This window comes from Hibiscus syriacus, unplaced genomic scaffold (genome assembly GCF_006381635.1).
Source record: "Hibiscus syriacus cultivar Baekdansim isolate YM2019G1 unplaced genomic scaffold, ASM638163v2 tig00014444_pilon, whole genome shotgun sequence".
NCBI lineage: Eukaryota > Viridiplantae > Streptophyta > Magnoliopsida > Malvales > Malvaceae > Hibiscus > Hibiscus syriacus.
In genome coordinates, this window is record NW_024062326.1 from 2,053,766 (window position 1) to 2,181,918 (window position 128,153).

A 128,153-nucleotide genomic window follows, 5' to 3' on the forward strand; every position below is an offset into this window, starting at 1 on the left:
ACTTCCACTCTGTATTACCTTCTTTCAATTCCTTAACTTTGGCTTTGTTGTCATTGTCAGTGTCAGGTGCCTTTCGTTGGTTTCTAAGGGGCCTAATTCTTGGATCCACATCTCATTACAAAATTCAATCTCTGCACCATCTCCAAGTATCCAAACTATATTATCTTTACACACCAGCCAAACTTTACAGTCATTTCCATAAATGGGAGTTTTTCTGTCTTTGTAGTGAGTTTGGTAATCTCTCATTGATTTTATACTTGTTGCATAGTATCTGGGACCAAAGCTTCTCCTGTTTACTCATGAGTTTGAAAGCTACCTTAAGCAGGAAAGCATCATTTCGTTTCTTCTTCTCTTTGATGCCAAGGCCCCGTCCTTAACTGGTTTGCAAAGTTGTTTTCAGTTTACTAAATGAACAACCCCACTTTCTTGAGATTTCCCCATATGAAATTCCTGATATGTCTTTCGATTGCCTCACATGTGCAAGTTGGTATTTTAGTCGTTTGCATGGTGAAATAAGGGATCGTTGAGAGGACAGCTTTGGCTAGTATGATTATGCCCGCAAGAGATAAGTTTCTGGCTCTCCACCCAGCCGATGTATAACGAACTCGCTGTAGAACTGCCTGACAAGCGCTCCTGGAAATTCTGTTATGGATGATGGGGACACCAAGGTATCTTTCAAGATCGTCAACTTCCTTAAACCTTAGCTTCTCAGTTATTAACTTCTGAGTTCTGATCTTGTCTTTCGACATTCCTAAAATAGAATATGTTAGTTTTTTCCACGTTACATTGTATCCCGAGTAATGGCAGAAATCATGCAGGAGTTTCTGCATGATATCCGCTTGTTCTCCATCAGCTCATGTAAACAAAATAAGGTCGTCAACGAAAAAAATGTGTAAGACCAGGTCCTACAGGAGCAAGATTTATAGGTTTCCAACTTCCCTTAGATATTTTGGCATTGATTGCATGTGCTAGTCATTACATGCAAATAAAAAATATGTAAGGTGATAACAGGTCTCCTTGGTGGATACCCCTCTAAGGCTTGAAGGGTTTAGAAAGGGAACTATTCCAAATAAGTTGGGTAGACGTTTTAATGGAGTCCATAATAACATTAATCACTCGTCTCTGAAAACCAATGTCCTCAAGGGAGTCTTCAATGAAATTCCACTCGAGTTGATAGTACACCTTCTTGAGGTCGATTTTTAGCGCCATCCATCTTTGTTTTACTTCTTTTCATTCTTATTGAATGTATCGTTTCTTGTACCAGAATGATGTTGTCAATAATAGACCATCCCGGAATGAAGCTCGTTTTATTTTTGGAGATAAGATCCGGTAGTAGCGGTTTGATACGATTCATTATGACTTTGGTGATTATTTTGTAGATGACCTAACAAAGGCTGATTGGTTTGATTTGAGATATGAGAGTCGGATTCTCCGATTTTGGTATGAGGATGATTAAGGTTATGTTTTCCACCGAAGTCTCCCCCCTCATAACCTTTTTCACAAGGCTATAGACGCTGCCACCAACTTTATCCCAGTGTTTCTGGCAGAAAACCGCATGAATGTTATCCGCACCGGATGTTTTAGGGGTCCCATGTTGAACACTGCATCTGAGATTTCTTGGGTATTAACCTCGTTATCAAGACTCCTCATTCTATGTGTTTGGATTTTGGGGAAATGTCTCCTAACCTTATACTTCCCCAGTATTATCTGAGGTGTTGAAGAGGCTTTTGTAATAGTTAACAACGTGTTGCATAAGTTCCTCCTGGTTGGTGGACTTAATCCCCGAGGAGTAGACTACTTATAAAATCCTTTCTTTATTTGAACTTGGCAAATTTGTGGAAATACTTAGTGTTTTTATCCTCAAATTGAATCCAGTTTTGTCGAGCTCTTTGAAACCACAACAGTTCCTCTTGCTTCAAAGTCTCATCGAGTTCACCGTTAAGTTCTTTCTCAAGCTGTATAAGATGTGCCAAATATCTATGTTGGAGAGCTTTATCTATACCTTATAGCCTTGCAAGTAATCTCTTTTACCTTTCAGCCTTGCAAGTAATCTTTTTTTCCTTGCATTAATGTGCCCTAATGTGTTTTTGTTCCACTCCATCACTTATTTCTTAAAATTTTCCAGGTTTGATGTAATGTCCCCATTATTGTTGTTTAGGAACTCTTAAAAGTTGTGGTGATCAAGTCAAGCTCCTAACATACGAAATGGTCTTAACATAGTTCGTTCAGCGTTAGTGGAATAGAGAAGAGGAGAATGATCAGACCCTATTCTATCTAGATGTTCAATTCTTGACATGGGATACAAGCTCTCCCATTTCTCATTCATTATCCCCAGTCAATCCGCTGCCAAAGATTACCTCTTCTCCAACTGAATTGATTACCCTGAGAAACGATGTCAGATAAACCATTATCGAATATGAAGTCATTGAAGAGTTTGTTGCCTCCCCTGCAAGGATTACTTCCTCCGTGTTTATCCTACGTTCTGAGGCACTATTAAAGTCCCCCTAAAATCCAGACCGCATCATCACCAGGATTCAAGTTTGATAGTCTCGGCCAAAGGTGCTTTCTAATCCCAATTTTTTGGCTTGCATAGATGACAGTGAGGTAGTACCATACATTTCCATGCTTAGCTTTAAAACGACTATGGAGGTACAGATTTGAGATTTTGATGATTTCTAATTAAATAGAATTTTCCCAAAGCAACCAGATACTTCTTCTGTATCCTTGCGCCTTAATCTGAAAAGTGTTATCGAACCCCAACGTTTTAATGATCTTGTTCGCTTTGTTACCACTTGTTCTGGTTTCAAAATACGCCACAATTTACGGTCTTTGAGTCTTCTTGATCTCTTTAAAATGTCTTCTAATGGTAGGCTTAACTGCCGCTTGAACGTTCCAGAAGAGGATATTATTCATGATTGAGGTTACTTAGTTTCGGGGAAGCCCCAATGTTACCCTGGTTCCTGTCCCCATCACTATTCCCTTGGTTATTAGTATTTTTTCTGTCCATAGTACAAGCATGAAGCGGGTCATGGATCGTCTCTCCACTTTCTTTTTCGCTCTAGGTGGTAGTATAATTCCTAGGTGATCGCGCTTGTAACCATTCAGTTATCGCGGGGTTCTCAGTAATTTTGTGGTTCCCTGGTTTCTTCATTTTCAGCACCTTTAGTTGCCTCATTTTGCCTTTCGATGTACTTTGGTTTAATCCTCCTTTTTGGTCCTTTCCCTAATAGAGATTGTCATGTGTGGTTACCTCCCTTAATAATAGTTTTATGTTTCATGATCTCACTTACATTTCCTGTCTCAATCTGAATACCTCCTTGTGGTTGTTGATTAGATGTTTCATTTCCTTCAACATTATCCTCTGAATTTATCGGGACATTCACAAGGTTATATTCATCTTCTATTCTCCTTCTAGCTTCAGCACTCCGAGAAGTTCCTTCCACCTGGGACAGTACCACTAAAATTTGTTTACCATTATTTTTCTGAACCGTGGGTTGCCGGATCATTTACTTTTTTCTATTCCATTTCCTTTTCTGGTTGCTTTTTGGTTCGTTTGCAAGGATTTCTTGGTAATTTCATTTTTCTGAACAAATTACATGTGCCCATCCGTTTCTTTCAGGTCTTGTAAAGTGGCAAACCTGGGTCCATTTTTTCTATCTCCTTCCTTCTTAGTATTTTTGGCCGTATTGGTTTCTAGGTTTCCTCGGCTTGTATGTGGGTGTCATCCAAGGTCCGAACAGATTGTTCCCGTTTTTCATTCCCATTATCATAGTTGAGGTGGTTACGGATTCCTGATTATTCACATTGTTGTTCTCGCAACCTTCCTTCACATGGCCATACCTCCCGCAGTTGAAACAAATCAATTGCAATACTGCATATTCTATTCTCTGTAAAACCATCTATCCCCACGCAAGGGATGAGTGGTTTCTTCAGGTCCACCAGGGCTATCCTTGCAAATCTTCCTCTCTCCCCCATATTAGTATTGTAGTCAACTCTAATGAATTTTTCTATCAACGAGGCTATAGTTCGTAATAGGGCCTTTGTATAGTAATAGTAAGGTAGCCCCGCTAGACGGATCCAATTAATGATTTGCGACGGGTGTTCTTCTGCTGTCGAGAAGTTTCGACTTTACGGTTGGACGGCTAGGTAACTTCCAAATATGGTTCACGGCCCCTCGGTAAGAACTTTCGCATAATCCTCATCCCTTTCAAATTTCACCAAGAAATACTCGTTATCAAGATCCACAAGGCCTAGATTTCTGGAAGGTTTCCACAATGCCTGAATTCGATTGAGCAGCACTCTATACCCTATCTTTTTTTCAAGAAGGCGTACGATGACTGACATATTCATATTCTTATCAATTGTGTCGTGAACCCTGTTGGAGAACTCTATTCTTGTAAAAGGTTTCCTAGTGCTGATGTTAACATCACCCTGGAACGAACCAACTTACTTTAGTGACAAAAAAAATCATTGTTATTTCTAGAGATCACGGGTTCGAGTATCAGTGGCTGCAACAGGAAGATTGAACGTTCATTGTCAAATTATTGAGAGTACTAAGAACATATACTATTTTGTAATGACATTTAGCTTAAAAAAAATAACGTCACCCCCTGTAATGTTATATCTTCTTCAAGAAACTTATCCACTTGGGTTTTAACAGAAGTAGACTGGTTGGTCACCATATATGCATACGAAATTTTCCTTCCTTCAGTTGTTTTCTCTCTTGCTTCGCAAGGTTGTCCTGGTTGGTTTGATGCTGAATCTTGCATGGATGTATCAATAAGGATCTTTGGCCACTCAGATGGATTCTGGTTATCAGGGGTCATGTCGATCTCCTCTCCTCTAATTTTTTACTTTCTTTGTAGCCCTAATCTTCTCTGAGATGACCGGGTTTCTCGTCCTATCTTGTGAGGGTTGCAAAAGATTGTCTTCCATTAACGTTTCTAATCCTTATTATTTATTTTAAACTCACAATTAAATCGTATATATCATTCTCAGATTTTTTAAAATATCCGAGAATTCATTCCACTATTAATTTTTAAAATATTTTTGGAAACATTTTTCGAAATTCAAATCTAGGCCTGTAAATGAACTGAACGTTCAGCGAACCGTTCATGAACCGTGCGGTGGGAAGTTCGTTTATGTGCGTTTATTTATTAAATGAACGAACATGATCAAGATTTTGTGTTCGTTTAATTAAATGAACGAACATGAACATATGTCTCGTTCGTTCATTTACATTCGTGAACGTTCGATTATGTTCGTTTATGTTTGTTAGGTTATGTTCGTTTATGTTCATTCGGTTATGTTCGTTTATGTTAATTCATTTATGTTTAACCCAATCTTCTTAAATCAATTTTGGTGATCAATTTGTAAGTATCTTAATATTAATCTGATATTCTGATGATCAACCATAATTAACCCAATTTGTTTGGAGATTAAATCAAATATGTTAACCCGTGAGGCACCTTGCACCTATATTCATTTCCCCCCTCCTTTTTTTCCCAAACTCTAGTGTTCACTGGAGAGTGGAGACGATCGCTGAAAGCTTCAAAACAAGTTATATTATAGTGCAATCTGAAGTTTGACAGGTCTGTTTTCATCTCTTTCTCTGTTTTATTTGGCTTAATAATTGATATGTAAAGTTATTGCGGGTATCTTCACATCTAAAACTCAAGAAAACATTATACTTCTTTCTAGAAATAGATGGGAAGATAAAGGTAACAATCAGAAGTATATGAGCATCAGAAAAGAGAAAAATATATAGAATTTGCCAGAAAACAAAACAAAGGTTTCTATGCAATTTCTGAAAAAGAGTGTAATAACAGAAGTAATGGGTTTTCCAGGAAGAACCTATTAATAAGTAGAAAATACACTTTGACAATGAACTTTTGTTTTCATAGTTCTTGACCTTTAGTTGTTGAGTAGACTTTAGGTACGTTAAAATTTTGAATGGTGGTTTAGCAATAATATCAGTTACGATATGTAGCATCAAAGGGATTTCGGATCTATGTTATTGCCTTGTAGTCCAATTTGTACCGTTCGAAATCTTCATGCTGTTAAATTTTCTACTCTGCCAACAGAAAGGACCATTATTAACAAACCTCACTAAAGTCTGATATTGATGTCAAAAAACTTTTAGCCGGCGAATTTATTAAAATAACGTAGTGGAAAATGATTGTTTATATGTAATCATGTACCACTAAGATAAATATTATAGCGTTAAATTAAAGTTGTGTGAATAATTTAATATCTTTAAAAGATCGATCGAAATATTTGATATCTTCAAACATTTCATTACTGTTAATCAGTTCTTACGCTATTTATCACTGTAGATTTGGTTGATTTGCATTGTTGACTATTTTTCATGAAAGAACAATGGAAGGTAGGGTCTCCAACGTTTATGTTCATTTATGTTCGTGTTCGTTTATGTTTGTTTATTTATTAAACGAACGAACATGAATAAGTTATATTCCTTAATAAACGAACATGAACAAAAGAAATCGTGTTCGTTTATGTCACATCCGTTCAATTACGTTCGATTTATTTACATGCCTATTCAAATCGATTATCTAGTTCTACTAATCCGATTTTACGACTGTGAGAGTATGCACATCAGTCGTCAAACTTTTGATATTCAAATAAAGTATACTTTTGCAATTTATATTATAACAATATATATATATATATATATATTTGGGTTTGTGTTATAAACTGATTATGCATTCACTATAAATGAATTGACTAAATTGATGTTGGAAAACTCAATTGTAAGTCTATCAGATATTTGTTTTAAGGATGTGACAATATACACATAAATCATCAGAACATTCGATTTTCAAATACACTGTATCACTATAATTTATATTATAACAAAAATACTATTTGAGTTTGTGTTCTAAATTAATTATGCATCCACTACACATGAATTGATTAAATTGACGTTGGAAAACCCAATTGTATGTCTAGCAAAAATTTGTTAAAACTGAATTCAATTGCATTACCACTGTTGTAACCGGGTTTTGCCCGGGCACAAGATTTTTACTTGGCGGAAAAAATGATGTGAATAAATGATTTTTGATTTAATAAATATTTTGGGAGTCGCCATTGACCTTTTTGGGTTAGGTAGGTCAAATACCTAAAAACAATCTTTTAAAATAGTTTTTAAGAAAACAATATTTAAAAGATAAAACTGATCTGCATATAACCAAAAAATTTTAATAAAAAAGGATTCGTGGTCGGTTACATTTAGGGAAGGATTAGCACCCCTACAATGCCTAAAATTGGTACTCATTAATTATAAATTATCTCTATTTATGGGAAATTTAAGAATTCAAAAATATGTTTAATTCATAATCTTATTATTTCAAATTTATAATTTTAAGAAAATATATTATATTTTTAATAAGATATTTATTTATTTAGAAATATTAGAAAAGGGCTTCTAGGTGCTTTAAGACAAATCTTTTCTTTATATTAAAAAATAAATAAATATTAATAAAACATTTATTTAAAAATAGATATAATTTATAAAAGTAAGATATTTATTTATTTAAAATATCAGAAAATGACCATCCAATTGCTTTAAGACTGTCATTTCTTAATATTGAAAAATAAATAAATATTAAAATATGTTTTTTTAAAAAGTAATTTATGTAAAATTAAATTAGGATTTAATATATATATATAAAGTAAAAATAAGTAAATAAGTATTATTTATTATATATATATTTATATGGCTATATAATAATAATAACAATAATATTTAAATATATAAACATGTAAAATTAAAACATAAATAAACAATAATAAAATTAGAACTATATATTTAAAAGCAATAAAACTTTATAATAAATGAAAATATTTAAAATTAGTGACTAAATTATAATCTAATAAAATTAAATATCTAATTCATAATTAATTATTTAAAATTACAGGGATTAAACATGTTATTTTACCCATTTATTAATTTGGTGACTAAAATAAAATTATATTAAATTAGTACATCAAATTAAAACAAATTAAAACATGTTGTTCGGGATTAAAATATTAATTAACAAAATTACAAGGACTAAATATATTATTTATCCTAAAATATATAAATACTGGCATGGGCTAAATTATAAATTAATAAAATTAGAAGACCAAATTAAAACTTATTAAAATTGATTTCAGTGACTAAATCGTAAAGATTACAAACTATAAACATTGCGGACATAATTGGACCATCCCCTAAATTACGCATATACCTTTCATCAAAACGGCGTCGTTTTGATGAGGGTATATAAACCCTATAACCGGCCCTAAAGGGGCCAAATCTCTCATTTTATTTTTTTGCGTCTCTCTCATTAGAGAGAGAAGCTCTCGTTTCCTCTGGTTTTCCCTCGTTGGAGGGAAACCAATCACCGACCGGCCGCCGCTAACACCACCTCCACGGTGGTCGAAAAATTTAAAATCACCCCAAAATTTCTCTCTTTTTCCACCAGAACCTAGATCTAACCTCTTTTAAGCCTAAAACCCTCTCAAAATCGATAGATCTAAGCTATAACCGAAGGATTTACCTCGGTTTATATAAGGTTTCCGGCGGCGTTTGGGTTCTCCGAAGGTACGCAACTCTTTTTCCTTTTCTTTTTCGTTTTTTGTGAGTTGTCTTTTGCTTCGTGGTGGTTGTTCGTTCTCTTGGTTGCTCTCTGTTGTCTCTCCTTGTCTTCTGTCGTGGCTCTCTGTCCTTATTTGCAAGTTCAGTGGTGGCTTTTATAGCCACCACAGTGTTCGGTTCGGACTAGTCTAAAGGGCTTTGGTGAGTCACCAAACTATGGTGGTGACTCACCCCTAGAGCAGCAACGTGTGTGGCTTCGTAGCGGTTCTGGAGACTTCGACGATGGTGGTGTCGTGGCAGCAAGGAGTCGACAGCTGTTGGTTGGGTCACTTGACGTTGGAGGCGTCGACAGCAGCTGGATAGTTGAGGCAGCAGTGGCTGGAATGTAAACCCTAATTGAGATTAGGATTTATATATTTGAATCTTGTAATTGGGCCTATAAATAAATAAAAGTATTTAATAATAATAATAATAATAATAATAATTATAATTATTATAATTATTATAATAAAAATAATAACCAGGATAAAAATTTAGTGTCATCCACCACCGTTAGATGTTATTGAAATCTCAAGTATTTTGTGTAAGAGGAGAGCAAATTCCAGTGTGTAGAAGTGAGATCCGATCATAACCCATAATTTTAGCCATGAACAGAGGAGTGACCCCTGTTTTGGTCATCGCATTCGCATCGGCTCCTTTGCAAATCAATGCTTCAACAACCTCCAAATTGCCACCTTCCACGGCCAAACGCAAGGCGGTGTCAGACCGCCACATGCAGCGGTGTCAGACCATATTGGTCTTGAAAATTAATGGAAGCGCCGCTGTTCAAAAGGGCTTGCAGCCGTCTCTTGTCTCCTATTCTTGCCGCCGTAAATACTTCCTTTCCGCGTTCCATAACCTCCACCATCTCTTCCTGCCAATGGCATTTTTTCAGAAAATTTTTCTGAGTATATAAGTTGTAAAATCTAGATTTGAATTATCTATTATTAAAAGTTACAAAAATGTCTCTTTAGCTATAAGATATTATTTTATTGAATTTCTAATTATTAAAATTACAAAATGATCATCTGATTACTTATATATTATTACAAAATGATAATCTGATTATTCATATATTCAAAATTTATTTTTTCTATTAAAAAAGTTAACAATTGTTTGAACTAGATGTTAACATGCTAACTGAAATATTATAAAATTAATTTATAGTGATATCTACTTACATCATTGTTGCTTTTAAACACTAGTTTGACGATATGATATTTTAAGTATTAACTCAATAACATGATAAAAATATAAAATCAATTTCAAAAATACCGTTCAAATAATTTTGAAATAAGATATTATCATATTTCAATCTATAAATTAAAGATCAATTCAAATTATTATTAAACTTTTAATGAAAATGACGATTTTGATTTATATCAATAATTAAATAATTATTTTATAAATTTTAATAATAAAAAGATTTAGTAAAAATAATATACGATAATAAAAATTTATTAATAATCATTAGAATCAACAAAACATCCTATATACTTCACTCAAAATGTAAATAGAATGCCAAAATCGTAAAGCTAAACTACTTACGTGGTCCTTATCACGAGCAATGTCAGGAGGTGAACGGCCACGATCATCCGAAAATGTGGGGTCGGCATCCATCTCGATCAACATTTCCACCATTCTACAGTTGCCATTAGCTACGGCTCTATAGAGTGCAGTTCTTCCATCATTGCTCCTTGCATTCTTATCTGCGCCCGATTCTAGCGGCAATCTTAGCACATTCGATATTTCCCTTGGTCGCCGCCAAAAGCAACGGTGTTCGGCCTTCTTTGTCTCTCCAATCCAACGTCTCACGCTTCCCCTTCCTCAACAGCACCTCAAAGTCTGCCGTCCGATCGAATGCGACTGCCACGTGTACCTCGTTCCATCCCTTTGATTCCCACCGTGGATCCGTCTGATACAGACCCACATTTGGATGTTCTTGTCCGCCTACCCTTAAACCGGCTTCCAGAAGCAAATTCACCATATCCTCTGGATTATTATCCAACTGAGTCACGACTCGGAGGAGGGATTCAGCTTCTTTCGGTGACAGATCATACAAAGCCGACTTGTGGCGCTTGATAATGTTCTTCACGGCCTCGAAATCCCCACAGGTAACAGCGTGCTGGAGAAGAAAGGGGCCAACGAAGGCAACCTTGAGCTTGATATCCTGAGTGGGGCGAGTGGAAAGTCAAGAGTTGACGGAGTGGGGTTGAGCAGAGTCGAGGTGGAAAGGGGCGGCTCTGATGAGGAAACGGTCGGAAAGAGAGCGGGGGAAAGTAGGAGGGATCTGGTCTTGGGGTTTGAGGATGATTCGTAGGGTGAGGTGTGATAAAGGGGGAACCACTCCGCTGGGTGGGTTAACTAGGAATTTATGGGGGGAAGAGGTTTGGACCTTGAAAGCAACGGGGAAGGAAGGGGAAAGGGATCTTAAAACCAGGTTACAACGGCATTTGGTGTTGAGAATGAAGTTTGTCCGTACTTCACCCTCTGATAACTTAACTAAATTTTCCATTGCAGAAGATGAAGCTGTTAAGTAATTTGGCGGCCTGGGCGAAGGAATGAAGAAGATAGTCAGCCACAGCAAGTGTGGTTGGGGGTTAAGGTTAAACCTTGCATGTGATCTTTGTGGGCACCAAATGTGTTGTCGTGCCTCACGTTTTGTTTCGACTCAGGCTTGCATGTGATCTAAAAAATGCCTTCTCCTCTATCAAATTCATCCCTTTCTCACTGTATCGTCGTATTTATTATTCCTCAAGCTAGGGATGTGCCGCTTTGACTCGGTTCTAATTTTTTTTAAACAATGATAACCGACTCTTATTAATAATGAAAATAATTAAAATTATAACGCATCAAAATAAGAGATAAATTTGGAGATAATAATTATTAAAATACTCAAATAAAAATAAATAATAAACTTAAAAATACGAAGAATATTAAAATATTCCATTGAGAATGATGATCAATATCAAAATCCAATAATATTCATACAAACTCATTGTCTATGTTGAATGAGACGTTTGACGAAGTCAAAATGCAGTAAGAGTGAACAAAATAATCTGACAAGTTGATTCGCTACACAATTCTAATTACATCGGTAAACAACCTTTTACCAAAAGAGGGGATCTGACTATATGTGACCATCAACTAACCATTCAGAAATAAATGTCGTGATGATTTTTGTGCGAGAACCAAAACGAACGTAAAGGTATGCGAAAATAATACCGAAAAATATGAGGATCATACCACAAGAGCAGAAGAATCGCGTGCCACAAGGACATAGATGTTTTTTCAAAATTAAAAAGACTCAAGAAAAAAATAATGACATAATATAAAAAAAATAAGAGAATTAATATTCTCCGACAGTCAGTAACCAGCATTAAGATTAGTGCCGTCGTCAGCTAAATAAAAATCAAAGAGAAAGAAGAAAGTTGCACAAAAATATTGAAAGAAAACTAAGTTGAGAGAAAATGGAGCGATTTTAATTTAATTCAATATTATTTTCTTAAAATTTAAGTTTAAATTTTAGATACAATCAAATTATTTAAGTATGATTAAGTTTATTGGTGGATTATTTTGTGAATTAAATTTATTAAATACTTTAATCAAAATTAAAATAATTTATAAATATTAAAGATTAAATTTTTTATTTTTTTAAAAAATTAAGATAAAATCGATTGGATATGTAAATATAAAAAATCAAATATATTATTATATATATTTATTTAAGGGTAAAATATAAAAATAGTCCCCAAACTTTTAAAACGCTTGTATTTTAGTCATCCAACTTTTGAAACTTGTAATACAATCATCAAACTTTTAGTTCATTTTCTTTTTTGTCTATGCCGTTAATTCCCGTTAGTTTTTGCTGATGTGACACTAATTGCCATTAACCCACCCCCGTCTTCTTCTCCAGGTTAATTTTTTCTTCTTTTTCTCTTGTTTATTTATCCTTCTTCAAACGAGCAGGAAAACTCTTGTGTAATTTGGATGAAGTCTCACTAGAAGTAACTAGATTTCGGCAGCTTCAACAAGTCGTGGAAAAGGAGTAGTATATGAAAAGATATTGATGAAGAAACATGCAAATATACACACCACAAAACCCTAAATCTTTACACAATGTGATTAATTTTTTAATTGAGACTTTTTCTTTCTTCTAGATAATAAGTTCAATTCTTATTACCCGTATGTTTGGTTCACATAATGTAAGATTATTTTTGGGAATAAGATTATCAGAATGTAATATTACTCTGGAAATATTGTATTACTCTTGTAGACACTCGTTTTTGTCCAGGTTTTAATTACGATTATTATCATTATTATTATTATTAAATAATTACTGTTACATTTTATTTGCAGGCCCATATTATACAACCCAACATAATCAACCTGAAGCCCAACAGCCAACCCAACTCAATCACTATTACAGCCAATCCGACCCAACCCGTTCAAAATAGGGTTTCAAAACCCTAGCCCTAATGCTCCCTGTCGCCGTTATCAGCAGAAGATGGACTGTCCGACCGGCCAGCCGGTGCGTGAGCTTCACCAGTCGCCTCCCCAGCTGCGTTAGCAGCTGTCGTCATCATCAAATCATCCCAAACAGTGAAAAATCATCCAAATCAGTCAAACATTTACCAAATCTAAAAATCCATTTAAAAATTCACTAAAATCCTGATAAATCCAAAAAATGGTCCCCTACCCATAGATCTAATAATTTCACCCGAAAAACACCCTTAAAAATTAGCATGCAACAATCAAAAGGGGGATCTGTAATATAGGGGAGGAGTCGAAAAAAAAACGGAAAAAGAGATTTTTCGGATCAAAAAGGGGGACATGAAAAAAGAGAGAAGACCTTACCTTTATCCTTCGGGTGTAAGCAAGCTCCATTCAACGGAGTCGAGGAGACCTTCAAATCAAAGGTAAATATATAAACCCCTTTCTCTTGTTTTGTTTGTTAGACTTCGTTTGGGTTTTAAAAGAGAAGGTTCTAGTTCAGATAAAAAAGGGGTAGTCAAGGAGTGTTACCCTTCGTCATTGCCAACAAATGGCGGTCGGAGAAGGGATGGGGTGCCATTTGTTTTCTTGGTTTGTTTCCTGAAAACCTAAGTAAAGAGAGAAAGAGTTGGTAAGTAGAGAAACGACACAAAGAGAATAGGGGGTCTCTGAATATAATTAGGTTTTAATTAAACCTAAACAAACCCATGGGACAAGCCTTGGCCTTAAAACGTGATCGTCTGTGTCTAAAGGAATAGTCCAAAATTGGGAAATATGGGATAATGGTATAAAAAAGGTCCAATCTTTTGTAGCATTGTGATTCAACAATTGTATGAAATTTTAGTTATTTCAATTTTGAACTTTTACTTTTTCAAATGTTTCATTTTAGTCATGTTATGTGTATTTGCCTCCTTTATGATATCTTTTGCATTTAATATATTATTTTAACAATATTCATCTTAGCCCAGCTTGTTACTTAGTGGTTTATTTCCATCTTCGTATGTATGTTTCACATTATTCGCTTTTGTTGCCATGATACTTGCTGGTTTTATTATTTGGTTCCAAAAGTTGCCATTTTTCTGTTGTGCTCACTCATTTTCATGCCTTGACAAGTCTATGCTATTTTGCATTTTGATATTCCATGCTCGAATGTTTTGGATTAAATCCATTAACCCTATTTATATTATGTATATTTTTAGAAATGCATACCTATGTGCATATATATTTTGTATGTATATTTTTAATTATTATAAAATACTTTTTGTTTATTTGACAAGAATATAAAATATTTTTTTGTTCGTATTTATTTTCAAGAACGCTCAACATAGAATGAGTGTGGAAAAAACTGCTTGGTCGAAGTAGTATGATCCGATACGACATTCGAATGAAATATGGACTTAAAATAAATTGAGTTTAATTTTTTAGAAGTGCTAATTAATTTGTTTTTTTATGATGCAATGCATGTTTTAATAGTAATTTATTTTATGCAAATGCTGATATTTAATTTATATTTGATTTGCGTTTTTGATATATCGAGGAGGGAATATTCTTTTTAGACCATAAATAGAAGAGATAGCCGTCCCGTCGGAGGATGAGAAAATGTTGATATTTCTTTTCGAACTAAAGGATTTTCCCTAATAAATCATTCGAAACAAATTAATTCAACTTTAATAGATGGATCCTATTTTAACTTAATATTCAATTTATAATTTCCACCATTTGCGACAATATGTAAGCGATTAAGTACCAGATTTGGGCGTTGTGGGATGCTAATCCTTCCCCACTCGTAATCGACTACTGGATCCAAAAAATGAATCTTTGACAATGCAGACCAATTTTTGTCTTATAACGATTTTTCTTAAAATTGTTTTAAAATACGTTTTTAGGTATTCGACCTACCTAGCCTAAAGGTCGATGGCGACTCTTATTCAAAGATAATTCAAATTAATTCAAAATCGCCAATTTTTCAAATAAAGTCATAATTTTTTAAATAATATTAAATTATTTTTCTAAAAATGGTTATGACAGCTTGACAACTCTAATGTGGACTTTTTTTAGACAATCATGCTGTAAGTTGCTTACACATTGTCGTAGTGGTGGAAATTATAAGTTCGAGTATATGTTTAACTTCTGATCCATATATTGAAGGTTTTAATTTCTTCATTTTTAATTTTGAAACTAATATTTTAATCTTTGTTTTAAGCACTGTTCAAGTTTCTATTGAGAATTTTCTTTTTTCTTTAGAGTAAAAGGTTTGTATGTTCCTCCTCACACATCACGTGCATATGCACGACATAAGCTCTAGATCCAATCTTCGTTCCAAGTAAGTGGGATGAACGCTTTACTCTCGTAATAATTTATTCTTTGTATGAGTTTTAGCAATTAACCTCTGGGGTACACATACCTTATACCTTCGTAGGGATTTATTCCTCGTAGGGGTATAAGGAAGCGAATCCCCTCGAATTGAACTCGATCCATTTACGCCTATAATGGGTTAGGAATGGGGGTTTGGTAGCCCATGGGGCATTGACATCAAGGACAGTTTGAGTAACCTTTCCTTATAGAGTCGAAACCATGCATATAGTGAACCATAGATTGATCACCCTAGGTATAGTCATACCGAACCTATGTCTGTCAGTAGGTGCCAAAATAGGTGTACACGAAGGAGGAATAACTCTAAACCTTTACCTTTTGCTTTAAATTTTGTTGAATAAAAGCATGCGAACTAGAAAACCATGCAGTTAGGATCAATTTCTTGAAAATATATCATTTTGGGTAGAAAACATGTCTAGGTAGGATTGTTATTTAATGAAAGCATGCTCGAGTAGATATCATAATTTGGTAGGTGTTATATTTATCTTTAAATAGCATCTTTTAACTCTATTGATTGTCTTTCTTGTACTAACTAATTTCTTCTCTTTTATTTTTGTTATTTTCACCTTTTTTACATTACATTTCATCTACATGACATATTGTGAAAGTGTTGATCCACAAGGGGATATTCAAGTGAAAGTTTTCATAAAGAGAAATAAAAGTTTTCAATCAAGCACTCACGTACACAGACATGCACCGAGGTCTAAAAGAAGTTCAAAGAGTACAAGAAGGAAACTTGCTCGAAGATCATGCAACATTCAAGACTGGAAAGATGATCCTTTGATCTGAGAAGTACTCCAGTAGTAGAATCTTATCTACGATCGTTCCATTGATAATCACCAAGGAGTGACGCGTGACTTTAGCACCGCACGGGGTATTAACGGAGTTAGGTTACAGAGCGTTAGAGGGTCATCATTTTCAAGGATAAAGACTGGAGGTGAAGCACCGACCCAGTTCAAACTAAACATCTAAGAGAAAGCATGTCTGTAAAATGGACTATCTTGTAATATGAAGGCTTTTATCTCTTATGCAAATTATTCTATGATATTCATTGTTGGGACCAACACTTTTTCCATTAACATTTGCATCTTTGCATTCGACATAGCATTCGTTTAAGCATTTTTACATGCATTAATCATGGATACATGGATTTATCTTGTGGATGACTCTAAGGAGGTGTTTCTAACTGTGCAACTTCATTCACACAGTACTAAGAATGGAAGCAAAATATAAGAAACAGAAGAAAGAACTAGAAGAGAATATGCAAAGGATGCAAACAGATTGGGAAGCTAAATTGGAGCAAGCGCAAAAGGCCACTGTGGATCGCATCTTGTAAAACCAAGACAACCTAGTTGAACAAATTGAAGCAAAACTGACTAGGTTCAACCAAGAAAGAGGCAAAAAGAAGATTTCATTGTAGGGGTGTGCAACCGAATCAAAAATTCGGATAATCGATCCGTTTTTTAATTTTCGGATAGTTCGGATCGGGTTTTTTATAGGGGAAACTAGATGATTGAAGAAGAGAGATTGTAGTGAAGAAGCTATCTTATAGCTCAAATAAAGACATGGATAATTGCTTTTCACACACCTTCAACATCCTTAATCTCAATCTCAATGTTTTGCTGCTCATCTTCTATTACCTCTGATTCCATTTTTTGCTTCAGAAAAAAGTAATAAAAATAGATAAAACTTTGGCAAGGGCTTTTAGCTTTCTTCGTCCCCCCTTCACAGGTGGTGTTTCTATGGGGGATATTTCACTAAAAATCGAGTCTTTGGATGGAGACACTAGAAACTAGTTTCTAACGCCTCTTTAATTTATATGTTTGCATGTAAGGTAGACTAGCAAGAAGGAAAATGGAGCACTTGGCATTCTAGCACCAAACTTCAATTACCGTAAGTTATGACAGATTAACCCCCAAACCTGGAGATTTTCGAAATAGAAATGAAAGAAAAAAACATTCCATTAAGATATAGTTTCAAATGACGTAGGTAAAAATATACCTTCGATAACGAATCTGCATTCAATAACGAGCCTAGCTCGGTTGCTAGCTCGTGTGCAACACCGCAATGTTGTGAATCTTTTCGGTTACTGTGTTCATTGCCATGAAAAGCTTTTGGTATACGAGTTCGTCACCAATGAGAGTCTTGACAAGCTTCTTTTAAGTAAGTTGCCGCAACTTCTTTGCGGTTATCAGGCTTTTAAAACTATACGATCTTTGGGTTCATTGCCAACCAAGACCTGTTTGTGGAAAACAAGTTTTTTTTAACTCTTTTAAAAAAAATTAGATTTGGATCTAGATATTTGGATATCCGATCTAAAATTTTGGATATCCGAGTTTTCAGATATCCGATTTTTTCGGATTCGATACGGATCATTACTTTAGGTATCCGAAATTTTCGGATATCCAATATCCGGTAATGCACACCTCTATTTCCTCGATCATGGAAACCTTTGAATGTGTGATGACATAGGCTAATCCACAACTACTCATTTCACCCGACAAGCTTCTAAGCCACCAAATAGGCTTCTCCGCTACTAAAACTCAAGCAATTGTGTTAGATCTTCATGATAATCCTACTAATCACAACATATCCGATCCAGATGAGATGAAAAAAAAGCCAAGAATAAGATCCCTGAAAACTTAAAAAATTGATGTAGAGAAACATTGAAAGGAATGAGAGGATGAAGCTCTCATAATGAAATGGACGCAAGAGAACTAGTCTTAGTTCCTGACTTGGTGCTCCCGCCCAAATTCAAAATGCCTGATTTTGAAAAGTATAATGGAATCAGTTGCCCTAATGCCCATCTCATGATGTTTATTCGAAGGATGACTCGATACACAAACAATGATCAGATGTTGATCCACTACTTTCAAGACAGTTTGACTGGACCCGCTTCTAAGTGGTATAATCAATTGAGTCATACTCAAATACGCTCTTTGAAGTATTTGGATTATGCCTTTTTGGGTCAATACAAACACATTACTGATATAACCCTGATCGAACAACGCTGCAAAATATGAAGATGAAGTGTGATGAGAGCTTCCGACAATATGCACAACAATAGAGAGATATTGCATCTCATGTGCATCTACCAATGATTGAAAGAGAGTTCATTACTTTATTCATCGATACATTAAAATCTCCATATATTAGCCACATGATTGGGGCTACCACTAAGAGTTCATCTGACGTCATCATGTGTGGAGAAATGATCGAAAGAGCTATCAAGAATGGTAAGATAAGAGGCACTAGCAGTACTGACATTGAGAAAAGAGCTGAGATTAACATAGTAGGATCTTATCTATCTAAGTAGGGGACCAAACCTTATAAGGTGTTCCGTGAAAAGACTCATATCAATCCAATTCAAATGACGTATGAGGAATTGCTCCCAACGCTAGTTGAGAAGAACCTTGCGACTCCAGTTCAATCCAAACCAAAAGAGGCCCCATATTCTAAAGACCATGATATTAACGCCATATGTAGGTACCATATTGGGAGCTTGGGGCACACCACTGAGAATTGTGAGGCATTGAAGCACAAGGTCCAAAATCTGATTGATTCAGGGGCATAAACATTCAATGTGTAATGGGGCATTCTGATCAGGAGTGAGCTATGACATCTATCAGGAATTTTGTTGCACTCTCATTAAAAGCATTTTATCTTGTTTGAACTTGTTTTTCTTTCATATGTTTGAATGTTTGTAAGTCATTTGACGTTCGAACATTTTAAATAAAATGTTTCCTTATGAGGTAATGAGCAATGAGCAAATTTTAATCTTGAAATTCTTTGAATATCAACTCAATTAAAAGCTCTTTAATAAATGAGGTTGTAAATCTTTGACAAATGACAAGATTGAACAGTTGTAAAACAAGAAGGCAATAATGCAAACAAATACCCATAACGTTTGACTGTATTGTCAAATTTGCCCGTATTGTTTTTTTGGAACATTTGACACCCAAACGTTTCATTTTGGGTCAAAAAGCACATTCGTTGGATGGAAACCGTTAGTCAACTAACGGTCAACGCATGGAGATGCAATGGAAAACTTACATAACATCGTATGCTGACGTGGCAATGCCACATATGAAAAGGTGATGACATGACATTTACCACATCAGCAAAAATTATTTTTTTAAAAATAATTAATAATAATTTTCAACTAATACAAAGATGACACGTGTCATCATTTTATTAGCTTAAATATAAAATTATAATCTTCATAGCCTGTTACATGACCAAAAAAATAAACAATATAGTCGAACCTTCCATAATAAGCATTCGGAGATATTAATAAGAATAATTTAGGGAATCGAAACTTACCAGCAGTATCCCATAATCCCAAATTAATAGTATTCCCATCCACAACCATGTTTGCACTAAAGTTGTCAAAGAAAGTCGACACATAATCTTGTTTCACAAAACATGAAAATGTTATCATCAACATCTACAAAAGTCATCATTTTCCCCTAGATTATAAATCATCAAAATAAAAATAGGAAAAATAATAGGATAAACTGCAGAAGGCAATAAAATTTCTGTAAATTTCTGAAACAGTAAACCCTAAGAAACTGCTCAATTGAACACAATTTAGAAGAATGATTCAATTATTCAATAGGATATTCTGTATCAAATTTAAGATTCCAAAGATTAGTATAATAGAAGTTACAAAAATAAACAAATACCCAATAAAGAAAGCAACTTCCTCAAAAGTCACATTGACCACAAGAAACCAGTGTAGCTTATGTCTGGTAGCCATGAAAATTGAGGAAACCAAAAAGGGGAAACCTTTATGAAAATCAAAGTAAAGGGTTTTCGACTTTCTTTTGATTCCCCATATTTTCCCAGTGACCAAACAAAAATGGGAAAATTTTTAATTTTTTTTGAACTTACAGTTGGGAAGGTATTGTTGTTGTAGGAGATGAGTATACAAGTCTTGCCGACAGCACCGTCATCAACGGTAACACATTTGATGAACCTCAAAGCACTCATCTTGTGCCACGTAAAACTGGAAAAATGAAGTGATTTTAGAGCTGTTCCCCTCCCTCATCCCCTCGACTATCTTTTTCTTTAATTATTGTCCAAAATGATAGAGAAAATTAAAGCAAAATATAGTTATTGGTGTTGAGGAACAACATTTTTTCCCTTGTGGGTGTTTTTTTTCTTGGTTTATACTAGATTTTGAGCCAATGAAATGATGACACGTGTCATCTTTGTATTGGTTGAACATTATTAAAAAATTAATATAATTAATTTTAAAAAATTAATTTTTACTGACGTAGCAAATGCCATGTCACCACCTTTGCATATGTGGCATAGCCACATCAGCGTGGGATGTTATGTAAGCTTTCCATGTTGTCTCCATGCGTTGACTGTTAGTTGACTAATGATTTTCATCCAACAAGGGTGTTTTTTTGACTTAAAATGAAACGTTAAGGGGTTAAATGCTCCAAAAAACAAGGGTAAATTTGACAATACTGTCAAACGTTAGGGTATTTGTTTGTATTATGCATATCAAGAACCCCTAATCCTACTCGAGAATATCACACCTTTATCTTACTGAGGCCAAAATAACCATCTACCACTATGAAGAGACAATCAAAGGGCTTGACATTCAAGTATGTATTATGAGCGGACAAAATGGGGCATCTTGCATATGAGATTGCAAAGCCAATTGGTTTCTACTTTCGTTGATAACTTTCAATGATGAACATGATCTTCATAGATGAAATAGTCAAGTAAGTGAATCTAGTTTAGGTCAGTTGCTTGGAAATTTAACTCTAAGGATGAGATTTTCTAACTTTCAACAACACATGGACTATAACAGATTATTCTTGACAAACTTAATAAATTGAATCCGTATACCCATAATATAATTATGTATGCATACAATAAAGTTGAGCTATTATGCTAAAGTAATTGGTTATAGAGGAAACTCAGAAGCCTTGGCTTTATGAATAGATTACATTCAAACCATGACATTGAGCAGGTACTTGGTAATTCGGTGTTTACTCCACTGTGATTGTCAAGTCAAAGACTTTGTGATGACATGAATCCTTCAGCTAGCCAAATAAAGGCAATTTTAAAATATATATGTATAATATTAAAGCTGAATTCAGCTAGCCAAACAATGACAAATTAAGTCGAATTTAATAAATAAGGAGTTTCGGTGAATATGGACTAAAGGAGTTGAGGAACACCTGTTATACTCAATTTCACACGAGCACTCAGGAATCTCATTTTTAGATCGATATTTCTACACTGCCATGGCTAGAGGATTCTACGAAGATTGAACAAATGGAAGATTTCAGAGAACTGAAAAAGAAGTGTTCTAAAAAGTACAGTAATTGATTATGCTAGTTGCGTCATTTTGTCCCCCTCCGATCAAAATGCCAAACCAAGAAAAAGGGGCATTCTATAATTTTCACAATGACCGAGAAAAAGAAAAAGGATGAATCGATGAAACAAACCTCAAATTTTAGGTAGCTAACCTCAAAACCAACCTGCTGATCCTGACATTTGTCAAAGATTTGTAACTATGAAAGATTAAAAGAGCTGTTGATTCTTTTGATATTCAATGAACTCATGTTTTGTGATTTACTTCAATTGTCAAGCCGAATATGAGGCATTATTTTAGTTTATTCGACAATAAAATTCACATATTCTTTCTTTATTGAATTTTTTTCAAAAGAAGAAAAATATTTTCAAATAAGATAATCTCTCTGGAAGTATATCTTGAAATTCAACGAATATCTCAGAAGTTTAAGATCGAAGTTGGGGCATTATTTTAGTTTATTCGACAATTAAATTCACATATTCTTTCTTTATTGAATTTTTTTCAAAAGAAGAAAAATATTTTCAAATAAGATAATCTCTCTGGAAGTATATCTTGAAATTCAACGAATATCTCAGAAGTTTAAGATCGAAGTTGGGGCAAGGAAAGTCAAATTTTGGGGGGGGGGCAATTTGATGGGGCAAGAAAAACAAATTGTCGTATGTTGAAGTTTGCAAGAGTACACCCTGGTGGAAAATGAAGACAACTGAATCAGGGATATAATGAAGATTGCTCAAGCAACCATTCTCATCACAGATCAAGAAAACATACATCAACATATACATACATGTTACATGAAATTGCATCTTTGTATCATACATTCATCATCACCTTGCAATAAAAAAGGTTTTCGCTTCTCATAAGGATACTCTTATAATTGCTTTTGAGAAACTATTTTCATCATTTTCAAGATTGTTTGTCTAAAAACATCTATCTAGTCTTTCTTAAGATTGTTTTTCCTAAAATCCTCATTTTATTTTCTCTCAAAGGCCATTTTTCTCCTCTCATGAGGACATCGTCTAATTTTAACTTTCTCAAGATCATTTTCTCCTCTCACGAGGACAAATTCAAAAGGTCATTTTTATCAAAATAAAAAAATCAAAACAAACACATACTTCATCTTAACATCCATAAAGACATAATCATTCATAAATACATCATTTTTTATTAACCTTTCAGGAAATAAAAGTTTGGTGATGAACATATGTCCTCAACATGAAGGAACAATGTCATCCACATATTTGAAATTCTGAAGTGAACGATCAAATCTTATAAAGGTAGCTAGATCTCCTCAACATGCAGGAGCAGATGTTTGTTGCCTTTGAGATTGTTTCTCTCGAAACAATGTTTCGTCTCATTTGAGATAGTTTTTTTGAAACAAAATTGATCTCAATTGAGATTTTTTTCTTAAAAACAAATTTTGTCCTGCTTAAAACAATTTTTCTTAAAAATAAAATTCGTCTCACTTGAGAGAGTTTCCCCTAGAAATACAAATTTTGAAACTGTTTCACGTGAAACAAAATTTATTTCACTTGAGATTGTTCTCAAAACAAATTTCGTCTCACTTGAGATAGTTTTTCTTCGAAATAAAAATTCTAAAATTATTTCACTTGAAACAAAATTGATAACATGTGAGATTGTTTTTCTTAAAAACAAATTTCGTTTCGCTTAAGACAATTTTCCCTCAAAACATAAAATTTGGAAATTATTTCACTTGAAATAAAATTTATAAACCTTTGAGATTGTTTCTCTTGAAACAAATTTTGTCTCGCTTGAGACAGTTTCTCTTGAATCAAATTTTGTCTCGCTTGAGACAGTTTCTCTTGAAACATAAACCTTTGAGATTGTTTCTCTTGAAACAAATTTTGTCTCGCTTGAGATAGTTTCTCTTGAAACGTAAACCTTTGAGATTGTTTCTCTTGAAACAAATTGTTGAGTTAATCGATCGATGAAATAGCCAAAAGGGGGTGAATTGGCAATAAAATTTTGGTGGAAACTTTTGCAGAAAATTGAAAATAATTGCACAGTGATTTAGAGTGGTTCGACTTTCTCAACCAAAGTCTACGTCCACTACCTTAGCTATCCACACTAAGGATTTTCCAACAAATTCACTAATTTGTTCTTTCTTTTGAGGAAAAAGAGTAACCTTACAACTCCCACAAGAATTATACCCCAAATTCTTGAGAACACTCTCTCCCAAAGAGAAGAATACAAATTTCGTAAACTTACAGAAAAACCTCACAAGGCAAGATGTTTGCACAATTCTAGAACAAAGAAAGAACACTCAAGAATGAATACAATTGAGCACAAATGGTGTTCTTGAAAGAAAAATGAATATTGAATGAAAATAGGCTTGAAAATGCTCAAACGATAAGTTCAAGGCTTTCTCTTTGATTCTCTAGCTTCTCTCTTTAATTGTTGTTTCTTGTTGTTGATCAATGGCTTCTAAGCTTGTTTAAATATAACTTGAATCACTTCTGAACGCCGGGGATCATTGGTGAAGTCAATAGAGCCGTTATTGAGTAATTATCATTTAAAAATCTGGTGGGAGTGTGGGTGCATCGGTACACTCTCAAGGGTGCATCGATACACTATGTGTAAAATTCAAATATTTCGACCGTTAGTTGACCTAGTGCATCGATACACTTGGGGTGCATCGGTACACTAGTTACATTCGATGTTTCAAAAGAGTCAAGAGTGTATCGATGCATTATCTATGCATCAATACATAAAATGCTTTCGATGTTTCAATAAAATCAGGAGTGCATCAATTCATGTCTGTGCATCGGTACACAAAAAACATTCGAATTAGGGTGTGCATCGATACATCAAGGAGTGCATCAGTACATCCCTTTATAAACTTGATTTTTGGCTCAATTTTGGTTTGAAATACTTTGTAAAAATTGTTTCAAAAATATTTTTAAGTTTAAAACACAATTTTACACTTTAGTTAGGATTGAAATTGATATTTGAAAAAACTTGGAGTAATATTTTGATATTCAAATAATTTAATCGAATATACTTTAAAATGATTATAAAATCTTAAAATTCAATAACACTTAATTTGTTATATTGAAACATCAAAATGTTTTCAACAATCTCCCTCTTTTTGATATAACAAAACATTTAAATAATTTTAATATTTTCTTTGAAAATCATTTTTGAAATCAATTTTGAAAATTACTCCTCCTTACTATATTCTCCCCATTTTTGTTAAATCAAAAAGACTCTATAAACGTTTTTAAACAAGATTTTGAAAAATTAGCCAATTGATTTAAATTTAAAGCTTAAGTTGCTAAGATCACAACCAAGAGAAAGATTAGCCATTAGTTCCATAAATCAATATTCATAAATAATGTGAGATGGTAAATTGATCATAATATGGCTAAATATGAATGATGCAAAACTAATAAGTTCAAACTAATTAAAACAAATTAAAAAAATTTCAATCAAACCAAATATATAAATATAAGCATTCAAGTTCAAACATCCAAGTATCCGTATCAAACAAATATTCAAACATCCAAAATATATCAATCCAAAAACATCAAAATGTTTTAACAATAGGTCCTAAGTTCAATCCAAGAAAACTAAAGCAAGAAAGGTATAATCGTCCATCGGTGGAGCAGGAGGTGATAAATGTGCCCATATATTAGCCACATCACGTGTAAGAGCATCGACCCTTTTGTCCATAGCGTCGAAACGATGATTCATCACTTCGTTGTTAGCTGTTAAATGCGACTCGATGGAAGTAAACCTCATTTCAAGAGTCTCCATAAACGATCAGAAATATGGAGGCATATGACTTTTTTGTTGTGCCGGCTCATCCTCAGGTACGTGTTCATCAATATCGCGCATAATAGCTTTAATCTCTGGATCATCATCCGCTGCCGGTACCGGTGGAGATCGTGAAGAGCTAACTCCCGATGTTTTCTCGATGGATCGAACCCATTGATCCTTTTCCCCGGTCCATCCCGATTTCTTTAAAGATGTGAGATTTATTTGGTTCTTGAGAGGGATGAGAATATCAAGTGTGACCCTAAGCCCGAGTTTGATAAACAAATTGCTAAGGAGACAACCGTAAACTAAGGTTTCTACATTTTTGGATGGGACAATGTTTACGGTATCTACTAATTCACTGAAAATGATCTGTGAAAAATTTATTTGCTTTTTATGTTGGATAAAATGTATCCACCATATATCTAAGACTCTAAGAGAGGAAAACCTACCTAAGGATGGTCTAAACTACCAAGAGATGATCAAGTGCAGAAAACGCTCGTGATGAGTCCTTAAAGTACTTACACTAGCTTTGGCTTTATAAGGTGTTGTCACAGTCTCTTTTTCATTATCTAAACCTATATTATCTAGTCCAAAATGGGTAGTGATTGTGTCGGATTCAATATAAATGAATTGACCTAGAAGATAGGATTGAATTCCTATAGTTTCGGTGCGAGCTTCGTTTTGGACACAAACCGCATTGGAATAGAAAATGCGGACTAGTTGGTGATAAACGATAGGTTTGAGGTGAAAGAGTTTATCAAATTTCCATGATCAGAGGGTAGGAAGATATTAAAAATTCATATCGACCATGGCTTGAATTGAGGGGATACGCTCTTCCTGGATTTTATATGACTCAAACATATTATGATACCTACGGTAGAGATCTTGTCTACGACCAGGCTCATTGAAACATGAGTTTAGAATAGTCATATTTGGATTGTTCGGGTTTGGATTTGAATGGGTGGAGGAATAGGAGGTCAATTTTGGTTTGAATGACTAGAGGATGACTTAGCACGTTTAGGCATGATTAAAGGTCGTTATGGATAGAGTTACCTGCAATTTGAAACACATGTATGCAATATAATTAATCCCAAAACTCAATATGAGTCCGCAATATTCTAGTTTCTCTAAATCGAATACTAATGAGCAAAATTTTGAAAACTATTTTTGAAATCAATGTTTGAAAAATCATATTATGTATAGTTTTCATGAAAAACAACATAATTAAATCAAAAACATCAATTAAAATAAAACATTTTTTATTTCAAAATTTTTGATTTTTTTTTGAAAAATCTTGTGTTTTTGATGAAATTAGTTGTAGAATATAATTTAGCTATACCTGATATACATTTCAACCTAGAACTAATCAAAACTAGTCCTAAGTTCGAAATCAATAAAATAGTAGTTTTAGAAAAAAATACCTTGAAGATTTTCAGATTTGAGTGAGATTAGAAGATGTTTGCACATATTTTGATGATTGTAGCAGGATTTGGAGTTGAAAAACTAGTGATTTCCGACTTAAATCGTTGATTTTGAAGAAATGTGGAGATTGGGTTTGAGAGAGGGGACGAACGACTAGAGTGTTTATAGTTTTAGGTTTTGGCTCAAATAGGATTTTTAGGGATTTAAAGCCTAAAACCCGACTGGTGTATCGGTACACTGCATAGTGTATCGATGCACATTCAAGGAATGCATCGATACACTTTCATAGTGTATCGATGCACTATGCACAAAAATGTTAAAATATGTGTTTTTTAAACACTCAAAATGCTAAATTAGTTAGCTCTAGTGGTATTGGTAACTCAAAGATCGAAAATTAACAATGTTCAATCAAATAAAACTATCCTTAAATTTTATTTGAACATATAATTAATTTTCACTAAAGATCATAAACTCCCCCTAACTATTAGCAAAGAATGCAATAAAAAATATTATTTTTATAAGCATTTTTCAATTCTAATTTAAAAGTGCTAAAATTATTTTAAACACTAAGTCAAGATAGGTTGGTCAAACCTAATTCTCTCCTAAGCGTCCAAAATCTTTCTTTATCTAAAGGTTTTGTAAAAATATTTGCTAATCGATGCAAATTATCAAGATATTCTAGAACTATATATCCTTTTGTGACATGATCTCTAATGAAATGATGTCTAATTTCAATGTGCTTAGTTCTAGAGTGTTGGATGGGATTTTCAGTGAGAAAAAATAGCACTAGTGTTGTCACACTTGATAGGTATGGTACTAACTTCAATTCCATAATCTAAAAGTTGTTGTTTCATCCATAAAACTTGTGCACAACAGCTACCGACTGAAATGTATTCCACTTCAGTGGTAGATAATGAAACACAATTTTATTTGAAAACCATGAAATCAACATATTTCCTAGGAATTGACATGTACCGGAGGTGCTTTTCTTATCTATTTTGCATCCTCCATAATCCGCATCAGAGAAGGGATGCAAGCTAAAACTAGAGTCTCAGGATACCAAAGTCCTAAACTAGGAGTGTCCTTAAGGTATCTAAAGATTCTCTTAACGGCTAGTAAATGTGATTCCTTAGGGCATGATTGAAATCTTGCACATAAGCAAACACTAAACATTATGTACGGTCTACTTGAGGTTAGATAAAGTAATGAGCCAATCATGGATGTATATAATTTAACATCCACACATTTACCTCTTTCATCTTTGTCAAGCTTTGTTGATGAGCTCATTGGAGTGACATGAGGTTTTCCATTTTTCGACCCAAACTTCTTGAGCATATCCTTGACGTATTTTGTTTGATTGATGAATATGCCATCTTTTCTTTGCTTGATTTTGAGTCCAAAAAAATGAGAGCTCCCCCATCATGCTCATCTCAAATTCACTTTACATTAGCTTAGAAAATTCTTGGCAAAGAGCGTCATTAGTAGAACCAAATATTATATCATCAACATAAATTTGAACTACTAATAAATCTTTACCTTTATGCTTTAAAAATAATGTAGTGTCAACCTTCCCTTTCGAAAAACCTTCTTCAATTAAAAAGTTTGACAATCTTTCATACAAAGCTCTAGGAGCTTGTTTTAAACCATAAAGCACTTTTGTCAATTTAAAGACATGATCTGAAAATTTTGAATCTTCAAAACTAGGAGGTTGTTCCACATACACTTCTTCTTTTATAAAACCATTTAAAAATGCACTTTTAACATCCATTTGATATAATTTAAATTCATTGAAACATGCAAATACTAATAACATTCTAATTGCTTCCATCCTAGCTACTGGAGCGTATGTTTCATCATAGTCTATGCCTTTTTCTTGAGTATAGCCTTGAGCAACAAGTCAAGCCTTGTTCCTCACTATATTACCACTTTAATCAAGCTTATTCCTAAATACCCATCTAGTACATACAGTAGATTTATTATTAGGCCTTTCAACTAATGTCCATAATTTACTTCTCTCAAATTGATTTAATTCTTCTTACATAACCATTATCCAATTTTTATCATCTAATGCTTTTTTGATATTACTCTATGCATGAAATAAATGCAACATAATTACATATATTTCTAAGAGAAGATCGAGTTGTTACCCCTTTGGATGGATCACTTATAATCTCACCATCCTTGACATAGTTGTATTCTCTTGGGTAAGAGACTTCCTTTTCTTCAATGGTTGGATTCTCGAGAACATCGTGAGTTTCCTCTTCTTTCATTTCCTCCGTTGATGATAGTTCTCCAACGTCATGTCCAACATTATTTGTATTTACAATACCTACGTCATCATCAACACAATGATCCTTCTTCGGAAGGGGATTATCATCGAAAACAACATGTATAAACTCTTCTACCACTAAAGTTCTTTTATTAAATACCCGATAAGCTTTAGAATTTAAGGAATAACCCATAAATATTTCTTCATCACTTTTAACATCAAATTTGCCAAGATTTTCTTTACCGTTGTTTAAAACAAAACATTTACATCCACAAGGATGAAAATAACTAATGTTAGGCTTTTTATTTTTGAAAAGTTCATATGGAGTTTTCTTTAAAATTGGCCTAATCATTACTCAGTTTATAACATAACAAGTAATATTTGTGGCTTCCGCCCAAAAATATTTTAGCAAATTGTTTTCACAAAGCATGGTTCTAGCTATTTCCTCTAAAGTTCTGTTTTTCCTCTCAACAACTCCATTTTTTTAGGGGTTCTAAGTGCTGAAAAATTATGGCTAATACCATTTGAATTACAAAACTCAGTAAATCCAAGATTTTCAAATTTAGTGCCATGATCACTCCTAACACTAGAAATGGAGTAACCTTTTTCGTTTTGGATAACTTTTGAAAACATGATGAATTTTTCTAATGCTTCATTTTTAGTACTTAAAAATAGAACCCAAGTATATATAGAATAGTCATCTACCAAGACAAATGCATATTATTTTCCACCCCAGCTAATAGTCCTAGTTGGCCCAAAAAGATCTATATGGATCAATTGTAATACTCTACTAGTTGATACATCATTAAGGGACTTAAAGGAAGCTCTTTGATGTTTTCCTTTAGCACATGCATCATAGATTTTATCATTATCAAATTTCAATTTTGGCAATCCTCTTACTAAATCTCCTTGAATTAGTCATTGTAAAACACTCATGCTAGCATGCCCTATTCTCCTATGCCACAACCAACTATCATGTTCATCCTTAGCAACTAGGAACAAATTAGTCATATTTATAGTATCTAAATGCACCATGTATATGTCCCTATTTTATAACCAACAAGCATAATCAAAATAGATGCAATGTCAATCAATTTTGAAACCATTTAAAATCAGACATTGTATCTTTTGTCAAATTCATTATTCAAAAGATTATGCTTTTAACCCATTCACATATAAAACATTATGCAATGTCGATTATTGAGATTAAGTGTATATGCATAAAGTTTTGAAAATGTTATGCATTAAAAATTGATATATGAAAAATTTAAATTCTATGCATAAACGTTAAAAAAATTTAAGGTTAAAAATTTGTAAATCCAAAGTATTTGAAAAATTGATATAAATTGTTAAAGAGATATCATTTACATTTAAAAACACTTTTGACCAAAAATTATTATGATGAACTAGAGTTATGAAAAATTACTGAAATATTTAGATTGTTCATTATAAATCATTTTTTAACATACATGAGATAAAACATAATTATTTAGGAATAAGTACACATGTATGGATAAACTAAATGAGCAACCAAATAAAATAATATCATTAAGTTTAGAGGTTACCCATTCCTTTTTAATGTGTGGCTAGAGCATCTTGAATATCATAACTTTCATCATCATTGCTCCCACACACCTACAAGAGACATTTTAGTAGATTTTGGTATCCAAATTGCTTTGGATTCTTGAACGTTAGTTTCATTTCCCCTTGTTCCTTTTGGAGCCCATACTTGTCTAATTTTTAATCTTTTTCCTTTCTTTAAAGGACAAGTATGTTCCTTATGACCATGATAATGACAATGTAAGCATATTGTCATTATTGAACTAGATGAATTATTTAAAATGATCTCTTTTTCTTTTGTTAAGCAATCAAGCTTAACTTTCAAATCGAAATTTTCTTTTTCCATACTTTCAAATTTCATTTTTGAAAGTTCTAAATCATTATTCAATATTTCATTTTGATTTTCAAAATTCATTTTAGTTTCTAGAAGAAGTTTGTTTAATTCAAAAAAAAATTTCAAAGTTTTTAGATTTCATTTTGATTTTCCAAATCTATTTTAGCTTTCAAAAGAAGATCATTTTTAACAATAAATTTAGAAATCAATTTTTTATATTTGGAGTTCATGGTCTCAAACTCCAAAAATAATTCATCATAGGCATCTTGTAACTCATTAAAAGATTATAAATTTAATTTATTTGAGTTTGAAGATACCTTGGGCTCTTGTGGAGCTAATAGAGACATCACCAGAATTTGTTCTTCTTTCTCATCTCTATAGATTTCCTCAAGCTTATTCCACATCTCCTTGGCGTTTGAACAAGAAGAAACTCCTTTATAGACTTCTGGATCAATTGCACAATGTAACATGTGTATAGCCTTTGTGTTTTGTTGAGCTTTGTTCCATCTTGATCACTCCACTTCTTTGCCTTCTTAGTAGGAGAGGAATATCCTTTCTTAATTATCATCCAAACTTCCATATCATGTGCTTGGATAAATATCATCATGAACCTCTTCCAACGATGATACTTTGTTCCACTGAAGTAAGGAGGTACGTCAATTGGTCTGGATTCTTCCATAGAGAAGAACCAGAAGTGGACGCCATCTTTATCAATTTAACTCTTCCCGAATCGACTCAAGAGGTGGTTAAACCTTCAAATGATGTGGCTCTGATACCAATTATTGAGTTAATCGGTCGATGAAATAGCCAAGAGGGGGTGAATTGGTAATAAAATTTTGGTGGAAGCTTTTACAGAAAATTGAAAATAATTGCACATCGATTTAGAGTGGTTCGACTTTCTCAACCAAAGTCTACGTCCACTACCTTATCTATCCACACTAAGGAGTTTCCAAAAAATTCACTAATTTGTTCTTTCTTTTGAGGAAAAAGAGTAACCTTACAACTCCCTCAAGAATTATACCCCAAATTCTTGAGAACACTCTCTCCCAAAGAGAAGAATACAAACTTCGCAAACTTACAAAAAAACCTCACAAGACAAGATGTTTGCACAATTCTAGAACAATGAAAGAACACTCAAGAGTGAATAAAATTGAGCATAAATGGTGTTCTTGAAAGGAAAATGAATATTGAATGAAAATAGGCTTGAAAATGCTCAAACGATAAGTTTAAGGATTTCTCTTTGATTCTCTAGCTTATCTTCTTAATTGTTGTTTGTTGTTGTTGATCAATGGCTCCTAAGCTTGTTTAAATACACCTTAAATCACTTCTGAATGATGGGAATCATTGGTGAAATCAATAGAGTCGTTATCGAGTAATTATCATTTAAAAATCTGGTGGGAGCGTGGGTGCATCGGAAAACTCTCAAGGGTGCATCGGTACACTATGTGTAAAATTCAAATATTTCGACTGTTAGTTTGCATCGGTACACTTGGGGTGCATCGGTGCACTAATTACATTCGATGTTTCAAAAGATCCAGGAGTGTATTGATGCATTATCTATGCAACGATACGTAAAATGCTTTTGATGTTTCAATAAAATCAAAAGTGGATCAATGCATGTCTGTGCATTGGTACACAAAAAGCATTCGAATTAGGGTGTGCATCGATACATCAAGGAGTTCATCGGCACATCCCTTTATAAACTTTATTTTTTGGCTTGATTTTGGTTTGAAACACTTTGCAAAAATTGTTTCAAAAATATTTTAAGATTAAAACACAATTTTACACTTTAGTAAGGATTGAAATTGATCTTTGAAAAAACTTGGAGTACTATTTTGATATTCGAATAATTTAATCGAATATGCTTTAAAAATGATTATAAAATCTTAAAATTAAATAAAACTTAATTTGTTATATCAAAATATCAAAATGTTTTCAACACAAATTTTGTCTCGCTTGAGCCAATTTCTCTTGAACATAAACCTTTGAGATTATTTCCCTTGAAACAAATTTTGTCACGCTTGAGACAGTTTCTCTTGAAAAAAATTAACCTCATTTGAAATTGTTGTCTTCAAATTATCTCTAAGGAAGGCTAGATATCCTCGTCACGTAGAAACAATGTCGTCCATCGACCAGATCTCCTCAACACGTAGGAGCAGTGTCATCATTAGATAACCAAATTTCCACATCACGTAGGAACTGTGTTATATCCAAATTATCCCTAAATATGGTTTGACATCCTTATCATGTAGGAACAATGTCATTCACCGACCAGATCTCCTCAACACGCAGGAGTAGCGTCATCCTCAGATAACCAGACTTCCTCATCACGTAGGAACCGTGTTGTCTCCAAATTATCCCTAAATACGGCTAAAAGTCCTCATCACATAGGAACATTATCGTCCACCGACCAGATCTCCTCAACGCGTGGGAGTAGGATCATCCTCAGACAATCAGACTTCCTCATCACGTAGGAACCGTGTTGTCTTGAAAGTATCCCTAAAGGCAGCTAGACGTCCTCATCATGTAGGAACAATGTTGTCCGTTGACCAGATCTCTTCAACGCATAGGAGCAGTGTCATTCTCAGATAACCAGACTTTCTCATCACGTAGAAACAATGTTGTCTCCAAATTATCTCCAGATTGACTCGACTTCCTCAACGAAAAGGAATATCATCATCTTCAACAAATAGTTTACCTGAAAGCGGTCAGATCTCTTCAACATGGATGAGCGGTGTCGTCTTTAATATCAAGTTTCAATAGCAAACGAGAGAACCAAACAAAAAATCATTGCCTTATCGTCGTTGCCCTGTTCTTGTTAAAACTAAAATGTGCAAAGAGGGGCAGCTATAGACACCCATTTTTGTTTAGGTTTTAATTAATATTATTACTATTATTAATATTAATATTAATATTATTTTATTTTATTAAATAATTACTATTACATTTTATTTTATTAAATAATTACTATTACATTTATTTGTAGGCCCATATTACAAAGCCTAACATAATCAACCTGAAGCCCATAGCCAACCTAACTTAGACCCGGTTATAACTAACCCGACTCGACACGTTCAAAATAAGGTTTCAAAACCCTAGCCCTAATGCTCCCTGTTGTCGTCATCAGCAGAAGGTGGATCATCCAAATGGCGCATGATATGCACGTAGCACCCAACCAGCGCGTGAGATGCACCAATCCCCTCCCAGCTGTGTGAGCCACTATCATCGTCATCAAATCATCCAAAATAGTGAAAAATCATCCAAATCAGTCAAACATATACCAAATCTAAAACTCATTTAAAAATACACTAAAATCCTGATAAATTTGGAAAATGGTCCCCTACCCATAGATCTAATAATTTCACTCGAAAAACACCCTTAAAAATTAGCATGTAGCAATCAAAAGGGGATATGGAATATAGTGGAGGAGTCAAAAAAAATGAAAAAAAGAGATTTTTTGGATAAAAAAAGGTGGGACACGAAAAAAGAGAGAATACCTTACCTTTATCCTTCGGGTGTAAGCGAGCTCCATTCAGTGGAGTTGGGGACACCTTTAAATCAAAGGTAAATATATAAACCCTTTTTTCTTATTTTGTTTGTTAGGCTTCGTTTGGGTGTTAAAAGAGAAGGTTCTAGTTCAGATAAAAAAGGGGTAGTCAAGGAGTGTTATCCTTCATCACTGCCAACAAACGGAGGTCGGAGAAGGGATGGGGTGGCCTCTGTTTTCCTGGTTTGTTTCCTAAAAGCCTAAGTAAAGAGAGAAGGAGTTGGGAAGTATAGAAACAATGTAAGGAGAATAGGGGTCTCTGTATATAATTAGGTTTTAATTAAACCTAAATAAACCCATGGGGCAAGCCTTGGCCTTAAAACGTGATCGTCTGTGTCTAAAGGAAAAGTCCAAATTTAGGAAATATAGGATAATTGTATGTGAAAGGTCCAATCTTTTGTAACATTGTGATTTAGCAATTGTATGAAATTTTAGTTATTTCAGTTTTGACATTTTACTTTTTCAAATATTTCATTTTATTCCTGTTATGTGTATTTACCTCCTTTATGATATCTTTTGCATTTAATATATTATTTTAACAATATTCATCTTAGCCCAGCTTGTTACTTAGTGGTTTATTTCCATCTTGGTATGTATGTTTCACAGTATTCGTGTTTGTTGCCATGATACTTGCTGGTTTTATTATTTGGTTCCAAAAGTTGCCATTTTTTGTTGTGCTCACTCATTTTCATGCCTTGATAAGTCTCTGCTATTTTGCATTTTGATATTCCATGCTCGCATGTTATGATTTATATCCATTAACCCTCTTTATATTATGTATATATTTAGAAATGCATACCTATGTGCATATATATTTTGTATGTATATTTTTAATTATTATAAAATACTTTTTGTTTATTTGAAAAGAATATAAAATATTTTTTATTCGTATTTATTTTCGAGAACATTCAACGTAGAATGAGCGTGGAAAACATTGCTTGGTCGAAGTAGTGCGATCCGATACGACATTCGAACGAAATATGAACTCAAAATCAATCGAGTTTATTTTTTAAAAGTACTAATTAATTCTTTTTTTTATGATGCAATGCATGTTTTAATAGAATTTATTTTATGCGAATGCTAATATTTAATTTATATTTGATTTGCGATTTTTTGATAAATCGAGGAGGAAATATTCTTTTTAGATCAGAAATAGAAGAGATAGCCGTTTCATCGGAGGATGAGCAAATCTCGATATTTCTTTTCAAATTAAAGGATTTTCCCTAATAAATAATCTGAAGCAAATTAATTCAACTTTAATAGATGGATCATATTCTAACTTAATATTCAATTTATAATTTACACCACTTGCGACAATATGTAAGCGATTAAGTACCATATTTGGGCGTTGTGTGGGTACTTATCTTTCCCCACGCGTAATCGACTCCCGGATCCAAAAAATGAATATTTGATAACGCAAACCAATTTTTGTCTTAAAACAATTTTTCTTAAAATTGTTTTAAAATACGTTTTTAGGTATTCGACCTATCTAGCCCAAAGGTCGATGGCGACTCCTATTCAAAGATAATTCAAATTAATTCAAAATTGCCAATTTTTCAAATAAATTCATAATTGTTTTTTAAATAATATTAAATTATTTTTCTAAAAAATGGTTATGACAACTTTGTTTAGTTTGCTTAATTAGAATATAAGATTATAGTGTTTTGTTGGAGAAATATAAGATTACTTGATTGCATATATTATCAAATTATCCTTATTATATATATATATATATATATATATATATATATTATATTTTTAACAAGTAAAACTTTAATATTAAATTATAAATATTTGAATGAAAACTCATAAAAATATTTTAATTATTACACTATCTAATTTAAAAATAAATAAATTTAACATATAATTAATATAATTAGAATATGAAGCTTAAAAGTTTAAATAATTTTCATAAGTATCATATTTATTTATATAAAATATAATATAATATGAAAAATAATATTGTGATATCGACTAAACAAATATATTATTTTTTAATATATAAAATCTATTTTTTTAATAACTCAAAATTAAATATTATTTTAAATAATTACATTTTTACAATAAAAATATTTTTCACCTCATAAAAGTATAAAATAATTAATGTACTAAAAATTGAAAATATAAAATAATTTTAACTACTCAAATTTATTAATATTTTATTAAATTAAACTCTTTGTATATTATTATTATTAAGTTTATAATTTTGAGTAAAACACGAAGAATAAGAATTGAGAAGAATCCATATGAAAAAAAATCATTATTTCAGGGGTATTTATGTCATAAGTGGTGGGAATTGTTTATTACCTAAGAATTTGGAGGTAATGATATTCCCACCATTTTAACCCAAAATGTTACTATTGGTAATAAGTTATTACCTGAGAATGATTTTTTCTGTGAATCAAACATGAGAATACAATTCTAGAAAAAATCCATGTACCAAACGCCCCCTTAGGATCATATTTTTTCTTCTCACTCCTCTAGATAGGAATTAGGGGTGTGTTTTCGGATACATATATTATTCGGTTTGAAAATTTCAGATATCCAAAAATTTTGATCTGTATCTGATCCGAAAAATCGAATATCTAAATTTTTGGATCGAATTATCTGATATCCAATCCGAATATAACTTTTAATTTGAAAAATATTAAATTTAATATTTTAATGCATATTATTAAGGATAAATTTTAACTTTTTGATTGAAAAGTATCATTAATTTCTTTCATGATAAAAAAATGATTTCATAGATATATTTTAAATTTTAATACTTTGAAAATGTTAAGTTAATATTTTAAAATTGAATTAAAATTAATATTTTAATACTTGAAAATGTTAAATTATTTTTTTGAAAGATGAAAATGCTAAATTAATATTTTAACTTTGGGGTGTACTGGAATTTAGGCCTGTAAATGAACTAAACGTTCAGTGAACCGTTCATGAACCGTGCGGCGGGAAGTTCATTTACACGCGTTTATTTATTAAATGAACAAACATGAACAAGATTTTGTGTTTGTTTAATTAAATGAACGAACTCGTTCGTTCATTAACGTTCGTGAACGTTCGGTTATGTTCGTTCGATTATGTTCGTTTATGTTCGTTCGGTTATGTTCGTTTATGTTCATTCATTTATGTTTAACCCAAAATTATTAAATCAATTTTGGTGGCCAATTTGTAAGTTATAATGTTATATTATAACTTTAGATTTTTTAAAATTACATTTTTAAAAATATATTAAAAACCCTAAACCCTAAACCCTAAACCCAAACTCTAAACCATAAACCCTTAATCTAATTATTAAAATCCTAAACCCTAAAACCTTACCCCTAAACCCTCAATCTAATTATGTGACAGGGGGTTAAGTTATGCACATGAAGGTAACATACAAATTATGCAAAATGATGTTATGTGACTCCTAAATAAATCATTCACATACTTATACATAAACATATAAACATGCAAAATAAATATACACAACTAATTAAAGAAAACAATCATAAACATGGACTAAATTAAGAGAAACCTAAATGTGAGGACTAATTTCAGCTAAATATACTAACTTTAGAATGATGATTAAATTCACGTAAATGTAAAATTAAACTTATTATCGATCGTAACTAACTTGTTATCGGAGTCATTTCCACATATTAAAAGCCCCTCCAGGAAAAAAAAGGATAACATCATTTAATGAGCTGCCAAGTGGTTCAAGTTTAGAGAGACAAATTACCTTGGAGCCAGGCTTCTAAACTTCTATTTGGAACAAGCTCATAACAAAGCAGATTTTGTGAAGAGTCACGATTGCTATAGTAACCTACAAGTTTCATAAGATTGCGATGATGCAATATGCTAAGCATCCCAACTTCAACTAAAAACTCTTTATTTCCTTGAGGCCCTCCACTGATAAGCCTTTTAATCGCTACAGCCGTCCCATAAGTTAAAACACACTTGAAAACTCTGCCGAATCCGCCCTCCCCAAGCGTGCTTGCGGGTGCAAAGTTGTTTGTTGCTTCTTTGAGCTCTTCATATTGTAGAAACCGAGTGCTGCTTAGGCGGGGAAGAGACCCTACTTGTGTAACCGCATCTGTAGTCTTTGGTTTTACTGCAAGAAAAGAAAAACCTAAGCACTCCGCAAGACTGAATTAAAACCGGTAATGCAGAATCAATCAGCATTCTTGTTACAAGGTTTTACAAGATGCGCAAAATCACACAACTCAAGCTTTAATTTTTAGCTAACCGTAAAGAAAATCATAGTCATTGTGGTTAAACATACTAGGTTCTTGAGGAGATACTTCTGCCTTCCCCCAACGAAATGCACATGAACAAATTATAAGCACGAATATTATAGCTAACCGAAAGGAAAATCATAGTCATTGTGGTTAAACATTTTCGTAGCTGGCCATGCCGATGAGAGAAAATGCAAGAATAAAGACATCAGCCCCACGATAGCCCAGTGGCCTTGCTGAAGTAATATCCCACATTGGGGAAGTACATGAGTGGACCACATATTTGGCATTATAAATAAAAGGTAGCTACCTCCTTTCAACATACTTACCTGGACTGGGTCAATCGAGCTTGAATCGAGCTCAAAATCGAGCTTTATTCGAGCTGATGAATTTTTTTTAAGTTCGAGCGTTTTTGAGTTCGAGTCGAGTTTCATTATTATATATCGAGTTCGAGTTGAAATTTTAAGCTTGCGAGTTTTCGAGTCGAGCTTGCTCTTAAAGTTTTTGAGTTCGAGTCGAGCTCAGCAATACTCGAGCTCGACTCGGCTCGTTTACACCCCTAGAAAGAACAATGGAAGGTAGGGTCTCCAACTTTTATGTTCATTTATGTTCGTGTTCATTTATGTTCGTGTTCGTTTATGTTCGTTTATTTATTAAATGAACGAACATGAACAAGTTATATTCTTTAATAAATGAACATGAACAAAAAAAAATTGTTCGTTTATGTTCGTGTTCGTTTATGTATTAAATGAACGAACATGAATATACCACCGTTCGTGTGCGTTCGGTTCGTTTACATGCCTACTGGAATTAGAAAACGGAAGAAGGTTATTTGATCGGGGCAAAACCTTTAAAAATTAATATTTTAAAATTGAATTAAAATTTGATATGGCCATTAGTGGGCGTAGACCAGGATATGGGAATTAAGTGGGAGCAGACCATGATATGGGTATTAGGTGTGCTAGGATTGTTGGGTTACCTTCTTAAGGGCCCAATTTCTTATCGGATTTTTGGATAATCTTAAAATCGATTTTAGCCAATCCGTATCCGATTTGATTATCCTAATTTTTCATATATCCGATCCAAACTATCTAAAAATTAAAAAATGGATCGTATATCCGAATTTTTAGATCGAATCAACGGATCAACATATAAGATCGGTCGGATTGGATTTTTTTGCACTCTTAATAGGAATTGTTAAAAAGAGAAAGAGAGAGAGATGTGTCCATTTTCACCTTGGAAAACAAAATGTAGTTTTTATTGTTAGTATTATTTTACCTTTGAAGATGGTGGACAAAATGTCAAAAAGCCTTCTATTGGTCGGGTCGACTTGTTATTTGTGACCTAGCATACTCAATTGACTCATATCATGTCATGTGCAAACCTCTCCTTTTACACCAAATGGCTAACACACAAAGAAATGGTATATCTCATAAGTCTAATCCCACTTTCTTTGCAACACTAAATTGGGAGTTCCTACACTGCATTTGCTCATTCACTGGGACGCCATGAACCCTTCTTTCCCACAAGAAATTGGCCTTGGTAAAGGTTTGTTGACCAGTGCAGTGATCTCAGTACTGGATTCACCTTCTTTATTGTTTCCATGCTGTCTTGAAGCAACAGATATCCATCTGGTCTCAGTATCCGGTCCATTTCCACTGCTATTTCTACAATGTCACATCTAGGGGAGATGAAAAGTCTTCATCATTCACTCTTATATCTTAAAAACTTCAAAATTATTCGAATATTATCTCTTTTTTTTTTTGAAATATTTGTGTCTCAAACTCATGTAAAACATATAAATATAAAAATATGACATTTAAAGATCTTAATTACATGCAAACAACTTAAAAAATATAATCATAATCATATCGAATATATATCCACATTCAACACTCCTACCCAAGTTCAGTAGGGTAAATAAAGTAACAGGCTTTTAGCAATGTGATCTACTGGCTAGTTGAAGTATAAAAGAGGGCAATAAATCATACGGAAAATTTAGACCATTACTTGTATGCATACCTCAGTGTACGGTTTTGGAAGAGAAAACTGGAATGCAGCAGATCATATGTTCGAGGGTAGGTGTTAAAAGACTCGCACCAGTCGTGATAGATTCCGATCAAGCCCCTTTCGAAAATAATAGGCATGGTATCTTGTGCATCAATGGGTACAACATTCATCACCCAGAGAGGAAACTCATTGAGTGCTGCTGCAAATCTGTAAAAATTGCAATGCAGATAGTGTTGTAAGTACACGAATCTGTAAAAACACAATGCCACGTTGTTTAAATTGTTATATTTCATACCCTCCATAACCAGCATTCATGTCCATCACATTTCTTACACTAGCCCATTTTATAGCCAGAGCGTCAAAATAGACATCCGATACAAGTGACGGCCAATGCTTGGTGTCCTCATTGAATATATCCTCTGTATCTGGTTCAGATGGAAGGTTTTGAGGTTTACTGGTAAGCCTCTGGGGCCATGGTGCAGGCCAGCTGATCAAATTACCCTTGCTATCAACTGGAAGTCTGGAAATACAATAACTAAGGCGCTCATTCCTGTCACAGTGAATTACAAATCATAAGGATCAATTACAAAACAAATAGAGAGGGAGAGGCCTTTCGATATAAGTAGATAATGCATTGTAAAAATTACCATTGGACCTTCTCCTTATTTTTCTGATCACACAAGGGTGGACGTCTTGCTATGTTGGGACGGAGGTCATAACAGGAAGATGAGGAAGGCTTCTGATATGTTACAAGCCCAACTCGAGTCGAACCAACTCTTTTCTCCATAGACACAACCTTCCAGCATATGGATTTTGTCAAAGCCTCCATTGCTGTTATATATACAATTATACAGTACTAGATCAACATAGCACATTCAGATTCTACTAACAAAATGCTGAAAAAACTAATAAGAGAGGTGACCAATCATGGCAGGATAGAACAAGTAGTCAAAGCCTCACACTTCCAAACTTTACGATCCTTGTCATCGTTTTGATAAACCGGTGTAGCAGACCATATAAAGAATCCTCCAGGCCTAAGGACCCTATTCAGCTCTAGTAATGGCCTCCCACCTGCATTTTGCATTTGAAAATCAGCAGCAAAGTCTCAACAATCCCATTGTATCTGAAACAAAACATATTAACTTGAATGGAAAGACACCGTACCATCCGCTTCCCAATGAACTCTGCATCGTGCACAGTGTATCAAATCATACGCATCATCCGGGAATGTCAGCTTTCGCGTGCCGATTACAGAAAGTGTAGCAGGAATTCCTCTTTCTAAAGCAAACTGTATCTGAGCTTCATGTTCATCCTTTGGGGCAAATGACATGGTAATTACATCTTTGTCCAGCAAATAACCACCAAAGCTAGCAACGCCGCAACCAACATCTAAAACAACCCTAATGTGTTCTCCACATTTAATAGCCGGTAAAGTCTGGAGTCACAAAGAGAAAACGAATCAGTTACCAAGTATTTATGGAGTCTACTCTTCAACCAACTGTGATGAATAAATCCGTAATCAAGTCCTAGTTTGCATAAAGATTGGAAGATTATAGTGGATACCTTTTGTATAAAATCAATATAGAAATTAACCCCATCCTTGAATTGTGTACCACCTCCAGGGAAAACAAAATAATCACCGGATTTACGCACCCAATTCTGATCCTTCTTGTATTCCACTAGCTTGGATGGGGGACGTTGCTATACCAAATCTGTAGACGAGTAATGATGAGTCATATTTAGCAAATAAAGCAGCATTAGATCCTCTTTCTAATACACATCATCTGATTTCAATTCTTTGCATTTGATAATTTTACAAGTTATTGATCTCTCCAAAACTTACCTTAATAAATCAGCCATCCCTAAACCATACTTATTTTTACCCAAGAAAACAATACTTTTTTTTTTCTGGATTCAATCAAGAAAGAAAAACACATTTCTTGACGAAAATATCATCACAAAACTTTGATATTGTGATTGAAAATCCAATAAGATTCAGTTAAAGCCAAATATCTTACCAAAAATAAAAAGTAGCAGTATCAAACAAGCTCACCATGTCCCTGCTCTTAGGCCATTGAATGGGAACCTTATAATCGGGGGGCAAAGGCACCAAACACCTAGGAGGGCGACGAGGACAGTGCCTTTCCCTGTGTTCCATGTGTTTCTTGGATTTCAAACGCTTAATGGCTTGGGAATTATCCAAACAGGGTATATAATCAACCGTCACCGATCCTAATCTGCAATTCTTCCAGTTTATGTTTGAAGTGGCGTTCAAGTCAAGGTCATCAGGTGGAGCCTCCTTCTCCTCCTCTTGGGGTATTGGTGGGGTGGAAAAGGGAGGAGAAAGGGAGACGTGGAAATCGGAGGAGATGGGGAGGGAAGTGAAAGAGAAGAGGAAAGGGTAGAAGGAAGAAGAGAAGGTGAAAAAGAAGAAAGGCAAGGCCAGGAGGAGGGAGGTGAGGAGGAGAAGGAATGGATAATTTCGTTCACCCATGAGGACTGAAATCCAAAGGAAGAAAGAAAGAAATTATATTATTAAAATGGAAAGAGATGATGTTTTGTTTTGGATTCAGAATTGAGAATAAAAAGTGGAGTTTCTGTTTATATATATATGTCAAAGCTGTTATGATTTTTTCATAATGCACCCTTCACTCCCTCACTTTGCTTCTTTTCTTTAACTGAAATAACTGACATAATACAAAATAATGAAAAACGAACCAAGGAACTTTAAAAACCAATGCCACCGTGGGGCTCATGAACCCACGAGTACAAGGTTAAGAGCCTAGTGCTCTACCGACTGAGCTAGACGGGTAATTAATTATGCTTGCAATAATAAATTTATGCTTGCAACAATAAATTATACTTATAAGAATACAAACTAAAAGAAGAAGAATAAGGAAAAGTGTAAGAAAATATAAATTATGCTTGCAATAATAAATTTATGAAGAGTGTGAAAATCTTTTAAATGGAAAAGTAGAAGAATAAAGAAAATTGAAAATGCAATAAAACCATTCAGAATTATTATATAATATAATAATATTTTATTTATAAAAAATATATTTTTTCCTTGGACTTATAAAAGCATAATCTACAATCAAGCACGTAAAAACATAAACTCTATCTTGTGCTCTAAGTTCTTTGCTTTCTGAAACTAATGATCCATCCAACTAGTGTAGGATGTCTCCAGGTCCAGGACTAAGTTGTTTAGGGCCGACAACCCTCATCATTGCATCAGCTAGAAACGCCTCAACGCACCGAAACAACTACCACCACCTGGCTCACCACGTCAACTTAATAGCTAAGCTTTTGGAGAAGCTGCGATCCTCCGACATGGTCACTTTTCCCGCCATAAAAGAACTCTTGGATGGCCTTGACCATTCCCTCAACCAAGCTCTACAGCTGGTGGAGGACAAAAGCTTCCTTTATATGCTTGCCATGGGATGGACCATCGTTCATCAGTTTCGCCAAGTCCAAGCTGAGATCGATCGATACCTTAAGCTCCTGCCTTTGATTTCACTCCTCCATCAATGCCGAATGCAAGTAAGAAACACTTACTCTATATATTCAATATTAGTTTTTTTCCATAGTTTTATTTTTTGATTTTTGAAAAAGTATGGGGAAACGCAGTTCATTTGGACGTTATTAAATAAAAAACCCCATAATATTTTTTGAAGAGTACCCCACAACAGATTTGTTAGAAAAATATCCTTAAACTGCACATGTAGGATTAACTTGCGTCCTACGAAACGCGAGGAAAGACCTCGCTTTGTACAAGGCACGAGTTATGTCCTAGAGTGCAATTTAATATTGGTATTAAATACCTCGCGTTATGCAGAACACAAGGTTCCTGAGATATTGAACCGTCCCGAGAAATTTATCACGAGTAGTATTCAATATACCTCTCGTTTTTCAAAGAGTGAGGTATTTAGTTTTCCAGCCCAAATCACGAGTGCTTATAGGCATGTTCGGGTATTTAATCTCAAATTTTTCCTAATTTATAAGATTAGAGGCATAGTTTTGGAATTTATCTTTCAGTTGAGGCAAATATTGAGACATACGAGATATTGTAAGCGGGTTAAAAATCAAGTTGAAAATGATTCTAAAGCTTGTTTTGTACAAGAAGAAAAGATACAAAATGACTTGACAGACATGTTCAGGGGTATTTTCGAGTAGTTAATGTAACACCCCAGATTTCAGGCTAGTAGTTTCGAGTTTACACGAGAGGTAAGTAGACCTCGTGAAATCCATATGTAAAATCATTGGGCTTAAATGGGTTTGGATTGGGACTAATTAGCCATAAAAGGGAATTTTTAAATATGAGACAAAATACAAAGGACTAAAAGTGTAATTATACATTTGATGGAAATAGGAGCTGATTTTGGGGGTTTTATTTGTGTCTAGACGTGGGTTTTTGATATCAAAGAGTAATCTCTTCATTTCTCTTCTTCTATCACTCTACAAGTTCCATATATTAAAGGGGAAGGTAAGATCATTGTTGTAACACTCATCTCCCGTATACCTTTCCGTATACGTGATACAGATGTTACATCACTTATACAAACAGTTCCTCATTTGTAAACCCGTAAATATTTTGTTTCTTTTAATAAAACATTTTAATTTACTAATAATAAAACATGCGTTAAATTTAAATAGACAAACAAAAAGGAATGTTAACACTTCATCATTTTACATCATGTTAAATAAAATGATTTTAAGAGTGTTTTAACTAAATTTGTTACATGCCAACTAACTACATCAAAAGTAGACATAAATGTCATATTGTTACTGACGAGGAGACACTTGTTTGGTGATGTCCGATGATCTCCTTACTCCGATAGTATCCAAACCTACGTGTGAAATCAACACACGTTAAGTAATTTCTTAGTGAGGCATACTTAATCATGATCAAACTTATAAACATAAGTATAGTATAACAATTCTAATATCGAGAAACTCTTTATAATTTATTATAAACCTTATCAATTTGCACCCTTAGTGCTAATATGATAATTTACCAACTCTCTATTCATGTTATTCATTAAGCTACACATATAGTGCCTATACGGTTATTCATCAACTCATGATGAATTTCGTGGGTTTGCACACATAGTGCCTTTATGGTTATTCATTAAGTCATGATGAATTTCGTGGATTTTCACACATAGTGCCTGTACGGTTATTCATCAACTCATGATGAATTATGTGGATTTGCACACATAGTGCATGTACGGTTATTCATCAACTCATGATGAATTCTGTGGATTTGCACACATAGTACCTGTACGGTTATTCATCAACTCATGATGAATTCTGTGGATTTGCACACATAGTGCATGTACGGTTATTCATCAACTAATGATGAATTTTGTGGATTTGCACACATAGTTCCTGTACGGTTATTCATCAACTCATGATGAATTTCATGGATTTGCACACATAGTGCCTGTAGTACACATAGTACTGATATACCATTGCAACATTTAATTTTAACAATATCTATTTATAAATGTTAATGTACATAATAAATGCACTCACCTGGCTTGTCTAGCTATCGTATCCAAAATGCAAAGCTGATTACTCAGGTACTTTTCCCTTGCCCTTCTTTTTACTTGACCCGGGAACTTGATTTCAATAAATTCAATCACCCATTAAAGACACATACAATATCAATTGTTAGTATATTTTCCTAACAATTATACTTAAATAATACTCAAGAGTACTATTATTATATTTTCTATAACAATCTCAGCCTATCTTCACATTTTTGGCTTATTAGTATCGATACCCATACCATGGTATCGATACTACTATACTATTATACTATGATACCGATACTCTATTACAGTATCGATACCATTTTTGCATTATGTAATCAATGGTATCGATACCTTCCTCACAATATCGATACCCCCTTTTGGTATTGATACTATTTGCATCAGTATTAATACTACTCGGCCGTTCTTCCCATTTTAAGCCTATAGTATCGATACTGTTCTATCAATATTGTTCTATCAGTACCATACCCGTACCCATATTTTTCCAGTTTTCAACCCGATTATTACCCAAATTGGGTCAAATTTCCTTATGTTTACACCCAACAATACTATTAAACTCTTCTTTACTTAACCATACTGATTTTCCTTCATTTAGCTTCTTAAAACATCTAACCTCTTCCAAGAACATATAAATCTAAGAATCACACCCCTTTTTCCTATCATGTTCTTAATCCCATCCAATGTTTTTAATCTCTTGTTTACATCTTTGACAAGTCAAATATACTAATAAACATTAGTAAAAACTCATATTCTAACATATCATTCAAAAACCAATTTCCTCAGATCTCCCATATTTCATCATTCTCTTAGTTTTGATCCCATTTAATACTTCCTTAAGTTTCTATCATACTTAATGCTTCAAAAACCAACCAAAAACGAAAGAATAAACCAGTAAATTGAAATCTCACCTTTAGCTATGAAGGAGAGATTTCCACGTGAAATAAGAAGAAGAAGAAAATAGTTGACGTAGCTAACTCACCTTTCCCCTTATTTCTTTACTTTAATACATTATAAAGAATTAATTTTAAATTTATTTTATTCCAAATGACCAAAATGCCCTTTTAATCATTCCTTGTTACAATTTAGTCTAAACTACTAATCCAAATCATTTCTCATCTTTTATCATTTAATCACTTTAATCATCAATTTTTAAATCTTTTTAATAAAGTCCCTAATTCGATATTTAGGGCATTACAACTCTCCCCCTTTAAGAAAATTCATCCTCGAATTCAAAGAAGTACCTAAAACGAAGCGATTTGGAAAGTGCTTTCTCATATCTTCTTCTCTTTCCCAAGTAGTTTCTTCTACCTTATGATTCTACTAAAGCACTATAACCAATGAAATCCTTTTGTTACGCTATTCCTTGGTTTCCTTAGCAAGATCCGCACTAGTTCCTCCTCATAAGTTAAATCTGGTCGGATCTCTATTTCTTTAGGAGTGATAACATGGGATGGATATGATATGTACCTCCTAAGCATCGATACATGAAAAACATTATGGATCTTGTCTATATCTGGAGGTAAAGCTAATTGATAAGCTACGGGTCAGACCTTTTTTAATATCTTAAAAGGCCCAATAAATCTTGGATTCATCTTTCCTTTTCGCCCAAAACGTAATACCTTTTTCCAAGGTGATACTTTCAAAAATATTTTGTCTCCCTCTTGAAATTCGATTTCCTTTCTTTTTAAATCAACATAAGATTTCAATCGATCAAAGGCTATCTTTAGATTATCCTGAATAATTTTTAATTTCTCCTTCATTTCTTTCATCAAATACGGGCCAACCAAATCCATATCTTTGAGTTCAAACCAATTTAATGGTGTTCGGAACTTTCTCCCATGCAAAGCTTCATACGAGGCCATCTTAATACTCGATTGGTAACTATTATTATACGTAAATTTCGATAAAGGAAAATATCTTTCCCATGATCCCGTAAACTCAATCACATATGACCTTAGCATATCCTCTAGTATCTGAATAGTTCACTCTGACTGCACATATGTCTACGAATGAAAAGCTATGCTAAAGTTCAATCGAGTACCCAATACCTCATGTAAAGACTTCCAGAATCTTAAAGTAAACCTTGGGTCTCGATCGAACACTATCGATATCGGTACTCCATGCAGTCTAACTATCTCTTTTACATATATCTATGAATACTTATTCATCAAATAATCTACTCAAACTGGAATAAAATGAGTTGTCTTAATCAATCGGTCCACAATTACCCATATCAAGTCCTTTTTACCTGGTGACAAAGGTAGCCCTGACACAAAATCCATTGTAACTCGTTCCCACTTCAACTCAGGAATGGATATTGGTTGTAGTAATCCAGAAGGAACTTAATGTTCATCTTTCACTTGCTGACATGTCAAACATTTTGCAACAAACTTCGTTACAGCTTTTTAATACCAGGCCACCAATAACGACTCTTCAAGTCCTAATACATCTTATTCCCGTCGGGGTACATCATCAAAGGGCTATAATGTTCCTCGTAAAGAATATCTTTCCTCAATTCATCATCATCGGGAATGCAAAGTCTCCCATGGTAATATAAATATCCATTATCTTTCATTTCAAAATCTTTGGCCTCTTCTTTTCTGACTTTCACCAATCTCATTAAGCATTTCTCATCTCGACCTTGTAGCTCTTTTACCCGATCCAAAAGCATCAGCTTTATCTTTAATTCAACAATCAAAGCACCATCATCATTTAAAGATACATGTGCATCTAAAGCCCTTAAAGCAGTAAAAGTTTTTCGAATGAGAGCATCGACTACCATATTAGCCTTTCCCAGATAATAGTCAATAACTAAATCATAATATTTTAAGAGCTTAATCCATTTTCTCTGTCTCAAATTCATCTCTTTCCGAGTCAACAAGTACTTTAAACTCTTGTGATTCCTATAAACATGGCAACGCTCACCGTACAGATAATGATGCCAAATTTTCAATGCAAACACTACTGCTGCCAATTCTAAATCATGCGTCGGATAATTCCTCTCATGATTCTTCAATTGTCTTGAGGCATAGGCCACAACTTTCCCTTCTTACATCAGCACACATCCCAGCCCATTATGGGATGCATCACTGTAAACGACATAATCTTTACCCGACTCAGGTTGCACGAGTACTGGGGCCTCGATTACTATTCTCTTTAGTAGTTCAAAACTTTCTTGGCATTCTCCCGTCCACAAAATAGAAAAATCTTTTCATAACAACTTAGTTAGAAGCAAAGCTAACATTGAAAAATTCTTCACAAATCGTCTATAATAACCAACAAGCCCCAAGAAACTCTGATCTTCCGTAATATTCTTTGGGGGTTGCCAATCTACTATGGCTTGAATCTTTTTAGGATGCACTCTTATGCCTTCTGTAGAGACTATATGACCAAGTAAAGCAATCTCTACCAACCAAAACTCGCATTTAGACAATTTTGCATACAACTTCTTGTCACGCAGTGTCTGTAGAGCCACTCGAAAATGAGCATCATGTTCCTCTCTTGACTTGGAGTATACTAATATATCATATATAAATACCACCACGATTTGATCCAAGTAAAGCTGGAATACTTTGTTCATCAAGTCCATGAATTTTGTAGGAGCATTAGTTAATCCAAACGACATTACCACAAACTCATAATGTTCGTAATGAGTCTGAAAAGCCATCTTGGAAATGTCCTCATTTTCGATCTTTAACTGATGGCACCCCGACCTCATATCTATCTTGGAGAACACTGCTGCACATTTCAATTGATGAAACATGTCATCAATCCTCAGAAGAGGATACTTATTCTTTATCGTTACTTTATTTAATTGAAGATAGTCAATACATAACCGTATAGACCCGTCTTTCTTTTTCACAAATAATACAGGTGCTCCCTATGGAGAAACACTGGGTATGATAAGTCCTTTATCAAGTAGCTCTTGCAACTGTGCTTTTAATTCCCTTAACTCCGTTGGATCCATTCGATACAGAGCCATAGAAATAGGTTCGGTACCAAAATAAACCTCAATTCTTAATTCTACTTCACGATCTGGAGGTAAACCTGGTAACTTTTCCGGAAAGACCTCTGGAAATTCCTTAACTGTGGGAATATCGTGTAACCTCATTTTCAACACTCTAGTATGTATCACATTAGCTAGAAAAGCTAGGCATCCTTTTGACATTATTTTCTTTGCTATCATGGTTGATTTCACATTAGAGGGTGATTTCACTTTTTCACCCATCACTACAATTTCAGAGCCTTCTGCATCTATTAAGAATAATCACTTTCTATGATAATCCACCCATCCATGATGTTGAGACAACCAATCCATGCCCAAAATGATTTCAAACTTGTCAAAAGACAACTCCATCAAGTTGGTCGAAAACACAACCCCTTGAATCTTAATTGGACATTTCTGGCACACCCGTGTTACCCTTGCACTATGACCTATAGGGTTTACCACTACCATTTCACTAAAAATTGGTTCTAAAGGAATTCCTCTATTTCTAACCAACTTTGTACAAATATAAGAGTGCGTAGAACCGGGATCAACTAGAACAAATACAAACTCATCAAAAAGGTGAAAATACCTGTTATGATATTCGAATCATCCTGATCCTCACTGGTCTTTATATTATAAACTCAGGCCACTCCCCAAGTCTTTTGTCTCTTTCTAGTCTCGTAGTAACTACCTGATCTTCCTCTACTTCTACTTGGTGCTGCTAATGATCTTTTAGTTTGTGTTGATCTATCCCTGAACTTCTGCTGACAGTTACAAGCATAGTGACCCATTTCCCCACAAACAAAACAAGCACCAAAAAGCACTCTACATGTTCCCCGGTGAAATCTACTACGTATCTGACATTGATTACTTTTTTCTTCAACAGCTCTACCCGAGCTAACAGTAACAGATTGGGATTGTTTAGTCTTCTGTTAAGCTGCAACAGAATCAACTCTATATGTATATTGGGAGCCTGAGCCCTTGTCTCTCTTAGCATGGTGTGAAGATGAAGACATTCCAATCTTTTTACCCATATGCATACTCTGCTCCGCTGCTAGAGTTTCTTCATGAGCTCTTTTAATAGCCTTAGCTTTGTTAATAACTTCTTGCAGACTAGGCAAGTTTAAGGCTAACATCATCTCTTTCAACTTAGGCCTCAGACCCTCAATAAACCAATCTCTACGAGCTTTATCATTATGAACCACCTTGGTAGTATAACAACTAAGCTTATTATATTCGACCTCATACTCATTCACCGCTCGATTGCCTTGTTTCAAGTTAAGAAACTTCAATAGCATTGACCTCATAAACTGCTCCCCGATATACTTATTCTTGAACTCATCTTAAAAGAATTTCCAGTTTACTTGTTCGGGTGATACATACATCGTCGTATTTGTCCACCACACCTGAGTTGATCCTTGGACTAACGATACAACTCCATCCAGTATTTCATGATCGGAGCACTGTAGACTTTCCAATATCATCATAACATAATTCAACCATAAATCCACATCACCTTCTTCTCCCCTAAACTCAAGAGCTCCCAAACTTCTTAACTCCTTAGGGATTAACATTCGCTATACTGGAGGAGTAGGGGGAAGCGGAGTTGGTTGAAACCTTGTTAGAATAGCATCAAGAGCTTGCATAAAAGCTCCAAACTCTAGAACATGCATACCCTGAGGTGCCGGTGCACTAGCGTTCTCAAACGAAATCATATATTTTCAATTCTCCTCATAACTCACTACACGATCCATCTCTACTCTCTCTTTCAGCCTCTCTTCTAGAATTCATAGAATCCTACATCTAGTATCACATACATAAAGATAATACTTAAGTTAGTAAGGAGAGACATCTATCATATTTTTCCTATACCATATCAGTAACCTTGAGATCTTAGTGGCATATAACCTCTTTTTAAATCAAAATACACTAGATTTTGATAGAGAATCGACTAAACATGTAGCTCTGATACCAATAAATGTAACATCTATCTCCCATATACCTTTCCGTATACGAGATACATATGTCACATCACTTATACAAACAATTCCTCATTTGTAAACCTGTAAAAAATTTGTTTCATTTTATAAAACATTTTAATTTGCTTATAATAAAATATGAGTTAAATTTAAATAGACAAACAAAAAGGAATGTTCACACTTCATCATTTTACATCAGGATAAATAAAATGCTTTTTAGAGCGCTTTTAAATCTGTTACATGCAAACTAACTACATCAAAAGTAGACATAAATGTCATACTGTTACTGACGAGGAGACACTTGTTTGGTGATGTCTAATGATCTCCTTACTCTGATGGTATCCAAACCTACGTGTGAAATCAACACACATAGGCATACTTAATCATAAGCAAACTTATAAACATAAGTATAGTATAACAATTCTAATATCGAGCAACTCTTTATAATTTATTATAATCCTTATCAATTTGCACCCTTAGTGCTAATATGGTAATTTACTAACTCTCTATTCATGTTCATTCATTAATCCCATCCAATGCTATCTGTAATCAATGGTATCGATACCTTCCTCACAGTATCGATACCCCCTTTCGGTATTTATACAACTTGAATCACTACCGATACAACTCAGTTGTTCTTTACATTTTAAGCCTATAGTATCGGTATTGTTAAATCAATACTGATACCCGTACCTAGATTTTCCAGTTTTCAACCCGATTATTTCCTAAATTGGGTCAAATTTCCTTATGTTTACACCCAATAATACTATTAAACTCTTCTTTACTTAACCATATTGACTTTCCTTGATTTAGCTTATTAAAACATCTAACCTCTTCCAAGAACATGTAAATCTAAGAATCATACCCCTTTTTCCTATCATGTTCTTAATCCCATCCAATGCTTATAATCTCTTATTTACATCTTTGAAAAGTCAAATATACTAATAAACATCAGTAAAAACTCATATTCTAACATATCATTCAAAACCCCATTTCCTTAGATCTCCCATATTTCATCATTCTCTTAGTTTTGATCACATTTAATCATTCTTTAAGTTTTATCATATTTAATGCTTCAAAAACCAACCAAAAACGAAATAATAAATGATGTAAGGTACTTCTACCTTAAATTTATTGTGATCTAGGAAGGAAGCAAAACAATATGTATAAGTGAACGGCTCGAAGAGATGGTTTGGTAGTTGATGTAAAGGTGAAATAGAGGGCTATTTATGTTATGATAAATGGTAGCGGAAGTAGGTTATATGGATATGGTATGGGTGATGAAACAAAGGTTGGTTGGTGAGTATAGTATCTTAGAAAGACCAATAAAGAACCAATACTATAATGAGTAAAGACCAAGCCTTACAAATCTTTATAAGGGGTGGTAACAAAGGACTTGAAACCATAATCTATAAGGAGATAGGAACCAAAGTATCAATGAATAGGGGTTGATGTCATAAGTGATTAACTTACTTGATAAGTCAATAAAAGTCACAAGGACTTGAGAAAAGAGAACAATCTCACTTATATTAAATGAAAGGTGTGTCTACAAATGAGTAAGACTAGCCTATTTATAGATTTTGAAGGGACATGGCCGAATGGTTACATGGTGGTTCGACCAGCCCTTGTATCCCTCTAAAATGACATAATTAAATAAATAAATAACATGAAAACATGGTGTTGATTTAGCTAAATGGAGGGGGCATATCTCATGGAGAAATAGTGCTTGAGTCCTTTCAAGTTGGCACCAATTTGGAGGAGAAAAGATGTTTGGTTGAATGGTTTTGTAGCAATTCATCTTGGCGTCTAAAATGGGGCACACACATAACACATGGCTTGGTTGGTCACAAGACGTGCACATGGTGCTCTAGGAGGCTTGTGGTGTAGCCTTATAGATAGGATGAAAACCAAGCATGTGCAGCAGCCTTGGGCGTGAGTTGAGCTATCTTCAAGATTGTATGTGTCTAGCTAGCTAGCAATGCAAGGGCTGGTGGTGTAGGATCTTATTAGCCATGATCTCTCAAGCTTCCTAGCAGCATATTCAACTATGTTCAACTGCATTTGATGTCACTTTCAACAACTTGTCTTCGAATAGTCCAACTAATTGAGATTAGCTAGCCTTGAGCTCCTCCAACAGAGTTGAGCTTCCCATTATGTTCCACGAGCTGCCATGATGTTTGTGAGCTAATTATGAGCTGCATATGGATCCCAAATACTCCAACAAGCTACCCCAATGTGTGTCATGCTCCTATTTACCTACATGTGCAAAGAAAACAAGGTAAATCAAAGGCATTGAGCTTGTATGATCCAATTACCTTATTGTCGTGCATGATTATAACCTTGTGAGCTATGTATGCATGACATGAGCTAAGTATATCATTATATAACATATGTAAGCTAATGTATAAGACCTAGGAGCTAAAATGAATGTTCATGAGCTAACAAATTAATGATTAAGCATGCTAACAATTCCTGAATGTAATGAATCATGCTTAAATGAATGCAAGACTATTCTAACATACTTAACATACTTAAAAAATATAACAATGTACATCAATTATAAAGATGTGTATAGGCTAAGTTATTCTTCAAATCACATAACTAATAACCTTAGCATGATATGTATGATTATGGCATAGATGATCATAATAATATAAAGTAAGTAAAATATTAAGATGTTCAAGAATGCCCCTTTGCATGTATTGAAAACGTGCATGCATCATCCCCCTTCTTTAGGATGATTTGTCCTCAAATTGAAGCCCTTGAAGTGTTTATCATTATGTTCTTGCATAGCTTTACGTCCTTTTCGTAAAAGAAAGTATCATTTGAACGAATGTATTCTTCCAATAGGTACTCTTTCACAAGATCTCCTTTTAGGCCTTTCTTTGGAATATAAATTACCAACAGGTACCTTTTTGGATTGATCTTCTTATAAGGATATCCTTTTTGAAGTGACATTTCATTTGGCTTGTCCTGAAAAGTGAAGAGACATGATGTTTCAAATAAAGGGGTACTTACCTTTTGAAGACATGAGTCATAACTCTTGATGAAGAGTTGTGACTTTGAATCCCAACCATCACCATTATTCATAGGAGTCACTCCAATTTCCAGCAATGAACCATCATGCTTCTTCATGAAGAAATTTGGTTTCATGTTTCGTCCATCTTCATTCTTAATTGGTAGTTTGTCTTTTCACAAGGCTTGGACATTCTTTCGCATATGCATTTGATTTTGTTGGACTTCTTTAAGCGTCAAAGGCACCAAAATTACCTTTCTTGTCACAAAGTAGAATTACCTTCCTTCATGCTTAAAGGAGTATTGGTTGTGATAACAATTCTGAATGGCCCTTTTTCTTACTGCCATGGGCTCCAAGTAGAATGTGACTAGCATGCATAGGGACAATGTCACAAAGTACCTCATCCTTGTACCTACCAACTGAAAAAGGAATTAGAACCTGTTTAGTAACGTTTAGCTCACCTCCTTCATTGAGCCATTGGAGTTTATATGGTGTTGGATGCTTTAAGGTTGTCAAACTGAGTTTTTCCACCATAATAGTGTTGGCTACGTTTGTGAAACTCCCTCCATCAATAATCATTGTACAAACTTTGTCCTTGACATGGCACCTTGTATGAAAAATTTTGTTTCTTTGCAGATCCTCCTTAATTGGCTGTGATTGGAGGCACCTCTTCGAAACAAGCATTTCTCCATAATCAACAGTTTCCCTTGGTTCTTCTTCATGGATTATTTCAAGTTCCTCATCATGGACAGGTTCTTCAGAATCTGAGACAACATCTTCATTATCTTGTAAGATCATATTATTTTGGTTGGGACATTGGCTTGCAACATGTCCTTTTCCAAAACACTTAAAACACTTGATGTCTCTGGACCTCTCAAAAGTGTTCGTTTACCTTTCTTTACCCTTGCTGAATTCACCCACTTTTATGGTTTTGGATACTTCAACATTATCCTTTGCTTGGATTATGGTTGGCTTCCAGAAAATATTAGGCTTTTATTTCCATTTGGTGGTCAAATTTGGGCTACTCCAGTTGAAAACCTTTCTTTTAATTTGTCGTTCGATTTTCATGGCCATATGTACCATATCCTCAATCTCTACATAATGCTGCAGTTCAATAAGGTTAGCAATTTCAGGATTTAAGCCAGATAAAAACCTTGCCATGGTTGCTTCCCTATCTTCATCAACATTGGCTTGAATCATGGCTATCTCTATTTCCTTGAAATAATATTCAACGCTCTAGTTTCCTTGTTTAATATTTTGAAGCTTATGATAAAGATCTCAGTGATAGGAGTAAGCACGAACCATTTCCTCATAATGGCCTTCATTTCTTCCCAAGTATTGATTGGGCTTTCACCATTTTTTCTTCTTGAACTTACTAATTGGTCCTACCAAACGAGGGCATAGTCCACAAACTCCATAGTAGCAAGCCTTACTTTCTTTTGCTTTGTGTAGTTTTGGCATTAAAAAATATGCTCAATTTTGATTACCCAGTCAAAATAGGCTTCAGGATCAGTTCGTTCTTGAAATAGAGGAATTGTAACCTTGACGTTGCTGAAATTATCATTTTGGTACCTTTTCCCCTGGTTTTCTATTGATATCTCTTCTTGTTCCTTGGGTTATTTTCTCTACTTCAGCATCCTCCTCAAATTATTCTTCCATTCTAGGGTGAATTATCCTTCGGTTGCCCAAAGATGCTTCAACTTGATCCATCCTTTCATGTAAGGGCTCCAACTCAAGTTTCAACAATCTTGTCATCTCATGCATAATTGCTTGAGATTGCAAGTTAGGGGCTTCTCTTTCAGGTGTTCGTCCAGGACTCCGAAACAAGATTAGTGAAATAAAAAAAAAGAAAATGTGTAAAAGACCTTACCAAATAATGCTCTCACAAAGCCTCACGAGTTCACTCCAAGGAAACTTGAATGTCACTCAATCCGCTCATGTTTGCACTATAGGACTTCAAGGCTTTTTCTAGTCCTCTTCTAGTCTCCCACGCTCAAGCCTTTTTCCTCTCAATATCTTTGTCTCGAGTTCTAAGTAACTTTACTCAAAACTATACCAAGTAAAGTTTACTTGTTATGTGTCGGCTACAAAAAGGTTAGTAGGAATGGAAGCAAAATATAATGAAAATAGTGGCTTAGAAATAAGAAAGAAGAGAATAAAGGGGTTACTTACAAAAAGTCACTTCACAACCTTTCTATCACCACAATCAATTTTAGATGCTTACTTGAAATTGCTTGGTGATGAGACTTGTTGTTGTGTGCTTTCAACTTTCTTTATAATTTTATTTTATTTTGTTCTTTTGAGTGCATGTAATTTCTTTGCTGATTTTTGATTCTTTCACTTTCACTTCACTTGAACTTATTTTTTGTATTTTTGTTGTTGTTGTTGCATATTGCTTCTTCCACCAAAGCTCTGAATACCGCTTGATGTAAGTTACTTCTACCTTAAATTGATTGTGGTTCTAAGAAGGAAGAAAAACAACCTGTATAAGTGAATGACTCAAAGAGATGGTTTGGTAGTTGATGTAAAGGTGAAATGGAGGGTTATTTATGTTATAAGAAATGGTAGCAAAAGTATGTTGATATGGATATGGTATGGGAGATGAAACAAATGATGGTTGGTGAGGAAAATATCTTAGAAAGACCAAGGAAGAACCATTACTACAATGAGTAAAGACCCAACCTTACAAATCTTTCTAAGGGGTGGTAACAAAAGACTTGGATCCACTATATATAAGGAGATATGAACCACAAGTATCAATGAATAGGGGTTGATGCCACAAGTAATTAACTTACTTAATAAGTCGATAAAAGTCACAAGGACTTGAGAAAAGAGAATAATCTCACTTGTATTAAATGAAAGGTATATCTACAAATAAGTAGGACTAGTCTATTTATAGATTTTGAAGGGACATGGCCGAATGGTTACATGGTGGTTTGGCCAGCCCTTGTGTCCCTCTAAAATGACATAATTCATTAAATAAATAACATGAAAACATAGGTACTAATTCGGCTGAATGGATGGGGCATATCTCATGGTCGAATAGTGCTTGAGACCTTTCAAGTTGGCGCCAATTTGGAAGAGAAAGGATGCTTGGCCGAATGGTTATGTAGTAATTCATCTTGGTGCCTAAAATGGGGCACACACATAGAACATGGCTTGGCTGGTCACAAGGAGTGCACATGGTTCTCTAGGAGGCTTGTGGTGTAGCCTTATGTATAGGATGAAGACCAAGCATGTGCATTAGCCTTGGGCTTGAGTTGAGCCATCTTCAAGCTTGTGTGTGTCTATCTAGTTAGCAATGCAAGGGCTGGTGGTGAAGGATCTTCTTAGCCGTGATATCTCAAGCTTCCTAGTAGCACATTTAGCTATGTTCAACTACATTTGATGTCACTTTTAGCAACTTGTCTTCAAATAGTCCAACTATCTTAGATTAGCTAGCCTTGAGCTCCTCCAGCTGAGTTGAGCTTCCCATTGTGTTCCAAGAGCTGCTCTGTTATTTGTGAGCTGCATATGGATCCCAAATAGTCCAAGCTGCCCAATGTGTGCCATGCTCCTATGTACCTACATTTGCAAAGAAAACAAGGTAAATCAAAGGCATTGAGCTTGTATGATCCAATTACCTTATTGCCGAGCATGATTATGACCTCGTGAGCTATGTATGCATGGAATGAGCTAAGTATATCATTATATAACATATGTAAGCTAATGTATAAGACCTATGAGCTAAAATGAATGCATATGAGCTAACAAATGAATGATTAAGCATGCTGCCATTTCATGAATGTAATGAATCATGCTTAAATGAATGCAAGACTATTCTAACATGCTTAACATACTTAAAAATATAACAATGTGCATCAATTATAAATATGTGTATAGGCTAAGTTATTCTTCAAATCACATAACTAATAATCTTAGCATGGTATGTATGATTATGGCATAGATGATCATAATAATATAAAGTAAGTAAAATATTAACATGTTCAAGAATACTCCCTTTGCATGTGTTGAAAATGTTCTTGCATCAATAAACCAGCAAATTGAAATCTCACCTTTAGCTATGGAGGAGATCTTTCCACGTGAAAGAAGAAGAAGAAAATAGTTGACCTAGCTAACTCACGTTTCCTCTTATTTCTTTACTTTAATACATTATAAATAATGAATTTTAAATTCATTTTATTCCAAATGACCAAAATACCATTTTAATTATCCCTTGTTACAATTTAGTCTAAACTACTAATCCAAATCATTTCTCATCTTTTATCATTTAATCACTTTAATCCTCAATTTTTAAATCTTTTTAATAAAGTCCCTAATTCGATATTTAGGGCATTACAATTGTTCTTCACTTCTTTATATTTAAAATTCATTCTCAATCCTTCCTATAATATTCTTGGTGTTAAGGGATTCTTGGGTTTTCTTGTTTGGCTAGAGAAAGAGTGAAATATCATCCAAATTCAAAACGAAAAGCGTTTTCTAGCTAAATGAGGGTCATTTTGGGATTCAATCATCAAGGTAGTGTATTTCTAATTTTGGAGTATTAAGTTTTCATAAATTTAGAGATTTTGCTAAGATTTGTTGATTTGAGCATTTTATGGTTTACCTTTGATTTCTTAAGAAAATCACGTTATAGGTGTTAATAATGTGTTTTTATGATGCCTTAAGACCCTTAACAACTTATTAAAGCTTCATAATAAGTTTAGAAACCAAACCAAGTCTTTTGTGATAATTTTTGAGTGATTTTTAGCCTAATTAAAGTATTTTAGGGTTTGAGTATCGATATTAAGATAAACAATATCGATACTGGTTGAATTGAGACTAAAATTAGAGATTTCAGAAGGAAGTATCGATACTTCCCCTGTAGTATTGATACTCATGATGACAATATCATATTGAGGCCTATTTTTCGCAACAGAATCCATTTTTGGTACCAATACTCATAGGAGCATTGATAATTGACCCTAGGGTATCGATACTGAGTATCGATACTACTCACTTTGGACAGTTATATTTATCCCGTTTAAGGTCCGTAAGAGCTAAGTATGATCCATAATAGTAAGACTTTGTCCGTGAGGGACATAAATGACCAAGCATACCTAGAAACACTCATAGGATTAGGTTACATCAAATGTAACCATATTAAGAGTAATACACCAAAGTATCTTCAATCGATGACGTATACAAATATTTGGGATTGAGGATCGTTATATGAGATATCCGATAAATGGTACGATGAATATGTCAGATTTATAGGTAGAGAAAGCATGAGCTTCGAGAGTGTCAATGAACCCAAGAAGAGTAAGTCATCCTTTTCAGTTCAAGAGATTCTGAAGGGAAGTATGATAAGATTGAATTGGGTGTCACTACTCAGAATTAAACCCGAGCCAGATATTGGGCTATCCAGTTCCACAATTAATAAATAAGCCTTCACTTAACGTTCTAGATGAGAGAATGAACGAGATATCATCTAGTGAAAGGGTGACTTTACTTCAGTGAGTCCATCTATATTAAGGTATAACTAGGTTACCTTAGTTGCCCTAGTAGGGAATTGTTAGTGCGCGAGGTACTTTAGGGGCTAACTAGAGTACGAGGCCCGAACACTCGCAAAGAGTGGGTTAGCGATGTCAGTGTTACGTGGCTTGTGGGCTTTAGATATGAATGGGTAGTTAAGTTAGTTCAGTACATTCAGGTAAGCTTTTGATGCACGTAAAATTTTTGTTCTTACCCCTAGGTTATTCCGTATTCAATGTAGGTTAGGGGTGTTGTTCCGAGATGCACGTAAATTTCCTCTGACCACACCACCAGACCTACCTCGTGTCTGTTTGTTTAAGTCATGCATGTATAGTCCCATCAGTCTAACACATCAGATATGTTAAAGCTTGGCTTGAAGGGTATGTGAGACCGAACTAATATTTCAGTTAAGCGGGAATTGTACCGATGCTATGTGACATCAAGTTCCCCTCAATGATCTACCTGATGGCTATGTGAGGACCAGAAGATCATTTAGTATGTTTTGTGGGAATTGTACTGATGCTATGTGACAGCAGGTTCCCTCAGTAACTAGTTTCTAATGGCTATGCGAAACTATATACTAGTCAGGTCTACGTTCAGATAATACACATGAGTATCAGTGTCACATTTAGATAATGTGTATCAGTACAATTATTAAGGTTAGAGACCCTTTAGAGGAGTACTCATGGAGAGGCCCTTAGCAGAGGATTAAGGGAAACGTGAGACCCCTACTTTAGTGATAGAGCAGTAAAGCCTTATGTAGGTAGGACTTGATCTAGGTCACGCATGTTCCTAATGCTTAGTACCATTTCTTCAATATACTTATGTTATAAAATCCTTATGTTTCTCTAGATTAGTGATAATACTACTGCGTTTTATAAGCTTAGCCATATGATGTTTTCTGTTGTAAATCAATAGCTTGAGCTGTTCATGGACCACCATTGCAGCAGGACTTCTAATATCTCCGATAGAGTACTGTACTATAGCTTTAGTGTGCATGTGTATTCATAGAACCTTACTCATGTGTTCAATTTATTAAACTCGGTGTGTGTAAGATTTTGCTTTTAAATTATGTATCACGGAGCTCTGGTTTTGTATAATATTTTATATAAGTTATTTATGTTTTATTTATGATACTATTCAATTTGTTTAAAAGGAAAATGAATAGGTTTTAAAAATCAGGGGTTACCTTGGCAGCCCAGTGTGACATTTTAGGCCTAATCGGGTTTAGGGTGTTATATTTAGTGGTATCAGAGTGTCAGGTTGAGTCGGTCCTAGGATCTAGTGGTAAGGTGTCAGTGAAAACATGCCCCTATGTACTTAAAGTAATTGTTTAAGTATGGAATCTTGATGGTGCTCTCTTTCTAAATCTATGTTATAGAAATTTGTAATGGCCGATAGTTCTGAGTATGGCCTCGATGATAGGATGGATATCCAAGCCTCTTCTCCAGATAGTATCATCGAGGAGTTCTTTCCTAGGGCAGAGGACCATGGGGGTCCCATTAGGCGCAATAGTCATAGAGGCTACATTCTTTAGAGGTTTGACCTCCACACTTAGGGTGATAGTGTATGCCATTCCTAGAGCCCAAATTGTGTAGTCGGTCACATAAAGTACGTCATTGTTGATAGAGTCCTCAGTAGAGAAACTGAGGAGGTATAAGATATTCGACTTCTATGGTTTATGCTATGATGTTCAAATTTTGATCGATCAGTAGTTGAGGTAGACCATGAGGACTTTGAGGCAGCTTCGCCTTTCCCAGAGGGTAAGTTAGAGTGCGTCACCACTTAGCTCAAGGGTGATACTATTGATTGGTGAGAGGCTGTATAGATGGCTTTACAGCCAGAGGTGCCTACATGGGATCAATTTATAGATGCGTTCAAAGGCAAGTAAATCCGTGAGGCACAATAGACGGGTTGAGGATGTAGTTCTCTCATCAAGTTTAGGGAGACTGCTTAGTATATGAGTAACAGAGAGATTTCCTCCGATTGAGCCATTGTACTCTAGAGTTAGCTGGGACTGAGTCCTTGAGGTACAAGAGGTTCCTTGAGGGACTGCATCTCGATATCCATGAACAGTTGGTAGTAGAACTTCCTAGAGTGTTTTCAAAGTTAACACAACAGGCTAAGGCCATGGAGAGGGTACATATTATGAGGAAGAGTTTGTTAGGTGAATCAGGTAGCCAAAGTATGAGGACTTGTGTACCAGTAAACCATATTAGTCAACAATAGAAAGGACCAAAGGCCCATGAGGGCAGAGAAGAGTGGCATCATCTTTGTCACTCTAGTCATGTCAAAGTTCAGGCATAGGTCATAGGAGACCACCAGCTTCACCATCTGTGGCGAGCTTTGAAGCCCTCTGATATAGTTCCGATGTATCCAGAGTGTGAGTATTGTGGCAAAAATCATCAAGAAAGATGCTTTAAGCTTTCTAGAAAGTTATATAGATGTAGATCCTTGGTGCATATAGTGAGGGATTGCCCTAGTTCGGATGGCGTTGGTTCTATACTCAGACAAGAGTGTAGAGGAGCGAATTGACCTGTTCTCGATTTGATGGTGTGTGATCCTATTTATCAGATCGTAGAGAGACCGGGTCAGGATGTTGATGATGCATATGAGATGTCAGGTATGTTTTTAGACATCTCATCTTTTTCATGTTGCTTCAGTAGGCATGATTGCATACATTCCTTGTGATCTCTAGTGAGCTAGGTAAGAGAAGTATTCGTGTAGATGGTCTTTGTGTGAAGATCCAAGTATCGAGTTGGTGTACCTTAGCAGAATAGACAAATTTTATCTTAGAGATTCATTGAGAGTTGAGGGTCTGGAGGTTTGTGAATAGATGGTTGTGTCCCTTGTTGAGTCGAGGGTTAACTCTAAGAAAATGTTAAACTACAGAGTCTTTCACCCTTGTGTATGTTTTCTTGAGGATACATTCATGTGAGTTATCAAGATTAGAGATAAAAATTTCCACGTGAGTGTTTAGAATACCTAAGTCACCCTAGCTAATATGTTGATCCCAAGCAGTGCCAAGGTACTCCAATTGCTAACTGGGCACAAATGCCCCAAGTACTCACGATTAGTAAGTAGTGAGTTACGAGTCTCGAAGTACAGAGATCCATATGATTTCATCAGCATGCATTCGTGTATGAACAACAAGTGAATCAACTAAGTAAACCAAGCCTCGTCATTAGTTTCTTCGTGTGGTATACGAGCGTGAGTTATATACACCATATTTTAATAGGTAGCATGCCATAGTACCATAGATTCTAATACTTCAGATTAAAGGAGATCAAGTACGTTAAGCTACGTTTAACTAGCGTTAGCTGTCATAGAATAGTTTACTAATGATAGACGATGGTGATTGTCAGACGTAGAATCTCAGAATCCTTAGTGAGAGTGTGGTTGCTAGAGATCTCCACTTTGTGATGTATACTCTCCTAGAAGAGTCAGATATTGATAGTTTTGCTCTACAAGTGGCCGATTCCAGTAGTGAGCACCTTAGATGCTCGATTAGGTTAGTAAAGTGTATGTAAGTCGCAAGGTAAATGAAAAATAGTCAACTACCACTAATGAATATTGAATTAGAGTTGCACAACAGAAGCATAAAGATCGATGTTAACTGAGAATTATTATCATATCTTTAGCAGTTGGTATTGAGACAAATAAGTGTCGTAAGATCTTAGGGTATAACATGATGAGTTACCTATGTTTAGCAAGTAAAAGAGATTATTAGGTTACGTAGTGAATAAACTCGATTGAGTATGGTTAGCTAGAGAAGGATTTAGCAATAACAATGAATCATAGAGTAGCATTATCTTTATAGAATGTTTGAGCGTAAAGTATCAGATAGAAAGAATGTGATTTCTTTAACTTCGTGCTTCTCGAATGTTTCACTTGAAGTTCGGCATTGGTAACACCCTCAGAAAATCATAGATCGATTTTGTAAATTTTGAGCTACATGTCAGGTTTTGAGGACCTCTTCCTTTAGAATCAGATTTCATATGAGTTTAGGTGCTTCGAGGTTCCTAAGTGTTTTACCCAAGGATGTGTAGTTGTTTGAATTGAATAAATTTTGGGGATGAAATTTCTTTTAAGGATGGGAGAGTTGTGACACAACAAATTTCAGGCTAGTAGTTTCGAGTTTACCCGAGAGGTAAGTGGACCTCGTGAAATTCATAAGTAAAATCGTTGGTCTTAATTGGGTTTGGATTGGCCTAATTAGCCATAAAAACGGGATTATTAAATATAAGATAAAATGCAAAGGACTAAAAGTGTAATTATACCTTTGATGAAAATACAAGCTGATTTTTGGGATTTTATTTGTGTTTGGACGTGGGCTTTTTTTTTAAATAGAAAAGAGCTATCTTTTTATTTTTTTTATTTCTCTTCTTCACTCCTCTATAAGTTCCATAGATCAAAGGGGAAGGAAAGATCAATTTTCTTCACTTATACTTCAAATTCATCCTCAGTCCTTCCTATAATTTTCTTGGTATTAAGGGAATTTTGGGTTTTCTTGTTTGGCTAAAGAAAGAGTAAGAGATCAACGAAGTTCAAAAAGGAAAGTGATTGCTAGCTAAAGGAACTTCATTTCATGATTCAATCATCAATGGTATTTCTAATCTTTTGGAGTATTAAGCTTTCATAATATCATAACCATTTTTTCTAAAAAATTAAATTTAAAAATCATTACGACTTTATCTTGGGAAATCGAGATTTTAACAAATAAAGAGTTGCCATCAACCTTTGGGTTAGGTAGGTAGAATACCTTAAAATATCTTTTTAATTGTTTTAAGAAAAATTATTTTAAAGACAAAAATTGGTCTACATTTACCAAAGATTCACTTTTAAGGGCTTGGGAGTCGATTACGTGTGGGGAAGGGTGAACACCCCCACAACGCCCAAAATTAGTACTAATAGCTTATATGTCGTCATTGAAGTAGAATTTGCAATTTTGAGTCAAAACTTAAAATATGATCTTTTTTACTAAAATTTATTACTTAACTGCAAGTTCGCTTTTCGTTTGAATATCATCGAATCACACTTCTCCTATAAAGTGTTGTTTTTCACGACCATTCTACGACGAGCGTTCTTAAAATATTTTCGAGCAAAATACTTAAAATTTTATCAAATATATAAATCGATGTTTTTATTAAAAAATTAAAATATACATGCATAAAAAATGTAATATATATATATACATAACAGTTAAAAATAAATTTATAAATATTTGTATGCAATATAAGATTTTAATATATATATGTAAGTAAAATGAATATGCTATATATGTACATAAGATATATATACTTATAAATATTATAATATAAGGATAGAATGAATTAAAAAAATGTATTGAAACTCGAAAGAAAAAGGGCTACCTTTGGATGCCTTAAAGCTCTTTTCAAAATCTGGCTAAATAAGGACGTTCAAAATCAAAGGGGCAATGTTATCTTCTTCCTATTTTTTTCAGTTTCTTCCTTCTTCTTTTTTTTGTTTCTTGCTATGGTTTTATTCCCCAAAAATGGTTATTGTCCCTCTTTTTATCTTCTTGCATGTTGATTTGATGAGGAAAGGGTATGACTACCCTATCCCAAGACTTGACAATCCCATATCTTTTCGGGATTTCATTTTACAATAAATTTTATATTTTTGACTGATTTTGTCCCTTTTTGTTTGACTAATTTGTGATGGATGGCTGAAACAGTTGTGGTATCAGAGTGATGGGAACGAATGATAGAGGTGGCAATGATGGGAGATACTCAGCCTAGGTGACAACGACGGTAGTGGGGGAAGCTAGGGTTCAAAAACCCTAAAAATGTAATATAAATCATTAGATGGATCCAGATCTAACAGCTGGCATTGGGGCAACGCTTAAAGGGTTAGGGTAAAACCTTAGTTTCCTTCTCATTTGGGTTGTTGCATCAAGAACATATCCAACGGTTGGGAGTAAGGCAACTAGGGAGAAAATATATAAACCCTAGCTGCATTGGGTTACCATCCTTGGGCCTACTAATTTGTAATTGAGCCTAATTAAGTTGAGCTTTAATTGTGATATGATTCTATTTTGTTGGGCCACCGACTTGTTTGTAGTTTGGATCCCTTGTGAGCTTGCTTATTGGATTGATCTTGTAATATAATTGGGCCTTTCAATACATATAAACAAATGTTAGTATTATTTATTATGTTTTTTATAAATTATATATATTGTACCCTACCAAAATTTACACAAATATATTTATACGATTTAATTAAAATTAATATAAAAAAAATATTGAAACAAGCTAAACTTTAAACGTACACACATATTTAATTACGATACTAATATACCTATAACCTATGTACAAAAGTTTAATTATATCACAATTAACAATAACCATAGAATATTATAAAAAATTGATACTAGTCCCAGACAAAATTAGTGTTAACAATTTCCCCTTTTTCTCCATTGTCGTTGACAGGAATGGGACAAAGACCAAAGGCATTATTTTGTCCAGTTTCGATGGTTGCTATTAATCCGGTGATGATCTCACTCTTTCTCCTGAAAGACGTTGAGTCGTGGAATGATCTTGCTCCTTCTTTTGAAGGACTCTAAGTCATAATTTGGGGTGATCACTCCTTTTGTTGAAGGATGCTGAATCTAGTGACGATCTTACTATTTTATCTAAAAGACACAGAGTTGTGGAACGATCTTACTCCTTCATCTGAAGGATCCTAAGTCGTAATTCGAGGTGATCCAGTCTTTTTGCTATAGGATGTTGAATATGGTGATGATCTCACTTTTTCCTTTGAAAGACGTGGAGTCATGGAATGATCTTACTCTTTCCTCTGAAGGATGCTAAGTCGTGATTCTAGGTGATCCACTATTGAGATGGGTTTAATAGATCCTGTTTGAAAGGGTCATATGACAAGATTCTATATGTGTTACATGCAATATGTCCTAAAGACAGTCTAATGCAATTCGATATGATGAATGCTCGAGGCATTTTAATCCGATTTAATCCAAAAAAATTAAGACTTTATCGCCTTTGGGGATTATTTTCTGTTATAGCATATGGGATTCCTTTAATTTCTTGTGTTATGTGGTTTTGCTCCTGTACTATCAAAACTTAGCCACAACAACCACTCGACCTATCACTGCTTCTAAATTTGTCCAAGAACCGTTCTCCTTTTAAAGGTTGACACTTCTTGAAATGATTTAACTGATTGAGATCATACCTGGTATATATCCTTATTTCAATTTAATTCGAAGGTGGGGTCATGCCAAGAATGCTTTTATTTTGATGGATTTCCATATAAAACTTGGATAGAGTGAGACCAATTTTGTTCTAATTCTGATCCCTTATAACGACCTACTGAGGGGAGTCATCCATTTTTTCTTTTCGACAAACACTTCTTTTAAAATCTCTATATCCCTAAACTCTTCTCAAAATAAGGCATAATATCTTTTTATGTAGAAAACTATTATTAATCAATATTTATATGCATGATGCTTATGAAAAAAAGTAATAAAATATAATTAAATGATTTTATTAACAAAATATAAGGAAGTGAAATTTTTTGGGTCAAGTTTCTTTCAAAGAAAGGAAACATTGCAAAATGGGAAAAAAACCAAGTACCCATGATATCAAAAGCAGGAACCCTTCTATCTTCTCACCCGTAGTCTTTTTCGAAGATTAACATGTGTCTAGAGTATTCATATCATACTAAAGATATATGAGTATGAGAACCTATCCCTTAATTGTCAGGCTTCCAAGGGAATCCACCATTCATTAGCCTAATCCTGAATATTCAAGCCGTCCTTTGCGGATTTTTGGCTCGAATCCTCCTTTGGGTTTAAGATGCCCATTTTTGGGTTTTCATCTTGAACCCTCCTCATTTTTTTCTTCTTTTTTCATTTTTATTATCTTTTTTCTTTCTTTTTTTCTTCATGTGTAGTATCATTTGACTAAATCATAATTCATAGAATTAGGCAACTCATTTCCTCCACTTTAGTCAAAATCAGAGCTCCTTCAAAAAAGACATTTTCACAACGTAAGTACCTTTCCAATTTGGCATCCATTTCCCTTGAAAGTCTTTTTGCATAGGAAGAATCTATTTTAGGACCAGATCTCCCTCGTGAAATTCTCAGGGTCTGACCTTCTTGTCATATACTCGCATAATTCTCTTTTGGTATATTTGGCCATGACAAATGACTCTCAATATCTTTTCTTCAATTAAAGTTAACTGATCGAACCTATTCTAGACCCAATCAGCCTCCTCTAATTTTAGCACCATGAGTACTCTCATAGAAGGGATTTCCACTTCAATGGGTAAAACTACTTCCATCCCATAAACTAGTAGGAATGTCATTGCCCCTGTCGATGTGCTGATAAAAGTGCGATAAGCTAGTAGAGCAAAGGAAAACTTTTCATGCCATTACCTATATATCTTAGTTGTCTTCGTAATAATCCTTTTGATATTTTTATTTGCTACCTCTACTACCTCATTCATTCTCAGGTTGTAAGGAGTTGAGTTATGATGTTTGATTTTGAACTTTGTGCAGATTCCAACCTTCCAATCATTGTTCAAATTCAAAGAATTACTTGAAATAATCCTTTCTAGGGTTCCATATTTGCAAATAATCTCTTTATTCAAAAATCTATAAACTACCTCCTTTGTAACACTAGCATAAGATGCAAGTTTGACCCACTTGGTGAAGTAATCTATGGCCAAAAAGATGAAACAGTGCCCATTAGAAGCCTTTGATGTGACTGGTTCGATGACGTCCGTGCCCCACATTGAGAATGGACAGGGTGCAATCATTACATGGAGTGGTGAATGAGGCACATGCATTTTATCACCATAAATCTGAAATTTGTGACATTTGCGAGCATAATTAATACAATCCCCGTCCATTGTAGACCATCAACCTAAGATGGTCAAAAATCATATAAGCTTTTATACTTGATTTTAATAATCACTCATGCTTTAGAATTAATCTACAACATCAATAACATAAAATCTTCCATTAAATCTTCAAAATCAAACATGTTCTTCAACCACCCAATTCATGAATCTCAACTTCTAAGCATGATTTCCATGTAATTTTTTTACCAAATGATAGAGAATTTCAGGAGGATTAATTCTCTATCTAGTAGCTTAATCCATAAATCAATCAAATAAGCTTGAATATAAAATAAAAAAAATTCTTACCATAACAGCTATGGAGTTTCGGCCAAAGCTTAGATAAGAGTTGAAATTTCTTTGTTTGTTTCTTGTAATTATCAATTAAAACACTTGGAACTATTCTAATATAATTGAATTTAAAATTCAATTAATGAGAAATTCAAATTTCACCCTTAATGAATCTTGATAATTACCATTTACCATTGGAATATCTTCCATTAAAATATCCCACAATCAACGATGAACCAAATAAATGTTGACTTTCCACTTTAGTCGTGCAATTTTCAAAAATTATAATTTAGTCACTAAATTTTCCAATTTTGGCTAAATAGGGAAAAATTAACTTCAATTTCATTGATCCACATTGAATTTCACTATTCTAAAATATGAAAATATTATTTCTAACATGAATCTAGCATCTTTCAAATTTTTGTAAAATTTTGGTTCGATCCGATTATTCGATTTTTTATCGGACTTTACTGCCTAATAACTTTTAATACAATCCCCGAAACAAAATTCTAATTCCCACAAAAACTTTTTATTTCAGGATAAACTATTCATTTACAGACCAAAATATATAACTTTTGAAAATATATTTTTGGTCCCTAAACTTTTATAAAGTTTACATTTTAGCCACTAAACTTTCAAAACTTGTATTTTGGTCACTATCCAAAATTTAGGGTATTACATGTCGGCTATTACCGGATATTAGAAAAGAATTCTTTTATGATTGTTTCCCCTCTGACCAAGCTTTTAAGGAAGAATATACCTATTTTTGGGACATAGAAATGTCACGAAAGCTTTCAAACGCTAAAGAAGATTTTAATAGAAGTACCCATGCTAGTACAATTGGAGTCAGATAAAGATTATGTGATTTATAGTAATACATATCATAATGGCTTGGGACGTGTGCTTATACAAGAAGATAAGGTTGGGGCCTATGCTTCGAGACAATTGAAGATGCATGAGAGAATTTATCTTACTCATGATTTGGAATTAACATTAATGGTGTTTGCTTTAAAAATTTGGTGCCATTATTTATATGGAGAATGGTGTTATATTTACACAGATCATAAAAGTATAAAGTACTTGTTGACTCAAAAGGAGGAACTTGATACAGAGAAGATGGATTAAGCTTCTCAAGGATTATGATGTGATTATCGATTATCATCTAGGGAAGGCTAATGTTGTAGCTAATGCACTTAGCCGAAATACTTTTTCACCTTTGTATTCTTTGGATGCTTGACTATCTTTAAAGGAAGATGGTACCTTGGTAGTTGAATTAAAATTAAAACCTCTGTTGTTAGATCAGATAAAAGATCTACTAAGAAAAGATGAAAAGTGTTTGGTAATGATTGAACAAGTGGAAAAAGGGGAGAAAATATTTTAAAGTTAAGAATGATGGATGTTTGTACTACCTAGAAAGAATTTGTATTCCAAATGATGAAGAATTAAAGAAATATATTCTTTCAGATGCACATTATAGTCATTGACTATGCATCCATGTGGGAACAAGATGTACCAAGATTTAAAGAGTCGGTATTGGTGGCCTGGTATGAAAAGAGCTATTACTGAGTTCGTGGCAAAGTGACTAGCATGTCAACAAGTGAAAGTTGAACATTAAGTTCCTTCAAGATTGTTGCAACCGATTTCCATTCCTGAGTGGAAGTGGGAACGAGTTACCATGGACTTTGTTACAAGGCTACCTTTGACACCCAATAAGAAATACTTAATTTGGGTGATCATTGACAAATTAATCAAGACTGCTCATTTTATCCCAGTTCGAACAGACTATTCGATAGACAAGTATACTAAGTTGAATATAAAAAGAGATAGTTCAGCTTCATCGTGTGTCTGTTTCGATAGTATCTGACAGAGATCCAACGTTCACTTCAAGATTTAGGAAGTCTTTACATAAAGCCTTGGGTACTCGATTGAATATTAGTACAACTTTTCATCCACAAACAGATGGACAGTTTCAGTGAACTATTCAAGTTTTGGAGGATATGATAAGGGTTTGTGTAATTGAATTCAAGGGATCATGGGAGAAATATTTGCCTTTAGCAGAGTTTGCCTACAAAAATAGTAATCAATTGAGCATTAAGATGGCTCTGTATGAAGCCTTATATAGGAGGAAGCGTCGAACACCATTAAATTGGTTCGAACTAAAAGATCGAGATCTAATTGGTCCTGACATGATGAAAGAAATGGAAGACAAAGTGAAAATTATTCAAGATAATCTCAATATAGCTTCAGATAGGTAGAAATCATACTCAAATTTGAAGAGGAAAAAGATTGAATATCAAGTCAGTGATAAAGTATTTCTTAAAGTATCATCGTGGAAAAAGGTTATGTGATTTGGGCATAAAGGAAAACTAAGTCCAAGATTTATTGGCTCGTATGAGATTATAAAAAGAGTTTGTCCAGTGGCTTATCAATTAGCATTACTTTTAGTAATGGACATGATTCATAATGTATTTCATGTATCAATGCTTAGGAAGTATCGATCGGATCCTTCACATGTGATCAAACCAGACGAAATCAAAATTCAACCGAACTTGTCATATGAAGAAGAACCAGTGAGGATTTTAGCTCTTGGATTTAAAGAACTAACGAAAAAGACAATTCTACTCATAAAAAGTTCTTTGGCAAAATCATAAAGTTGAGGAAACTACCTAAGAACGAGAAAAAGACATGAAAAAATAATTTCCTCATCTTTTTGCATCAGGTATGAAAATGTGTATGGTAAATTCGAGGAATAATTTTCTTTAAGGGGGAGAATTGTAATACCCCAAATTTTGGTTAGTGAACAAAATGTAAGTTTTGAAAGGTTAGTAGCTAAAGTATAAACTTTGTAAAGTTTAGGGACCAAAAATGTATTTTTTAAAGTTATATATTTTGGATTGTAAATGAATAGTTTATTAATAAATTTATGTTTTCGTGGGAATCAGACTTTTGATTTGAGATTTGTATTAAAATCTATAAAAGTAGTAAAGTCTACTAAGAATTCAGATAAATAGATTGAACCAAAATTTCACGAAATTTTGAAAGATGATATAAAAAGGCCAAAAATATTATTCGCATAATTTAGAACAATGAAATTTAAAATGGATCAATGGATTTAAGGGCGATTTTCCATGTTAAACCGAAATTGGGAACTTTAGTGACTAAATTGCAATTTTCAAATATTTAAAGGGAAAATGTGGAAAGTATACTTTTATTTGTTCATATTTGACTTTTGAATATTAAATTAGAATATATTATGGTGGCATAGTGGAAATTATTAGGAATTTTAAAGGATAAGGTTGGAATATCTCATTAAATAAATTTTAAATTCAATTATATTATTATAATTAAGACATGTGTATCAAGGAAATTTTGTAGAGAAATCAAGAGAAATAAGCTTTTTCTTCTTCAAGCTACTGTAAACCTCCATAGTTAAAGAGGTAAGGATTTTCAAGTTCATGTTTAAGCTTATTTGATTGATTTTTCGATTAAGCTATTAGATAAAGAATTAATCTAATTGAAATTCTCTATCAATTGGTGTAAAAAATTCATGGAAAACATGATTGGATGATGATATTCATGATTAGGGTTCATGAAGAACATGTTAGATTTTGAAGAATTAAAGCTTGGTTTTTATGTTATTGATGTTATAGATTAATTTCCAAGCATGTGAGATAATTAAAATCATCTAGGAAAGCATATATTAAATTCAGCCAAGCTAGGGTTATGAGGAATTGATTGAATTTGGATTGAATTTGATGTTAGGATGATTGGAATTTCATGAATTTGATCATTGGAGCTTGAATTCATGCTTGAAATTGAATGAAAAGTATGCCCTAGTGTTCTTGATAGGTTCGACCAAGCGAAGAAAATTAAGAGAAAAAAATTCAAAAATTTTCTATATTCTATAATTGATATTAGATTGATTATACATGCTTTGGAGATTGAATTAGATCAATTTATAACCTTAAGATAGTAAAAGGACTATTTTGAAAGTTTTAAAAATTATGAGACATTGATGTGTAATTGTTTAATTATGAGTATTCAATGCTGGAAATTAATGTTTAGATGCTGAATTTGAAGTTTGAATATTGTTTTGGATCAAATTACAAGATTTGAGAAAAGTTGGTGGCTAATGTGAATGGATTAGGAAATTGGGGATTTAATTACAATTTTGCAAATGTGAAGGTTTTAGATTGAGTATATTATTACAATGATGGAAATTTTGAGTATTGGTTTTCAATTGAGAAAAATGTTAAAGGATCATTACGAATTAATTGGAAAATTTAGTGTGAATTCTAAAACAATTCATTCATTGTGACTTAAATGTAAAGTTTATGAAAGTTGAGTGGTTACTGATGAAAATGAATATTTATGGAATTGAAGTGTTATTTTGGAAATGTTAAAGTTTTTATAGATCAGTGAAGTGACTTTTATATCGATTAAGTATCGATTATATTTTATGGGATTTTTATTATTGGATTTAGATTATGTTAGTATAATACTAACATATAATTTGAACCTTGTGTTGTTTATGTGATGATGTCTAACCTACGATAAATCTTGAGATCCAAGTGAATCGAAAGCAAAAGACAAAGTAAAAGAATAAAATGATATTGTTATAAAAGGTTCAATAGTAAGGCAAAGGTGAGTGCATTTTATTTATTTAATTATATTGATTGAGGAATACTTGCAATAAGTCAACCTCGAATGATTTTTAAAGAATGGTTTGAATCAAATTATGGAATATTTCCATAATGTTTATGGAAATGTTTTATGAATTATTTTAGGGTATGAACTGGCCAATGCACTGGTTTTGATAAATGATGTTTGAAAATGTTACTGATTGGATATGTGAATATATAAATGATATGATTTTATCGTAAAGTCCATTGTATGTTGCTTGGAGAGTCTTAGGTACAATTGGCATGCCATGAGGTGGAGTGATCATTATTTACTGATACTGATAAAGTACATTCATGTACATTAGGTGTGGGACCGTTGGTGCAAGTTAATTGAGGCACTTATTGCGGACACTCATCTGACACACATCCTCTTATTTCTCTTAGATATACATTGGACTATGAAATTGAAATGCGAAAGTACTTAATATGTGATTGAATGGAAATGAATAATTATCAATTATTTGTGATTTGATATTGTTTGTCATGATTTTATAAAAATCATGAAATATTGATTTTTCAGGTTTATTGATGAGGAAAATGGCTTATTTAAGTAGATTTGGAAATTCAAGCATTTTATTTGATTAATTATATTTTTTTGAATTATTATGTTGTTTTTATATTTTATCTCACCTCTATTTTTTTATAATGTCTCACTAAGTTATACTTAGTGTGTGATAATGTCCATGCATATATAAAGATGTGAAGTGAGGAGCATTGTGAGCATTTGATATGATCCCGATTTTGTGTTCCGAGTCATATATGTATGTGCCTGATCGTGATTCTAGTAAGAACTTCATAGTGCTTTGATTGAAGACTAAAAATGCACAAACAATGAATAAGTAGGGAAAAATATATATAAATATGTATATGAAAGAAATGGAAATGATAGAATAGAGTTGAAGTGGATTGTAATTGATAGAAGTGTGATGGTGATAGTGGTTGAATGTATGTAATGAAAATGGTGAAGGATTACTGTAATTTGGAGTGGAAAATGATAGAAATTCAAAAGATGGATTGTGACCCACTAGCTATTGGATCTAGGAACCAACAATATAAATGTGTGGTTTTGAAGTAGAAGAGGGTGAAACGTGGCCCAGTAGCTATAGATGAGCTAGGAACCAACGTTATATTCAAGTGGAATGGCTGAAGACTACAAGACAAGTCTTGAAGTCGATAAAATTCTACAAAAGAATAAGAATAAAATCAAAACTTTCAAAGGATATCTATATATGTCAAAAGTTATGTTTACAACGCAATGAATGTTCCTATTTATAGTGTTGATAGGCACCATGTGAAAATGAAAGGTTTTACAAAAAAAAGAATGAATGAAGGTTCATCTTAATGCACTTGAATGAGCTTAAATGACTTGTTCTTTCTTATATAAAAGCTTGGATGAATATTCTAGACTATTTGGTGATGAATCTAGACATTTATAAGATGAATTTAGCATCATTTTCATCCGAAATGAGGGGTGGCTCTTGGGCTGCCTTGCTTTGCTTGCAAATGAATGAATGGAGGATGAATGTGGACATCCTACACGTCCAAATCAGCTTGTCTCTTCAAACTCCATGCTGATTTTATCATTTAATTTGGTGATTAAATGAAATAAAATTAAATGAAATAAAATCAGCCTTCATTGCTTGTTCCCTTGAAGAATATGGAAAACCCTTGAAATTGGATGAATAATTCAGCCTTGAATGCCTTGAATGTGTGAATAAAGATGGCCTTGATTGGATGAATAAAATCATATTTGAATTGCCTTGAATATGTGAATAAAGAAGGCCTTCAATTATTTGTCTCTTGGTTGAAGATGAAAAGAATCCTCCTTGGTTCAATATTTATCCAAATCATCCATGCATAAAATTCCCGTAATGAAAATTACAACCTGCACTATCTTCGGTAAATCAATCATATCTCAAGCTTCCGATATCAGATTGAGGTGATTAAAAAGGAGTTATAAAGATAATAGATAAAGGTATAATATCCAATTCATTTCTTTACATAAACACATTTGTATTGCATCCAAAATTGGAAGACATTCTGAACTATATTTTTGCATCTGTTGAGACTGTTCAACTTCCCCCATGCACCTAGACACAAAAATAGAAATTGTTCATGCTAAAATGAAATGAGAATTAAACATGTCCTGCAAACATTAAAGTAGCTAGTTTAATAAATTGACTAGCTTTATTGAATCAACCAACATACTTAAATGAAGTAGTTAGCTTAAAGGAACTAATGCCTTAATGAACTACATGATTATATTAAAGAAACTAAATGCATTATTGAACTACATGCTAAAATGAACCTAATTAAAGTACATGCTTGAATGAGGCAGCATGCTTATTTATTCATGCAATTTAATGTCATGCAACTAATAAACTCATGCAAATTCATGCTAAGTAAAAATCATGCAAGGAATGATATCATGTGATAAATATAGCCTAAGAGGCAAATGCAGACTTATGATAAGATATAGTGCATAAATGAGAAAGTAAAGGATGAAGTAAGCAGAACTCCCTTAGAATCAGTCTTGCTGAACTTTAATGATTTGATCAGATCAAAAATAAAGGTGGGGCTGATTAGGATTACATCAACATCTTTTTGGGAATTATACCAACCTGCAGTATCAGTAAGACATCGATGATGTTATTTTAGCTTTTTAGTGGCATGTATATTATGATTGTTTGGTTGCTCTGATTGTAACACCCCAAAGTCCGGGTTAGTAGTTTCAGGTTTACCCGAGAGGTAAGTGGAGCCCATAAAATTTATATTTTAAGCCATTGGACCGAGTTGGGTTTAATTGGGTTGAGTTCGTAGCCCAATTAACCAAAAAAATGAGATTTTCAAATTATAGGAAAATAAGGAAGGACCAATTATGCAATTTTCCCATTTTACAAAAGATGAGCCTATTTATTTCTTTTATGCTCTTTTTCCCCACCATTTCTTCATCTTCCTTTTTCTTCCTCTTTTTCCTCTCCAAATGATAAAGGTTAAAGGTAAGATTTTAATCATTTTTCATATTTCCAATCAACTTTTAACCTTTCAAAAGTGGTGTTTTAAGGATTAAATCAGTGGGTTTTAATTTTGCAAGAGAAAAGTGGGACTTTTCATCAAAATACCAAGGAAAAAGTTTGGCTAACACCAAGGTAATGTATTTCTAATCCTTTAGAGTATTAAGTTTTACTAAATTTTGAGGATTTGGCTAAGATTTGAGTATTTAAGAATTTTAGGGTTTTTATTTAATCTCAAGATCAACTCACGTTTTAAAGGCTTAGAAGACATTTTTAGGCTACGTTAAGACCTTAGTTAACTCCCTAAAGCTTTAGCACATGATTAGGAACCAAAATATGGCCTTTAAGATGATTTTGGACAATTTTTTGAGCCTAAAATAACCATTTCAAGGCTTGAGTATCGATATTGGGATAAATAATATCGATACTGGATGAAATGGGGAAATTAGGGATTTGAGCCTGCAGTATCAATACTTAGGGTGACAGTATCGATACAGGGCCTCAATTTCAGAAACAAAATGCATTTTTGTACCGATACTCATAGAGGTATCGATACTTAATCCTAGGGTATCGATATTACAAGTAGAATATTGATACTACTCACTTTGGATGTTCAGGTTTGACCTGATTAAGGCTTGTAAGAGCTAAGAATGATCTGTAATAGTAAAAATAAGTCTGTGAGGGACCTAAATGACTAAAGATACATAGAAACTCTCATGGTAGCGAGTTACAACAAAGGTAACCATTCTAAGCGGTATACATCGAAGTATCTTTAGTCAAGCACATTTACGGATAGTGAAAATGATGATTTTTAGAGGAGATGTACTGACCAACAGAATAATGATTCAGAAAAAGCGGAGAGCGTAGGCTTTGAGAACGTCAATGAACTTAGGAGGTGTAAGCCATCCTTTTTATTCGAGAGGTATTGAAAGGAAGTTCAATGAGGGCGATTAGAGTGTTGCTACCCATTGTTGAACTCTAGTCAGGCATTGGGCTAACGGATAGTACAATCAGTGAACAACAACCTTAGAAATAATCATAAAACCTTTGAGAACACGTGGAGACTTCGCTAGAGGTAGAGAATGAGTAAATACCCTTTAGTAATGAGCGACCAGAGTGGACTAGTGTAGTAAACAATAGTAGTAGTAGACCAATAAGCCTTCGCGTAATGTTCTGCTTAGAAAACGAGCAAGATATCATCTAGTAGAAGGATGACCTCACTGTAAGGGGTCCATTTATGCTAGGGTATGCCCAGGTTACCTTACTTGCTCTAATGGGGCATGGTCAGTGTTCGTAGTACTTGTGGAGCTATTGAGGGCGCGAGGCCCGAATAGTCACGAGAAGTCAGTTAGTATGTCAGTGTCATGTGGCCTCTGTGCCTTAGGAATGTATGTATAGTCACATCAATCCAATTCAGGTGGTCACAATTGTCTAGTGGTATAGGATATATGAGAACAACTTAAGAAAGTACACGAGGCGCTTTTGCGGTTGACTATGCGTTGAGGCATTAACACTCATGAGGGGTGGACTGGCAGGTGTGATGTCCTTATCCGGATACACCACATTAAGTGTACGAGGCACTTTGATGGCTAATTTGGGCATGAGGCCTAACACTCACGAGGGGTAGGTTAGTCAGACATGATATCTGTAGTTGCTAGTGTTTGATGGCTTTTTGAGGCCAGATACTAGTCATCATTGCATATATATAGTACAAAGTCGAGTTAGAATTGCATTTAGATAATGCAAAGCAGCGGCAGACAATTTGAGTAGAGACTCGATAGAAGCGTGTTTATGGCGAGGCACTTTTCCTAAGACTAAGGGAAGCGTGAGACCCCTATTTCATTGGCACACCAGTTAAGCTTTAAGTAAGTAGTACTTGATCAAGATAATGTATGTTCCTATTGTTTAGTACCTAATCTTTAGCACAATTATGTTTATAAGATCTTAATGTTGATATAGATTATCAATTATATTGTTGGCCTTTATAAGCTCAGCCTTCAAATATTTTTCGTTGGCAGATTAGTAGTTGAAGTAGTTCGAAGAGCACCGTCTCAAAATGACTTCTAACATCTCCTTTAGAGTATTGTACTGTAGTTTTAGTGGGGCATGTGAATTCAGAGAACCTTACTTATGTATTTATTTTATCGAATAGTGAGATGTATTATTTTGAATTTAAATTATGTGTCATAGAGCTCTGATTTGTAAATTTTTTCAAATAACTATTTTATATGTTGTATGATACCATTGAGTAAGTTAAAAAAAAAAAGCAGGTTTTGGAAACCAGGGGTCGCCTCGATAGCCCAATGTGACATTTTAGGCCCAATCGGGTCTAGGGTGTTATACTGATAGATTAGTTAAAAAGGTCTGTAATAGTAAATTAGAACTATTTTAATTATGATTAGAATTAATTATGCCTAATATTATATATGAATAGTATCGAATAATATTATGTTTTAAAAGTTAACTGATTGATTTTAAAATTAGGTAGTTTTATATATGTTATGAAACAATATTGAATTGCCTAGTTGCTGCCTAAAATCGGTTTTAAATTGAAATATTATTTTTATGATCTTATGTGATTAACTAAATTGATTTTTAATCGTTAAATTGAAATTTTAAAATGGAGCAAAAATTTTACGGGTTTTTGTGTAAGCAATGTTAAAAGTGAATAGTGTGACATCTTTAACTCATATTTAAGAATGTATACGGGTTAAGAGTGTTACAATGGGTTCAAAAATGGCATGCCTATGTAATCTCTTTATTCACTGCAACACCCATTCTGCATAATGCATCTCCAAATTAAAATTTATCTTCCCTTGTTACGTTAGACGATGACAGACGTCCAAGTCTGGGGGTGGTAGCAAAATCGTTTGGACATAGTTAAATTACCGCAACATGCGATCAACAGGATGCCACTCGATGATCTCATAGACTATCAACGGGACCGCCAACATCCAAACGTGCGAACTGAGATCTATTTCAGCTGGAGTACACGATCTAATAGCATCATCACTATACGATGTTCACACGAGCTACACATATATTTTTAAACTAAATTAGCTAAAATCGAATCGAAAATTGATATTTAATTTACAAAAAATTATAATATCGATTACCTCGTCTGTCATCTTATCGATCGACAATCTAAAATCATGCAAAGTTCTTAGTAGGTGCGTGTGAGTTAGTGTGACAGTCTACCTATCATTCATATAATAAAATATAATTATTTTTAAAACTATAAAAATATAGTAATTTAAATATATAAACGTAGCTTATTTTTAATTACATCCGAAGTAGTGAAAATTCAAATGGGGTCGGTTGCGTAGGAATCGATTGTAAAAACGACATTTGAAACTATGCCCATGATTGTAACAACATCAAAAAGCCTCCAATTACTTGTTTGTCCAAATCAACAGTTTTACTTAGCTTCCGGAACAAAGGCCAACACTATCAATCCCCAACTCATATTTTTAGCATCCCACAAAACGCGTAGATGATACAACTACATCAGATGCACTTTGTTTCGGGATTTGTCAAGGATCAAGATCCCCAAATAACTTGTAAAGTATGAGCACCAATAAATAGCTGCAAAATAAAGATGGTGCGAATAAATTAAAAAGTTATCGTAAAAAAATTACAATAACATAAACTAAAATAAAATTTTAATATAATAAATAAATAACCTAAAATAAATAAACATAGATTTCAAAAATTATCGTAAAAAAATTACAATAACATAAACTAAACTAAAGTTTTAATATAATAAATAAATAACCTAAAATAAATAAACATAGATTTCAAAAATTACATGTTTAATTTATGGAGCAGCATTGGCGGGTAGCTCCAAAAAGTTGTGTCCAAAAATTTAATGTAGATATTCCCTTCATCCATATCGTCACTTGTCACAGTAAGTCCGAGCAGTTCCTCACACAAGCCGCTCCAGTGCCCATGGGTAATACCAGTAATAGGATTTCCGTCAACAGGCATACCAAGATTGAATGTGTCATCTTCAAGGGTAATAGTCACCTCCCCAAAAGGAAAATGAAACGTGTGTATCTCCAGTCTCCACCGTTCCAACAATGCGTTTATCAATGGAAGATGCAACTTTGTACAACCAATTAAAGTTCTAACGTAATCAAAACCGACTTCGTGCAAATATGGAATAATATCAACATGAGTGCTTGGAAAACGATTGATAAAACACGTCAACGAACGTTCGTACCGCTTCAAATAAATAAATTATTCGAAATAAATAAATAAATTATTCTAAATAAATAAATAATTCAAAGTAAAAAATAGAAAAAAATTACCTCCGGATTTGTCCACCAATAATGGCATACATGCCTACGATTAACCCTCAGTAATCCCGCTAAAATAATGTAAGAGAGAAAATATGTGAGAAATTCTTTTGAGAAATTGTGTGAGAATTTGGTTTTGGGGGCCCCATTTATAGCCATTGTTGCATCGTCCCCGAAGCGAGGTTAATGGTACCTCGTGTTCTATACAGCGCGAGGTTCGAGAATCATTTTAAATTTTAAAATTTAAATCTTCTATGAACGCGATAATTGGATGATATCTCACGAACCTCGCGTTTTGTGTAACGCGAGGTATTTAATATCAATATTAAATTGCACTAAGCGAAAAGTGCATCCATGTTGGACGTACCTCATGCCTTGTACAAAGCGAGGCATTTCCTCATTTCGTAGGACGCAGGTTAATCCTATAAGCACAATTTGAGAGGTATTTTTCTAATAAATTTGTTTAGGGGTACTCTTCAAAAAACATTATGGGGGGGGGGGGGATATATAAAAACGCCGTTCATTTTTGGGGGTGAAAAATCCCACAGGAATTCCAATATGCAAGTTCCCAATAGTAAAAAATTGGGTCCCCTACATGATATGAAAGTGTGAACAGCCGAGATTCTGTAAGAAAAAATTTTGACTTCATCAATTATTTGTCGGTGCAAATAGAACTTTATGTTTGATTAAAGAAGTTTCGTGTGTTGAAATGATTAATCCAGAACTTAGAGGAAGGGTTACAGACAATTGAGCAAGATGAAAGGGAGTACACTCTTGATGAAGAGGATGTTGAAGTTCAAAGTGTTATGATAAGGTGTGAGAGAAGAAAGAAAGATGCAAATATATCGGAGAAATGTTTGTCTCGTAGATACCCTCAACTGGGTTTCAGGGAAGCATTGGAAGAATAAGAAGTGAAACTCCATGATCCGTGCTGAGCTGCAAAAGTCAAGAAGCTTTAATGATTCTAAGCACATCTAATTGATGTCACTGAAAACGTTGTCAATGTGCTTCCGGGAAACAATGTTAATGCTTGTCAATGAACCAACTATGGTTTTCCTCGAATGAAAAAAAAAAAACTCAAGTGAATTTGCTTTATTTATTTTTTCTGCCAGGATATATGGGACAGGTACGAAAGCAATGCAAAATGTATCGACGCGAACCAATGTGAATCCCAATTGCAGGTTGATCTTTTCGATTGTTGCAGTGGCTAAGTGAGTTGCAAATGGTAGCTTCGGGTATTTTATATGAACCCCCACAGTTTCCCATTGTAATTCTCAATACTTGGTTTCAATTTTGTTACAGGCTTGAAGACATGCATGTATCCCTGAGGAGTGTTTTCGAGCATTATTAGTAGTTTCCAAAGGAAAAATATGTAAGTTTCAACCGATTAACTTGTTCAATTTGTAACATAAATTCCAAGTCTGATCCCAATTTGTTATACAGCTCGGAAGCAGGTTATCAGTAATTTAATGGCTTACTCCTCGATCTGTGGTGGTGGTGGTTACTCGTGTTTTGTGAAGATTAAATTGAGACAACTTCTTAACATCAAGGTACTTGAATTTTGGATTTATAATCGTATAATTAATTAGGGGTTTGAACTTCGACATTTACGAAAGAAACAAATTGGGTTGTAATAAATGCTTCCATAATTATTCTCTACAAAACTCGATCCAGAATAGTCAAACAATAGATTATATATAGGTGATCAAACAAAAATAGCTAGGCGATTGTAATCCTAATTTCCATTTCCGTTTCAGGGAGGATAATGCGATGACTTTATAACCCATCTCCTATGCTGCTGTTGCGCAATGGTACAGGAATGGCGTGAGATTGAAGCCAGAGGTAGTTGAGTGGCTATTTCTATTTCTTCTTAACCAGTATATTAAATCATTCTCCGATTTGAAGAGAGATGATTCCTCCACCAGATCAATACATGAAACCTTGAAGTCTCCTCAAAATACTCAACCGGAAAGCTGCCGCATCTACGACCGAGAAAGTACTCGCAGACATCCGACTCCACCTCCAATGGTTTCCATTTTATTTTTCTTAAAATCAATTAGAAGTAAAAATGATACAATGATGTTGAACATCTTAATTCCTATGATACGAATCGTTCAAGAAATCTTGTTGTAGCAAATTTTATTTTGTGTCAGCAATGGGATAGAACGCCCATAGTCTGTAGCTGAAAATCACACTAAGGAGTGGCAACAAGGGAAATAAGTAAGAAAATTATAGTCCTTTATTTTTTTTACTTGAAAAACAACTACAATACAACTCTATGGGATGGTGCATCATCATTCCCGAGCCAAAAGCGCCAACGGAACAGTTTCGATAACTTACTGAGTTCGGGCTTCTGCTTCAGCTGATCAAGATTCACTTGGCAAAGGGTATTGTAATTGTGCCTCAAGTGCGGTTGCACAACTCTCTCCTGAAAATGTCATGTAAGTTCTAACAATTAGGAGTAAAGTTGGTCATTTTCATAAACACAAAAGTTGGACAATGATCATACCTTGAAAACTTCAAACGGACAGAAATCAGTACCGTCACAACCCATTCATTAAAAAGGTAGTGTAAGGATTGGACTGCCATGAATATATTGACATAAGCACAAATAAATGGACCCTAAATTTTATAGAATTTTGACGTGCATGAATTTGCACAAAGAACAAAAGAAAAAAATGGTGAAACTTAAATTATGAAAATTAGTGGCAGGTGGACACTGTATTCAGTAAGATTTTTACATAATCATCAATCTTGCTGAATGAAGATGACAATAAAGTTTGACATTGTCCTAAATAGAAAAACAGAAAAAGAACATGTTTTACCTTTTACTGGTGAACTACTGATAAGAAACTATGAAATTAAATATATACTTACAGGCATTGGGATGGGATGCTCATTGTTGAGAACTCGGACAAAGTATTTGCCTGCAGAATTAGCCGGGCAACTGTATAAGACCAGCATATTATTCCCAGCAAAAGGTGCCACATTGCTGACTCTCCAATTTCTTTTCTGGGGAGGTTTAGGAGGGAAATCCAAATGCTCCTACTCCTGTATTCGTTGGAAATCTGCAATGATTAAATAAACAACAAAATATAACAAGCCTACATAGCTTCACATGATCGAGCCTATACGCAAACCAACATGGCCCTTCATGGATGCAGCAATTAAAGGCTAAAAGCACTTACCAGATCCTTCTAGGAAAAGCCCAAGTAAGCATGAAAAGGGAACCACTGTTTCTGCATGTGCAAACAGCAATCTTGCCTTCTCGTAATTGCCAGGAGAGAAGTCAAAGTTGAGAACAACCTTTTACCTTGTTCTTCAGCAGTCAATAATAGGAAGAAAATCGTATGTAATTATTTTAGGTTCAGCAAGCTCTGAAGATATCAAATATGATGACTGGACATATAATGCATAATAAATGAATGATGACAATCAATAGCAACAATAAGAATGTTCTTTGATTATTTTCTCCACTTTATAAATATAACTTGTTAACAAAAATGTAGACAGAAGTCAATTATGGTAATGCATATGCTGAGCTGTTATAATGTAATATTCGCAAATGCAGTTTGGCCCTGGCCAACGTTGGCCAACAATTCCAAATAACAAGAGAGAATCACTGCAGGATATAGAAAGAGGGCTCAAGACAATTCAAGGATACTCATTTACATAGATTTCTCACTTATAAAAAGTTTAGACAATCAGAACCAAAAAGTAACATTACCTTCTCTAGCCACAATTGCTTGGTCCATGGATTGAATTACATCTTTAAGCAGAGGTACTCCCATTCGATAATTTAAGGATTTACCGTAGTCCTTTAATATGAACACCTCTAAATCATCCGTCCACTCCAGCAGAGCCACCTAAATAATAGCTTTTACAGGTGAAAAATCATAAAGCATGCAAATATAATTTAATTAAACAACTACCGCTGAACAAGCATGAAAGATAAAAGGAATAAATCAGGTATCTTGTTTTAATTTTGGGTAAACTATACGAATAGTCCCCTTTGTTTTTTGCCTGATCGAATTTGGTCACTGGTTTAAAAAATAAGTGTGTTTGGTCCCTTATGTTATTGGTTCATTCAGTTTAAGTCCCCCAGCCGTTAACTTCCGTTAACCCATTAACAGAAGTCTGAGTTGGTAATTAAAAAAATAAAAAAATTCCAAAATGTTCCACGTGTAAAACCCAGATGTCCTCTTCTTCTTCTTCTTCTTATTCTTCTTCTATTAAAAGCAACTTCTTTCACTCTTTTGCTCACTTATTTTCCCATCCCTCCTTCCATTAACTACTTCACCATCTTCATCAACACTTTCCATTTCATGAACCCTGGCTTCATCTCATTTCTTCCCCGATTCAACTCGTAACTAAAACTTGATTTCCTTCACACCATCATTTTCGCATTCAATGGCAGCTCAGCTAGCATCAGCCATGCAAGGACCGTAGCAAATGCTTTCCAGAGCTGAGTTCAACCACCCACATGTTCAACCTAGAACCGAACGAAGTTTTATAGGGTGCTCTCCTTGGTGGATGCAAGGTTCAAAAAAACATTGAACTAGCTGAGGAAGCTAATAGACATCTTGCTCAACTCGATCCTCTTAATGATGGATACTACATTGTTTTATCTAATATCTATGCTGAAGCTGAAAGATGGGAAATGCAGTTAGAGTAAGGAAGCTAATGAAAAACTGTAGCGTGAAGACGACCCCGTGGTGTAGTTCGATCATGGTCGATGGAGTCATTCATGAATTTGTTGCTGGGGATGATACACATTCTCAAGATATTGAAATATTTGAAATTTGGGAAAAACTAGTGGATTACATGAAGCTAAGAGGATATAAGCCAAACACATTGGTTGTTCTATTGGACGTAGAAGAGAAAGGGAATAAGTTTCTATATGGCCACAGTGAAAAATTAGCACTCTATTTTGAACTGATAAACACACCTCCTGGATCGGTGATTAGGTTAAAACTCTGTGTTTATGAAGACTGCCATGCAGCTTTCAAATTGATATCATCAATTGTTAATAGGGAAATTGTTGTTCGTGACTGGAACCGTATCAATTGTTTCAAAGACGGTGCTTGCTCTTGCCAGGATTACCGGTAAGCAGTTCAAAAACATTATTATGAACTTTGTAACCTGCAAGAACTATGCATCCACCAAGGAGAGATCCCCATACAACTCGGTTAAGAAGAAGAAGTTGCTTAAGTGTTTTCTATTTTGTATTTATACACGTAGAGGGTCTGCAAACTGATGCATATTAGATTAAATATTCAAAAAATTGTCTAAAGCTTTAAGCAGCAAACTTAAAGAAGAAGTTGCTTTAATAAAGTCTTTTCTATTTTGTATTTATACACGTAGAGGTCTGCAAACTGAAGCATATTAGATTAAATATTCAAAAAAAGGTCTAAAGCTTTAAGCAGCAAACTTATCTCAAGGGCAATTATGAAAGTAATGAGGAAACTTGTCTGGGATGTTGGTTTTTTTCATTGCCCTAAATACCAAGGGTAATTATGAAAGTAATGAGGAATGAATATATCCTACCTGCAACAAAATGATTATTGGCGTTTTGTTTCCATGAAAGGGTAAAGAAGAGTGAAAATACCTCAGTTGGACTGAAAAGACTACAAGCTATCAGAAATCCAACATCACCAAGAATATAAAAATAAAATTTAATAGATCAAGTATTAGGAGTTTCTCATTTTTTTTAGAAGGACATGCAGCATAAGATTTGAATGAAAAGCATATTACTACCTGTCTACAAAGAAACCAGAGAAAAGATATATCCTCTATTGTGAAATTGAACTCATACCGCTTTGCTAATGCAGAGGTAATTTCAGCAATGATGGGTTATTTCAGTTTATCAACAGCAGGCTCATGTTCTTACCTAAAGTCCTGTATCCATATACCAATTAGACAGCATTGTCAAAAGCTTAATTAAATTAAAGTGCAAATGAACCATTTAATCAAAACTTAAAGGTGAGGTTAATATAAGAGAAAGGAATAAATTATGTATAAAATAGAATGAATATATGACCAGCTTTAAAATCTTGGACGACTTTCTTAGGCGAAGTAGCAGAAGTGAATATCATTACATATATATATATATATATCATTGTGTTGGTGCTTGACTAATGAAGGAGAAACATCATTCATACCTTGTAGGTTTGACAACAATCAAAAAACCTCAGGGTTATGTCACTTGCACGACTTTCACTTGTAACAGCGAAGGCTTGATGCCTGGTCCTAGACTTCTGTTGCCACTAAATAGTCCCATGCCAAATGCAACAGCACTGGAAGAAGCCCGAGGAACCTTTCCCACAACATAAAAAAGAAAAGCACATGAGTACCAATAAAAAGAAAATATGCAATTAGGCCAGCTTTCAAGCCGGGGTCATGAAATCAAACTATAGAGATAAGAAAAAGGAATGTTGACTTGTTGAGTGCTCAGGCAGGAAGTCAAGTATCATCCATATCAATCGGCCAAAAAAAGTATCATCCATATAAATTATCAATGAAAAAAAGATATGTGGACTAAGTTGAAGGGTTATCAATGAATAAAGCATTTATATAGTAGAAAAAGAATAAATTTCAAACACAGAACTCACTTGAGTAGTCTTTATTGGATACACATCAGGGTGGTATTCCTCATTAAATAAATCAGGAAATCTTTCCCTAACCCTGATTCCAAGCTGATATAATTCCTCTTCTCCTTTTCTATCCAATTCTCAACCCTTCGGTTTTCCTCTCCAAGGATATTCCCATTTCTGTAACCAAGCAGGAACTTTCTCTAGGCTCAAATTCTTTTCTTTGACATTTTTTAGAAGTTCCTTTATATGAGAAGCCAACTTCTCCAACTCTCTCATCCACTTCTTAGTAGGAGCACGAGTTCCACGTCTTGCCTAAAAAAATGAATTTCCAGTACTCTCCCTTTTAGTTCTAACCTTGTAGGCATTCAACAAAGTAACAGATACGCACTTGCAAATATCAATAAAAAAAGATAAAAGAAAAAAAAATACCCTAAAAAACAATGCAATAATTATGGGATTTTCATGAGTACCCAACAATGCAATAACTATGATTAAGAAAGAAAATATAGCATACTAACTTATGAATAAACCTTTCAAACAGTAAAAAAAAATCTTAAAGATATCCAGTAAAGCCATTGATCAAAAACATTGCACAACACCTAATGCAACTTTTTTCCATGCATCATTAATAAACTTCTGTAAATATTATACTAGCCCGGTACAAATTTTTAAAAGCCTTCCAAATTTCACAAAGACTTGAACACCGAATTTACAAATTTTCATTCGGAGAGAAAATAGCATAACGGCTTTGCAAAATTTGACCTCATACAAAGTTCCCACGGAAAAAAGTACTATCAAATCACCTAGTGTAATAAGGAAACTATTTTCCTTTCAATACAACAGTATTTCTAGCAATGAAAGATGGCTAAGAATTCAAATTTCATGAAATTAAAAAAAATACCACGAGATTTAAGTGGATAAGAGTACACCCATCAGGAATATGAGAAGGTTGAAAGGAATTGTCTACAATATCTTTCACTGCAGCATATATGCTCCAATAATATAAAGAAATAGTTAAAATAAAAATATAAATCGGATTCAGGATATAAATTTTTTTGTTAAAATAACAAGATAAATCAGATTCAAGATATGAAAAAATAGTTAAAATAACAATTCAAAGGAGAGCGAAAGAGATGGAGACCTTGTTACACTCGAGAGGTGCTGACGAACATCGAAAGCTTGATCAGCTTTTGATTTAGAAAAGAGCGTTACGAGCAACAAAACAGCGGCGGCCACAGCCACTTTTTCCGGCAACCTTGCTGGAAGCATAATAAGGTTCAATGGAAATGAACTTCTCTTGGTTTTAGCATTTTATACACGGTCTCCACGAACCGCTCATATTATTCGGTGCTTTGCCAGTATGTTAAAAAGAAGCAACTGAGCTATATTTAGACGTTGATCTAGATTACATTGGGTTAAATAATAATTGACCAAGTTTTCAACGGTTTTGATCTAAGTGCTAACAAATCTGGCAAAGCGAATCACTTTTGCCGCGTAGCGCCTGACGGTATACAGCCTATTGAAAAAGTCGACACATTGAAGAACCTTTGCCCTTTTGGTCATTATAAAATGAATTAACTACACAAATAATCACTTATATTTATATTTTGTCCATTCTTTATCACTGTTTTCAAAAAACATAAATATAATCACTTTCATTTTTATTTAATTAAGATATAATCACTTTCGTTTTTATTTAATTAAGATTTGATCACCCCGAGTTAATTTTCGTTAACAACAGTTAAATATTTTGATATAATCACACATTTGATCAATGTTATTTAAATATTCTCTCAATTTATTCATACTTTTAATAAATTAAAATAAATTATATATTTTTAAATGAAAATAAATATTTTTAAATTAAGTTAATAATACAATATAATGAATAATTTAATATAAAATTATTTTTAAGTTAATATATATAAAATTATATTATATATAATCCAGGTTACGAGTACCCAATTCATAATTTTTATATAGAAAAATTTTAAAATTTAAAAGTCTATAATATATATAATCCACACATAAAGTTTAAAAATTCAAATTACATAATTGAAATAAAATTTATTAAAAATAAAATAAAGAAATATAATTAAATTTCAAATGTTTTGATGTTAAATAAATATTTTAAAATATAATTTAGAACGTTAATGTGAGATAATTTAAAAAATTAAGAATTTAGAACGTTATGATGTCAAAATTTAAAAAAAATTATAATGTTGGAGTGAAAAAAATTAAGTATTATGAATACAAAATTTTAATATAATATAAAAATACATATATAATAAATCAGGTACCAGGTCAGCGGGTACCCAGTTAATCAACATTTTGTGACCCAACCTGATCCAGAAACCCAAAAAAATAGTGAGGCAAGTACCCGACCTGGAAAATATGGTATTTTTATTATAAATACCCGATTCTTTTTAACTAGGTCAGCGGGTCGACGGATCGGGTCAACCAAGTCGGGTATTTTTAAACACCCAACGTGACATAACATGTGTCATCATTCAATTGGGGGATTAAATTTATTTAAATTTATTAAAAGTATGACTAAACTGAGAGAATATGTAAATAACATGGACCAAATGTGTGATTATATCAAAATATTTAACTGCTGTAACGACAATTAACTCGAGGTGACTACATCTTAATTAAATAAAAACGAAAGTGACTATATCTTTATTAAATAAAAACAAAAATGACCATATCTTCTTCTTCTTTTTGAAACCAATTACCAAAAGTGAATAAAACATAAACATAAGTGACCGTTCATGTTATTAACCCTTATAAAATCACACCAATCCACGTGGCAATTTAAATAATTTTAGCCACTTTTCATGTTAAATGTTTTTTTATAAAAGATAAAATATGATAAATATGGGTGTTCAAAACCGGGGATCCTAATTTTCGGGTACCCGAAGTACCGGATAGTATATTTTTCGATCCATGACTAAGTCTATTAAGTTTGGATACCTGTAAGTCGGGTACTTGTAAAATCCGGATACATGTATTTTCGTGTCACAGGTACCCAGTTCATCTATTTTTTTAATTTTAATTTTTTTTAAAACCATATAGAAATTATATAAAAATTAAAAAGTTCATTATACACAATCAATGCACAAAACTTAGTGATTTGAAGTTATTTTAATGATATATATATATATTGAAGTATATTTCCAAAAGGAAAAAAATAAAGTAAATAATATCCATCATGATTTTTTAATCACATATTGATAAATTAACAAAACAAAATATATAAAATTTAAAATTTAAAAGTATATAATACAAATCTAAGAAAAATAATTAGGATTTATATTTAATTTTAAGGTAAAAATATTAAGGAACCTAAAAGAAAAATCTAATTTAAACTAATATATATATATATATATATATTATCGAGTCGGGCCGGGTACCCAGTTATTAAAAACTTTTGGCCCATAGCCAACCCAACTTCCCGTAAAAAATCACGGGTCGGGTACCCGGCCCGGTTGAGTAATTTTTTTAGAGAATTATTCGGTTTTTAAGGTTCGGGACGACATATTAGCGAGTCGGGTATTTTTGAACACTTTTAATAATAAATATTTATTAATTACATCATCTATACAATTCTATTTTTTTACAGAAAAATACTAACAATTGTAAAACTATCGAAATAGTAACCTTTGAGCAATATTTATTGAAATGTTACTTTCGTACAACGTGACACATGCCATCTAACTCTACAAAGACGCATTCTGTTGGAAGTGCCTTATGTTGATGTAATAGTTCACCTAAAAGGTATGTTATGTAGAACTCGACTTTACATTTTATTTAAAAAAATAAATATTAAATATACAACTAAAACATATATTATTCAGTTAAATAAAATTAAACATAAAAACTAGATAACATTAAACATAAATATAAAAACATAACATGAAAACATAATATTCAAATAAAAACATAAAATTAAACATTAAAGCTAAATATAAAAATATAATATTTAATTAAAAACATAAAAACATAATATAAAATCTAACTATTTCTTTTTCTTAAATGCGTTTCACATGGCGGTGATTGTCTATTTTGAGCAGGATTTCTTCGTATAAGTTGCTCTTCCTCTTCTGACTCATCATCTTGATCGACATCAACTTCATCTTGTTGGGTCAGAGCCGATGTCGAAGATGAACCTTCATGAAATAATGAATGTGGACGTGTATAATGAACAATCCCAGCGTTTGCTGATAACTGCAAAAATGATGAAAAAAATTACATCGGTAACTGGCCTGAATGCGGTGGTGGTATTGGTGGATGAGCACCACCCGTTAGATACGATGCATATGAAGCAAACGTCGAGTCCATAGGAGTATAATAGCCTCCAATGGGCTTGAAATATAAACTGGCGGGCTCAGAATATAACAACCATTCGGGCTTGACATGTTAACTGGAGGGCTCAACATGTAAATCGATGGGCTCAAAATCGTCTGGATGGTGGATATTATGGTTAGGGTTGTAAATGAGACGAGACAGATCGTGAGCTACTCGATCAAGGCTCGATAAATACTCGGATCGAATGGACTCAACTCGAGCTCGAGCTTGACTCGAGTTCTTAACGAGCCGAAACGAGCTACTCGATATTCTACTTGAAAAACTCGTGAGCAGCTCGAAAAAAATGTTATATTATAATTTTAGATTTTTTAAAATTACATTATTAAAAATATATTAAAAATACACTATTGATAATTATAAAAACCCTAAACCTTACCCCCTAAACTCTAAACCCTAAACCCTTAGTCTAATTATGTGATAGGAGTTAAGTTATGCACATGAAGGTAACATACAAATTATGCAAAATGATGTTATGTGACTCCTAAATAAATCATTCGCATACTTATACATAAACATATCAACATGCAAAATAAATATACACAAATTTCCGGTTCAAAAATATGAAGGATAAATGGATGACGTTTAACATGCTGTGTTTTTGAGCTACATTCAATGTATGCAGGAGCCCCGATATTAATATTTCTTCCCTAAAACGATTTTGTGTTATACACTAGATTCAAATATTCACCTATAGTTTAACCATAAACTTTTTGTTTCTTCTACTTCTATTGTATTTCCAGCATTGGTATTGAATTTCTTTATTTGTCCCAATCTTACCTCTTAAGCATCCTTGGGAAAAGCTTCTGCAAAGTTAAGCTAGTTTAGTTTTGCAGTTAAGATTTTATAGTTGAATCACCTAGAATTGTACTTGTTATGTAAAGCTACATATATGAAGCTTACAGAAGAAAATTCAATGATCGATAATAATTGTTTACTATATTGTCAACTTTTATATTTTTAATACTGTTGCAGCCCTGATTATAGAAACTTTGATGAGTGCCTTGCAATTCCATGTTTTCCTTAATATTTTCTGATAATTTTTATGTTAAACAGGTCATCATCAAGCCACAGTATGTTGATCATATTCCAAAGGCAGTTCAAGCCAATGTCGGACAGGTGCTTGACCATAAAGATGAGAGAGATATGAAGGCTGAACTCTTCTGTGCCGATCTTAAACTGAATCAGATAATAGACCGTAATGTTAGGGATTTATCAGGTGGAGAGCTCCAGAGATTTGCTATTGTTGTTGTTGTTTTAAACATGTGAGTTTAAGGAAAACAAATAGGGACAAATGCGCGTATTTTCAAATAATAAGATGATCTTTTACTATATCCCAGTATCGCACATCGGTAGGTTTAAGGAAGCTTTGCGTTGGGGATATTATAAAAGGCGAGGATACGCAGGCTAAGGGCAGCTTTGCGCTGGGCGCAATGACGCAACTCATGAGGTTCTAACCGAGGCGCATCAATTGCTAGTTGAAAATTATTTTCAATCGAGCTTGAATTGAGCTTAAAATCGAGCTTGAGTTTTAATTGAGCTTTTGAAATTTTCTTGAGTTTGAGTTTTTTCGAATTCGAGTTGAGTTTTAATATTATATTTTGAGTTTGAGTTGAGTTTAATAATTTTTACTTTTCGAGTTCAGTCGAGCTTGCTTCTAAAGTTTTCGAGTTCGAGTTGAGCTCAACAATATTAGAGCTTGACTCGGCTCGTTTTACATCCCTAGTTATGGTGTTTTGGTGACACTATTGAACACGGGCTAAAAGTGTCTGTTGTTCGTCCACGATTATTGGGGAACAATGATACTTTGTGGTGGACATTTTTCCTGATGACGATGAATAAACTTGCCTCATGTCTCATTAGAAAGTGTGAATTTTTCCTATTTTTGTTGAACCATGAAAAATATATTCAAGTAAAACCATGAAATCAATTTTCAAAATATAATTAAACGAGAAGGTATTCATATTGGTGCTCCCACGTCGCTATCCAATAGATATGCTTCTCTAATCAACACCATGCTTGTCTTGTTTGTGAAGGTTATGCCGAGATTCATGGGTGCTTTCGTAATAAACTATGTGAAACCAAATTGACAAAGCACATGATTACTCGGATGCCACTCGACAGTAGCATAACATATAAGAGGCACAACCACAAACTATACGTCCAATAGATCCATCAAGTCAGGTGAGATACAAACCCTCATTTCTTTATTCATATAGGGCATCTATTGGAAGTGAAAAAAATATATTTATTATCAAAATTTAAATAAAATTATAATCATAGCAATAATAAAATAAAAAATTTAAAATTTAATAATTAAAAGTATACATCTGAGCCTGATTTTTACTCTATTAATGACATGATATCTTATAATTCATTAGGTATATCACAATGGTTTTTTTTATTGATGGCGACCACCTATTTAATATAAAAATATTTTAATTAATTGTTTAGTAAGAAATTATTTATAAATAAATAGTATTGAAATTACCTTAGTAAAAAGGGAAGACAAATGACTTTTTTACGATCAGACATAAAAAAGACATGCGATACCTCGCCCAAGATTGTAGAAGAAGGATACAACCGCCAATACTATTTTTGGTATATCTCGTTATTCAACATATTATCTAAAGAGACATGCTAAAATGGTTGATCCCTAACTGAACGAGTCTGCTTCTTCAAAAGTAACGAGGTGACGCAACCACATAACATGCACTTGGTTACAAGATTTGTCGGACATCAAGATTCCTCATGTAAGTAATAAAATATATACTCGAGCAAATGCTTTTGCCTACTCATCAGAACAATTTTCGTCCAACTCTCGAAAATTTTCTTGAAGTGATATTAATGTGATTCGACCTCTATTGAACGAAGGCGAGGACTATCTAGATACTACATACACAAACCATGCCAATTATCCACCTCCACACCAGTAAGAACACATCCATCTACTAGAAGTCTCAATTGTATTGAAACATCGTCTAGAGTAATGGTGAACTCCCCACATGGAAGATGGAATGTGTGTATCTCTAGTCTCCACCTCTAAGTTAATGCAAAAATAAGGGTTAGTTGAAGTTTACAGCCTGTAATCATTTATTATGCGTACCCAAATCCAACATTAGCTACATAACTCCAAATATGAGCCGGTGTGGACATCTTAGTGTTATGGATAAACACTTCCAATACACGATTATTTTCATAATTGATAAAAAATTTAATATACAAAAAGTTAAAATATTCAGTAAAATTATAAGAAAATTAAGTAAACATAATTAAATAGTTTTATCATATTCGTAGAATGAGAAGAAATGTGATTTTCATTTAATCGCAAAGCATGCCTTCCATTTTTTAATTGGACACATTTAAAAAATTAGTAACTAAAATTAAGTAAAAAATTAAATACATTTATTAAAAGAATAAAAAAAATTATACTTTAAGCTGAACGTTATGAACCCAATAGAAAGAAATTAAAAAGAAGAAAGGAAAGTAGATAATATGATTTTGTTTTTTGTGATTTGAAAGATGGGGGTTTATAGAGGGGTCGGGGAGGGAGAAAGGTATGGAAGTAAGTGGGAAAGGTGAGGAACGAGGGCGGGAAATGATGGGGAGTAAAAAATCCCAACAAAGTCGTTTTTTTTTTGTAGAAAATGCCTTTACCAAGTCAACGTAAAGTGCGACCTCCAGGACGTGTTTCCTAGGTGGCATGCTAGATCAACATAAGACGCGTCTTATAAAAAGCACCTTTACTAACAGGGATTGACACGTAGGCAAAGCGCATCCAACAAAACGCATCTTATTGTCATGTTGTACAAAAAATGACATTATGCTAATTATTGTCAAATGATGTTATTTCAATAATTTTATATTTTTATTGATTTTTTCAGTAAAAACCCCTAAAACAAGATGGCAACTTTCTTTACAAATTCTAATTAAAAAATGTATCAATCATTTCTCCCTAAATTCAATGAGAAGCTATGTTGTGCGATCATTAAAATAAGATTAATAAATGATGAAACTAATAATAGTAATTATAGATTAATTGTAAAAGCGAAGCACATAATGTTATAAATAGGAATTGAAAATGTTATATTTGATGATAACAATATCGGTTGCACATGAAAATGTTACTATTATATGCTGAATAGGTCAACAAAATACTGATAGTAAGAAATTAGGTTGGAAGTTAGAAATGTTATAGTTCGCAATAACAGAACTGGTTGCACCCAAAAATGTTACCTGAGTTTCTAAAATTGGGTCAACAAAATAAGGACGGTAACAAGATAAGTTGAAAACCAAAAATGTTATCAATAATGTTAACAAATTTGGTTGTGCCCAAAAATGATACCCCTCGCTAAGAAATTAGGTTGAGATTGGGAATGTTATAAGCTGCTTTAACAAATCTGGTTTAGACCAAAAATATTACCAAAGTATAATAAATTTGTAAAAGAAAGTATCCACGATAAACCAAATTAGTTGAAAGTAATAAAATGATATCATTCGCATTAACAATGTAACACCCTAATCTAATCTGACCTGAAGATCAAAGGATTAGAGCAACACACGGGACCACCGAAATGGGTAACCAAAACTGTAACACCCATCTCCTGTATACCATTTCGTACACGAGATATAGATGTCACATCACTTTAAAAATAATGTTTATCATTTGAAAACCCATAAAATTTTGTTTCAATTCGATTAACAACAAAATAGGACAATTTTGAAAATAACATCCTAAAATCTTCACTTAATTACATTACAAAATATTTACCATAATTTAATTACATGCCAACTAAGTTCTTAAATTGAATAAGATTTTCCTACCGTTATTGATGAGAGTCAACCTTAACTAATGATACCCACTGCTACTGCAACACTCCTTACCCAATTTATCTTCATTTTTACCTACGCGTGGAAACAACACACGTTAAGTATTTACTTAGTGAGACATAATATTATAAAGTAACTTTTTTTTTGTATATTTAAGTAAGTCTTTTTTATTTAATTTGTACTAAATCGTATATTCATTAAGGATTCTATGATCCTCCTCATTTAAACTGTATTCCATTCACCATTATCTTAAGTATTTTAGTATGCCTAGCATACATATCTTTCTCTATATTTTTCTTCTCTATTTATCGCTTTAGTCCTAAACCTTTATTTTCATTGATAGCATTCTATCATGCTTATAATACACCATTATACCATTTCCATTATGGCATCCTGTCATACTTTTATATACTATTATACATTTCCTTTATGGCATCCTTTCATGCCTTTAATGTTTTGTTTAGGTTTTCCTTTATAACATTCATTCCTACTAATTATGCATTGTTGTACATTATATATATATCTCCCTTCATATCACTTATGCACCATTCATATCACAATACATTAAAATTCCTTTATTATCTTACTCAATACTATTTAACCATTCATCTAATTGGCATAATTGACACCTTTCTTCCAATTGCACAGTTAAACCATTATTCTTTTGCTCAACGATACTTAATCGTTCATCTATCTGGCATAATCGACACCTTTCTGTCAATTGCACAGCTAGGCCATTACATCTTTTATTTTGGAATAGTTTCTATTCTAATACTTACTTTTAATATCCATTAACTCTCTTTTAATTTATTATAAACCTTATACATTCGCACCCTTAGTGCTCACATGGTAATTTACCAGCTTCTTATTTCTGTTAATTTATTAAGATGCACATGTAGTGCTTATACCATTATTCCTCAACCATTCTATAATCTATGTGGTTGGTATACCCATTACCAATATAAAGACCCATTTTTCTTATTATGAAATTCTTATGTTTATACATATATATTTCTTATACGAAAATTCATACACTTAATAGATTGAAATTGTCATAAACATTGATCGTTAATCCTTATTTTCATTAATAATGTCCATTCACCTTTATCATATACCATTAACTTTTTCATTATAGCATACTTTTATATTGATAATGCACCCATATGCATTTCAACTTTGGCATCCTTTCATGCCAATAATGCACCCATATGCATTATTCTGATATGCCGATAATGTACCCATATACATATCAGCTAAGGAATCCTTTCATGCCGCTAAAGCACCCATATGCATTATTCTGTTATGCTGATAATGTACCCATATACATATCAGCTAAGGCATCCTTTCATGCCACTAATGCACCCATATGCATTATTCTTTTATGTCGATAATATACCCATATGCATTATTCTTTTATGCCGATAATGTACCCATATACATGTCAGCTAAGGCATCCTTTCATGCCACTAATGCACCCATATGCATTATTCTTTTATGCCGATAATGTACCCATATACATATCAGCTAAGGCATCCTTTCATGCCACTAATGTACCCATATGCATTATTCTTTTATTCATTAGTTTTAGAGCATTTCATACTCTAAAACTCACGAATAAATATTTTTCCATACCTTAAATAAAACTTAGTAAATATTGTAAAACATACTTTACAATTTAAACATTTTAATTGTATTGATTTTATACAATAAATGTACTCACTTGACTTTCCTTGCTATGTATCCAAAACGTTAGGCTGATTACTCCGGTATTTTGCCTTTACCCTTGGTTTTATTTGTTTCGCGAGCTTGGTTTTGATCTTATGTTAGGGAGAAGAGGGCACTCACGTGAAGAAGGAAAAAAAAAAGAAGTGTAGAAAATACACTTTACTTTCCTCTTTCCTTTCTATTTAAAAACCCTAACTATTTTTAAATTTCATTTTCCTCTTAAAAGACCAAAATGCCCTATTAGCTCCTTTATTGGTACAATTTAGTTCAAAATACTATTTCAAATCTTTTTTCTCTTCTTTTACCAATTATTCAATTAAATCATCAAATTTTAATTCTTTTCAATTTAGTCTCTGACCTAATATTTGGGGTATTACAAAAGTTTTCTTTTAAAACGAAATCATAATACTCATAAACTATACTTATTTGAAATCGATAAAGTAAGATTTTGTTTGTTCATCTTTGACTTAAGGAAGATGATAAGGTTGAGGTTTCTTGGTTGAAAAGATAATAAGGATGAGGTGGCTTGGTTTAATGGTAATTATGAAGTCTCATTAAGGGTAAATTGGTATTTTCCTAGTTTAATGAATTTAATATTCATTAAAGGTGAATTTAAGATAGGCTTAGCATGAAAATATCTTAATTTCATGCCAAAGTTGTTCATATTTCTCTCCATTGCCGTGAGCTATACCAAGGTAAGGGAAAATATTTGTTTTCCTTTTTTGAGCAATTTCATTAGGAATTCAAGTTATGCCGTGAAATAAGAAAGTGATCTAGTCGAGAAACGCTATCTTTTGGTACCAATTATGCTTGCTCAACTTGTTTAATTTCAAAGATCCCAAATCTTAGGGTTTATATTCATGTTAAGGTTCAAGAAATTGGTGATGAATATTGATATTTTGAGGTTGTTGATTCATTTTCAAGCTTGATTTGTGATTAAAACATGTTCGAACTTCCTAGATATGATTCTATAAATTTTGGTCAAATCAAGAAATTGAAGAACTTGGTTTTTTGATGAGATTTGATTAGGGCGTTAATTATAAGGATGTTGTAAGGTAGATTGGAAGTTGATTTCATGCTTGAATTGAATCAAAATTAAGCAAATCATGAAAACTTAGTTATTAAGTTTAAAGTATTCGGCCATGAGGTAATTGAGAGAAAACTTATGGAAATATTATATAAGTGCTGGAAATGATTTAGAGAAGCCTTCACGTGCCCCCACGCGCCGCCCCTGCACATGGGGAGTTACGAACTGATGGGTGATGTTGTTTGACCGGTTTGACCGGTCCTAACCGGGTTGACCCGACCCATTGACCGACCCGACCCAGTGATATTTTAGTAATTATTTTGAAATCGATGATATTTTAGTAATTATTTTGAAATCGGTGATATTTTGGTAATTATTTTGAAAAAGGTGATATTTTGGTAATTATTTTTAAAAGGTTATATTTTCGTAATAGTTGACTGTGGACTTTTGAGCACCGTTGACTAAACTTTGACCTGCTTTAACCGGCCATTAAACGACCTTTGATTTTGTTCGAGTATACCTATTCTGACAGTTTTTGACATGCCGAATCCATTTCTCCAAATTCGAACCTAAAGGCCTCCAAATCATCAGTCAAACCGTTGACTTTATTTTGACCAAGAATTTGAATTTTTGAAAAGTCATACTTTATGTTTTTCGACGCCCTGATTTCGATTCCGCAATCTGTTTGGTCAAATTCATACTCGAAAGCATCCAAATTGATAGTCAAACCTGAAAAATGCTTATGTAATTAAGAGTTTCGGCTTTGAATGATTGAGTAAGACTTGTGACTGATAAATTATTAATGTTTGAAGGTACAAGAGACTCTCCTGACCATTCGACAGTTTGACCCAGTTCCTCTAGATCAGTTAAATCACGTGTGCTAGTATTCACCCGTAAGACCCGTAAATTTTATGATTTCAGGAATTAATTATGTTACCCATTAGTAATATAATGTTACTATGAATTAGGTTTGAAAACTGTAGCAGAGCGTGGCGAGGCCAGTACTCAGTAGATCTACAGTTTGATCCCATCGAGGTGTGTTCCCTAAGTACTATTTAATTGTTTTATCTGTTTTGAATATGGTACAATGAAATCTATAATTTATTGCTTATTGATACACCGACTTACTGGTGATGATTTATAAACTATGATTGATATATGATTATTGGTTTTCACTGATATATGATAACGATAATTACGGATTTATGGAAATAATGCTTACTGCATAAATTGTATTTTGAAATACTGGTTTTGGGTTGGATTGAATTACAGAGGTATAGCTCTGATCAAGTTGGTAAACCTTATGGACCTAATGTGACTCTTGGGTAGGCTCATGGGCCATAAGATGCTTCATTAGGTGGGCTCCCTTTGTTGTGTGCTTAGGGTAAGCCCTACGGACTTGTGGACTTAAGGATACAGGCCCCAAAGCCTATCCTTAAGTTAGCTTCCTTTCTGTTGTGTGCTTAAGGTAAGCCTTATTGGACGCAATTCTAGGAAACCGCGGATGGTGTATAGGAGAAGGTTTTAAACTACGATTTTCAAAAGTTAAACTTCATTATGATTTTATGATGATTTTATGAACTATACTCATCTACTGTACCTAATATGATTTTAATGTATTGTTGGAACACACTGAGCCTAACTCACTTTTCGAAAATGTTTTCCCCTTTCAGATTCTGTTGGTTAGATACCCCTGATCGAGCACTTGGATGATCAACATATCTCTTGAAGTACATCTGATTGTAATGATTTTATTATTCAAGTTGACTTTAATACCGAAACATGGTCTTTTATTTTAAAGTATTGAGTTTTTTAATAATTACTCTTTTGCTATTTATGTTCGGTTTATCGAAATTGGGATTTTTAAGACATGTTTTAAATTAACTTATTACTTTTAATGTTATATTTATGAATTGAGTTTTATAGTATAATTTGTTATAATATCATAAATGTCATTTATAATGTGATTTTTCATTAATTGAATAATGGTTTTTGGAAAATGTCTTTAAGAATCATGAATGTGATCCACTAGACTTAGTCAAAACGTATAGGTCAGGTCTAGGGGGTTATATATAAATGGTATCAGAGCCTTTGGTTCTTAAACCTCAGACTGTGTATGAGTCCAAATTGAAAATACGATTTTGAAATATTTTACAAAACAAGTTATTAAGGCAATGTCACAAAGTTTTTACGGTTTTAACTCTGTTCGAGACTCCAAGTGCTTATCAAACCTTAAGTTTTATCTTTTGTAGTAAACTCGAGATCTACCAAAATGAGTGCTAGACGTGGACGTTGAACTAGCTGAGGACGAGGTCGAGTAGCTAGATTTGCAGACCCGATTGATGAGATACGAGTAGATCCCCCACCTCTGATTGGTGATCCTGCTCCTACAACCCCAACGAATTTGCCTCATGCCGCTAGTATTGGCATGACTACACCGGTCATAGGAGTGACTGATATTGAGTCTGATTCTACCAGAGTTGCACCTGATAAGAATTTTGGTAGACAATTTTTACATTTGATTCAGGGTGCGGTTAGAGCTGTTGGTGTTGGATTCGAGGTGCCTATTTCTCAGACTCTTATCGCCAATGGAGTCAGAACTTTTAAAGGATAGATTGGTGGAGCTCCTATTGAAGTAGAAGATTGGCTCCAGGATACAAAAAGACGCATGGATCAGTTAAGTTTAGATCCAACTAAGAGATATCTGGGTGCGGTAGCGATGTTAGATGGCAATGCCTACACTTGGTGGGATTCAGTGGTCAGTAGTGTTTCGGCTGATCATCTGACTTGGGATTACTTTAAGGAGAACTTTAGGAGTCATTTTCTGGGAGTGCGTTACTTAGCTTAGAGACGACAGCAGTTTCAGGACCTGGTTCAGGGAGACATGACCGTTTTTGAGTATGAGATTGAGTTTTTGAAGTTACTAAAGTATGGATCCAGTATGGTACCTACTGAGAGACATCGATGCCGTAAATATTCCCTTGGACTTAGATATGAGCTGCGTAGGCAAGTTGTGACCCATCAGGATGAGATTTTTGTCGTGCTAGTGGGCAGAATGAATGATGCTGAGGAGGTAGAGACATTGGCTCCAGCAAGATACCGTGTTGATTGAGAGCGACCTGGGAAATTTTCTGGCCCGAAAGTGTTCTCTGCACGTCCTAGAAAGAAGACTCGTACTTCAGGTCCTTTGAGAAGCAATACCAGTTCTAGGCCTGCAGTATCTTCACCTTCAGTTGTCAGTCGAGGTGGTTTCTCATCGTTTTATCATGGGCCCCTCTATGAGTATTGTGGTAGTTGACACCGAGGAGAGTGTCGTAAGAAAATGGGTCTTTGTTATCGGTGTGGATCTAGTGGTCATTTTCTGAGGGATTGTCCACATCTAGCTTCGTCTGAGCGGATTGCTACTCAGACTCCTATACGTTCTCAGGCTTCAGTACAGACCCCAACTAGAGGCCATAATCAGGGAAAGCCTTCCGAATCAGAATCTAGAGCTGATAGTAGAGCTCGACCCCAGCAGAGTCGAGAGCCTGCAGTTTTAGAGGCTAGATAGCCAGCTTTGGTTTACGCCACCAGATGTCGGGATGACAGAGATGAGCCTGAGGTTATTGCAGGTACATTTACTATTTATTCTATTCCATACTTTGCATTACTGGACAATGGCTCCACCCACTCCTATGTATCGAGTTCAGTATCTCGAAACCTTCAGATTCTGATCAAGAATACTGATAATACTGTTACAATTACAAGTCCAGTAGGACAGGCAATATTGGTGAATAAAGTATTTCAACGTTGTCCTCTGGAGGTTCAGGGAGAAACTTTTCTCCCAGATCTTATGGAGCTTCCTTTAGAGGAGTTCGATCTAATTCTTAGGATGGATTGGTTGAATAAACACAAGGTAAATCTGTATTGTGAATACAAGCGAGCTACTCTGAAGACTTCAGATGGTCGGACTGTTGTATTAATTTGTGAACGGCGTGGCTATCTCTCCAATATTGTTTCAACTATGGAAATTGATCGTATGATCAGGAAAGGATATGAGACTTTCATTGCCTGTATTTTGAACACTAAAGGTTCCTTGTCCACGATCGAGGATATTCGTGCAGTTAGCAAGTTTCCTGATGTTTTTCCGGAGGAGTTTCCTAGGTTACCTCCTAATAGAGAGGTAGAGTTCAAGATTGAGACTTATCCGGGATCTGCATATATTTCTATGGAACCTTATCACATGGATCGAAAGGAACTTAAGGAGTTGAAGGTCCAATTGCAAGAATTATTTGATCGAGGATTTATTCACCATAATACCTCACCTTGGGGAGCTCTAGTTCTGTTTGTGAAAAAGAAGGATGAGTCGCTAAGGTTATGTATTGACTATCGGAAGTTGAACAAGATGACGGTCAAGAATAAGTACCCACTACCCAGGATTGACGACCTATTTGATCAGTTCCGAGGAGCTTCTGTATTTTCTAAGATTGATCTTCGTTCGGGGTATTATCAATTAAAAGTTAAGGGGTATGATGTTGCAAAAATGGCCATTCGCACTAGATATGGTCATTATGAATTCTTAGTAATGCCTTTTGGTTTGATGAATGCTCATGTAGCTTTCATGGATTTGATGAATCGTGTGTTTTGGCCATATTTGGATCAATTTGTGGTTGTCTTCATTGATGATATTCTGATCTATTCTCGTACTGAGGCGGAGCATGACGAGCATTTGAAGATTGTTCTACTGACTTTTAGAGAGCATCGTCTTTATGCCAAACTAAGCAAGTGTGAGTTTTGGCTTCAAGAAGTGTCATTTTTGGGGCATATTGTTTCTGCGCGAGGTATTCAGGTTGATCCAAGCAAGATCGAGGCTATTGTGAATTGGAAAAGACCCAAGAACGTCTATGAGATCCGCAGTTTCTTGGGCTTGGCTGGATATTATCTACATTTTGTCGAGGGCTTCTCGATCCTTGCTGCTCCTTTGATAAAGCTATTAAGGAAGAACGTGCCGTTTGAATGGGGTGAGGCACAACATGAGAGCTTTGAGAAATTAATGGTGGTTTTGACTCAAGCACCAGTGTTGATTCAACCAGAGTCCGAGAAGGATTTTATAATGTATAGTGATGATTCACATTTAGGACTTGGTTATGTTCTAATGCAGGAGGCTAAGCTAGTGGCTTATGCGTCCCGTCAACTACGACCGCATGAGTGTCATTATCCGACCCATGATTTGGAGTTAGAAGCAGTGATTTTTGCCTTGAAGATTTGGAGACACTATCTTTATGGAGAGAAGTGTTACATTTTCACTGATCATAAGAGCTTAAAGTATCTTCTGACCCAGAAGGAGCTTAATTTAAGACAACGTCGTTGGCTAGAGCTTCTAAAGGATTATGATTGTGTCATTATGATTGTGTGATTGATTATCACCCTGGTAAAGCTAACATTGTGGCGGATACTTTGAGTTGAAAGGCGGTATTGGAATTGAGGTCTTTAATGGCCAAGATGAATTTATATGACAATGGCACTTTGTTAGCAGAATTACAAGTTAAGCCGATTTTGGTTAATGAAATTAAAGTTAAACAGCCCCTTGATAGCTCGTTGTTATCAATCTTTGAGCAAGTAGAGCAAGGGACAAGCTCAGATTACGCCCTTGATCAGGATGAAGTTTTATGCTTTAAGGGTCGTTACTGTGTGCCTGATGATGCTGAGTTGAGGCAGATTATTCTTAATGAGGCTCACAGTAGTCCATATGTTATGTACCCCGGTGGAGATAAGATGTACCAGAATTTGAGAGAAAGGTATCATTGGGTCGGCATGAAGAAGGACATCTCAGATTTTGTGGCTAGGTGTTTGACTTGTCAGCAAGTTAAAGTAGAACATCAACATCCATCAGGTTTGTTACAGCCTATCAAGATTCCTGAATGGAAATGAGAGCGTATTACTATGGATTTTGTTACTGGCTTACCTATGACTCCTTCTAAAAAGGATTCAGTTTGGGTGATTGTTGAAAGACTTACAAAGTCAGCTCACTTCATTCCTGTGCGGGTAAATTATACTTTGGATAAATTGGCGAGATTGTATATTTCAGAGATTGTCAGATTGCATGGTGTTCCATTGTCTATTATTTCTTATCGAGATCCGAGATTTACTTCGAGATTTTAGAAGGCGCTACATACGGCTTTGGGAACAAGATTGAATTATAGTACATCCTTCCACCCATAAACTGATGGTCAATCTGAGAGAGTGATTCAAATTTTGGAGGATATGTTACGGGGCTGCGTAATTGATTTCCATGGTAGCTGGGAATACTTTTTGCCGTTGGCTGAATTTGGTTACAATAACAGTTATCAGACCAGCATTCATATGGCACCCCACGAAGCACTCTATGGGCGAAGATGTCGCACCCCGATTTGTTGGACTGAGTTACGTGAAGGGAAGACGTTAGGACCTGAGTTAGTACGCGAGATGGAGGACGCAGTCAGGTTGATTCGTGACCGTCTGAAAGAGGCATTTGATAGACAGAAGTCTTATGCAGATCAAAGAAGGAAAGATATTCAGTTTGAAGTTGGAGATCATGTCTTTTTAAAAGTATCACCCTGGAAGAGAGTATTGAGATTCGGGCGTAAGGGTAAATTGAGTCCAAGATTTATTGGACCATTTCGTGTTTTAAAGAGGGTAGGACCTGTTGCATATCAGTTTGAGTTGCCTTCCCAGCTCAATCGTATTCATGATGTCTTTCATGTATCAATGTTGAGGAGATACCGTCCATATCCATGTCATATTATTCAGGTTGAGTAGGTAGCGCTGAGGCCTGATTTTTCATATGAGGAGGAGCCCATTCAGATTTTAGAAAGAGATGAGCGAGTTCTTCGGAATAGGCGTATCCCAATGGTAAAAGTTCAATGGAGTAACCGAGGACCCTCTGAAGGTACTTGGGAGACATTGGAGTCAATGGAGACTCAGTTTCCTCAACAATTCTCATAAGGTAAATTTCGAGGATGAAATTTCTTATAGCGGGGGAGAATTGTAACAACCCGAAAAAATATATTTAAAGTGGTGTAATTTGGTGAAATTAGGTGACTAAATTAAAATTTTTGAAAACTTGTAGGCTATTTTGGAAGTAAAAGAAATTTAGGGACAAATCCTTGAATTTAGCCAACTAGTGTCGGCAGCTTTGGTGATTTAAGCGTGTTTTCTGGTTTGAAACCAGAAAACACGAATGTTAAATTGCTTAAACTTTGCTCTCCCGTACCCCTCTTTTCAAGCCCGATTCCGTCGCCGTCTGACTTCCAATCGTAAAATTGAAACCACTGTCGTGTTCATCTTCGACCCGTGAACAAAACCCAGTAAACCAATTATAGGTAAACGCTGCCAAACATCGTGAATTTCGAGTCAAAGTCTCGACGTTTTATTAGCACCACCGCCAGGTAAATCTTAAATTCATCTCCGATCGTTGATCATTTTTCGACACCTCTCGCACCATCGTGTTCCTTGTGTCGTTCCGAGTCCGACGGTGTCTTCATTGTCTCCGTAGGCGGCGGCACTTGTGGGAGGTGAAGCGGTCAAAGATTCGGCCGAGTTGAAATCGAGCTCTCCACCGTTCAAAAATTTGAACCGAGGTTGGTAAGTGACTCAAAATCGCTTAAAAGAATTTTTAGAATTTTTTTTTCAGGAATTTTTGGAGTCCGAAGAAGCCTTCACGTGCCCCCACGCGTGGCCCCTACGCGTGGGGGAGTTACGAACTGATGGGTGATGTTATTTGACCGGTCTGAACCGGTCTGACCGGTCCAAACCGGGTTTACCCGACCCGACCCGTTGACCGACCCGACCCGATGATATTTTAGTAATTATTTTGAAACCGATGATAGTTTAGTAATTATTTTGAAACCGGTGATATTTTGGTAATTATTTTGAAAAAGGTGATATTTTGGTAATTATTTTGAAAAATGTGATATTTTGGTAATTATTTTGAAAAAGGTGATATTTTTGTAATTATTTTGAAAAAGTGATATTTTCGTAATAGTTGACTGTGGACTTTTGAGCACCTTTGACCAAACTTTGACCGGCTTTAACCGACCATTAAACAACATTTGATTTTATTCGAGTATACCTATTCTGACATTTTTCGACGTACTGAATCCGTTTCCGAAGTCCGTTTCTCCAAATTCGAACTCGAAGGCCTCCAAATCATTAGTCAAACCCGTTTACTTTGATTTTGACTAAGAATTTGAATTTTCGAAAAGACATACTTTATGTTTTTCGACATCCTGATTCCGATTCCACAATCCATTTGGTCAAATTCATACTCGAAAGCCTCCAAATTGATACTCAAACTCGAAAAATGCTTATGTAATTAAGAGTTTCAGCTTTGAATGATTGAGTAAGACTTGGGACTGATAAATTATTAATGTTTAAAGGTACAAGAGACTCTCCTGACCGTTCGACAGTTCAACCCAGTTCCTCTAGATCAATTAAACCAGGTGTGCCAGTATTCACCCGTAAGACCTGTAAATTTTATGATTTCAGGAATTAATTATGTTACCCATTAGTAATATAGTGTTACTATGAATTAGGTTTGAAAACTGTAGCAGAGCGTGGCGAGGCCAGTACTCAGTAGATCTATAGTTTGATCCCATTGAGGTGTGTTCCCTAAGTACCATTTAATTTTTTTATCTATTTTGAAATATGGTACTATGAAATATATAGTTTACTGGTTATTGATACACCGACTTACTGGTGATGATTTATAGACTATGATTGTTATATGATTATTGGTTTTCACTGATATATGATAACGATGATTATGGATTTATGGAAATAATGCTTACTGCATAAATTGTATTTTGCAATACTGATTTTGGGTTAGATTGAATTACAGAGGTATAGCTCTGATCAAGCTGGTAAACCTTATGGACCTAATGTGACTCTTGGATAGGCTCACGGGCCACAAGATGCTTCATTAGGTTGGCTCCCTTTGCTGTGTGCTTAGGGTAAGCCCTACAGACTTACGGACTTAAGGATACAGGCCCCAAAGCCTATCCTTAGGATGGCTTCCTTTCTGCTGTGTGCTTAAGGTAAGCCCTATTGGACGCAGTTCTAGGAAACTGTGGATTGTGTACAGGAGAAGGTTTTAAACTACGAGTTTCAAAATTTAAACTTCATTATGATTTTATGATGATTTTATGAACTATACTCGTCTACTGTACCTAATATGATTTTAAAGTATTGTTGGAACACACTGAGCATAGATCACTTTTCAAAAATGTTTTCTCCTTTCAGATACTGTTAGTTAGATACCCCTGATTCGAGCACTTGGAGGATCAACATATCTCTTGATACATCTGATTGTAATGATTTTATTATGCAAGTTGGCTTTAATACTGAAACATGGTCTTTTATTTTAAAGTATTGGATTTTATAATAATTACTCTTTTGCTATTTATGTCCGGTTTATCGAAATTGGGATTTTTAAGACATGTTTTAAATTAACTTATTACTTTTTAATGTTATATTTATGAATTGATTTTTATAGTATAATTTGTTATAATATAATAAATGTCATTTATAATGTGATTTTTCATTAATTGAATAACAATTTTGGAAAATGTCTTTAAGAATCAGGAATGTGATCCACTAGACTTAGTCGAAACGTATAGGACGGGTCTAGGGGGTTACAATAGATGTTTTATACTTCATCTAGAAGACTTGCGACAAGTCGACCTTTTTTTATCAGCATGAGATTTTGGCATGGATGTTATTTTGGGTATGAACTGCTCTAATGTTTATACATGGTTATATGTTTCTAGGGATGATTTAATTCACGACTATTTGTCCAAGTATGTTATTGAGGTTCAGTGGTATTAATGGCATGCCATAGAGTCTAGAAGTTGTAGAATTAAGTAGTACTATAGTGTCAAATAAGATACATAGTACAAGTCAGGTGGGTAAAACCCGACCTCAACACTACGGTGCAATTATTAGGTGAGCAATGCTCGACCTCTGCACTTTTGTGCAATATTTTACTACTATACCGGCTTCCTCATGGATTGAGAATTGTGGGCAATAGTTGTTGATAAAAATGATTTTATCTATATTATGTTGTTTGATTTTTGGTATTTGAAAATGATCTTAAATTCATCCATGATTTGTATTGCACTGTTTATTGTTTTAAATTGCCTCACTAAGTATATACTTAGCGTGTGATGATTTTCATGCATAGGTAAAAAGCCAGTAGTAGAATAAAGAGTTCAGAGCAACATCAAGCATCAAGGAGTATATTTCTATATCAATAAGACATACTATAATGTGATTTTGACTTAGTTAGTGGCACGTACTATAAATGTCCTAGTTGCTCTGTTGGACTATTTTGGAAATGGTTTGTAATACCTAAACTAAAATGTTTTACTCTATTTTCAGTATGTGATAGGTTGATGTGATATTATATTTTTATATTATTAGTTATCTTTTTAAGAAAATAAATTTTAAATCAGCTTTGAATTGGAAAATATTTTGAGAAATTCAGATGACATATATAATCTATATAGATATAATTATATGGGTTTTAGGTGTTACATTCTCACTTGAAGCAATTGATTTTGAAAGATTCAGAAGGTTTAAAAATTATAGTGATTGACGAAAGGGTAAATCCATTGTCCAATATAATTTCAGTATTGTCTGCTAAGAAATTGCTATTACAAGGTTACTAAGCTTTTCTAGCTAATGTAGAGGATACTCAAACATCTGAAGTAAAGTTGGAAGACATTTCAACAATTTGAGAATTTTCAGATGTATTTCCTGATGAGTTACCTGTATTACCTCCTGATCACGAGGTGGAATTTAGGATTAATGTATTTTTAGATATTGTGCCTATATCGATGGCTCTATAATAGAATGGCTCTGACTGAACTTAGGGAATTAAAGGTACAATTGTAGGAGATGCTAAATTGAGGTTTCATCAGATCAAGTGTATCTCCTTGGGGCACTTGTACTTTTTGTGAAAAAGAATGATGAATTTATGCGATTATGCATATATTATCGTTAATTGAATAAAGTGACAGTGAAGAATAAATATCCTCTTATGATGATTGATGATATGTTTGATCAACTTAAAGGTGCATCAATATTTTCAAAGACCGATCTTCGATGTGTATATCATCAGCTAAAAATTAAAGAAGAGGATACTCCGTAGACAACTTTTAGAAACCGGTATGGTTCCTATGAGTTTGTGGAGATGCCATTTGTATTAACTAATGCCCCTTCAGCATTTATGGATTGATGAATTGGGTTCTTTAGTCGTACTTGGATCAATTTTTGGTCGTGTTTATTGATGATATTTTGGTTTATTTCAAGACTAAGAAAGATCACGATACATATTTCTACATCGTACTTTAGACTTTGCGGGATAAAAAACTTTATGCTAATTTTTCAAAATGTTAATTCTAGTTTTCGAAAGTTGCATTTCTTGGACTCGTAATTTCGATAGAGGGAATTAGAGATGATCCCAGGAAGGTGCAAGCAATAGTGGATGGGAAAACTCTGAAAGGTGCAAGAAAAGGTGGTTGCTTATGCTTTGAGGCAACTCACGGCACATGAAAGGAATTATTCAACTAATGATTTGTAATTAGCAGTTGTTGTGTTTGCATTGAAGATTTGACTCCACTACTTATATGGTGAGCGATGTTATATCTATACGGATCATAAAAGTCTGAAATATTAGCTAACTCAAAAGGAGATAAATCTGTGACAAAGGACATGGATTGAGCTACTTAAAGATTGTGATATAATTATCGATTATCATCCTGGTAAGGTTAATGTAGTGGCTGATGCACTTAGCTGAAAAACATTTTCTTTTTTGAGAACTTTATATGCTCGATTATCAATGAAAGGAGATGGTTCATTTGTTGCAGAATTAAAGTTAATGACTATTTTAATAGATCAAATCAGAGATCTAAAGAAAAGATGACAAGTGTAAAGAAAAGATTGATCAGGTGAACAAAAGTGAAAAGAAAGACTTTGAAGTTAAGTCTGATGGATGTTCACATTATCGAGGAAGGATATGTATACCACATGATGAGAAGTTGAAGAAAGTCATCTTTTCTAAGGCGAATTTCAGTCTGTTGACAATGCATCCAGGAGGAAACAAAATAGATCAAGACTTAAAAAGTCGACATTGGTGGCCAGACATGAAAAGAGCTATCATTGAGTTTGTTTCCAAATATCTAAATTGTCAACAAGTAAAACGAACATCAAGGTCCTTCTAGATTGTTGTAAAAATTTTTCATTCCACAATGGAAATAGGAACGAGTAAAGAGGGATTTTGTAATTGGACTGTCTTTGACGCCTAACAAGAAAGATTCGATCTGGGTGATTGTGGATAGATTGACCAAGCCAACACATTTTATCCCAATTCAAACTGAATACATGATAGATAAGTATGTTGATTCGTATATCAAGGAAGTTGTAAGATTACATTTAGTACCTATCTCAATCGTGTCAGATAGATATCCAAGGTTCACTTTGAGATTTTGGAAGTCTTTGCATAAGTCTTTTGGTACTCGACTCAACTTCAACACTGCTTTTATCCTCAAACGGATGGTCAATCAGAATGAACCACTTAGATTTTGGAAGATATGCTAAGGACATGTGTAATTGAATTCAAAGGATTGTGGGAAAAATATTTGCTTTTATCAGATTTTGCTTATAACGAAAGTTACCAGTCAAGTGTCAAGATGGCTCCATTTGAAGCTTTGTATGGAAGGAAATGTAGGACACCTCTGAATTGGTTTGAGTTGAAATATTGGGATATAATCGGTCTTGATTTGGTTAAGGATATCAAAGACACTAAAACGTATTCAAGATAATCTTAAGATACTGATGTAAGGTACTTCTACCTTAAATTGATTGTGGATCTAGGAAGGAAGCAAAACAACTTGCATAAGTGAATGGCTCAAAGAGATGGTTTGATATTTGATGTAAAGGTGAAATGAAGGGCTATTTATGTTATGAGAAATGGTAGCAGAAGTATGTTGATATGGTACGAGTTATGAAACAAAAGGTAGTTGGTGAGGATAGTATCTTAGAAAGACCAAGGAAGAACTAGTACTACAATGAGTAAAGACCCAGCCTTACAAATATTTCTAAGGGGTGGTAACAAAAGACTTGGACCCACTATCTATAAGGAGATAGGAACCACAAGTATCAATGACAAAGGGGTTGATGCCACAAGTAATTAAATTTCTTGATAAGTTGATAAAAGTCACAAGGACTTAAGAAAAGAGAATAATTCACTTATATTAATTGAAAGGTGTGTTTACAAAATGAATAGGACTAGCCTATTTATAGATTTTGAAGGGTCATGATCGAATGGATGCATGGTGGTTTGGCCAGCCCTTGTGTCCCTCTAAAATGACATAATTAATTAAATAAATAACATGAAAACATAGGTGTTGGTTCAACTGAATGGATGGGGCATGTCTCATGGCCAAATAGTTCTTGATTCCTTTCAAGTTGGCGCCAATTTGGAGGAGAAAGGATGCTTGGCCGAATGGTTGTGTAGTCATTCATCTTGGTACCTAAAAGAAGCACACACATAACACATGGCTTGGATGGTCACAAGGCGTGCACATGGTTCTCTAGGAAGCTTGGGGTATAGCCTTATGCATAGGATGAAGACCAAGCATGTGCAACAGTCTTGGCCGTGAGTTGAGCTATTTGCAAGCTTGCATGTGTGTAGCTAGCTAGCAATGCAAGGGCTAGTGGTGAAGGATCTTCTTATCCGTGATCTCCCAAGCTTCTTAGCATTACATTCATCTATGTTCAGCTACATTTGATGTCACTTTTAGCAACTTCTCTTCAAATAGTCCAACTAGCTGAGATTAGCTAGCCTTGAGCTCCTCTAGTTGAGTTGAGCTTCCCATTGTGTTCCACGAGCTACCATGATGTTTTTGAGCTAATTGTGAGCTGCATATGGATTCCAAATACTCCAACAAGCTTCCCCAATGTGTGCCATGCTCCCATGTACCTACATGTGCAAAGAAAACAAGGTGAGTCAAAGGCATTGAGCTTGTATGATCCAATTACCTTGTTGTCTCGTGCATGATTATGACCTTGTGAGCTATGAATGCATGACATTAGCTATGTATATCATGATATAAAATATGTAAGTTAATGTGTAAGACTTAAGTGCTGAAATGAATGTAAATGAGCCAATAAAACATGGATTTAAATCTAGTGAGCTAATGTAAACATAACATGAGCTAGAATATCATGACATAAGTTAATGAATGAATGAATACATACTGCCATGACATGTAAATGTTATGCAAACATAATACATGAATCTAAAACATATGTAAAACATAATATAAAGCTAAGTAAAGATGTGGAAACATATGTTATGCATGAAAATCATATAGTATGCAAGTGAATTATAACATATGATTATTTAAGCATAGTTTAAGGAGAAAAAACATGCTTATAACATTAAGTGATTCATATAGAAGATACTAAAGGATAAAGTAAGGAAGAATTCCCTTAGAATCATCTTTGAATAACATCCATGGTGTGATCAAGTTATGGAGAAAGTTGGAGCTAGTTTGGATTGTATCAGATAGTCGCTGACCGATAAAAATCTTATTTAGATTTGAAGAGAAAAAAATTGAATTTCAAGCTGGGACAAAGTGTTTCTTAAAGTATCACCATGGAAGTAAGTTCTACAGTTCAGACGGAAAGGAAAATTTAGTTCAATATTCATTGGTCCCTATGAGATTATCAATAGAGTTGGTCTAATGGCCTATCAATTGACTTTAACTCTAGAGATAGACAAGATTCATAATGTTTTTCATGTAGCTACTTTGAAGGTATTGTTCAAATCCTTTACATGTTGACACCAGAGGATTGAAATTCATCCACACCTGACTTATGAAGAAGAACCAATGAAAATATTGGAATATAGAGTCAAAGAATTAAGAAACAAGACGATTCCATTGGTTAAAGTTCTTTGGCGAAATCAAAAAGTTGAGGAAACTACCTGGGATGAGAGGACATGAAAAAGTAGTTTCTTCATCTTTTTGTATCAGGTACATAATGAAAATTCAAGGACTATTTTTCTTTAAGGGAGAATTGTAATATCCCAAATTTTGGTTAGTGACCAAAATGTAAATTTTGAAAGTCTAGTGGCCAAAATATAAACTTGAAAATGTTCAAGGAACAAAAATATAATTTTCAAAAGTTATGTCGTTTGACCGGTAAATTAATAGTTTACACTAGAATTAACATTTTCATGGGAATTAGAATTTTGATTCGGAGTTTGTACAAAAATCTATAAAGCAGTAAAGTCTGGTAAAAATTCAGATAATCGAATCGAATTGAAATTTCACAAATTTTTTAAGGATGATGGAAAAAGGTTAGAAATATTATTTCCATAATTTAGAACAGTGAAATTTAACATGGATTAGTGGAATTAAGGTCAATTTTCCATGTTAAATCAAAATTGTGGAATTTGGTGACTAAATTATAATTTTAAAACATTTCCAAGAATAAAGGTGGAAATTCAATTTTTGTTGGTTCACCTTTGACTTTGGAATATTAAAATGAAAGGTATTGCAATGGCAAGTTGAAATTATCATGTTTCATTAAGGGTAAAATGATAATTTCACATTAAATGAATTTTAAGTTCATTTATATTAGAAACAAGCCAAGTATATTATGAAATCATTGAAGAAAAAAAATCAAGAAATCAACCACTTTCTTCAAGCTTATGTCTTGAACCACCATAGCTAAAGGTTAAGGATTTTTAATTTCATTTTTAAGCTTATTGGGTTGATTTTTGGATTAAGCTATTAGATAGAGAATTAATCTACTTGAAATTCCCTATCATTTTGTATAAATAGTGCATATAAAATATGCTTGGATGATGATGTTCATGATTAGGGTTCATGAAGAAATTATTGAATTTTGAAGAATTAAATGATGATTTTTATGTTATTGGTATTGTAGATTAATTTCCAAGCATGTATGATGATCAAAATTATCTAAAAATAGTTCTAATGATTTCGGCCGCTTCTAGGGTTTATGAAAATTGATTGAATTTGATGTTATGGTGGGCTGAATTGCGTGAATTTAATCATAAGAGCTTGAATTCATGCTTGAAATTGAATGAAAACCATGTATTGGTGTTTATGGTAGATTCAACCATGGCTATTAAATTGGGGGAAATATTCAAAATTTTCCTATGATATATAATAGATATTGGAATGATTCTACAAGTTTTAGAAGTTGGTTTGGATCAATTTGGAACCATGTAAAGTAAAATGGATCATTTTGCAAGTTTTTAGAAATTTGAAGGATTGGTGTATAAATGCTCAATTATGAATGTTCAATACTGTAAATTAATGTTTAAATTTTAAATTTGAAGTTAGAATATTTTTTGGATCAAAATGCAAGTGTTGGTGTTAATTCAAATGGATTAGGAAATTAGGGATTGGAATGCAAGTTTTCAAATGTGAATTTACTTGATTGAATATATTATTACAATGCTAGAAATTTTGGTATTGGGTTTAAATTGAGTAAAAATGGTGAAGGACCATTTTGAATAGATTTGAAACGTTGGTATGAATTCTAAAAGAATTCATAAATAGTGACTAAATTGTAAAGTTTATGAAATTGAGTGGCTTGGTGAGAAATTTGAATATTTATGGGATTGAAGTTTTATTTTGGAAATGTTGAAGTTATTATGGAATAGTGAAGTGACTTTATCTCGAATTATTATTGAATTATAGTTTATGGATTTTATCGTTAGATTTTGATTATGTTAGTATAATACTAACATATGCTTTGAAACGTATGTGTTGTGAATGTTCAATACTGTAAATTAATGTTTAAATTTTAAATTTGAAGTTAGAATATTTTTTGGATCAAAATGCAAGTGTTGGTGTTAATTCAAATGGATTAGGAAATTAGGGATTGGAATGCAAGTTTTCAAATGTGAATTTACTTGATTGAATATATTATTACAATGCTAGAAATTTTGGTATTGGGTTTAAATTGAGTAAAAATGGTGAAGGACCATTTTGAATAGATTTGAAACGTTGGTATGAATTCTAAAAGAATTCATAAATAGTGACTAAATTGTAAAGTTTATGAAATTGAGTGGCTTGGTGAGAAATTTGAATATTTATGGGATTGAAGTTTTATTTTGGAAATGTTGAAGTTATTATGGAATAGTGAAGTGACTTTATCTCGAATTATTATTGAATTATAGTTTATGGATTTTATCGTTAGATTTTGATTATGTTAGTATAATACTAACATATGCTTTGAAACGTATGTGTTGTGAATGTGATTTCTATTTAGATACTCAACAAACGTGATCAAAGTGAACCAAAAGCTTTGGAAATAGTTGCAGAGTAAAGAATATTGAAGTAAGGGTCAATTAGCAAGGCATGAAGGTGAGTGCATTCTTATATATTTATTTTTATTATTATGACACGAGGAAGACTTGTGATAAGTCAACCTCTGATTTTTTAAAAGAAAAAGAATTTGATTCGTATTATAAAATATTTTCATAATGATTTTCTGAAGTGGTTTATGAATGATTTTTGGGCATGAATTATCCAATACATTTTTATACAATATTTTACAAAATGGATTAAGAATGATTTCGGGTATGAAATACCCAAATGCAATGCTTATAATATTCTGAAAATGACTATTGTTATTGTTATATTTTGAAATATGATTGAGATCTGATTTGGATTATAAAGCCCATTGTATGTAAATTGAGAGTTAGTGGTACGATTGCATGCCATGAGGTTGAGTGATTCTATATTTTGCATTATTAGTGTGTTATAATACCTTTGTGTTCATTTATCTTGCACTATTTATGCGTTATGGGATTCACGATGTAATGACATTGTAAGTTGTCATATCTGATTATTTATGTTTCAATATAGTGATGTTGTGTCCTACAACACCTATATTCATGTCTGCCACTAAGGGTGCGTTATGTTCTGGCAGTTACGACTGCATGTTGTGCACACAGTCGTTCTGACTCGTGTACCTTGCATTCTTAGTTGTTATACATTGGACTATATGTGCTAAATAACCTGAAATATGCAGGACTTGTTAATTCATTGAAAGTAAACATTTCTTTGAATATTTTGATATGAGATTTTGGTTTTGGTATTACGAATGACATTTTAAGGTTCAGATGAAAGAAAAAAGTTTATTCAGTCTATTTATATTCTTATATTAATATAAGACATTTTTATAAGAAAGGTTGATTTATTCACTTTTATATCAATATGTTTTATTTATTTTGGATAATACCCACTAAGTGATTACTTAGCTTGCGATTGTTTTACACGTAGGTAAAGGAAAGGAAAAGATCAACGAAGTAGGGAGCATAGCGAGCATCACTTTTTGCAGATCACACTTATTCCTAGTATCAATACGATATTTAACGCTTTTCCACTTATCTAGTTGGCATGTAGATTATTTATGTGTTTTGTTACTCTAATAAGTTAGTTTTATAATTTGATTTGTTTTATAAACTAGACTAATTAGTATGTACATTATTAGGCACAATTAATATTTTGCATGATTAATAGTTTATTAAATTATATATATAAGATGCTGTCAAAATAATTTTTTATGTAGGTAGTTTCATTCTAGATATAAGATATTATTGAACTTCTATATTGTTGCCTAAAATTGAATCCGACTTGTATACTAAAATATTAAAATTTTATTTTATGCGATTAAACAATTTGATGAAAAATGACATAATTGAATAAATTTCAGAAAAGATCAAAATTTGACCCAATTTTGATTAGTAAATGTTTAAAAGGTTAATGTGACATCTTTAACTCGTAATTTGGTACGTACACGGGTTAAGGGTGTTATACATCTAATATCGATACACAACTTAGAAATGATCTGTTTGAGCATGAATATGATACCCAACTTCGCCTATAGCACATGTTCTATGAACTCTTCCAAGCTACCAAGTACATCTAATGACTCACAAGTGGCATAAAAGAGTTAGAATTATGTTACCTTGATTCCTAAACTGCTGGAACACTCAAGGCTCAACCAAGGACTAGCGTTTTCCTTGCCTTTGCTTTTAGAGCTCTCACCAAGTTCTTTCACTAACCATAGACAAGAAAAATAAGTTACTCACTCGTTAAGGAACTTAGAATGAAGTAAAGAACATTCATTACACATTAGTTTCTAAACTCCCACTAAACTTCATATATGTTTACCATAGCCAAACCTAGCTATCTTGGGCTTAAAAGGAAGCTAATAATGATGAGATTATTGTAATACCCCAAAATTTTGGCTAGTGACCAAATGAATAAATTGAAAGTTTGTGGCCAAAATATAAACTTGGTAAAAGTTTAGGGAATAAATTGGAATTTTTAAAAGTTATGTATTTTAGTCACATAAATGAGTAGTTTTTCCCCAAGAGTGATGCTTTTGTGTTACCTAGATTTTTCATACGAATTTTGTATTAAAGGCTATAAAGCGTTAAAGTTCGAGAAAAATTCGGATAACCAGATCGAATCAAATAATTAAGATATTTTCTTAGAGGATAAGGAAATGTTAATAATATAATTTCCATTATTTAAATTGATAAAATTCAATACGAACCATTGGATTTAAGTTAATTTTCCATGTTAAATATGGTAATATTTTAATTTTGGGATTTTTCAAGGGCAAAGTTGGTATCTACTAATTGATGGGATTAATTAGAGCACTTAGATGAACGTGTTGACATGTGATAAGATAACATTGGATTTTAAGGGTAAAATAGTATTTTTACAAGAAAATGAACTAAATTTAGCATAAAAAATGAAAAATCACTTATTATTAAAACATATAATTTTCAAGAATAGTTCATATTTTCCCAGCTATTGTCGTGAGTCTCTCTATGGTAAGGGAGAACATTTTAAATTGATTTTTCAAGCCATTTTATTAGAAATTTTGATGAAAGAGTGAAATACAAGATTGATCTACATTAAATTATCTATCATTTGGTACAATTAGTTCATGTTTTTCAAGCTTAAAACCCTAAGTTCTTAATTTGGGTAAATAAAGGGATGATAGAAATTGATGCTCTAAAGCTTGATTATGATGTTGATGTTGTTGAATCATTTCCATGCTTGAAATGTGATAAAAACCCATTTGAAATGTTATATACTTGATTCGAGCACTTTAGGGTTTTGGATTAAACTGAAAGTTTGAATTGGTTTTGATATTGGATTGATTGATAATGCTTAGATATGATGTTTGGAAGTAGAATCATGCTTCAATTGAGTTGAAAATCATGTCTTAAGTGGCATGCTAGGTTCAATCATGACAAGAAAATTAGAGAAAAATTTTGGAAAATTTATTTTAATATTAGACATGATGAATGAATGATTGTGCAAGCTTTATAATGTTGTTTGGATCAATTTGGAAGTAAGGAAATGATAAAGGACCATTTCGACATGTGTAGGAATAATGGGTTTGATGTGGAAATTGATTTGAAATTGATATAGAATGTTTAAATGAAAATATTGGGTTGAATTTCAAAAGAATTCATTTTGATGATTGGATTATGAAATTTGGAATGGTTATGTGAATTATTCATTGATTTGGATATTGAGAGTTTTGAAGTTATAATGAGATGCGTTAATGGAATTTTGAAGTGTTAAGGTTGATATGGATCATATGGAATAGATTTACAATTGAATAAACATTGAAAGAATTTTTAGAATTTTTTCCTATTATGCACCTATTATGGAAAGGTACTAACATGTACTTTGAAATGTATATGTTTTGTAAATGATGTACTTGTATTGTGACTGAAATCGAGATCAAAACAAACTTAAAGCTAAGTAAAATGTTCAGGAGTGAAGCTTGAATCACTAAGAAAGATTTGTTAGTAAAATATACCAAGTGAGTGCATTCTTATCTTATACTATTATGTATGATATAAGGAAGGCTGGGGACGAGACAACCATGAACATTTTGGAAACGAAAATGATTTGATTTATATTATGATGTTTTCATAAAATTTTGTTAAATTGAATTTGAATGATTTTTGGGAATGAACTTCCCAATGCACTATTATATGATATTTTGATATATCTATAACTATGGATATCTTTGATAAATGAATGATGTATGATTTGACGAAAATGCCTATTGTATGTATTGAGAGCCTTTCGTATAATTGGCATGCCAAGAGGTGGAGTGTTGGGATCACTGGTACACCCCATGGAACTACAAAAAATTACCCGATGATCTCACCAGTGATCCAAGTACGAAACTTTAAATTTGGGAGGAAGGGATACGAGATTTAGCTTGGGTTCTTAGAAAAATAGCAATTCGATAGTGCAGTCACGAACAATTTGAATCCTAAGCCTCCACAAAATCATCTCAGTCTCTATGTACTTCATTCGATTGAGAGTAAATATTTCTTTCTTCTCAAAAACTACTTTAAAGAATTTTGTGTAAAAGTGGTAGACCAGCTGCTAGACCATACTTACCCTTTTATATCAAGTTACCGTAACCCTAAGGGTTTCTTTATATACAAATTTTATTTATTAAAAGAATTATACTCTCAATTAAATTCTTTTAATATTTATTATATTTGGATTAATTAAAATTAAATATATATCAAATATATTTATTAACTTTAATCATATATATACTTCACTCACATACAATTAAAATGTACAGTTACAATTCGTTTAACATCTACTCATTTCAACCATAGGGTGTGACCCTGTAGGTTCTTGTAACATTAGTAGACATTATTAGAACTATTCTAATATTACAAATAATGAGTGGAATCTAGCAATATATCATTGTTATATAAGTTACAAGAGGTCATGATTCGACATAACATATTCATGACTAACTCTTTTGTGTATTATATCCTTTTGTCCTTTATATCTATAATAGACACAAGTCTTGGTATAGTCAAACTTGTATATTACATGTAATTTCTTGATATCTAGAGTAGACTAAAATAAATGAAAAAATTGTGATATCTCATATCAACTTGTTCGAGTATGGCCATGCATTTCTAGTCACACTCAATCAAGTGACATGTGATATATTTCCAATTATGTAGGAAGGACAAATCCGACCTTGATCATTCACACCGCACAATATGCATCGTGATAGTAATGATCTTAAATCTAAGGATCATACATGTAGTCATCACCATGAGCAATGTTGTGACCGTCACATAATAATCCACGACACATGCTCATAATGGGTCAATCCAATATATTATTCTCTAACAACATACTCATGTATTGATTTTGACATCTCTATGTCAATGATAACTCGTTGTCATCAATCAACTCCATGTTAGCCTTAAATGTATTATTATTATCCATGCCCATAATAATACTTGACTTAGGATCTTTAATAATAATCATATTATTATATGCACTTTATTATATTTCAGTTCATGTTAGACACATAAATATAACTGAAAATAATGGTGGCAATGTTTTTATTTACTAAAATCGGTAAAGAAAATGTATTATTACAATCATCTAATGATTGGTCTTTGGGCATACTCTAACATGGAGTACTATTAGCTACATTATGTACATAGTAACGTGATTTTGGTACTATTGTACACAGTTCCATTTGATATGTAGTAATATGATATTGGTACTATGGTATTCTTTATTATCGATACATATTTGTATATCATACGTGGCACTAAAGTGCAATTTACGCATACTCATGTGACTCGCGTACCATGCATTCTCATTTATTATATATTGGGATATGATTTGAATGAATTGAAAAATATAGGTTTGATCAATTCAATTGAAAGTAAATCTTTCATCTAATACTCTGGTTTGGCATTAAATGTTTTATATTTGAACTGTTAATTTTTAGGTTATACTATGAGAAGTTGACTTTGATATAATCAGTTTTATATTATCATATACTCTTATATGATATTTTCTTAACTATGATATATGTGCTATTTTTATTTATTAATATGATTTACTTTAATTATGAAAATGGTCTCACTAAGTTTATACTTAGCATGTGATGATTTTCACGCACGGGTAAAGGATATCGAGTGAAGTAAGGAGATATTTTGGCATCATCTATTGAGGATTTCCTCTCTAGTATCAATATTGAAACATCAGACAACATTTAATAATAATTCAATCCAAAAATAAATAAATAAATTCTCAATTATTGAACATGACGATGCTCTGATACCACTTGTTAAAGCTAAACCATAAATAAATATATAATCAAACCAATATCTAATCATGTCAAATTATCAATAATAAGAAATACTAGACTAGAAAGCGTACCTGAATTAATTGATAGCTTGAAATCATTGAATATTTATTTGGTTGTGGTTTTCCAAGATAGAGTTTCGTTAAGTATAAACTCTCTGACAGGTATAAGAGTAAATATGAGAATGTCTATTTCTTGGGGACCATAACCCCTTTATATAACTAATTTAAGAATTAGTTATTGCATGTACTTATAACTATGTCCCTCATTAAATTATAAATACAACTTAAATAGTATCTACACTTTTTATTTTCATGACACTTCTACTACCTTATAACTTTATAACATAATTGGTCACTTAATTTATGTCATATTTTATGATAACAATATACATTATAAATATGTGCACATAATTATGGATTTTAATCCAATTCTCTAGTGTTGAGATTCAATGATTTTCAACTTGATTCAAGCATGAATTCAATCTTTAAACCATATTTCCAAGCAATCACAATCAAATCCCTCTCAAAACAATTCAAATTAAATCTTTCCATAGACCCTGGGTCATGGCCAAATCCTTCTCTATGCATTTCCAGTTGGTTTCAACCATCATACAAATTTGAAAATAACTCTATAAATCAACAACATAAAAAGCCAACCTTAAATGATCAAAATCTATCTTATCCTTCATCCACCCTAACATCCAACTCAATGATCCAAGCAAGAAAACAATAAAATAATTATACCAAATAATAGAAAGTTTAATGTAGATTAATTCTCTATTTCACACTGTAATCCAAAAACTAGAGGAAATTATTTAAAAATAAAATTGAAAAATTCCTCACCTTTGATAATGTAGGTCACGACCACAAGGAGAAGATGAAGAAAAAATTCTTGAAATTTTTAATAAAAATCTCTTAACACTTGGCTTATAATTTCTTGAAATTTCTAATAAAAATCTCTTAACTCTTGGTTTATAATCTATAATTAAATGAATCTAAAATTCATTTAAAGCTACTTTACCATTTTGCCATTAATGAAACTTGATAATTTCTAATTTGTTACTTTCATGACATCATCTTCAAAGTCAAACATGGGTAAAATTTTCCATAATTTCCATTTTATCCATGCAATTTCCAAAAATTACAAACTAGTCACCAAAATTAAACAATCTTGATTTAACATGTAAAGTTAATCTTAATTCCAATGATCCATGTCAAATTTCTCCATTCTAAAAAATGAAAATAATATTTTTTAACTTCTCCTATCATCCTTCAAAATTTTCCTAAAATTATGATTCTAATTGATTATTCGAATATTTAATCAAACTTTATCACTTTATAGCCTTTAATACAAGCTCCGAATCAAAAATCTGAAACACATGAAAATAACATTATTTGGGGTGAACTATTCATTTATGAGGTCAAAATATATGACTTTTGAAAATTACAATTTAGATCCAAAACTTTTGCAAAGTTTATACTTTGGCCACTAAACTTTCAAAATTTATATTTTGATCACTAACCAAAATTTGGGATATTACATATGTCCACCCATACCGCACTGTGGTGGAAGACGAGCCCGACGGAGATTCCTGTGAATCAATTTATCTTCATTACCATCATTACCTTCATTTTCATCACTGTCATCAACGTCGTCATCTCCATCAACATGTGTAGTACCACTATTGGCACTGGGACTGAGACCGGTGTGGAATATGCTCTGTGGCGTTTTCTGCTTAACACTGACCGATCTGAAGTTTTTTTTCCATTGGTGGAAACTGAAATGCCACTGGTGGAAGAGAGGGTGAAGGAAGTGAAGGATAATATGGTTGAACTGGTACATGAAGGCAATACGAAGGGACAACTATCGTCGGACAGGAACAAAATGTTTCGATGAAAAAACTTTTCGTCTAAGGCAACATATGCTGAAAAGATGTTGAAAATGCTGACTGAGTCGAGTGGGTGAAGGATTGTGGTGGCACCAGTGTCTAAGGCTCTACTGCGGACTGTGCAGGTGCTTGTGTCGTTCTCGATGACGAGGCTCAAGCATATTTTCTTCTTCTCTGGCTTGATTTCCCTCCATCTCTCTAGCACCATGTTGCATCGGTGGATGTTACATCAATGGGTACTTTTGGGGAGGTACATAAAGTTCTCGTGATCGCTCCTCGTCAGTCAGTATATATGATATTCCATATTGTTTCACAACATGTAATCATTTGAAATACTATGCTCGAAGATGGGATAACAAATGTGCCATCTATCTAATCTCATTACCCACTGTGACACCCATTCCACATGATAAATCTTCCAATTAACATTTGACTTCCCATGCCGCGTTACGTGATACAAGTCGTCCAAGTCTGGTGGTGGTAGCGAAATCACTTGGATATAGTTAAATTGTGGTAGCACGCGATCGGTAGAATGCCACTCGACTATCTCATATACTATCAACAGACCATACACACCCAAACGTCCAAACTGAGATCTATTTCAGTTGGCGCACATGATCTAATAGCATCATCGTTATACGCCGTCCATTGGAACTACAAAAAAAATTTAAACTACTTTAGATAAACATTTATTAAAAAATGTTTTTTTAAATAAAATGATATCAATTACATTTATTACCTCATTTTTCATCTTATCAATCAACGATCTAAAATCACGCAAAGTTCTTGGTAGGTGTGTGTGAGTTAGTGTGCAGTTCGCCTATCATTCATTCATATAACAAATATAATTATTTGTAAAACCCTAAAAACGTATAATAATTTTAAAATATAAATATATATTTTTTTAATTACTTTCAAAGTATTATATATTGAATTGGGTCGGTTGTGTGGGAATTCGACATAAAAACGACATTCACAACCAAGCCCACGAATGCAACATTATCAGACAACCTCTAATAACTTGTTTTTCCGGATCGACAACTTTACAATGTTCTCGAAACAGAAAGGCCAACACTGCGATCTCCAACTCTTAAATTTTGAGTCCTGTAAAACAAGTAGATGATACAACCACATCGATGCACTTTATTCAGGGATTTATGTGGCATCAAGATCCCCCTAATAACTCGTAAATTATGATCACTAGCAAATAACTGCAAAATAAAAAAAATAATCATATATTAAAAAGTTTTCATAAAAATTTATAATAACATAACATAAAATAAAATTTCAATATTATAAATCAAAAATCAAAAATAAATAAACATGAATTTCAAAAATTACCTCCTTAATTTTTGGAGGAGCATTGGGGGGTAACTGAGTAAAATTGTCATCCAAAAATTTAATTTTGATCTTCCCTTCATCTAAATCACAATCATTCGGAGGAATTCCTAGCAGTTCCTCACACAAACCAATCCATTACCCATAGACAATATCGATAATAACCATTTCGTCAACAGGTAGCCCACTATGGTGTGCAACATCTTCAAGGTTAATAGTTACCTCCCCCGCAAGGAAAATGAAACGTGTGTATCTCCAGCCTTCATCGTTCTAGCAGTGTGTTTATCAGTGGAGGATGCAACTTCATACCACCAATTATAGTGCTAACGTAACCAAAATCGACTTCATGTAAATACGAAAGAATATCGTCATAAGGGCTCGTAAAACGACTGATATAACATGTTAACGAATGTCATACCCCTTCAAATAAATAAATAAAATAAAATAAATAACCGAACAAAATAAATAAATAGAAAAATAAATAAAATAAATTACCAATAAAATAAAATAAATAAATAACCAACTAAATAAAATTAATAAAATAAATTACCAAATAAATAACTGAATAAATAAAATAAATAAACAATTGAATAAAATAAATAAATAAATAAATAAAATACCTCCAGATTTGTCCGTCAATAATCGAACACACGAATTCGATCAAGCTTTAGTAATCCCACCATAATAATCAAATAATGGAATAATTAACAGAAAGTAACAGAAAGAGAGAGACATATTTGTGGAGTAAGGTGTTATGAGTTTGGGAAAGGGGCCCTATTTATAGGAGTCCTCACATATCTTCTGAAGTGAGATTAAAGGAATCTTGCGTTATACAGGGCGCGAGGTCCATTGAATAGTTTAAAATTTTAAATTTTTTAAAACACGATAAATTGTTGAGACGTTTCAATATCACGATGACCTCGTGGTTTGCAGAAC

The 128,153-nt window shown here is 33.6% G+C and overlaps 1 protein-coding gene, 1 non-coding gene and 4 pseudogenes across 2 annotated transcripts; 2 read left to right on the forward strand and 4 right to left on the reverse strand.

Moving 5' to 3' along the window:
• Nucleotides 1-9,169: 9,169 nt before the first annotated feature.
• Nucleotides 9,170-11,153, reverse strand: LOC120207276 (annotated as a pseudogene).
• Nucleotides 11,154-38,458: 27,305 nt separating this feature from the next.
• LOC120207277 (probable serine/threonine-protein kinase PBL21) lies at nucleotides 38,459-39,119 on the reverse strand. The gene is made up of 2 exons (XM_039206779.1): nucleotides 39,019-39,119; nucleotides 38,459-38,882 (listed from the first exon to the last, which is right to left on the reverse strand). Exons 1-2 carry the CDS (start codon nucleotides 39,117-39,119, stop codon nucleotides 38,459-38,461), a joined length of 525 nt encoding a protein of 174 aa, XP_039062710.1.
• A 1,339-nt stretch (nucleotides 39,120-40,458) lies between these two features.
• On the reverse strand, nucleotides 40,459-43,475 carry LOC120207278 (annotated as a pseudogene).
• Nucleotides 43,476-44,158: 683 nt separating this feature from the next.
• LOC120207279 lies at nucleotides 44,159-83,260 on the forward strand (annotated as a pseudogene).
• A 4,688-nt stretch (nucleotides 83,261-87,948) lies between these two features.
• On the reverse strand, nucleotides 87,949-90,057 carry LOC120207280 (annotated as a pseudogene).
• A 4,514-nt stretch (nucleotides 90,058-94,571) lies between these two features.
• LOC120207321 lies at nucleotides 94,572-94,716 on the forward strand. Its single transcript, XR_005524189.1, has one exon. It is a non-coding gene; the product is annotated as a U4 spliceosomal RNA (small nuclear RNA).
• The last annotated feature ends 33,437 nt before the right edge of the window (nucleotides 94,717-128,153 follow it).

What these genes read in the sequence shown, in the direction of transcription:
- LOC120207277 (XM_039206779.1), bottom strand. Translation starts at nt 39,119, where the DNA reads ATGACTATGATTTTCCTTTCGGTTAGCTATAATATTCGTGCTTATAAT. An exon ending in AGTATCTCCTCAAGAACCTA is followed by an intron (nt 38,883 to 39,018) that starts GTATGTTTAACC and finishes GTTTTAATTCAG; the next exon opens with TCTTGCGGAGTGCTTAGGTT.